Genomic DNA, 144,179 nt, shown 5'->3' on the forward strand with positions numbered 1-144,179 from the left:
AGATTTAATTGAGGTGTGTAAATCTCTGAGGGACCCAGAGAGAGTGGAAGTGGCAGCCCTATCCCCATTCTGGTTTGGTCCAAATATGAGGCCACTTATTAAGGGTGGATGGGGTGGGTGGGAGGGAGTTTGAGAGGAAATTCTTTGACCCAGAGGGTGGCAATTGACTGTCCGAAAGGATGATGGAGGCAGGAACCCACATCATGAACCCACAAGACTACGGATCAAGAGTCAGAAAGTGGGATGAGGCTTCCTTCCGGTCAGCATGGACACGATGGAGCATCCCGGAATGCTATAAGTGTTCTCCGATCGAAGACAATATGCAGGCTCTCGTTGCAGAAATCCCCTGACTGGAAACCTAGGGGAATCCTAGATGAAAGCGTGAGAGACTGCAAAGTGTACTGAAGATACAGAGAGGGTGAGAGACACCACAGGTTCATGGGCAGCTGGTGGCAAGATCAGCTCGCAAGAAAGGAAGGGGCAGAGCGAAGGTCGGTCAGGAGATTCGAGATCAGTGGTCAGATGAAGAAAGGAATCATTTATCAGTTCTTCCGGTAACACCTTTCAAATGAGATGTGGGTCAAGAAAACAAACACTGGCATTTGTAGAGCGCCTGCAATAGAGCAAAATGGCGCAAGGCAATTTTCAGAAGAGTCACCAAACTACATTTAAACTGCGAGACATATGAGAAAATAGTGGGGACAGGTGAATGATCAAAGCGATCAGCTTTAAGGGATGTTTATCGGAGGGGAGACCAGGAATGAAAGCTAGAGAGAGAGACAGAGACAGACAGACAGAGAAAGAGAAATGGAGAGGGTCAGGGAGAGAATAACAAATCTTAAGGTACCAGGCAGCTGAAGGCACAGCAGTCAATGGTGGAGCAATGGGAGTCAAGCAATGCTCAAGGGCCCCGAATTTTAAGAGCGCAGAGATCTCGAAGGATTGGAGAGAGCTGGGGAGATCACACAGACAGTGAGAGTCAGGACTGAGGGAGTGCTGCACTGTCAGAGGGTCAGTACTGAGGGAGAGCTGCAGTGTCAAAGGGTCAGCACTGAGGGAGTGCTGCACCGTCAGAAGGTCAGTACTGAGGGAGTGCTGCACTGTCAGAGGGTCAGTACTGAGGGAGTGCTGCACTGTCAGAGGGTCAGTACTGAGGGAGTGCTGCACTGTCAGATGGTCAGTACTGAGGGAGTGCTGCACTGTCAGAGGGTCAGTACTGAGGGAGTGCTGCACTGTCAGAGGGTCAGTATTGAGGGATTGCTGCACTGTCAGAGGGTCAGTACTGAGGGAGTGCTGCACTATCAGAGGGGCAGTCGAGGGAGAGCTGCACTGTTAGAGGGTCAGTACTGAGGGAGTGCTGCACCGTCAGAAGGTCCGTACTGAGGGAGAGCTGCACTGTCAGAGGGTCAGTACTGAGGGAGTGCTGCACCGTCAGAAGGTCCGTACTGAGGGAGAGCTGCACTGTCAGAGGGTCAGTACTGAGGGAGTGCGGCATAGTCAGAGGTTCAGTACTGACGGAGCGCTGCACTGTTAGGTCAGTGCCGAGTAAGTTCTCATCTGCTTGATCAACTGAATGTCAAGATTTCCTGGCCACTATTTTGGAAGTTCAGCAGTGTGGGGGAGAGCAGGCGTTCTCCCCTGTGTCCTGGTGCTAATACAAACCACATCAGAGACAGCAGGTGATCTGGGTCATTATCGCTTCACTGAGTGGGCGACACGGTGAAACAGTGGTTAGCACTGCTGCCTCAGAGCACCAGAGGCCTGGGTTCGATCCCAGGTGGCTGCCTGTGCGTGAGTTTGCACGTACTTCCTGGTCTGCGTGGGTTTCCTCTGGGTGCTCCGGTTTCCTCCCCCAGTCCAAGGATTTGCAGGTTAGGTGGATTGGCATGCTAAAATTGCCCCTAGGTGGGATTAGGGAGATAGGGTGGAGATGTGGGACAAGGTGCTCTTTCAGAGGGTAATTGCAGACTCAATGGGCCAAAGGCTTCCTTCAGCACTATGGGTGATTCTATGATAGTCAGATCTTGCTTTGTGCAAAATGGCGGGTACGATTCCTACCTGACAACATCTCAGCAGTACATCATTGACATACTTGTGGTAATTTAGAAATGAATTTCTTCCTCCTTGTCCCTCTCTCTTTCTCTTACTTCTCTCGGTCTCTCTTTTTCTTTTCCTCTCCTTGCCTCTCTGCTCCACTCTCACTGTCCCTTCTTCCTTCAAAGCCTGATGCTTCGGACACATTCTTTTCCTTTCTTGCTGGGTTTTCTCTATTCCTGCACACCACACACCTCTCTCGCTCCCACACTTTCTCCCCATCCCGTGAACTCCCCTTTATCTCTCTCCCTCTCTCTTTTTCTGCCTGTCGCTCTGTCCACCAGTCTCCCTGCATCACTGAAGTGCACATTGGCCTTTTGCGCTCAAGCGATCGCCCATTAGTAGACAGCAAATAAAGAAATCCCCCAGAAGGGGCAACCCAAACATTTCGGCTAGTGCTGTTTCCTACCCGGCTAAGGGTGGGGGACGGGTGGTGGTGGAATCAGTTAGCATAAATCGACAGAGGCTCTATTGCACTTGAAGGACCATTGATGGTCAACTCTGGCTTCCTTCCACACCGTGGGTGGCACGGTAGCACAGTGGTTAGCACTGTTGCTTCACAGCGCCACGGTCCCAGGTTCGATTCTCGCTTGGGTCACTGTCTGTGTGGAGTCTGCATGCTGTCCCTGTGACTACGTGACTTTCCTCCGGGTGCTTTGGTTTCCTCCCACAAGTCTTAAAGACGCGCTGTTAGGTGAATTTTTCATTCTGAATTCTCCCTCACTGTAGCCGAACTGGCGCCGGAATGTGGTGACGAGGGGATTTTCACAGTAACATCATTGCAGTGTTCATTTAAGCCTACTTGTGACAATAATAAAGATTATTCTTATTATAGCCCAAATAAAGATGTTAGACCCTGAATTTGCACAAATCATGGAAAATGAGGTGGGAGTGTGGAGGGTGGGCAGTGTCAGTCCTCACAAAACTGTCGTCACGGAGACAGCCATCGTGCCTCTCAGCCCAACTTTGTCCAGGGGCCTCCACTGAGTATCCCTGGTACCCCTCATCAGAAGGACTCTGGGCCACCTGCACACCGGAGGCACAATTCCTTAGCTCCATTGCCAGGTGCTGCCTACTCCAGACACGCAGCCAGCTAGACCCAATGGCCCCAAGCCGATTGAGGCAAGCCCTAGACCAGGGGCCTTCATGTTCCGGGGGTCTGCCCTCAGTGGCTACCTGAACAACACCCTGAATGGGTGCTCAGTAAACTCCCCCCCCGCCCCTTCCCCAGACCCATGTCCTGAGCTGTGGCCACTGAGTGTCGAACCAGATCCGATCGAGGAGCACCAGGATAGAGGATGGTTGGTGGGTGGCAGGCCTGAGGGATTTACACAAGGCCTTTTTCCAACTCCTGCATTTCCACCTTCTCCTCCACCTCTTCCACATTCCCCTCTTCCCACCACTCCACCCTCCACTTTATCCTCTTCCATTAGTTTCATTTTCACTTTCTCCTTTCCCGTCATCCACTTCCACCTTCCTCTCCTCCACTCCCACTATCTTCTCATCCACTTCCGCCTTCCCCCTCCTCCACATTCCCCTTTCCCCCTCCTCTTCGACATTCCCCTCTTTCCCCTTCCTCCAATTCCACCTTCCCCTCATCTAATTCCACCTTCCCCTCTTCCAATTCCACCTTCCCCCTCTTCCAATTCCACCTTCCCCCTCCTCCAAACAAAGGAACAAAGAGACCTTGGCATGTTTGTCCAGAGATCTCTGAAAACAGAAGGGCAGGTTATAGGGTGGTGAAAAAGGCATATGGGACACGTGTTTATATCAATCAAGGTATAGATTACTGAACAGGGAGGTCATGTTGGAGTTGTATAGAATTGTGGTGTGGCCACAGCTGGAGCACTGCGTGCAATTCTAATCACCACATTATAGGAAGGATGTGATTGCACTGGAGAGGGTGCAGCGGATATTCATCAGAATGTTTCCTGGGATGGAATATTTAAGTTATGAAGAGAGATTGGGTTGGGTTGTTTTTGTTAGAGCAGAGAAGACTGAGGGGCGACCTGATCGAGGTATAGAAGGTGATAAGGGGCATGGACAGTGTGGTGATATACCTGTGCACTGTTTTATAGTTAGTTAGTAATGCGACCTTCAACCACTGGTGGCATCAGTCTTCCTTCACATGACTTGGGATACCCGCCAGTTGGTAATAGGACGTTCGAGAGGATAGTCGCACTTCAAGTAGTTCCAGCAGGATTCACTGAATTCATTTAGTAGTTATTGTCTGTTTAATAATCTGTTAGTTATCTTTCCACATGTTTGTTAATAAATCATCCTAGTTAAACAACTAGATGTTCTGTGTATCTCATTACAACGGCTATATCACAGAACACAACAGATAGGGTGGGTAGGGAGCAGCTGTTCATCTTAATTGAAGGATCAGTCATGGGGGACACTAGTTCAAGGTGAGAGGCAGGAGGTTCAGGGAGGATTTGAGGAAAAACAATTTTACCCAGAGGGTGGTGATGGTCTGGAACGCACTTCCTGGGAGGGTGGCAGAGGCGGGTTGCCTCACGTCCTTTAAAAAGTACCTGGATGAGCACTTGGCATGTCATGACATTCAAGGCTACAGGCCAAGTGCGGGTAAATGTTTTTTTAGGTAGGGAGGTCAGGTGTTTTTCACGTGTTGGTGCAGACTCAGTGGGCCGAAGAGCCTCTTCTGCACTTTGTGACTTGGTGATTTGTGATTCTGTGAATTTCACCATCCCCTCTTGCCCCTCCTCCAATTCCACCTTCCCTCTGACCCTGCTCCAATTCCACCTTCTCCTCTCCCCCATCCTCCAATTCCACCTTCTCCTCTCCCCCCCCTCGAATTCCACCTTCTCCTCTTCCCCCTCCACCAATTCTACCTTCCCCTCTCCCCCTCCTCCAATTCCACCTTCTCCTCTTCCCCCTCCACCAATTCTACCTTCCTCTCTTCCCCCTCCTCCAATTCCACCTCCCCCACTTCCAATTCCATCTTCCACCTTCTCCAAATCCGCATTCCCCTTTCCCCTTCTCCAATTCCACCTTCTCCTCTTCCCTTTCTCCAATTCCGCCTTCCCCTCTTTCCCCTTCTCCAATTCCACCTTCCCCTCTTCCCCTTTCTCTAATTCCACCTCGTCCTCTTACCCCTTCTCCAATTCCACCTTCCCAGATTCCCCCTTCTCCAATTCCACCTTCTCCTCTTCCTCCTTTTCCTCCTTGTAGATTCCTTGTCTTGAAGATAGTGGACAGGCTTTGGGGGGGGTCAGGAGATGAGTTACTTGCCGCAGGATTTCCAGCCTCTGAACTGCTCTGGTAGCCTATCATGTGAGAGTACTTTTAAGAAATGGGTGTTTATTGAATAGTGGATGTACCTTTAAGATATGGGTGTTTATCCGTGGTGCCAGAGTGTGGGTGGAACTGGGATGTCTGTCAGCTTTTAGTTTCGCTTTGAGAAAAGCTTGGGTGTGTCTGTGTTTTTTGGTTTTGTTTTAGTGTTGGAGCTGCAGACAGCCAAAGAAGGTGTAATGTTGTTCTCTCTGCCATCTAAAGACTATCTCTTGCTCATTTGGTGAATTTAGAGTGATAACTGTTCTCAGTAGTGAATTTAAACCTGATGTGCTTCTGTTAAACGGATTTTGTTGTCTGATGGATATTAAAAGGAAAGTTTAAGTATTACTTAGAATGTTGTATTCTTTGGGGGTTTTATTTGAATTGTTGGTTGCTAAGATGTTCACTGTATGTTTTAAAAAGGTTAACTGAGTTCATAGAATAAATATAGTTTTGCTTTAGAAAATACTGTTAGCTGTCTGCTGCACCACACCTGTAGAGTGGACCAAGTGCTCCCCATACCACAATCTGGTAAAGGTTGTGGGTCAGGTGAACTCCATGATACACTTGGGGTTCTCTAAACCCTGGCCCATAACAAATTGGGGGCTTGTCCGGGATAAAAGTCTATCTATTGGATTGGCTTTGTGAACTTAAAGACAGTGAGGGGTGAACATATTGTGAGTGCTTTTCAGGTGTGGTATTTCAGTTTAAGTAGGGAGTGTGTTGTGGACAATGGCTCTTTCAGAGGCTCTGAGGTTTTTGGGGGTGGAGACGGTCACTTGCAGTACCTTGCGGACAGAGACTAAAAACAGGCTTTTAAGGTTGGCAAAAACATTGCAGTGAACATTACCTGACAAAATGCGAAAAGATGAGGTAATTATGGCATGGCTAAGCATTTACAATTGCCTGAGATACAGTCTGACTCATTGGAAATGGCAAAAAATTCAGTTACAAATTAAACAAATGGAACATGAAAAAGAATTAAGCAGCTTGAATACGAAAGAGATAGAGGGGAAAAAGAAAAAGAGAGAGAAGAAAGGAAAACAGAAAGAATAGCCCTAGCAGAACAAAAAGAAAGAGAAAGGGAGATACAGTTCAGAGAAAAACAAAGAGAGAGAGAAAGAGGGAGAGAGAAAAAAGAAAGAGAGATAGAAAGAGAGAGAGAGGAAAACGAATGAGAGACAGAGTTTGAACTTCGGAAAATGGCCATGAGACATGACAGTCAGTTAAAATTGGTGGATGTAAAAGGAAACGTATAATTGGATGATAGTGATGAGGATAGTGAGAAAGAGTATCATAGTCGAAGGCTTGGTGGGTATCTATTTAAATATGTCCACGCAGTGCCAAGGTTTGATCAGAAGGAGGTAGAAGCTTTTTTCATTTCATTTGAGAAGGTAGCTAAACAAATAAAATGGCCATAGGAGATGTGGGTATTACTGATTCAAACAAAGCTGGTAGGTAGGGCTAGTGAAGTGTTTGCATCACTACCGTAGGAAGTATCTGAGACGTATGAGGAGGTGAAAAAATACATCTTAGGTGCATATGATCTAGTGTCTGAAGTCAACAGACAAAGGTTTAGAAATTTAAGGAAAGAATTTGGTCAAACATACATGGAGTTTGAAAGGATCAAACAGAGTAATTTTGATAGGTGGATAAGGGCTTTGAAAATAGACCAAATGTATGAAGCTCTCAGAGAAATTAATCTTTTGGAGGAGTTTAAAAATTCAATTTCTGATATAGTGAAAACTCATGTGGAAGAGCAGAGGGTTAAAACTGTGAAGTTAGCAGCAGAAATGACAGATGATTGTGAATTAGTTCATAAATCAAAGCTTGGTTTCCGACATCAGTTTCAGCCTGTGAGGGATAAAAACTGGGGACATAAGAAGTGGTAAAGGTAAAGGTGATCTGATGGGAGATAATAAGGAGAGTGTACCTCAGGTTAAAAAGGAAATCCAGGAGGGTGGAAAAGAAATGAAAAGTTTCAAATGTTTTCACTGCAATAAACTAGGCCATGTAAAGTCAGTGTTGGTGGTTGAAGAAAAGCACTGGGAAGGCTGATGTGATAAAACAGGATAAGACAGTGGGGTTTGTTAAAGTGGAAAAGGAAAGCCCAAGTAAAGCGAAGGAGGTGCAAAAGATTGTATAGCCTAATCAAGAGGTGATTGATAAGACGGTGCCAGATCTCTTTAAATAATTGACTTGTGTGGGTAAAGTTTACTCATGTGTATCAGGAGGAGCAGGTAAAGAAGTCACAATTTTAAGAGATACGGGAGTGAGTCAATCTTTAATGGTAAGAGATGAGGAGTTATGTAATTATGAAGAATGTTGCCAGAAAAGGTGGTAATATGTGGAATTCAGGGCGAGAAGAGTAGTGTTCCATTATATAAGGTAAGGTTGGAAAGTTCAGTAAAGAGTGGTGAAGTGGTAGTAGGAGTAATAGAGAAACTATCTTGTCCAGGAATACAGTTTATCTTGGATAATCATATAGCTGGATCGCAGGTGGGAGTGATGCCTACTGTAGTCGATAAGTCAGTGGAAAATCAGACAACTGAAGTGTTGAAGGACAAATATCCTGGGATTTTTCCAGATTGTGTAGTAACAAGGTTGCAAAGTCACAGGTTAAGACAAGAGGAGAAATCAGAGAGTGAAGATAAAGGTGAAGTGCCATTATCAGAACTGAATTTTGATCAGATGGTTGGAAAAGAACAAGAACAGGTGGAGGATGAGGCGGATATTTTTAGTTCAAAAATTGGCATAGTTACAACAGAAAGATATAGAAATAAAACGGATGTACCAGAAAGCATACACGGAAGAGGAATCTGAGTGTATACCAGAGTGTTATCACCGTAAAAGTGATGTCCTGATGAGAAAATAGACACCTTTACAGATACAGGCGGATGAAAAGTGGGCAGAAGTTCATCAAGTAGTATTGCCGATAGGGTGTAGAAAGGATGTATTGCGAGTTGCACATGAGGTACCAGTGGGAGGTCATTTGGGAGTAAGGAAAACGCAAGCTAAAATACAAAAACATTTTTATTGGCCTGGATTACATAAAGATGTTGCTAAATTTTGTCGATCATGTCACACATGTCATGTGCTAGAGAAACCTCAAGCTGTGATAAAACCAGCGCCCTTGATACCCATTCCAGCATTTGAGGAACCTTTTACAAGGGTCTTAATTGATTTTGTAGGACCGCTTCCTGAAACGAAAAGTGGGAATCAATATCTTTTGACGATAATGGATGTGTCTACTAGGTTTCCAGAGGCTATTCCAGTACGTAATATTACAGCTAAAAAGATTGTGGAGGAGTTACTTAAATTCTTTACTAGATATGGACTACCCACAGAAATACAATCGGATGAAGGATCAAATTTTACCACAAGGTTATTCAAAGACATTATGGATAGTTTAGGAATAAAACAATTTAAATAAACTGCGTATCATCCCGAATCGCAGGAAGGGTTCGAAAGGTGGCATCAGACATTAAAGACAATGTTGAGGGCTTATTGTCAAGATTATCCAGAGGGGGGCAGCACGGTGGCACAGTGGGTTAGCCCTGTTGCCTCACGGTGCCGAGGTCCCAGGTTCGATCCCGGCTCTGGGTCACTGTCCGTGTGGAGTTTGCACATTCTCCCCGTGTTTGCGTGGGTTTCACCCCCGCAACCCAATGATGTGCAGGGTAGGTGGATTGGAGACGCTAAATTGCCCCTTAATTGGAAAAAAAAATTAATTGGATACACTAAATTTATTTTTTAAAAAAAGATTATCCAGAGGATTGGGATAAAGGAATTCCGTTCGTACTGTTTGCAATTAGGGATGCACCTAATGGGTAAACCAAATTCAGTCCTTTTGAACTAATTTTTGGGCATGAGGTAAGAGGACCACTTTAAGTGATTAAGAGAAAATTGGTGAGTGAGCAGTCGGAACTTACATTATTGGAATACGTGTCACATTTTAGCAAACGATTAAATAAAACAGGCAAATTGGTTGACAGCATTTAAAGGGTGCACAACATGTGATGAAACGGGTAGCGGACAAGAAATCCAAAGTTTGTAGTTTTGCCAGTGGAGATAAAGTTTTAGTACTGTTACCAGTGGTAAGTGAACCTTTAAAAGCTAGGTTTTGTTGACCTTATCAGATTGAAAGGAAATTAAGTGAGGTGAATTATGTGGTAAAAACACCAGATAGAAGGAAAACTCACCGAGTGTGTCATGTGAATATGCTTAAAAGGTACTTTGAAAGGGAAGGAGAGCACACGGGGAGGTTTTAATGATGCTAACTCAAAGTGACAAACCAAATCCAGATGACTTGGAATTTGAAATACCTCAAATTAAATTGGAAATCAAGGATGTTCTTAAAAATTGGGATAAATTGTTGAGTTACCTTCCAGAGGAAAAACGGACTGACCTGAAAGAGTTATTGATATCACATGGGCAAGATTGTGGAGATAAATTTGGAAGTACTAAAATGGCTATACATGATGTAGATGTGGGAAATGCTGTTCAATCAAACATCCATATAGACTTAACCCTTTAAAATTGGCACAGGTTAACAAGGAGATTGAAAGTATGCTTAAAAATGGCATAATTGACATGGGTTGAAGCCAATGGAGCTCACCCATCGTGATGGTACCAAAACCGGACGGTACCCAATGGTTGTGTGTGGACTATAGAAAGGTTAATGCAGTTACAAGGACGGACTCTTATCCTATCCTACGTTTGGAGGATTGCATTGAGAAAGTGGGACAATCAGCTTTTATTTTCAAATTGGATTTACTTGAAGGTTACTGGCAGGTACCTTTATCCGAAAGGGCGGAGGGGATTTCAGCTTTTGTGACTCCAGATGGTATATACCAATTCAAAGTTATTCCATTTGGCATGAAAAACACCCCAGCCACATTTCAACGGTTAACTAACAAAGTTGTTTCAGGATTACCCAATTGTGAGGTATACATCGACGATCTGGTAATTTTCAGCCAGACATGGAAAGAACATTTAAAACATCTGATGGAGTTATTCGATCGACTTCATGAGGCGGGTTTGGTGATAAACCTAGCCAAAAGTGAATTTGGAAAAGCCCAAGTCACTTTTCTTGGCCATAAAACCGGACAGGGTTGAATGGTCCCACAGGATGTGAAACCAACAGTTATTGAGGAGTTTCCGATACCCAAAACACGAAGGGAAATAATGCGATTTCTTGGCATGAGTGGATTTGATCGAACATTTATGCAAAATTTTTGCAGTGTGGTTGCTCCACTGACGGACTTGCTAAAGAAACGTTGAAAATCTCAGTGGACAGCCGAGTTTCAACAGGCATTTGACTGCCTGAAAGCTGTGATAACCAATGCTCTTGTGTTGGAAAATTACATGGACTCTGTGATCAGATTGAACTAAAGTATCTGACTTTAAAGAGAAATGCCGAGGCGTAGAGAAATGGACGGATCGTGCAGAGACCTTCTTGTTCAAAGAGACTGTCAATCGAGAAGGATTCCAGTTGGAGGAAGAAGAACAAAAATAGACTATATTATTATAAATGTTGCCGTGTTTTGTTTTGTTGTAAAAATAAATGTATATTCACTGTCGATATTTCTTAAAGGAAAGTGAAAAATGAAACCATCTTGTAGTTGATGGTTTTTTTTTTCTTGGGGGGAGGTGTCATGTGAGAGTACCTTTAAGAAATAGGTGTTTATTGAATAGTTGATGTACATTTAAGAAATGGGTGTTTATCCGTGGTGTCAGAGTGTGGGTGGAGCAGGGCTGTCAGTCAGCTTTTAGTTTTGCTTTGAGAAAAGTTTGGATGTCTGTGTTTTTTGGTTTTGTTTTAGTGTTGGAGCTGCAGCCAGCCAAAGAAGGTGTAATGTTGTTCTCTCTGCCATCTAAAGACTATCTCTTGATCATTTGGTGAATTCAGAGTGATAACTGCTCTCAGTTGGAATTTAAACCTGCTGTGCTTCTGTTAAAAGGTTTTTGTTGTCTTATGGATATTAAAAGGAAAGTTTAAGTATTTAAAATGTTGTATTCTTTGGGGGTTCTTTTGAATTGATGGTTGCTCAAATGTTCACTGTATGTTTTAAAAAGGTTTACTGAGTTCACAATATAAACATTGTTTTGCTTTAAAAAATACTTTTTGATGTCTGCTGCACCACACCTGTAGAGTGGCCGTGTGCTCCCCATACCACAATCTATTAAAAGTTGTGGGTCAGGTGAACTCATGATACTCTTTGGGGTTCTCTAAACCCTGGCCCATAACAAGCCACAGTAATAATATGGCTAGGTCAGGTCAGTTTCTGGTTCAAGGTAATCCCCAGGATGTTCACAGAGGGGGATTCAGTGATGTTAACGCCCTCAGCGAAAATGGTGATTTCTCCAACAAGGTTCCAACGACCAACACAAGCTGAGTGAGCAGGAAGGTGGATTCTGTGTTGTCCCTCTCTAGACGGGAGTGCGGAATGGGCAGGATGTTGCCAGAATCTGTTCTTTTATTTGGCCGAGATGCAGGATCCTCAGTGTTCTGCTTCCCATGCTGTCCTGACAATGGGGCAAACGTTTCCAGCAAAGACTTCAAGCCAGAAAGGAGAGGGCAGACATCCAGCAGTGGCCTGGGAATGAGGAACCAGTGCTGAAGTGGGAAGGCAGTGAATGATTGATCCGATGAGTGAGAGTGAGGAATCACTCACACTTGCGGGCAGCACTGGACTCTATGTGGGTTTAGCGCAGATCTGGGCCACGCTAATGTAAGAAGACATGGGGCGGGATTCTCCATTCCTGGGACTAAGTATTGACGCCAGGGCAGGATTAGTGGACTTCCAGTGGAAACTGCCGCCACACCTAGACAAATTCAGTGACTGTAAAGGGGCTAGCACTAGCGCCACGTGGAACACAATCGATTCTAATAAGAAATGATGCCGGATTCGCAATTGACACTCAGGCAGTTGACAAGCTGCAGCCACATATAAACACTTCGCTCCCCCCACACACACCACCCCAGCTAACAAGATGGCAGCGAGGAGAGTGGCCCCGTGATTTCCAACGCCCAGCCCGAGACCCTCCTGGACAACGTGGAGGAGAACTGGGTGACCTTGCACCCTGGCCCGGGAAGGAGGCTCCCAGCTGCCGCCATTCGCCGTACCTGGACGCAGGTGGCAAAGGCCATCAGCGCCACCAGCAACACCATCCTGACCTGCCTGCAGTACCCATAAGAAACTGTACGACCTCCTCAGGGCGGCCATGGTGAGTAGGCAGCACGTGCCGCTGGCACCAACCCCTGTTCCACATCCCAGGGATGACACTGACTTTCCGTCACAGCTGTCTCCAACACCCTCCACCATCCCAGAGGCATTCACCTCGGTTGGGCACTTTAGTGAAGAGGCTCCTGGGACACTCTCTGTTGCGCACCACATAGCTGATCTGGTAAGGCAGATGGAGGTAGGAACTCCCGACGGGGTGGACAGCCAAAGGGTGGGCCAACCCCAGGGACTAGCTGCTGTCTAGATGGGTATCGGGCTTCTGGAATGGACAGCCCCATCCATTGTGGAGATGCAGTGGCAGAGCCAGGGTCTGCATCAGTGGTTGCTGGCGAGAATCCAGAACCTGCAGGCACAGGTGGAGGGGTCCACCCGCATGCAGGACAGGAGGTGGTGCCGACCATGTGTGCCACCACCACACGGATGGCCTCTGCGGTGGAGGCCTTGTGAGGGGCCGGGGAATGACTTTGGCTATGGATCGTGTCCAAGACCTGGGGTAATCTATGTAGGTGGTGGCTGAGGCCCAGGACTAGGCTGTGCTCTCACAGGCAACCATCTGCCAAAGGATCCTGAGCATGGCCCAGTCACAGTGGGCCATGGCTGGGAGTGTCAGCGGCATTGACCAGGCGCTGGCCAACAGAGAGAGGTGGCCCAGTCCCAGAGGGAGATGGTGCAGTAACTGGTTGATGTGACACAAACCCAGAAGTGGTGGCACAGTCGGAGTGTGATGTGGCGCAATCCCAGACGGAGGTGGTCCATTCCCTGTACTCCATGGCTGCGAAGATCCAGGCCCTGGCTGAGATAAGTGTTGGCCTCCAGGACTGTCAATGCCAGGTGGCGAGGGAGCCTCAGGGAATAGCTCCGCTTGCACCCCGTCCCATGAAGTAGCCTAGGGACCAACCATCAGGGAGGAGGAGGTTGTGATGATATGCATAAGCAATATGTGTACAGTGATAGATACAACCTCCAACCAGCAGGTGGCAATAGAGAACAACCATGTGACATTGTTACCTCTGGGAGTCTGCAGATAATCTTTGTAGTGGATAGTCACAATTTGTAGCAGCTTAGATTATTTATAATAGTTAATAGTTTTCTATAATATTCTTATGGTTATCTAACCCACGTAATTGTTGAACAATAAAACGAGTCACAAGCTAGATGTTACTAGTGTACTTATTCCGACTGGCCAAGCACCAGAATTGATGGGCCTGTGCCGGTGACTCCCACAGGGGAGGTGCCGGAACACCGCAGCACCTCGGACTCTCCCCTCATGTCCCTGGTGCCCCTGGGGGGCAGCGGGCAGAACAGGGTGGCACCATGTCACATGGGACACCCGAGAAGCTACCTGGCCCATTCGCCCCAGAAGACGCCCAACAGGGACCCAGGTCGATGAGCGAGAATCACAACAGGGTGCCTCCGCTCCTGCTATACCGTCTGGGGAACCACCTAGACATAGCATTAGGGCCCGTAAGGCCAGAAAGTTAGACACCAGTTACGTTGGCACAGATGTAGGGCACAGTTTAGACATAGGGGCACGGGCAGGTATCTGTAAATAGTTGTGCACATTAAAAACCTGTTAGCATTGTTACAAACGGCCTCGGTGCTCTGTCAGATGGGTGTGAGGGATGAGCTCATCTGGGCTGGCCAGAGAGGGGGTGCTGGGGAGGGGGGTGGGGAGAGAAACGAGTGGACATTGGGCATGGGCTAGGCTCAGGGACCACAATTGAGCCAGCACTCACCCCTCCGGTATCTCCCCCCCCCCCCCCCCCCCCCACCCACCCCCCCACACTACCCATCACTCCCTCCACTGTCCCCACCTCCACCACCCCAGAGATTCGGTGGCACCATATGATGGAATGGGGAACTCACATGCTGGGATCACCCAGCTGGACGGTGAGAAGTGCTACCATGGTAGGAGTCTGACGTTGTCAACCAATGCGGAACACCAGGTTCATTGCAGAGAGTTGTCATTACCCTCCATCCCATGGACCAGACCCTGCTGTTACTACAAACCGAGGGCCTGCACCCCCGTAGTGCCGCAGGTATGTATCACGGACGGGCTGCGGGGAGGGGGCAGGAGGGTGGCGTGGTGGTGGGATGCGGTGTCCGTGCCCCTGCCCATTCCCTCCCAGTCTGTGAACCTGGAGGTGATCACAGCTTCCCGTGCGCATTGGCGCTGGCGCACACGTTGTGCGGCCTCCCATGCCTGCTTGGGCCCCATACCTTGCCATCCTTGCCCTCCCCACATTCTCGTCGGAGGAGACCTGGTGTTCATCCTCCTCCTCCAGCACATCGCCCCTCTGCTGCGCAATGTGTGGAGGGCGCAGCAGGCCACCACGATGCGGGTGACCCTCCAAGCATCATACTGGAGGGCCCCTCCAGAGTGGTCCAAGCACCTGAACCGCACCTTCAGGATGCCAAAGCACCGCTCGATCACACCCCTGGTCACTGCCTGGGTGCAATTTTAGCGGGTCTCCGCGTCGGTCTGTGGCCTTCGGATAGGTGTCATCAGGCACAGCCGCCGCGGTGGATAACCCGTCACCCAGGAGCCAAACCCCCAGCCGGTGGGGCGCCTCAAAGAGGCCGCAAATTGGTGAGTGTACCAGGATGAAGGTGTCGTGCATACTGCCCGGGTACAGGGCACTGACGTGCACGATGCGCATCTGATGGTCACATTCATCGAGTGGAAACCCTTTCAGTTTGTGCAGAGTGGCCTGTCATCTGCAGGTGCTCGTAGGTCGACATGCATCCTGCCAATCACCCCCTGGACCTGGGGAATCTTGGCAATGGTGACTAACCCCGCTGCCCGGACATCCTGGTGGGCTCGGTCCCCATTGTTCTGTATTGATCGGGCATATCGGGGCTCCGTGATGGCACGAATGCACCTGTGCACTCAGGTCTGGGAGATCATGGACAGGTCCCCACTCGGTGCCTGGAAGGACCCCGTTGCTTAAAAGTTAAGGGTGACCATTATCTTGAAGGCCACCAGGAGCTGGTGTCCTCCCCTATACCCCCGCGGTGCCAGGTGCACCATGATCTGGCAGATATGTTGCACTGTCCCCCTGCTCAGCTGGAGTCTACGACGGCATGCCTGGTCCAGCTCGAATGACCGGTGCTGCCAGTACACGGGGGGCCTCATGCGGCGCCCCCTTTGCACCACTTCTCAGCCTGTTAGGTGGCTGGCTCTCCAGCCTCAGGGACTGCCTCCTGTTCCTCTGCTGCACGCTCCGCTGCTGCAGCTTCCTCCTCCTCATACAGCTCCAACTCATGGGGCATCCCCCAGGGCTTTGGCGACTAGGAGGAAGGCCACCATTGCTGGTTGTAATCCAATATCCATGTCTGCAGGAGGTGAAAGACTGACATATTAGCATGGTGCATACCCCTGTGACCAACCAGGTCTAATGGGTTAAATGGTGCTGTGTTGGGTTATATGGTGTTATGTTGGCACTGTGGGCTCTGCCCCCCGCTTGTCCCCTCAAATCCTCTCCACACCCCGGGCCCCGTCGGTGGCCAGAACTGTGGGGCCTCCGGCCATGGCGCGCTTCCCTGTTGCCAGGGATACCATCGGCTGGCACTGCCCTTGCCAACAGTATGCTATATGACATCCGTCCGGCGCGCACTTAGGGACTAAGTGGCTGTTGCACTGGGGCGTTGTCTGATGCCCCGGCGGCGGATGGTGGCCGGTTTAGTGGGGTGGGGTGCTGTGGCGGAGGGTGGGGTGCAGGATGGTGGGGTGGAGGATGGATGTGGTAGGGTGGGGACCGAGATGCGGGGCGAAGGTGGGGGTGGGGGGTGGGGGGCTGGTGTGCAGGGGGTGGTAGGGTGGAAGGTGAGTGCGGGGGTGTGGGGTGGAGGTACCCATACGGCCGGTGTCACTGTGCAGAACCGGGGTCAATGTGGGTGGTCAGTGGGGTGCGCAGCAAGTTGGCTGCCTTGCAGGCCGCAGAAATGGCGGTCTGTGCCTGGGCGCAGCCCCAGAACGGTGGGGGGTCACCACGGCCACACGGCTCGCTCCTGTGTCACCACACCCCTCCCCCAGCCCTAGCAGCGCCCGCTCCTACCCAAGCAAGCCGGGCCAGCGTCTGGCCGGCAGGCCACTGTGCCTGCCGCCTCTTCATGTCCTACCTCCTCTCACTCCCTCAACAGCCACGGCACCTTTTCACGATTTGTAAAAGCACAAGTGAATCTCGCTGTCGGGAATTCGTCCCATTGGAGGAAGAGAATCATCTAGGCCCCGGAGAATACCTGGTCGGTTCCGGCAATGATATGTCAACAGTGTTCACACGCGTTCTGAAGTGCTTTCACGCTGTGGTCAAGGCGACGGAGAATTGCGATTTGGTGTGAAACCGGAGCCCGCTACGATTTTGGCATGGGAACCGATTCTCCACCCAATGGCATTTCCCGATTCAGGCCTCGGCCGACAGAGAATCCCGCCGTGGAGCCTAATTTGAATAGGCGCCAACTTCCACACTGCCTCATCCATGTGCCGTGTAAAACCCGACGCATGTAGACTGCACAGCCATACTTATCAGCTGCAAAGTCATGTAGAGAATAAGCCTTTGCATGAATAGAACGCCATTATAAAGCAATGTGACGGCAACAAGGAACAATTCTCTTTCCCTGGTGTTGGTTTGGGAACAAATAATATCCGCGATACACAGGGTGTGTAGACCCCACAGTACTGACCCCGGTGACAGTGCAGCACTCCCTCAGTACTGACCCTCCTACAGTGCAGCACTCCCTCAGTACTGACCCTCTGACAGTGCAGCACTCCCTCAGTACTGACCCTCTGACAGTGCAGCACTCCCTCAGTACTGACCCTCTGACAGTGCAGCACTCCCTCAGTACTGACCCTCTGACAGTGCAGCACTCCCTCAGTACTGACCCTCTGACAGTGCAGCACTCCCTCAGTACTGACACTCTGACGGTGCAGCACTCCCTCAGTGCTGACCTTCTGACACTGCAGCACTCCCTCACGACTGACCCTCTGACAGTGCAACACTCCTTCAGTACTGACCCTCTGACAGTGCAGCACACACTCAGTACTGTCCCTCTGACAGTGCAGCTCTCCCTCAGTACTGACCCTCTGACAGTGCAGCACTCTTCAGTACTCACATTCTGACAGTGCAAGACCCTTTCAGTACTGACCCTCTGACAGTGCAGCACTCCCTCAGCACTGACCTAACACTGCAGCACTCCCTCAGTACTGACCCTCTGACATTGCAGCACTAGCTCAGTACTGGCCCTCTGCCAGTGCAGCTCTCCCTCAGCACTGACCCTCTGTCAGTGCAGCACTCCTTCAGTACTCACATTCTGACAGTGCAACACCCTTTCAGTACTGACCCTCTGACAGTGCAGCACTCCCTCAGCACTGACCATCTGACAGTGCAGCACTCCCTCAGAACTGACCTTCTGACATGGCAGCACTCCCTCAGTACTGACCCTCTGACAGTGCAGCACTCCCTCAGTACTGTCACTCTGACAGTGCAGCTCTCCCTCAGTACTGTCACTCTGACAGTGCAGCTCTCCCTCAGTACTGACCCTCTGACAGTGCAGCACTCCTTCAGTACTCACATTCTGACAGTGCAACACCCTTTCAGTACTGACCCTCTGACAGTGCAGCACTCCCTCAGTACTGACCCTCTGACAGTGCAGCACTCCCTCAGAACTGACCATCTGACAGTGCAGCACTCCCTCAGCACTGACCATCTGACAGTGCAGCACTCCCTCAGTACTGACCCTCTGACAGTGCAGAACTCCCTCAGTACTGACCCTCTGACACTGCAGCACTCCCTCAGGACTGACCCTCTGACAGTGCAGCCCTCGCTCAGTACTGACCCTTTGACAGTGCAGCACTCCCTCAGTACTGACCTAACACTGCAGCACTCCCTCAGTACTGACCCTCTGACATTGCAGCACTCCTTCAGTACTGACCCTCTGACAGTACAGTGCTCCCTCAGTACTGACTCTCTGACAGTGCAGCACTCCCTCAGTACTGACCCTCTGACAGTGCAGCACTCCCTCAGTACTATCCCTCTGACAGTGCAGCTCTCCCTCAGTACTGACCCTCTGACAGTGCAGCACTCACTCAGTACTGTCCCTCTGACAGTGCAGCTCTCCCTCAGTACTGACCCTCTGACAGTGCAGCACTCCCTCAGTATTGACCCTCTGACTGTGCAGCACTCCCTCAGCACTGACCATCTGACAGTGCAGCACTCGCTCAGTACTGACCCTCTGACAGTGCAACAGTCCTTCAGTACTGACCCTCTGACAGTGCAGTATTCCCTCAGAACTGACCCTCTGACAGTGCAGCACTCCCTCAGCACTATCCCTCTGACAGTGCAGCTCTCCCTCAGTACTGACCATCTGACAGTGCAGCACTCCTTCAGTACTCACATTCTGACAGTGCAACACCCTTTCAATACTGACCCTCTGACAGTGCAGCACTCCCTCAGCACTGACCATCTGACAGTGCAGCACTCCCTCAGTACTGACCCTCTGACAGTCCAGCACTCCCTCAGTACTGACCCTCTGACAGTGCAGCACTCCCTCAGTACTGACCATCTGACAGTGCAACACTCCCTCAGCACTGACCATCTGACAATGCAGCACTCTCTCAGTACTGACCCTCTGACAGTGCAGCACTCGCTCAGTACTGACCCTCTGACAGTGCAGCACTCCCTCAGTACTGACCCTCTCACAGTGCTGCACTCCCTCAGTACTGACCTAACACTGCAGCACTCCCTCAGTACTGACCCTCTGATATTGCAGCACTCCCTCAGTACTGTCCCTCTGACAGTGCAGCTCTTCCTCAGTACTGACACTCTGACAGTGCAGCACTCCCTCAGTACTGTCCCTCTGACAGTGCAGCACTCTTCAGTACTCACATTCTGACAGCGCAACACCCCTTCAGTACTGACCCTCTGACAGTGCAGCACTAGCTCAGTACTGGCCCTCTGCCAGTGCAGCTCTCCCTCAGCACTGACCCTCTGTCAGTGCAGCACTCCTTCAGTACTCACATTCTGACAGTGCAACACCCTTTCAGTACTGACCCTCTGACAGTGCAGCACTCCCTCAGTACTGACCATCTGACAGTCAGCACTCCCTCAGTACTGACCATCTGACAGTGCAGTACTCCCTCAGTACTGACCCTCTGACAGTGCAGCGCTCCCTCAGTACTGACCCTCTGACAGTGCAGCACTCCTTCAGTGCTCACATTCTGACAGCGCAACACCCCTTCAGTACTGACCCTCTGACAGTGCAGCACTCCCTCAGCACTGACCCTCCGACAGTGCAGCACTCCCTCAGAACTGACCTTCTGACATGGCAGCACTCCCTCATTACTGACCCTCTGACAGTGCAGCATTCCCTCAGTACTGACCCTCTGACAGTGCAGCACTCCCTCAGTACTGTCACTCTGACAGTGCAGCTCTCCCTCAGGACTGTCACTCTGACAGTGCAGCACTCCCTCAGTACTGTCCCTCTGACAGTGCTGCACTCTTCAGTACTCACATTCTGACAGTGCAACAGTCCTTCAGTACTGACCCTCTGACAGTGCAGCACTAGCTCAGTACTGGCCCTCTGCCAGTGCAGCTCTCCCTCAGCACTGACCCTCTGTCAGTGCAGCACTCCTTCAGTACTCACATTCTGACAGTGCAACACCCTTTCACTACTGACCCTCTGACAGTGCAGCACTCCCTCAGTACTGACCCTCTGACACGGCAGCACTCCCTCAGCACTGACCATCTGACAGTGCAGCACTCCCTCAGTACTGACCATCTGACAGTGCAGAACTCCCTCAGTACTGACCCTCTGACAGTCCAGCTCTCCCTCAGAACTGACCCTCTGACAGTGCAGCACTCCCTCAGTACTGACCCTCTGACAGTGCAGCACTCCCTCAGTACTGTCACTCTGACAGTGCAGCTCTCCCTCAGTACTGTCACTCTGACAGTGCAGCTCTCCCTCAGTACTGACCCTCTGACAGTGCAGCACTCCTTCAGTACTCACATTCTGACAGTGCAACACCCTTTCAGTACTGACCCTCTGACAGTGCAGCACTCCCTCAGCACTGACCATCTGACAGTGCAGCACTCCCTCAGTACTGACCCTCTGACACTGCAGTACTCCCTCAGTACTGACCCTCTGACAGTGCAGCACTCGCTCAGTACTGACCCTCTGGCAGTGCAGCACTCCCTCAGTACTGACCCTATGACAGTGCAGCGCTCCCTCAGTACTGACCCTCTGACTGTGCTGCACTCCCTCAGTACTGACCCTATGACAGTGCAGCATTCCTTCAGTACCCACATTCTGACAGTGCAACACTCTTTCAGTACTGATCCTCTGACAGTGCAGCACTCCCTGAGCACTGACCCTGACAGTGCAGCACTCCCTCTGAAAAGGCAGTGTGAGTGTCGGCCTAGATACAGCACGCAGCTCCCAATTTCTTAATCTCTTCATTCTGTCGGTAGCCATGATGTGGAGATGCCGGCGTTGGACTGGGGTGAGCACAGTACGAAGTCTTACAACACCAGGTCAAAGTCCAACAGGTTTGTTTCGATGTCACTAGCTTTCGGAGCGCTGCTCCTGCCTCAGGATTCACCTGAGGAAGGAGCAGCGCTCCGAAAGCTAGTGACATCGAAAAAACCTGTTGGACTTTAACCTGGTGTTGTAAGACTTCGTACTGTCTTCATTCTGTGTTAGTGGGTGGTGTCTGCTATCTGCTGAGTTTCCCTAACACAACATTTAATCTGAGTCTCAAGGGAAAGATAAGCTTCTATTCCTATCGGGGGACTGCACCGCAGGCCATTCAGCCCCTCGTGCACGTGTCATCTCATCGGAAGACCCATCTCCTTTCCTTCTGCATCCCCGCCCACTCCTTTCCTTTTAGTAACCCTATCAGTCCCTCTCCCTGATCCTTTTGAAACCATTCCCGTTAACGTTTTTCTCTGCCCCGCCCTGACTGTCTAGCGGTCACCTTATCTCCCCCACCCTCTCCATCTGTTTGCAATGTCCTCTCTGTCCTTCCTGCTCATGCCCTCGCTCCGCATCACCATCAGAGTGCGTGGTTCTAGGAATGTCATGGGAAGAGTTAACCGAGGAACAGGGGCTGGCAGCCGGCCCGATCACTTACCAGAAAGTCGAGGAAGCGGAACTTTGAGGCCAGAGGGGAGTGTGACGGAAATTGTTGCTCGAGTAGGGGCTTTCTGTGCTGCTCGGGATCTCTGGGGCTTTTCAACAGCTGTTTTGGGGAGGGAGGGAGATCCCCTCTCTGCTCGGTCGCACACTGTTGTACACACACTGAAACAAGAAGCAGTGCCAGGCAGGCCACGGGGCGACTGAGAGTGAGCCCGACTCTGTGTCACTCCCCACTCGCTCAATGGCAGTGAATGTGCGTGAGAGGCGGTCAGAAATAACCCACTGCCGACCTACGCACTCCTCTTGCCTGCTCTAATTAAAGACCTGGGCCTCGGGCTCCCGTCACCTCAGGACAACCTCAGCTGCTGGCGCCTGGGCACTGTGGCCGTGCCCGCCACCTTGAGCCATGGCATGGCAGGCACCGAATGCGATGAGCCGCAGGCCTCTGTAGACGACCGTAGCATGTGCTACGGGTGTCGAGCGAGGCCTGCGGCCCAGCAGCTCCCTGGGCAGCCAGAGCGGCAGCGCGGTTAAACCTGAGGCGGTGCCAGCGGCAGGGTGGGTGTTCGACTCGGGTACCTTCACCCCTCGGCAAGACTCCGGGTCATTCATCATGTCAGCTCCCCCCCCCCCCCTCTGACAGAGCGGATCGTCAGACCACCTCTCCGGCCTGGGAAACGCAGGGCTCCAAAATGGCGTCGCACCCCAATGCGGTAGCACTCTCGCCCTCCCTCACACCTCAGTCACCAGCCTCCGGGTTCGTGGCCCCCTCCGGGGCTGCACTCTCGGTGGGGCATGCCTTATTTGTTGGGTGAGCCCCTGCCTCACCTCTCAAGCGGTTGTAAATGATCCCATGGCCACTATGCCTCCCCACTGCCCTCCGACCAATATGTATCCCTCAGTCGACATCACAGAAACATGACCCAGGTCCTTATCAAATTTGCTGTTCGCGGGACCATGTTGTGTGCAGATTTGTTGCCATATTTCCTACAAAATTTATTTTTAAAAATGTCAAAATCAACCAATCAGCAACTTTTCTCCAGTCGTATAACTCATTGTGATTGTTTGGAATTTGGCATTTCCCTATTTGCCCTGATGAGTGCAAGAGGAAAAACTTTGACAACTTGCCTCCTTTCTCGGTAAGGTCTTGCGGGGACAGAGCATACGGACAAGGTGCCAAGTGAACACATTGCATCTGCCTTCAACGCAGAGGTAAAGGAGGAGGCAGTTTGATGGACAATGGATCCAGTCCTCTTTGTGTGGTTGGGATGTAGGAAACTCGGCGGAACCATGAGGGAAGCGTGGCTGTGCCCAGGTCTGTTGCGTTGGGGGGGGGAAACAGAGTAGGGAGGGAGAAACTGTCGCTGCTGGCGCGAATAGACCGAGGACCGGAGGAACATCAGTTAAAGGAAATCGGCAAACGACGACATCGGGGACCCTCCCCACACAGCGAGCAGTCAGGATCCGGGTGAGCTGCCTTGAGAGTGCGATTGGACGTGAACAATGCATGGGGTTACTGGGATAGGGTGTGGGAGTGGGTCGATGTAAAGTGCTCTTTCAGAGGGTCATGCAGACTCGATGGGCCGAATGACCTCCTTCTGCACTGTAGGGATTCTATGGAAATGGCTCCCTCAGATCTTTGTATCTGCAAAGTTTTCCTTAGACGAGAGGTTCCTTCTCGGTAGACTTCAGTGGAATTGTGAAGACCCGAGGGAGTGGTCACTGAGACCCCAAGCATCCACCTCAGTCACATATTCCACTCTGTCTCAGACAGAGCGCCGCTGAAGGCCTCATCAATGTCCCCTTTAACACAAACCTCATTATTCCTAGGCTCTGCTGCCCAAATACCCACCTTCCACCCCCGTGAGCTTCAGCTCACCCTAGACACATCCCAGCATCACGCACTGTTCACTGTCCAACACTGGCTCAAGGCGCAGCAACACCTCCACTTCAAAATTTCTTATGCTACTTTTCAGATCCCTCATGGAGTTCCCACATTCCCCATCTCCTCCAGCCGTTACATCTCTCCTTATCTCTGTAACCACCTCATGCCCTGAAAGCCCTTCCTATATCTGTAAACCTCCTCAAGCCCCTATAAACCTCCCATATCTGTGAACTCCTCAAACACTGAAAACCCTTCCTATCTCTGTAACCTCCTCAAGCCCCTACACGCTCCCTACCTCTGAACTCCACCAGTCCCTACAACCCTACCTATCTCTGTAAACTCCTCCAGCCCCTACAACTCTCGGTATCACTGTGAGCTCCACCAACACATACAACCCTCATCATCTCTGTGACCCCCTCCAGCCCCTACAACCTTGCCTTCTCTGTGACCTACTACAGCCCCTAAAACCCTCCCTATATCTGTAACCTTCAGTTGTTACGACCTTCCCTATCACCTCCTCCAGCCCCTACAACTGTCCCAGTCTCTGTAAACTGCTCCAGCCCCTACAATAATCCTTCTTTAAAACCTACTCCAGTCTCTACAACCCTTCCTGTCTCTGTGACCTCCTCCAGCCCCTATAATCCTCCCCATCTCTCGAACATCCTCTAATTGCTACACCTCTCCCTATCTCTGTAACCTCCTCCAGCCCCTACAAAACTCCCCATCTCTGTAACTTCAATTCCCCTACAACCCTCACTATCTCTAACCTTCTCCAGCCCCAACAACCTTCCCCATCGCTGTAACTTAAATCCAGCCCCTGAACATTTCCCTATCTCTGCAAAGCCTCGCCAGCCCCTACTTCGCTCTCTATCTCTGTATCGTCCTACAGGCCCTACAACCCTCCCTATATCTGTAACCTCCTTCAGTTGCTACAACCCTCCCTATTCCTGTAGCCTCCTCCAGCCCCGACAACTGTCCCAGCCTCTGTAAATTGCTCCAGCCCCAACAATAATCCTCATCTCTAAAACCTACTTCAGTCTCTCCAACCCTCACTGTCTCTGTGACCTCCTCCAGCCCCTAAAATGCTCCCCATCTCTGGAACGTCCTCCAGTTGCTACAATGCTCCCCATCTCTGTAACCTCCTCCAGCCCCTACAATACTCCATATGTCTGTAACCTCATCAAACCACTTACAACCCTCACTGTCTCTGTAACCCCCTCCAGCCCCAACACCCTTCCCATCTCTGTAACCTAAATTCAGGCCCTAAATCTTTCCCCATCTCTTCAAACCTCTCCAGCCCCTGTAACTCACCCAATCGCTATAACCTCCTCCAGCCACAACACCCTCTCTATCTCTGTAAACTACTCCAGCTCCTACAACGCACTTTATCTCTGTATCCTCCTCCAACAGCACACCCTCTCTATTTCTCCAAACTGCTGCAGCCCCTACAACCCTCCCTATCCCTGTATACGTCTCCAGCCTCTACAACCCTATCTATGTGGCGTCTCCCAGCCAATTTAACACACGTTATCTATGTAACCGACTCCAATCTCTACAACCCTTCCTATCTTTGTAAGATCCTTTAGCCTCTTCAACCCTCCCTATCAGTGTAACCTCCTCCTGCCCCAAAAACCCTCCCTATCTCTGTAACCTCATCCAGCACCTACAATTCTCTCTATCTCTGTAACCTCCTCCAACGTTACTCTGAAACTGTGCTGCCACCCCCCCCCCCCCTCAGTTCTAGATCCCCCCAACCAGGGTAAACATCCTCTCAGCTTCCACCGTGTCAACTCTTCCCCCCATAGAATTTGATATATTTCGATAAGATCACCTCTCATTCTTCTAAACTCCCATGAATAAAGGCCCCAATCTGCCCAACCTTTCCTGAGGACAAACCCAGGAATTCGCCCAGTGAACTTTCTCGAACTGATTCCAATGCAAATATATGTTTCTGTGATTCAGGAGTTCAGAACATTCCCTCGTACACACCCAAAGCCCGTCTCTGCTCTCCCACTGCTGGTGGGCATTCTGTCTCCTGGCCTATCAATCACTTGTTCTGCTCTTCCTTCACTGCCCCCCATCCAAAGTAACGAGGTGTGAATATCTCTCCTACTCCCCAGCCTGCATCCAGTCTTCACCCTGCTGTTCACACACCTCTCAGCAATCACAGCAAGGATTTGTGGTTAGGTCTGTTCTGTTTTATTGCAGTGTGGCTAAATGGTCCCGTGTGGGAGGGACAGCACTCTGCGGTTGTTCCTCTCTCCTGTTGCAAAGGAGGGCGGCATCCACATTACACAGCAATGTGCCCATAACAGGGTTAAAATGCCTGTCCACATGTTCACAGGGTAGCAGGGAGAATCCCTCAGCACCAACCCTTCTTAGTACTGACCCTCTGACAGTGCGGCACTCCTTTAATACTGACCCTCTGATAGTGCGGCACTCCTTTAGTACTGACCATCTGACAGTGCGGCACTCCCTCAGTACTGACCCTCCGACAGTGCGGCACTCCCTCAGTACTGACCATCTGACAGTGCGGCACTCCCTTAGTACTGACACTCTGACAGTGCAGTACTCCCTCAGTACTGACCCTCCGACAATGCAGCACTCCCCCCTGTCTCTCGCCCTGTCAATGCTCAGCTCTCGGACCGGAGCTCAAAATCTTAAACCTCTGGCTCAGATCTGAGGGAATTGAGGAACTGTTGCACACCTGCCAACCCATTGTACTCGTACTCCTGGGTGAGAGCAAGATTCCCCTGGAACAAAAACCCTTTGGTGTTGTAAACAGCTCCGATTATTTCAATCTTCGCTGTTGTCCTGGAATCAGTGCCTTGGGCCACTTCCATGTGCCAATTGTACGTACACAAGAGATCTTTTTTTGGAAATGTTGGAGAAACCCCCAAGTAAAGTGCTTTGTTCGTACACAACCCATCGATTTCCTTTGAAGTTATTTCTACATTTATGGTGGCTGGGTCAGTATGACGTGCAGGGCAGAGCTTCCAAGAAGAACACATTGCACAAGACATCCACCTCCAGGAACAAAAGCTATCCTCTTCAAGTGGATTAGAAAATACAGGTTAAATTGTGAATGATTCACTGAGGATTAACCATTTCACCCACCTCTCTCCACCCCTCACCTTCCCCGCTACAGACACCAGGCAGCCTGTTCCCAGTGTAGTGGATTAACCCTTTCACCCACCTCCCCCTCCCCACGCCAGTTACAGACACCGGGCAGCCTGTTCCCAGTGGAGTGGATTAACCCCTTCAACCACCCCCAACCTAGTTGCAGACACCAGACAGCCTGTTCCCAGTGGAGTGGATTAACCCTTTCACCCACCTCTCTCAAAAGGCCGTACTCTGCCCGGTAACAGGCGGTGATTGGATCCTATCCCAATAGAAGGCTTTTCAGAGTCCCAAGAATTTTCAGTTTGACTTCTGGCCACTTAGAGAGAAGATTCTACTCTATTTCCTCTGTGCTTATCTCCAGAAATCCTCTGGGTGCTGTATTTCCGAACCTACAGAGGACCTGAATGAATCTATCTACAGGAAAACCAGTGCAGGCTGCAAGCAAAGACCAGAAGCTGCTTTCTCTTTCCAGAAAGGCTGTGAGTTCTGTACTTATGAAATTGGAGAGAACCCAGATGAATGAATCTACAGAGAAGACAGTACAGACTACAAACAGATACTTTAACCTGCATGTTTGCTGTGAAAGAAGATGTGCTAAAAACCATCATCAGAAAGAAAGGCTATTTTTCCTTTTCCTTCTTATTTTTACTGCTTTCCACGCCTCTGTGTTTGTCTGTCTTATGTGTGTGTGTATATGTGTGAGGCAAATTAAGGTGGGAAATTAGATCATAGTTGTATTTTTCTGCATATTTTATTATAGTTCTTGTTATGAATAAAAAGTGAATGTGTTTACATTTACAAACCTAGTGACTGATTATTGGGCAGCTTAGTGCCAAAGACTTCAGAACTTTTGATAAGAATTATTGGTTAATTCACTTGTGTTGTGACTCTTCGACAAGTGAGCTGGAGTTGTCTGTGCACTTGCCCAGCGTGTCATAACAATTAAGAGGGTCGATGATATACCCCAGCCCCTGAGATGTCCACTGGGTACAGAAGGCCTCAATGGTGCCACATGCTCCTTTTCCAGGGTCACCCTGCAGCAAACATAGCTACGGAAGAGGGGCAGACAGGCGGGATGGACCCATTAATGGCCAACCCATTCAGACCTAGGAGCAGGCCCTCCTATCTTCCCACACCTTGCCCCCACCCCTCCACCACACCAGGTGCCCAAGGCATAGAATATAAGAGCAGGGAGGTTACGATGGAACTGTATAAAATGCTCCTTTGGGCACACCTAGAGTATTCCGAGTTCTGGTTGCCACACTATTTGAAGGATGTGGTTGCACTTGAGAGGCTGCAAAGGACATCAGGATGTTTCCTGGGCCGGAGCATTTCAGCTATGAGAGGAATGAGAAAGAGTATTTTGAGGGGGGAGTGTGAGGCGTTCAGGGGGGTTAAGAGGCGGTGAGGTGGCGCAAAGGTGAATGAGAGCACTTGGTGCTCACTTGAGAATGTACAGAGCTGCCTGTCGAGAGAGGAATATACATAGGTTTTCAAAGATATGAATTAGGAGCAGGAGTAGGCCACTTAGCCCCACGAGACTGCTCCACCATTTAATAAGAACGTGGCTGATCTAATTGTAACTTCAACCCACATTCCTGCCTGCCCAATAACCTTTCACCCCCTTGTTAGTCAGGAATCTATCCAGCTCAACTTTTAAAATGTTCAAAGATTCTGCTTCCACTGCTTTTTGAGGAAGGGAGTTCCAGAAACTCACAACCCTCTGAAAGAAAAACAATTTCCCCTCATCTAGGAGGCATGGTTAGTAAGTTTGCAGATGACACCAAGATTGGTGGCACAGTGGATAGTGAAGAAGGTTATCTAGGATTGCAACGGGATCTTGATCAATTCGGCCAGTGGGCCGACGAATGGCAGATGGAGTTTAATTTAGATAAATGTGAGGTGATGCATTTTGGCAGATCGAATCAGGCCAGGACCTACTCAGTTAATGGTATGGCGTTGGGGAGAGTTATAGAACAAAGAGATCTAGGAGTACAGGTTCATAGCTCCTTGAAGGTGGAGTCGCAGGTGGACAGGGTGGTGAAGAAGCCATTCAGCACGCTTGGTTTCATTGGTCAGAACATTGAATACAGGAGTTGGGACGTCTTGTTGAAGTTGTACAAGACATTGGTACGGCCACACTTGGAATACTGTGTGCAGTTCTGGTCACCCTATTATAGAAAGGATATTATTAAACTAGAAAGAGTGCAGAAAAGATTTACTAGGATGTTACTGGGACTTGATGGTTTGAGTTATAAGGAGAGGCTGGATAGACTGGGACTTTTTTCCCTGGAGCGTAGGAGGCTTAGGGGTGATCTTATAGAGGTCTATAAAATAATGAGGGGCATAGATAAGGTAGATAGTCAACATCTTTTCCCAAAGGTAGGGGAGTCTAAAGCTAGAGGGCATAGGTTTAAGGTGAGAGGGGAGAGATTCGGAAGGGCCCAGAGGGGCAATTTCTTCACTCAGAGGGTAGTGAGTGTCTGGAATGTGCTGCCAGAGGTAGTAGTAGAGGCGGGTACAATTGTGTCTTTTAAAAAGCATTTAGATAGTTACATCGGTAAGATGGGTATAGAGGGTTATGGGCCAAGTGCGGGCAACTCGGACTAGCTTAATGGTAAAAACTGGGCAGCATGGACTGGTTGGGCCGAAGGGCCTGTTTCCATGCTGTAAACTTCTATGATTCTATGATTCTATCTGTCTTAAATGGGTGAGCCCTTATTTTTAAACAGTGACCCTAGTTCTAGATTCTCTGACAAGAGGAAACATCCTCTCCACATCCACCCTGTCAAGACCTCTCATGATTTTGAAGATTTTGATCAATTCGCCTTACTCTTCTAAACTTTATTGGATACAAACTTAACTTCTCCAAACCTTCCTCGTCAGACACTCTGCCCATTCCTGGAATTAGTCCAGTAAACTTTGAACTGTTTCCAACTCATCTACTTCCCTCCTTAAATAAAGAGACCAATACTATACACAGTACTTGAGATGTGGGTCAGAATTATATGCATGCCCACAGCTCCCCTCCCCCTGTCACAACCCTGTAGGTTCTGAAGTGGAGTGGGGAGGCGAGTGTAAAATAGTACGGACAGAATTCCCTGCAGGATCCCCCGCACCCCAATCCGGAGGTGACTACACGATGGGGTGGACAGGGCCTTCGGCTGGAAGCTCGCCCTTGCCCCAGTTGAGGCCATGAAGTGGACACTTAATGGCAACTTAAGTGGTTGTTTCTGCCCCTGCCTCCATTTTTAATCCGACTAGGCGATTGGGGGAACAGAAATATTTTCAGCCTCCATCTCGGGTGAGAAGAGGGCCCGAGAGGTGGGGAAACGGAAGCCTCAATTAGGGGACCCTTTCAGACTGAGTGAGCCTCCCTCATGGATCAGAGACCTCCACCCACTGCCTCTCCCCCTTCCCCCACTTAGCCTATCCATCACCACAGTGAGGTTGCCTCTTCTCGCCATCCCCTACGTTCCCCCCACGGCATCCCTTCCCCAGGACCCTTGGTACTCACCAGCTCTGCTGTTCCACTGACTTAGGCTAAGGCATGGAGCTGCAGTAACATTTCCAGTCACCACTGCGCTGTGCCTGGACAGGTTGAAGAGCTGTCGGATGATCAGATCGGCTGGCAACTGTCCGAGGTGGGACATGCTTCCTTACGAGAGCGGACACAAGTCCTAGCTGCAGCCAATCGACACTCAATTGACGGGGCCCAGAGCACATGCATCCTAGAAATCGAGGTTGCGGTCTTACCGGTGCCCTGTCCGAATACGTGTTGGTCTGAGGCGTGCCCTCCGGGAGAATGCAGGGACCAGGGCACCTGAACGAGTTTGGATACTAGCCCTTCCTGCTCTCCTGGAGTCCTTGAACTTCTTGGTGAGGCGAGGGGTGGGATGGGAGGGTGGATCTACTGTCAGCCTCAAGGGACAATACCTCCTGGGCCTCCTCTCCATTTCTATGGTTACTGTAGCCTTAAACCTCCACAGTGTTGGCGAATACTTGTCAGTCACACCGTGCTCTCTTTGAATTGGAAATATTTTGCCCCTCTCAATCTATTTTCAAATGCATTTGAGTTTTTCAAACTGGAACCCACCCATTCCGCCCTCATCACAATATTTCGAATGCAATTCAATTTAGGAAAAATTTGCTGCTTGCTTTGAAAGTATTTTTAAATATTTTCAAAGCAAGCTGGGCCAGCATTTATTGCACATCCTTAATTGTCCCTTAAGAAGAGCGGCTCGCTCAGCCATTTCAGAGGGTGGTTAAGAATCAATTCCATTGGGTCCGGAGCCACATGTAGGCCAGGCCGGGTAAGCATGGCAGATTTCCTTCCCCTGAAGGGACATGACGGAACAGAAATTGTTTTTTACGGTAATTATTCCAGTTGTAACTTTTGTTAATTGAATTTAAAATTGACCAGCTGCCTTGTTGGGTTTCAAACACAGGTTAGGGATGAACCTGGGCCTTTGGATTACTGCTCCAGTCACACCTCCCCCACAATTGTAGGCCCCACTTGAGCACAAGGCTTCCTGGCCTGTTATTGTTCCATAAACTAACCTCCATCAACACCCCCTTGATGAGGACAATGGCTAACATTGTGCAGTGAAGCATGATGGTAAAAGATGCCAACAGACTTGGGTGTGTGAAAACTGCAGCTCAGCGGAATGAAATTTGTGGGGTAAGACAGAACAACAACTTGCAACTGGACTTTTCACTGATCACTTTTTTTTGAAACAGCGAAAGAGAGGCCCATCCAGTCAGCTCCACCATTCAACCAAGGATGAACGAGGTCTATGTGCTACAGGATTGCTTATATGAATAAACTAAAATCTTATAAAAAGCCGGGACTTTTGAGATTTCAGCAGCGATAACCCTGGGATCAACATTTGCAAGACAAGACGCGAAGTTTGGAAACTCACAACGCACGCTCTCCAGTGCAAGACTGGCCAGGTTCTCTGGATCAGGTAGTATTTCTAATTCAAATTGTGAGTCTTGAAACTTGTGTAACTGTTTAAAAACGCACATAGCTCAAGTTAAATTAAGCCGTATTAATTAAAACTTGTTGTGAGGACTGATTTGTCGGTTTCATCAGTTATGCCAGTAGAGGGCAGCATTACGCTCCTCCCTGCTCCTTCATCTCCCCAAATCCCTGGATGACTGTGTCAGGGGGATGCTCCCCCCGGCCTGTTCCCAGGAGCAAAGATGGGAGTTCGGCGGAAATACCGAGCTCAAAAATGAGCAAGGAAAAAATGGTAAAGAGAGATCAGACTGAGGTGGTGAAACCAGTTGGAAATCTACCCAGGGCTTTTCCTGAATTGTATAAAGAAACAGATTTGAGCTGGGGGGGGGGGGGGGGGGCGTGGGAGCGTGGTTTTCCTAACTGTACCACCCACCAATACCACCCACCCCCCCACCCCAGCTGGAAGCTGCAGTGACAAGCAACCAGGATTGCGAGCACCAAGACATCAATGGCGGCCATTGAGCAGAAAGTGGGATTTGACAGGGCCAGGAGGTAATGCTTGCCAATGGGTGGGGCGTAAAGCTCCGAGGCCCCTCTCGCTACAACATAGCACTGTGATCAGTGCAGCCTGAAGTAACCCTTCCATCCTACTCAGCACCTAAAACCCAGCAACTCCTCCCATCCCCATGGCTAAAACCCACACTGCCCTAACCCCCTCACCCCGGTCCCGATCAAGTAGATTTACTAGGATGTTGCCGGTACTTGATGGTTTGAGTTATAAGGAGAGGCTGGATAGACTGGGACTTTTTTCCCTGGAGCGTAGGAGGCTTAGGGGTGATCTTATAGAGGTCTATAAAATAATGAGGGGCATAGATAAGGTAGATAGTCAACATCTTTTCCCAAAGGTAGGGGAGTCTAAAACTAGAGGGCATAGGTTTAAGGTGAGAGGGGAGAGATTCAGAAGGGCCCAGAGGGGCAATTTCTTCACTCAGAGGGTAGTGAGTGTCTGGAATGGGCTGCCAGAGGTAGTAGTAGAGGCGGGTACAATTGTGTCTTTCAAAAAGCATTTAGATGGTTACATGGGTAAGATGGGTATAGAGGGTTATGGGCCAAGTGCGGGCAACTGGGACTAGCTTAATGGTAAAAAACTGGGCGGCATGGACTGGTTGGGCCGAAGGGCCTGTTTCCATGCTGTAAACCTCTATGATTCTATAAGTCACTCTGGGTTCATATCATGTCTGAAGCATTAAAATGGAGTCACATCGGGATGTACAAAGAACAAAGAAAAATTACAGCACAGGGACAGGCCCTTCAGCCCTCCAAGCCTGCACCAATCCAGATTATCTACAACCGTCGCCTATTTTCTAAGGATCTGTATCCCTCTGCTCCCTGCCCATTCATGTATCTGTCTAGATACATCTTAAATGACGCTATCATGCCTGCCTCCACCACCTTCGACAGCAATGTGTTCCAGGCACCCACCACCCTCTGCGTAAAGAACTTTCCACGTATATCTCCCTGAAGCTTTTCCCCTCTCACCTTGAACTCGTGACCCCTAGTAATTGAGTCCCCCACTCTGGGGAAAAGCTTCTTGTAACCCACCCTGTCTATACCTCTCATGATTTTGTAGACCTCAATGAGGTCCACCCTCAACCTCTGTCTTTCTAATGAAAATAATCCTAATCCACTCAACCTCTCTTCATAGCTAGTGCCCTCCATACCAGGCAACATCCTGGTGAACCTCCTCTGCACCGTCTCCAAAGCATTCACATCCTTTTGGTAATGTGGCGAGCAGAACTGTACGCAGTGTTCCAAATGTGGCCGAACCAAAGTCTTATACAACTGTAACATGACCTGCCAACTCTTGTACTCAATAACCCTTCCAATGAAGGAAAGCATGCCTTATGCCTTCTTGACCACTCTATCGACCTGCGCAGCCACCTTCAGGGTACAATCGACCTGAACACCCAGGTCTCTCTGTACATCAATTTTCCCCAGGGCGTTTTCATTTACCGTATAGTTCACTCTTGAATTGGATCTTCCAAAATACATCACCTCGCATTTGCCCGGATTGAACTCCGCCCAACTCTCCAATCTATCTATATTCTGCTGTATTCTCTGACAGTCCCCTTCACTATCTGCTACTCCACCAATCTTAGTGTCATCTGCAAACTTGCTAATCAGGCCACCTATACCTTCCTCCAGATCATTTATGTATATCACAAACAACAGTGGTCCCAGCCGGATCCCTGTGGAACACCACTGGTCACAGTTCTCCATTTTGAGAAACTCCCTTCCACTACTACTCTCTGTCTCCTGTTGCCCAGCCAGTTCTTTATCCATCCAGCTAGTAAACCCTGGACCCCATGAGACTTCACTTTCTCCATCAGCCTACCATGGGGAACCTTATCAAACGCCTTACTGAAGTCCATGTATATGACATCTACAGCCCTTCCCTCATCGATCAACTTTATCACTTCCTCAGAAATTCTATTAAGTTGGTAAGACATGACCTTCCCTGCACAAAACCATGTTGCCTATCACTGATAAGCCCATTTTCTTCCAAATGGGAACAGATTCTATCCCTCAGTATCTTCTCCAGCAGCTTCCCTACCACTGACGTCAGGCTCACCCGTCTATAATTACCTGGATTATCCCTGCTACCCTTCTTAAACAAGGGGACAACATTAGCAATTCTCCAGTCCTCCGGTACCTCACCCGAGTTCGAGGATGCTGCAAAGATATCTGTTAAGGCCCCAGCTATTTCCTCTCTCACTTCCCTCAGTAACCTGGGATAGATCCCATCCAGACCTGGGGACTTGTCCACCTTAATGCCTTTTAGAATACCCAACACATCCTCCCTCCTTATGCCGACTTGTCCTAGAGTAATCAAACATCTATCCCGAACCTCAACATCCGTCATGTCCCTCACCTCGGTGAATACCGAAGTACTCATTAAGAATCTCACCCATTTTCTCTGACTCCACGCATAACTTTCCTCCTTTGTCCTTGAGTGGGCCAACCCTTTCTCTAGTTACCCTCTTGCTCTTTATATATGAATAAAATACTTTGGGTTTTCCTTAACCCTGTTTGCTAAAGATATTTCATGACCCCTTTTAGCCCTCTTGATTCCTTGTTTCAGATTGGTCCTACATTCCCGATATTCTTCCAAAGCTTCGTCTGTCTTCAGTCGCCTGGACCTTATGTAAGCTTCCTTTTTCCTCTTAGTCTCACAATTTCACCTGTCATCCATGGTTCCCTAATCTTGCCATTTCTATCCCTCATTTTCACAGGGACATGTCTGTCCTGCACTCTAATCAACCTCTCTTTAAAAGCCTCCCACATATCAAATGTGGATTTACCTTCAAACAGCTTCTCCCAATCCACATTCCCCAGCTCCTGCCGAATTTTGATATAATTGGCCTTCTCCCAATTTAGCACTCTTCCTTTAGGACCACTCTCGTCCTTGTCCATGAGTATTCTAAAACTTATGGAATTGTGATCACTATTCCCAAAGTAATCCCCTACTGAAACTTCAACCACCTGGCTGGGCTCATTCCCCAACACCAGGTCCAGTATGGCCCCTTCCCGAGTTGGACTATTTACATACTGCTCTAGAAAACCCTCCTGGATGCTCCTTACAAATTCTGCTCCATCTAGACCTCTGATACTAAGTGTATCCCAGTCAATGTTGGGAAAATTAAAATCTCCCATCACCACCACCCTGTTGCTCCAACACCTTTCCATGATCTGTTTACATATTTGTACCTCTATCTCATGCTCGCTGTTGGGAGGTCTGTAGTACAGCCCCAACATTGTTACCGCACCCCTCCTATTTTTGAGCTCTGCCCATATCGCCTCACTGCTCAAGTCCTCCATAGTGCCCTCCTTCAGCACAGCTGTGATATCCTCTCTGACCAGTAATGCCACTCCTCCACCCCTTTTACCTCCCTCTCTATCCCACCTGAAGCATCGATATCCTGGGATATTTAGTTGCCAATCATGCCCTTCCCTCAACCAAGTCTCAGTAAAGCAATAACATCATACTCCCAGGTACTAATCCAAACCCTAAGTTCATCTGCCTTACCTACTACACTTCTTGCATTAAAACAAATGCACTTCAGACCACCAGTCCCTTTGTGTTCATCATCTGCTCCCTGCCTACTCTTCACTTAGTCACGCTGACTTCATGATCTAGTTTCTTACAGGCTTTAGTTACTACCTCCTTACTGTCCACTAACCTCCTCATTTGGTTCCCATCCCCCTTCCACATTAGTTTAAACACTCCCAACAGCGTTAGCAAAAGCACCCCCAAGGATATTAGTTCCAGTCCGTCCCAGGTGTAGACCGTCCAATTTGTAGTAGTCCCACCACCCCAGAACCGGTCCCAAAGTCCCAAAAATCTGAACCCCTCTCTCCTGCACCATCTCTCAAGCCACGCATTCATCCTGCCTATTCTTTCATTTCAACTCTGACTACCACGTGGCACTGGTAGCAATCCTGAGATTACTACCTCTAAGGTCCGACTTTTTAAACTTGGCTCCTAACTCCCTAAATTCTGCTTGTAGGACCCTCATCCTGTTTTTTTAACCTATATCATTGGTGCCTATATGCACCACGACAACTGGCTGTTCACGCTCCCCCTTCAGAATGTTCTGCAGCCTATCTGAGACATCCCTGACCCGTGCACTTGGGAGGCAACATACCATTCGGGAGTCTCGTTTTCGACCACAGAACCGCCTATCTACTCCCCTTACAATTGAATCCCCCATGACTATAGCCCTTCCACTCTTTTTCCCGCCCTTCTGTACAGCAGAGCCAGCCACGGTGCCATGAACCTGGCTACTGCTGCCTTCCCCTGGTGAGCCATCTCCCCCAACGGTATACCTGTTTTGGAGGGAGATGACCGCAGGGGACACCTGCACTGCCTTCTTGCTTTTTCTCTGCCTGTTGGTCACCCATTCCCTTTCTCCCTCAGCAATCCTAATCTGCGGTGTGACCAATTCACTAAACGTGCTATCCACGACCTCCTCAGCATCGCGGACGCTCCAAAGTGAGTCCATCCGCAGCTCCAGAGCCGTCATGCAGTCTAACAAGAGCTGCAGCTGGAAACACTTCCCACACATGAAGGAGTCAGGGACATCAGCCACATCCCTGAGCTCCCATATTGAGCAAGAGGAACAAATCACGGGTCTGAGATCTCCTGCCATTTTTAACCTTAAGCTTAACTTAGTCCAACTATAATATCAAATAATAGATAAATGAAAAAGGAAAAAAAAAAAGAAAAATTGTTTCCAATCACACGATAAAAAGAAATAGAAATAGAAAAACCTTACCTTATCAACACACCAGTCTATTTTTTTGGTTAGAGGAGGATGGCGGGCGGGAGACACCACAGGGTGTAGTGTCTCGGGTTTAGCCGCTGCCCAAATATATCAGTTCGCTCACCTTCCCAGAGCGCAATTCGACCGCTCCCACTCAGCTCCTCCATCTCACCGCTCCTGTAAGGTCAGTTTTTAAAAAGGGAAACTTACCTTCCCGACAGCCCCCTGGTTACTGCTCTCGCTGCTGCCGCTGAAAAACTGAGAAAATGTAGTTTGAGAAACATTGGTCAGGTCATTTAACTCACTCCTGCTCATGGGATCTTGCTGTGCACCTGTTGACTCCTGTCTTTCTCACATCACAACAGTGCCTGTTCTTCAAATTCACTCTCTCTCTCACCTCCTTATGATTCTCTCTCTTTCTCTCTCTCCTTTATGCTCCCTCTCATCTCTCTTTTTCTTTTGCTCTCATTCCATTTTATCTTTTTCTCTCATTCGCTCGAGACCATAAGACATAGGAGCAGAAGTAAGCCACTCGGCCCATCCAGTCTGCTCCACCATTCAATGAGTCATGACTGATGTGATAATCCTCAACTCCACTTTTCCACCTTATCCCCACAACCCTTGATTCCCTTTACTGATTAAAAATCTGTCTGTCTCAGCCTTGAATATACTAATGGCCCAGTTTCTACAGCCCACTGCGGTAAAGAATTCCACAGATTCACTCTGAGAGATTAAATTCCTCCTCATCTCGGTCTGAAATGGACAACTCCTTACTCTGAGATTCTGCCCTCTGGTCTCAGACTCTCCCACAACAGGAAACATCCTCTCAGCATCTACCCTGTCAAGCCCCCTGAGAATCCTATGTGTCTCAATAAGGTAGCCTCTCATTCTTCTAAACTGCAATGAGTACAGGCCCAACCTACTTAACCTCTCCTCATAAGAAAATCCCTCCATAACCGGGGCCAACCAAGTGAACCTTCTCTGGACTACCTCCAATGCCGGTATATCTTTCCTTAGATATGGGGACCAAAACTGTTCACAGTATACCAGCTGTGGTCTAACTAATGCCTTGTATAGTTTTAGCAGGACTTCTCTATTTTTATATTCCATTCTCTTTGAAATAAAGGCCAACATTCCATTTGTCATCCCAATTACCCGCAGGACTTGCCAGCTAGCTTTTTTGTGATTTCATTGTCCCTCCCTCAAAATCTGTAATATTTCTACTGTGGGTTCAGTATTCTGCATGAACCTGTCTTTTGCCATTTTCAGCCAGTTCTCCACAAGGAAGATGACTTGGTGAATTCTCTGTGCAGTCTGCAATTCCACAAACCATTCCAAGCACTGCGGAGGGAGAACAAGAGCTTACACAGAACAGTTCCTGCGAATCCACACTCCCCAGACTGGCATACAGACCACAATCCAGTTTGTAACCTACAGCAAAGAAGAAAACCAGCACGGTAGCACAAGTGGGTAGCACTGTGGCTTCACAGCACCAGGGTCCCAGGTTCAATTCCCCGCTGGGTCACTCTCTGTGTGGAGTTTGCACGTTCTCCCCGTGTCTGCTTGCATTTCCTCCGGGTGCTCCGGCTTCCTCCCACTAGTCCCAAAGGTGTACCTCCCTGTGTGTACCCGAACATGCGCCGGAATGTGGCAACGAGGGGCTTTTCACAGTGAATTTATTGCAATGGTAATGTCAGCCACCTTGTGACAATAAAGATTATTATTATAAAACACATCAGGATGTCGTAAATACAGCCAATCGTGTTGGGAATTTAAAAGTCGCCAATTTATGCACAGCCAAGAAATTATATCAAGACAATGCAGCACTCCCTCAGTACTGACCCTCTGACAGTGCAGCACTCCCTCAGTACTGACCCTCTGACAGTGCAGCACTCCCTCAGTACTGACCCTCTGACAGTGCAGCACTCCCTCAGTACTGACCCTCTGACAGTGCAGCACGCCATCAGTACTGACCCTCTTGACAGTGCAGCACTCATTCAGTACAGATCCTCTTGACAGTGCAGCACTCATTCAGTACTGATCCTCTGACAGTGCAGCAATCCCTCAGTACTGACCTTCTGACAGTGCAGCACTCCCTCAGTACTGACCCTTTGACAGCGCAGCACTCCCTCAGTCCTGACCCTCTGACAGTGCAGCACTCCCTCAGTACTGACTCTCTGACAGCGGAGCACTCTCTCAGTACTGACCCTCTGACACAGATGCGCTCCCTCAGTACTTACCCTTTGACAATGCAGCACTCCCTCAGTACTGATCCTCTGACAGTGCAGCACTCCCTCAGTACTGACCCTCAGACAGTGCAGCATTCCCTCAGTACTGGCCCTCTAACAGTGCAGCACTGTCTCAGTACTGATCCTCTGACAGTGCAGCACTACGTCAGTATTGACCCTCTGACAGTGCAGCACTGTCTCAGTACTGACCCTCTGACAGTGCAGCACTCCCTCAGTACTGACCCTCTGACAGTGCAGCACTCTCTCAGTACTGACCCTCTGACAGTGCAGCACTCCCTCAGTACTGACCCGCAGACAGTGCAGCATTCCCTCAGTACTGGCCCTCTAACAGTGCAGCACTGTCTCAGTACTGATCCTCTGACAGTGCAGCACTACGTCAGTATTGACCCTCTGACAGTGCAGCACTGTCTCAGTACTGACCCTCTGACAGTGCAGCACTCCCTCAGTACTGACCCTCTGACAGTGCAGCACTCTCTCAGTACTGACCCTCTGACAGTGCAGCACTCCCTTAGCACTGACCCTATGACAGTGCAGCACTCCCTCAGTACTGACCCTCTGACACTGCAGCACTCCCTCAGTACTGACCCTCTGACAGTGCAGCACTCCCTCAGTACTGACCCTCTGACAGTGCAGCACTACGTCAGTATTGACCCTCTGACAGTGCAGCACTGTCTCAGTACTGACCCTCTGACAGTGCAGCACTCCCTCAGTACTGACCCTCTGACAGTGCAGCACTCTCTCAGTACTGACCCTCTGACAGTGCAGCACTCCCTCAGTACTGACCCTCAGACAGTGCAGCATTCCCTCAGTACTGGCCCTCTAACAGTGCAGCACTGTCTCAGTACTGATCCTCTGACAGTGCAGCACTACGTCAGTATTGACCCTCTGACAGTGCAGCACTGTCTCAGTACTGACCCTCTGACAGTGCAGCACTCCCTCAGTACTGACCCTCTGACAGTGCAGCACTCTCTCAGTACTGACCCTCTGACAGTGCAGCACTCCCTTAGCACTGACCCTATGACAGTGCAGCACTCCCTCAGTACTGACCCTCTGACACTGCAGCACTCCCTCAGTACTGACCCTCTGACAGTGCAGCACTCCCTCAGTACTGACCCTCTGACAGTGCAGCACTCCCTCAGTACTGACCCTCTGACAGTGCAGCACTCCCTCAGTACTGACACTCTTGACAGTGCAGCACTCCCTCAGTACTGACCCTCTGACAGTGCAGCACTCCCTCAATACTGACCCACTGACAGTGCAGCACTCCCTCAGTACTGACCCTCTGACAGTGCAGCACTCCCTCAGTACTGACCCTCTGACAGTGCAGCACTCCCTCAGTACTGACCCTCTGACAGTGCAGCACTCCCTCAGCACTGACCCTCTGACAGTGCAGCACTCCCTCAGTACTGACCCTCTGGGCACCCACATTCCTGCCAACTGGAAACTCTTTCTCCTTATTTACATTCTCCAAACTCTCCCTCAACATTTTGAATGTCTCAATTAAATCTCTCCCTAAACCTTCTTTGCAGTACAATCCCAGTTTCTCCCATTCTCTCCATCATTAACTAAAATCCCTCATTACCCTGGGCAATCTAGTCAATCCTCTGCACGCCCTCCTTGATTGGCTTGTGTCAAATGTCAGACAGTGGGCAACACTGCCCTCAGCTGTGTGAAACCAGGACTGCAGGAGGGAACTGAACAACCACCTTGCTAAGTGAATGAGCGACTAACTGGATTTGCATTATTGGTCCATGTGCTGAATATGGACTGGTGCTGCCCGCAGCGCTGGGCGCTGAGCGAAAGGCTTGTTTCAAACAGGTTTTAGCCCTTCTCTGTGAAGGCCTGCATTTACATAAGTGCATTTTCAACACCTCGAGGACCCGTGGCCCTCCAGATGGCCAAATTAGCTCTTCTTTGCGGCATGCAGGCAAAACATCGGAATATTTAGCACACAAGAGGATCCCACAAACAGCAACCCGCCAAATAAGTTAATCTGCCAGCTTTTTTCCAGCGAAAAGTCATTGTTTATCAAGAGATGTATTTTGGACTCTCAGGACTGGGATAAACCACGCTCCACCCCAGCTTCTTCTAAATCGTGGTCGTGGGATCTTTACCTGACATACTATTCGGACTTTGTTACAACAGAACCCAGAAGCGCATTTCTGACTGCACTGCACTCATTTGCAGGGAGCTGTACGGTCGGATGGGGTGAGGGGGCAGTAGTGGTGCGGGGAGTCGGTGTTGCATCTTGGATTACAGAGATTCAGTCTGAGGGGTGGGTTGTGAGCCCACAGCCTCCCAGCTCAGAGGCGAGTGTGCCGCAAACCGGGTAAGGCCTGAGATTCTGGAAAGCACAGGGTCCTGATACATCGAGACAATCCCCCCAGAGTCCAATCAATGGGAATCGGACGGTTTCCCTCTTTCAGGATGGCTTCGACCCCTCAAACAAAACCCACCTCTCCCCCAGGGAATCGACGGGGTTTGCATTAGATATAGAAGATAGGAGCAGGAGGCCGCCTTTTGGCCCTTCGAGCCTGCTCCGCCACTTATCACGATCATGGCTGATCATCCAACTCAATAGCCTAATCCTGCTTTCTCCCCATAACCTTTGATTCCATTTGCCCCAAGTGCTATATCTAGCCGCTTCTTGAATGTGTTCAATGCTTTAGCATCAACTACTTCCTGTGGTAATGAATTCCACAGGCTCACCACTCTTTGGGTGAAGAAATGTCTCCTTATCTCTGTCCGAAATGGTTTACCCTTAATCCTCAGACTGTGACCCCTGGTCTGGCCACACCTATCATTGGTAACATCTTCCCTGTCTAGTCCTGTTAGAATTTTATAAGTTTCTATGATATTCCCCCTCATTCTGAACTCCAGAAAAAATAATCCTAACCTAGTCAATCTCTCCTCATTTGACAGTCCCGCCATCCCTGGAATTTGTGTGTTAGTCACCACTGATGTATTATACTGTATATATATGGGTTTTTCGGTAAGGCCCCTGTACTACAGGTACGGGGGTAGATCCCTGCCTGCTGGCTCCGCCCAGTAGGTGGAGTATAAATGCGTGTGCTCTCCGTACAGCAGCCATTTTGTCAGCTGCTGTAGGAGGCCACACATCTGTGTAATAAAGCCTCATTACATTCTACTCTCGTCTCGTCGTAATTGATAGTGCATCAGTCTGGTAAACCTTCGCTGCACTCCCTCGAGAGCAAGAACATCCTTACTCAGAAAAGGAGACCAAAACTGCACACAATATTCTAGGTGTGGCCTCACCAAGGCCCTGTATAATTGCAGCAACACATCCCTGCTTCTGTACTTGAAACTTCTCGCAATGAAGGCCAACATACTATGTTAGATGTTAGACTGCGGATGAAGGGGATAGAACTCGGGGTCAGTCTCAATTTTTCATTACGGACACTTCAGGGAAATAAATATTGGTTAAAGAAGGGGCAAAAATTTGGCTTTTTGCGTAGGTTGCACCCAAGTTCACACTGAGTTACTCAGAACAGGATTCCCAGTCTCTGACCTGCTCTGGTAGCCACAGTATTTATATGGCTGATGCAGTCCAGTTTCTCACCTGGAGAGGAATTGGGAAGTGATGAACCAGTGTTGCTACAAATAAGAGCGTTTCACGAAAGCACTTCAACCAGTGGTGAAATAAATTTATCACAAACAACGATCATTTTAATCACAGACATTGTTAGCACCCGCTTTTAAACTGGCTTTAAAATTACACTTAAAAATATATATATTGCTATGTACACTAAAGTGCAGTAATCAAAATTTGCAGTTTACACTGACCATCTTGTCAAAATGTCATCTCCTGTCTCCAGTGCCCGAAAGAACCACCTTATTTCTGGAGCCTTCTGATTTCACCATGGTGATTACAGAGTCATTAGGATGCAGAAGACCATTCAGTCTATCTAGTCCATGCTGGCTCTCTGGAGAACAATCCAGTCCATCTCATTGCCCTATTCCATCCCCGTATTTTAGCCACTTTAGTTCCTTCAACTTCCCATCCAATTTTCTTCTCAAATCGTTAACTGTTTCCACTGCCACCCCCCTCAAAGGCAGTCAGTACCATTCGCTGTGTAACAAAATTCCTTCCCCAAATTTCTTCTTTCATCTCGTGTGAAATTTCCAATCTCTCTCCACTAAGTCCGTCGGACAAGAGCTTTTCCTTCATCCTTATGAACGGCTCTGGTAAATTCCCCCCCACCCCACCGCCCACACCCTCTGGAGGACCCTTAATAAAGCGTGGGTCCGGAACTGTGCGCAAAGCTCTGGTCGCGGCCTAAGTTTATAAATACTCAGCATAACTTCCTTGACTTTGTTACTCAACGCTCATGTCGATGAAACCCAAGATTCCATTTGTTCTGTTGACCATTCCCTCGATAACTTCTGTCACCTTCGCAGATCGGTGCAGCAGATCCCTCTGTTCCAGTGAATCCGCTCTCTGATGAACTCTCTGCGTCATTGAGTCTATATTGCCTCCCCTTTGCCCGTTCGCCTAAATGCATCACCTCAAATCCTTGGTGAGGAATTCTCATCGCGGCTGAGTCGATGTTCCAGAGTGCGGGGGATTTCCTGGGCTGTGAGTTTGATATTGCCAGTTATGCATTAATGGGCCAAAGGTGGGATATCCTTCTGTCATCCCACCCCCACATCTGCTGCCGCCTATCACCACTCACCAAGGTGGTTGCCATACAACGCAAGATCTTGGGTAAATTCAGCAACAAGGGACAGACAGAGAGCAAAGAACACGGATACCGGTGGATCCTCCAACATCAAGGCACCAGCTCATCCTTTTCTTTTTTAAATTTAGAGTACTCAATTCATTTTTTCCAATTAAGGGGCAATTTAGCGTGGCCAATCCACCTACCCTGCACATCTTTAGGTTGTGGAGGCAAAACTCATGCAAACACAGTGAGAATGTGCAAATTCCACACAGACAGTGACCCAGAGCCGGGACCGAACCTGGGACCTCGGCGCCGTGAGGCCGCAGTGCTAACCCACTGCGCCACCATGCTGCCCTGGCACCAGCTCATCCTTGGCATTGGAATGTAGGACGGAATCGAAATTCTAAGAGCGACAAAGCAAAATAAAGGGAGGGGTGGGAGCAGAATTCCTTTTCTGGAACTGCGCAGGCCACGGTAACAGACGGTGAGGGTTGGTAAGAAATTTGGCACATCACCGAGAGAACACGCACCCTCCATTTTCTGTGCCAGCTGCCGCAAATTCCCCCTCCATCTACCGCCACCAGTACCCACCCCCACCCACCCACCCCGACCCTGCCGCGTGTTGGTTGTTCCAGGTCTCATCACACCAAGGTGGACAGTTGACCACTGCGGTCCGTCTGTACTGAGAAGGTGCTGACTCCTCCATCTATTGTCGAGGCAACCATTGATCCATTAGAGGGCTAGAGGGGTTGTGGGGTTGGTGACAGGGGAGAAAGATGGAGAGAAGATTAGCGTGATTGTCCACGAGCTTCCCCAAATCAGTCAACCCCACCTGCCAGCCTGAGGAACCCGAGAATAGTCCGAAGCATTCAGCCTTCATTTCAAAGGGAATGGTATATGAAAATAGGGAAGACCTGCTAAAACTATGCAGGGCACTAGTTAAGACCACACGTGGACTACTGTGAACAGTTTTGGTCCCCTTATCTCAGAAAAGATAGACTGGAATTGGAGGCAGTCCAGAGAAGGTTCACAAGGTTGATCCTGGGTATGGAGGGATTATCTTATGAGGAGAGGTTGAGTAGGTTGTCCCTGTACTCATCAGAGTTTAGAAGAATGAGAGGCAACCTTCTTGAGACAGAGAGGATTCTCAGGGGGATTTACAGGGTAGATGCTGAGAGGATGTTTCCTCTTGTGGTCGAGTCTAAGACCACAGGGCATAACCTCAGAGTAAGGGGTCACCCATTTCAGATAGAGATGAGGAGGAATTTCTTCTCTCAGAGGGTAGTGAATCTGTGAAATTCTTTACCGCTGAGGGCTGTAGAGCTGGGTCATTGAGTCTATTCAAGGCTGAGATAGACCAATTTTTAAAAAATCTGTAAGGGAATCAAAGGTTATGGGGAGAAGACGGGAAAGTGGAGCTGAGGATTATCACATCAGATCAATCATGATCTCATTGAATGGTGGAGCAGACTCGATGGGTTGAATGGCCTCCTTCTGTTCCTTCTATCTTATGGTGTTATCCTCTCAGGTCTTCTCTGGCATTCAGTAGGGTCCTGGCGGTCTTAACCTTCATATCTTGGCATCATAATCCTTAGCCAATAAAGGATATAACAATTTCCTCCCTTGCCTTCCTCAATATTCTGGGATAGATCCCATCAGGACCTGGGGACTTATCCACCTTAATACTAATGAAGGCACCCAAATTTTGATATCTACATGACCCAGAATATCTCCACACCCTTCCCTACACTCATCATCCATCTAGTCCATCTCTTTGATGAACACTGATGCAAAGTTCTCATTTAGTACCTCGCCCATTTCCTCTGGCTCCAGACATAGATTCCCTCCTCTGTCCTTGAGTGGGCCAACCCTTTCCGTGGCTACCCACTTGCTCTTTATAACAGTATAAAATGCCTTGGGATTCTCCTTAATCATGTTTGCCAAGGACCTTTCATGACCCCTTTTAGCCCTCCTGACTCCTTGCTTACGTTCCTTCTGATTTTCTTTATATTCTTCAAGGGCTTTGACTGTTCTCAGCCATCTAGACTTTAGGAATGTTGCCCTTTTCTTTTTGACTAGGCTCACAATGTCCCTTGTTATCCAAGGTTCCCGAAACTTGCCATACTAATGCTTCATCTTCACAGGAACATGCCGGTCCTGAATTCGAATGAACTGATGTTTGAAAGACTCCCACATGTCAGATGTTGATATACCCTTAAACAACCGCCCCCAATCTAAATTCTTCAGTTTCTGTCTCATCTTCTTGTCATTAGCCTTTCCCCCAATTTAGCACCTTCACCCAAGGACTACTCTTATCCTTATCCACGAGTATCTTAATACTTACAGAATTATGGTCACTATTCCCGAAATGCTCCCCTCCTGAAACTTCGATCACCTGACTGGGCTCACTTCCCAATACCAGGTCCAGTATGCCCCTTCCCTAGTTGGACTAATGACATATTGAAGGGAGTGAACATTAATGGAAAGGGTACCAATCGAGCGGGGCTGCTTTGTCCTGGATGGTGTCGTGTTCTTGAGCGTTGTTGGACTGTACTCATCAAGACAAGTGGAGAGATTTCCATTACAGTCCTGACTTGTGCCTTGTAGATGGTGGACAGGCTTTGGGGAGGTCAGGAGGTCAGTTACTCGCTGCAGAATTCCTGGCCTTTGAACTACTCTGATAAACATTGTATCTATGCGGCTGGTCCAATTCAGTTTCTAATCAATGGTAACCCCCAGGATGTTGATAGGAACATGCACTGGTTAATCTAATATTTTATTATTTTGTCATGATTGAAATAAATAAAATAACTAACCATCTGGCGAATCTACAGTTCATCCATTTCACATCCTTCTGAAGTTGAGGACCCCAGGACTCTGCACCGCATATGTATCCCAACCATACAGCTGTACCTGAACATCCCCATTCCTGTTATATTCCAGTATTAATAAATAAAGGCTGATAGTCCATCTGATATTCTTTGGATTATTTGAGCTCTGGGGGATAATTACCGGGTAGTGGCTGTATATAGACAATCGATCAGCACTGTAAATCGGAGTAGGGGCGATGCCACGCTCGACTTTAGGGTACTCGCTCATCCACGGCAGCACCTGCAAAGACAGAAGGGTTCGCCATCAAAGGTGGGTGCGGGTTCCGCGGCAGGATGAGCTCCTCAACCCTCAGCGCAAACCGATATTAAAGAGCGAATCGTGGTTTTAAAGGCTAGCCGAGTGGCAATACAAGAGCTTTGCTGCATCCGATATCCTCACTCATTGGCTCGGCATTGAAAAGGTGCATTGTGGTGTGAGGGCGAGTTACCTCTCTCGCCTGAAAAAGCTGAGGGCTGGCCCAGGAATGTGGAGCTCAGTGATCAGGCTTAATTACTACACCACCAACCTCCGTGGACCTGAAAGTCAATGATTCCAAGTTTGGAGTCTCATTCACACAGAATTGGATTGCTGGTGAAGCAGCGAGCCAGGGGTACACAGTCTCTGAAACAGCTGGACAGGAAGTGAACTTCTCCCCAGTGTCCCATTTATCTTTCAACCAACATCACTTTACAAAAAAAAAACAGGGCTTCAGGATCATTTTCACACTTCTTCTGAGGGATCTTGCAATCCACAAATACTGCTTTGTTTCCTGAAGGGAAACAATGAATAAAATGGTATGTCATTGTCTCCAGACAATTTGGGGTAGCCTGGGGATGTGGGGTGGAGGTGGAGGCTGCTGACAGGCACTGTAGAAATGGAAATATTTTCCCTCTTGTCTGTTATCCCTGAATATTGAAGAAAATAGCTCGGAGCTCTGTGGAAGGTGCCGACTTGGAGTTGGGGATAACACAGAGATTCAAGGGGTGAGATCACTTACCTTTGTCTCGCTATTACTGAGGGGCTTTTTCAGGGGAAGCTTGCGAGCTGGCTTGTTCTTCTGTGTACCTGTTGGATAGGACAATGAGGATCAGTGTGACAGGCATTCAAACCCGGAAAAGTTTGTGAGAATCGCCTGGGTCGCCAAAATTTCCCACGACACCGGTCCGACGCCCTCCCACGATTCTCCCAAGCGGCGAGAACGGCCCCGTTTTTCCACGCTGCGCAGGCCGGAGAATCGCCCGAGACACCCAAAATGGCGATTCTCCGCCACCCCCCGCTATTCTCAGGCCGGGATGGGCTGAGCGGCCAGGCCAAAACGGCGGGTTCCCCCCCGGCGGCGTCCACACCTGGTCGCTACCGGCGGGAACAGCGCGGGAACGCTGGGGGGGGGGGGGGGGGGGGATCCTGCACCGGGGGGGGGGGGGGTCCTCAAATGGGGTCTGGCCCGCGATCGATGCCCACCGATCGTCGGGCCGTCCACTCTGAAGGAGGACCTCCTTTCTTCCGCAGCCCCGCAAAATTCGGCTGACATCTTCTTGCAGGGCGGACTCGGAGAAGGCGGCAACCACGCATGCCCGGGTTGGCCGCGCGGGTGATGGCAGTTATGCGGCGCCGGCCGCGTCATGTATGCGGCACTGCCTTTACGTGGCAACAAGGCCTGGTGCATGTAAATGACGCGGTCCCGCTCCTGGCCCATTATCGGGCCCTGAATCGGTCAGGATAGGGGCCGTTTTGCGCCGTCGTGAACCTCGACGGCGTTCACGACGGCATGGGCACTTCGGCGCGGGAGTGGAGAATCCCACCCAGTGTGTGTGAAATAGAGTGCGTGACTGTGATAATGTGTGTGAGTGAGTGTGTGATATTGTGTGCATGGGTGAGAGTGTGTGCGTGAGAGAGAATGTGTGTGTGTGCGTGTATGGGTGTGAGAGAAATGAGTGCATTAAAGAGAGTGTGTGTGTGAGATTGACTGTGTGAGAGAGTGTGCATGAGAGAGAATCAGTTTGAGTGTGTGTGTGTGAGGGAGAGTGTGCATGAGATAATGAGTGTGTGGGTGTGAGTGTGTGCATGCAAATAACTGAGAGAGTGTGTGTGATAGTGTGAGAAAATCAGGGTGTGCGTAATAGTGTGTGAGAGTGAGTGTTTGAGTCTATGACAGAAAGTGCGTGTGAGAGTGTGAATGTTTGAGTGTGAGTCTGTGTGCAAGAGCGAGTGAGTGGGCTAATCATCATTAGACTTTTAATTCCAGATTTTTATTCAATTTAAATTTCACCATTTGCCATGGTGGGATTCGAACCCAGGAGCCCAGAACATTACCCTGGATCTCTGGATAACTAGTTCAGTGACAATACCACTATGCGCGCGCGCGCTGGAGACTCTGCGCGTGTTTGTTTGAGACGCTGTGTGTGTTTGAGACTGTGTGTGTGAGTCTGTGTGTGTGTGTTTGAGGCCATGTGTGAGGCACTGTGTATGTGTTTGAGTCTGTGTGTGTGTGTGTGTGAGAGTCTGTATGTGTGTGAGTCAGTATGCGTGAGTCTGTGTGTGTGTCTTATAGAGTCATAGAAGTTTACAGCATGGAAACAGGCCCTTCAGCCCAATATGTCCATGCTGCCCAGTTTTTACCACTAAGCTAATCCCAATTGCCCCCATTTGGCCCATATCCCTATATACCCAGCTTTCCCATATAACTGTCTAAATGCTTTGTAAAAGACAAAATTGTACCCGCCTCCACAACTGCTTCTGGCAGCTCGTTCCAGACACTCACCACCCTGTGTGTGAAAAAATTACCCCTCTGGCACTTTTGTATCTCTCCCCTCTCAACTTAAACCTGTGCCCTCTAGTTTTAGACTCCCCTACCTTTGGGAAAAAATGTTGACTATTTTTTTATATGTTCATGGGATGTGGGTGTCACTGGCTGGGCCAGCATTTGTTGCCCATCCGTAAGGGCATTTAATAGTCAATCACAGTGCTGTGGGTCTGGAGTCACATATAGGACAGACCCAGGTAAGAAAATCGACAATGGTTTCATGGCTGTTATTAGACTTTTCATTCCAGTATTTAAAAAATTTAATTCAAATTCCAGTACCTGCCGCGGTGGGATTCGAGCCCATGTCTGGGTCTCTGGATTACTAGTTCAGTGACAATAGCACTGTGCCACTGCCTCCCCTACATCTACCTTATCTATGCCCCTCATTATTTTATAGACCTCGATAAGATCATCCCTAAGCATCCTACGCTCCAGGGAAAAAAGTCCCAGTCTGTCCAGCCTCTCTTTATAACTCAAACCATCAAATGTTTTCTGTACTATTTCTAGTTTAATAATATCCTTTCTATAATAGGGTGACCAGAACTGTACACAGTATTCCAGGTTTGGCCTTACTAATGTCTTGTACAACTTCAACAAGACCTCCCAACTCCTGAATTCAATGTTCTGACCAATGAAACCAAGCATGCCGAATGCCTTCTTCACAACCCTGTCCACCTGTGACTCCACTTTCAAGGAGCTTTGAACCTGTACTCCTAGATCTCTTTGTTCTATGGCTCTCCCCAACACCTTACCATTAACTGAGTAGGTCCTGCCCCGATTGGATCTACCGTAATGCATCACCTCACATTTATCCAAATTAAACTCCATCTGCCATTCAAGGGCCCACTGGCCCAATTGATCAAGGTCCCATTGCAATCCTAGATAACCTTCTTCACTGTCCACTATGCCACCAATCTTGGTGTCATCTGCAAACTTACTAACCATGCTTCCTAAATTCCCATCCATATCATTGATATAACAAATAACAGCGGACCCCACACCAATCCCTGAGGCACACCGCTGGTCACAGGCCTCCAGCTTGACAAACAACCCTCCACAACCACCCTTTGTCTTCTGTCGTCAAGCCAATTTTCTATCTAATTGGCCACCTCACCCTGGATCTCGTGAGATTTAACCTGATGCAACAACCTACTATACGGTCCCTTGTCAAAGGCCTTGCTAAAGTTCATGTAGACAACGTTGACTACACTGCCCACATGTACCTTCTTGATTACCCCTTTAAAAAAACTCAATCAAATTTGTGAGACATGATTTTCCACTCACAAGGTCATGCTGACTGTCCCTAATCAGTACATTCCCTCTCTAAATGCCTGTAGATCCTGTCCCTCAGAATACCTTCTAACAATGTACCCACCACAGACGTTAGGCTCACCTGTAGTCCCCATGCTTTTCCCTGCAGCCCTTCTTGAACAAAATCACAACATTTGCTACCCTCCAATCTTCAGGCACCTCTCCTGTGGCTGTCGACAATTCAAATATCTCTGCTAGGGGACCCGCAATTTCCTCCCTAGCTTCCCACAACATTCTGGGATACATTTCATCAGGTCCCAGGAATTTATCTACCTTGATGTGCTTTAAGACTTCCAGGACCTGTAATGTGTACACTCCTCAAGACATCACTCTTTATTTTCCCAAGGTCTCAAACATCCATGCCTTTCTCAACAGAGAATACCGATGAGATATATTCATTTAGGATCTCACCCATCTCTTGTGGATTCGCACGTAGATGACCTTGTAGATCCTTAAGAGGCCCTACTCTCTCCCTCATTACTCTTTTGCCATCTATGTAGTTGAAGAAGCTCTTTGGATTCTCTTTTGTCTTATCTGTCAAAGCAAACTCATGTCCCCTTTTTGCCCCCCTGATTTCTCTCTTCACTCTACTCCGACAACCTTTGTACACCTCAAGGGATCCACTGTGTGGTGTAAAGTCTGTGAGTGTGGTTGAAGCTGTGTGTGGAGCCGGTGTGGGGGGCTGGTGTGGGGGGCCGGTGTGGGGGGCCGGTGTGGGGGGCCGGTGTGGGGGGCCGGTGTGGGGGGCCGGTGTGGGGGGCCGGTGTGGGGAGCCGGTGTGGGGAGCCGGTGTGGGGAGCCGGTGTGGATGTGAGTCTCGGTATGTGTGAGTTTGTCAGTGCGAGTCCGAGTGTGTGCGCGCGCGCGCGAGTCCGTGTTTGCGTGCGCGCGAGTCCGTGTTTGCGTGCGCGCGAGTCCGTGTGCGCGCGCGTGCGAGTCCGTGTGCGCGCGAGTCCGTGTGCGCGCGAGTCCGTGTGCGCGCGAGTCCGTGTGCGCGCGCGCGAGTCCATGTGCGCGCGCGCGAGTCCGTGTGCGCGCGCGCGAGTCCATGTGCGTGCGCGCGAGTGTCCGTGCGTGCGCGCGCGAGTCCCTGTGTGCGCGAGAGTCCCTGTGTGCGCGAGAGTCCGTGTGTGCGCGAGAGTCCGTGTGTGCGCGAGAGTCCGTGTATGTGAGGCAGTGTGCATGTGTTTGCGGATGAGACAGTGTGGATGAGATTGTGTGTGAATCTCTGTGTTTGAGTCTGTGTGTGCATTTGGGGCTGTGCGAGTATTTGAGAGAGTCTGTGGCCGGGATTCTCCGACCCAGCGCCGGATCGGAGAATCCCCGGGGGGAGGCGCGAATCCCGCCCCGACGCCGACTGCCCTATTCTCCGGCACCGTTTTTTGGGCGCCGGCGGGATTCCCGCCATGCCGGTCAGGGGCCATTGACAGCACCCACCCCCCACCGCCCCCTGCCGATTCTCCGGGCCCCGATGGGCCGAGTGGCCGTATAGTTTTGGCCAGTCCCGCCGGCGTGAATTACCTCACGCACGGCGGGACCTGGCATGCAAGTGTGCGGGGGTGGCCCTGGGGGAGGGGACGCTGGGGATTCCGACCCCAGGAGGGGGCCCCGACGGTGGCTTGGTCGCGATTGGGGCCTACCGATTCTGCGGGCGGGCTGTTTCCGTGGGGGCCTTCTTTCCTCTGCGCCGGGCCCCTGTAGGGCTCCGCCATGTTACCTGGGGGCCGGCACGGAGAAGAGAGCCCCCGCGCAAGCGTGGAAATACGCCAGCCAGTCTGCGTATGCGTGGAAATACGCCGGCTGATCCGCAAACTCACGCCAGCCCTTCGGCACCGGCTGGTGCAGCAGGGGACGAGTCCGGCAGCAACCTAGCCCCCGAGAAAGGTGAGAATTCCTCACCTTGTAGGTCCGTTGACGCCAGAGTCGTTGGCGCTGGTTTTCCTGCCAACGTGGGGACATAGCACCAATTTTCAGAGAATCCCGCCCTGTGTGTGTGTGAGTCTGTGAGTGTGGTTGAAGCTGTGTGTGTGTGGGTCTCTGTGTGTGTATGAGGCTGTGTATCTGTGAGTCTATGTATTCGAATCTGTGTATGAGTCTGTGTGTGAGCGTGAGTGTGTGTGTCTGTGTATGTGCGTCTCGGTATATGTGAGTCTCTGTGTGTGTGGGTCTGTGTGGGGGTTTGGGGCTGTGTATGTGAGTCTGCGTGTGAGTCTGTGCATGTGAGTCTGTGTGCGTGAGTGTGTGTGTGAATCTCTGTGTGTTTGAGTCTGTGTGTATTTGTGTGTGAGAGTGTGTGTGAGTGAATTTAGAAGGAGTGAGTTTTTAAAAATTGGCACAGTGGTTAGCACTGTTGCTTCACAGCTCCAGACCCCAGGATCAATTCCCGGCTTGGGTCACTGTCTGTGCGGAGTCTGCATGTTCTCCCCGTGTCTACGTGGGTTTCCTCCGGGTGCTCCGGTTTCCTCCCACAAGCCCTGAAAGACTTGTTACCGTGAATTGGTTAGGTGAATTGGACATGCCGAATTCTCCCTGTGTGTACCCGAACAGGAGCTGGAATGTGGCAACTAGGGGCTTTTCACAGTAACTTCATTGCAGAGCAGTGTTAATGTAAGCCTACTTGTGACAATAAAGATTATAATAATCTATTTTACTTCCAAATTTCACACTGTATGTTAATAAGATTTCTACTTGACCGTCTGGTTCTATATAGTTGTTGTTTATTGAACGGAGGCTGGTTAAAGTCTCCTTTATCCGGTGTAATAGCAGCAATGGAAAACATTTGGCCATTCTGGTAAGTGAATTAAACTTTTAAATGAATGGTGTGTCGTGGTGAGCAGTGCGGTCAATTCAACTGCACACTCCTCCCATCCAGATCGGAACAAGATCCCACCCACCTTTCCTGAGCTCAGGTTGACGGATGTAAAATGCAGCAGGATGCTGAGGGAGTTCAGGGCAGCTAGTTCCCGAGGGTCCGAGGTCTTCCGCTGGGAGAAGCAGGGAGCATTATAGAGAGATCCCCATCAACAACACTCGCAGTGATTGACCAGGGACTGGAGCTATACTCACGCTTACGCCTAACCAGGAAGACAATCAGCAAGATCAGGAGGAGCAAGGCAGCGGCAGCTCCGATGGCTATTCCCACGACTGCACCCACACTCAGACAGTAATCTGTGGGAGAGAGAGAAAAACATTATAAACAGCCGTCATATTGGATTGGAGAAGCAGAGAGTGATGAGACCAGTTCACGGGATGAGACTGATTACGGAGATCATTCTGGGCTTTTCACACGTCCTGTGGGATCATGTCCCTACTGTTCCCTGCAATCATCTCCTATCTCCATCTCTGAACCCTCACCCAATTATCTCTACTTCTTTATATCTCCTCTTGTTCTGCCTTTTCCTCCTCCAAACCCCCACTCTGCGACCGTCCTTCTCCACCTCCCTCACTCTTCCATCACTCATGTTTTCCCTGTCTTGGCCTCTCTCCTGCTCCTCCATATGCTTGTCTCACATGAAGAGGGGGAGGCCATTCAGTCCCTTGTGCCTGTGACACACAGGATCACATAATCATGATGGTGCAGAAGGAGGGCATTCGGCCCATCGGGTTTGCACTGGCCCTTGGAAAGAGCACCTGACATAAACCCATGCCTCCACCCTATCCCTGTAACCCAGTAATCCCACCTAACCTTTTGGACACTAAGCAGCAATTTAGCATGGCCAATCCACCTAACCTGCACATCGTTGGACTGTGGGAGGAAACCGGAGCACCCGGGGGAAACCCACGCAGACACGGGGAGAAAGTGCAAACTCCACACAGACAGTCACCCGAGGCCGGAATTGAACCTGGGACCCTGGCGCTGTGAGGCAGCAGCGGTAACCATCATGCAATCAAGCCACCCTAATGCCATGCCCTGCTATACCGCATGCCCCAGAACATTTGTTTTTAATCTAATGTCCTCTTGAATGCCTCGATTGCACCCGCCTCCCCCACACTTCCAGCCAGTGCATTCCGGACCTGAACCACTCACTGTGTGGCAAAGGTTTTTTCCTCACATCACATTTGCTTCCTTTGTAAATCACTTTAAATCTGTGCCCTCTCATTCTCGATCCTTTTACGAGTTGGAACAGCTTCTCCCTGTCGACTCTGTCCAGCCCCCTCATGATTTTGAACATTTCTGTCAAATCTCCTCTGAGCCTTCTTCTCTCCAAAGAGAACAGTCCCAACCTCTCCAATCTAGCCCCATAACTGAGGTTTCTCATCCTTGGAGCCATTCTTGTAAACCTCTTCTGCGGTCTCTGCAATGTGTTCACATCCTTCCTGTAGTGTAGCACCCAGAACTGTACACAATATTCCAGCTGAGGTCTAACTAGTTCCTTATACAAGTTCAGCATAACCTTCTTGCTCTTATGCCCTTATTGATAAAGCCCAGAACAATACATGCTTTTTTAACTGCTCTCTCCACCTATCCTGCCACCTTCAATGATCTATATACATATACACCCAGGTCCCTCTGCTCCTGCACCCCCTTCAGAATTGTACAATTTATTTTATATTGCTTCTCCATGTCCTTCCTGCCAAAATGCATCACCTCACACTTCTCCACATTGCACTTCATATGCCACCTGTCTACCCACTCCCCCAACTTGTCTATCTCCTTTAAAAATTCTATAATGTCCACTTCACAGGAACAGGTGGAGCTCATACAACCACTTGAGCCTGTGACACAGTAACAGGGGGAGGACATTTAGATCCTCAAAGCAGTTACACGGAAGGATGAGGCCATTCTGCCCATCCAGGAGAGATCCATGGTTTGGAATCTAATTGTGCTTTATATGTCAAATAAGGGATGCCCAACAGTGAGTTACAGAATGGAAACTAATTGAGAGGATCAGGAGGTTTATATATAGAATAATAGATACCCAGCAGTGACTTACAGACTGGAATTTAATCAAGGGGTTTGGGGTGGTTTATGTATAGCATAACAGATAGCTGGGAGTGTGCTACAGACTGGAATCCAATCAAGGGGTTCATAAGACCATAAGACATAGGAGCAGAATTGGGCCACTCGGCCTATTGAGTCTGCTCCGCCATTCAATCATGGCTGATATTTTTCTCATCCTCATTCTCCTGCCTTCTGCCCATAACCTCTGATCCCCTTATTAATCAAGAACCTATCTATCTCGGTCTTAAAGGCACTCAGTAATTTGGCCTCCATAGCCTTCTGCGGCAAAGAGCGTGGGAGAAAAACGGAGCACCCGGAGGAAACCCATGCAGGCACGGGGAAAACGTGCAGACTCCGCACAGACAGTGACCCAGCGGGGAATCGAACCTGGGACCCTGGCGCTGTGAAGCCACAGTGCTAGCCACGTGTGCTGCCCACTAGGCCTCCTGCACGGGGGCATCTCTCCGAGCGCTGGCACCGCACCACTCCTGGCCCCATACGCACACACTACAGGAGCCCAGTGGTAATGGCCGCACTAAGGACATGGAACCAGTTCGGGTGCCATTTAAAGCTTGGTGAGATGTCCATAGAGGCCCCATTCTGCAACAACCATAGGTTCACACCAGCGAGGATAGACACCACACTTGGAACAGGGAGGAAGGACAGAGGGACACTGACAGTAGAGGACATGTACGTAGACAATAGACTGGCGACCCTGGAGGATCTCTCAAGAGGCTCCAACTCCCGGAAGGGAGCGAGCTCAGGAACCTGCAGCTGCGCGACCTCCTCTGCAAGGAGACTAAAACGTTGCTCCAGAGACACGGACACACATTTCTGGACACAATAGTGTGGCTGGACTGGTTAGGAAATGACAAATGTGCTGACACCTGTGGACGATTCTTGCGCCAGACTAAGCCTGATGCAGCTCAAGGTGGTGCACAGAGCACACCTTAGGAAGACACACATGAGCGGGTTCTCCCCGGAGGCGGAGGAGTGGTGCCAGGGGGGCCTGGCCAACATACCCGTATGTTCTTGTCCTGCCCCAAACAAAGGGAGTTTTGGACAGCCTTCTTCGAGGCCATGTCCAGGGTTGTGGTGGTCGAGATGGAGCCGTGACCATCTGTGGCAGTCTTCGGCGTATCAGAGCACCCAGAGCTTTGGACAGGGAAGGGGGTGGATGCCCTGGTCTTCACCTCACTGATCGCCAGGCAGAGACTTCCGCCAGGCTGGAAGTTGGCAGCGCCACCCAGAGTCACGGAGTGGCTCTCAGACCTGGCCGAGTTCCTGAAACCATATTTAAAAAATTCTTAATAAGAGGGTCCGAGGAGACCCTCTTCCGAGGAAGAAGTTCACAAACCTCTTTGCAAACTTTTCGCAACCAGCAAATAACTAGAGTCGGGTGGGGTAGCAGATAGGAAGGGAAGGCGAGGTGGGGTGCGTAGGAAGTGGGAAGGGGGCAGCGAGCACCGCCTGGATGAAAGGGAGCTCGCGTATAGAAGAGACGAAACGGGGAGGAAGATCATTCTCAGGAGTGGACACAGATCACACCACACGTGTCAAACCGGGAAGGCGGACCATCCGAATGCAAGGGGACTCGCTCACTCCAACCCCACCCAACAAAACAAAAGTAATCATAAACAACGTAAAGTCCTGGCAGTAATTATAAATACATATGCAAAGTTATGTATAATTCTCATTATTAAATATTGAAAGTCCCAATAATAATTTGTTTTAAAAAAACTGTATGTAACAAAAAAACTTCTGTAATAAGGTAGGGAATGATAGTACTGGGACTACTGCCACAGACGCGGTGTCAGCTTGCGATACTTGTGTTGGTGTTGTTATCATTTTGATTATTAGTACTGTTTTTATATAGTTCTGCAAAGTTTTGATATTAAATTAAAAATTAACAGATACCCGGGAATGAGTTAGAGACTGGAATCTAATCGAGGGGTTCAGGGTGGTTTGTATATAGAATAACAGATACCCGAGAGTGCATTAGAGACTGGAATCTAATCGAGGGGTTCAGGGTGGTTTATATATAGAATAACAATTACCTGGGAGTGAGTTACAGACTGGAATCTAATCGAGTGTTTTGGAGTGGTTTATATATAGAACTTTTTAAAAGTAAATTTAGAGTACCCAATTCTTTTTTTCCAATGAAGGGGCAATTTAGGGTGGCCTATTGACCTACTCTGCACATCTTTTTGGGTTGTGGGGTGAAACCCATGCACACACGGGAGAATGTACAAACTCCACAAAAACAGTGACCCGGGGCCGGGATCGAGCCCGAGTCCTCAGTGCTAACCACAGTGTCACCATGCCGCGCTGGTTTATATATAGAATAACAGGCATGCGGGAATGTTTATGGATTGACAGATAATCTGCAGACGGTCAAAGTGTTTTGTGCCACACTGACCAACAATGATGATTTGAGAGGACGTTGATATCTGATTGGTTGTTCTGAGATTTCTGGCGATGCAGGTATAATTGCCTGTGTCCTTAGCCCCCGTGCTGTTGAATGGAACGGTGCTCCCTTGTTGAAGACGCTGCCCATTGTGAAGCCAGGTGAAAACAGCGACTGGCACAGATGCGGCTTCACAGGATAAGCTGCCACTCCTTCCCAATAGGACTTGATCAGGGACTACACAGTCTGACTGAAAATCTCTCCGGATTACTGCTGCCTCCGGACCGTCTGTGGAAGAAAAGAAATACACTTCAACTCGCGGCTGGGATATGAATGAAAGATTCACACATCCTGCCACACTGACCAGGATTAAGGCATCCCATCCAAAAAAGTCCCTTGTGATTCAGGAGTGTCAGTATGCGCGTGTGTATGTGTCAGTGTGTGTTTGTATGTCTGGGTTTGTTAGTGTGTGCATGAGTATATATCTGGAGTATGTGAGTGCACGTGTGTGTGTCTGGGTGCTTGTGGGAGTGTGTTTCTGAGTGTGTGAGTGTAAGTGAGCGTGTGTGTGCGAGTGTGTGCGAGTCTGTGAGTGCGTGCGTCAGTGTGTGGATCTGAGTATGTGTGTCTGGGTGTGCGAGTGAGTGAGCTTGTGTTTGAGTGTGAGTGTGTTTGTCTGAGTGTGACTGTGTGAGTATGTATGTGAGTGTGTGTGAGTTTGCATGCGAGTGTGTGCGAGTGCAGGTGCGAGTATTTGTATGCCTGAGTGTGTGTACTTTTGAGGGTGTGTGTGACTGTGTGTGAGAGAGACTGGGTGTTTGTGTGCGCATGAGTGAGTATGTGTGACTGTGTATTTGTGTGCATATGTGTCTGCGTCTACAAAAGTATGCTTGTGTCTATGCTTGCATGTATTTGTGTGGGTGTGTCTGTGTTTGAGTGTATGCGTGAGCCTGTGTCTGTGTGAGCCTGTGTTTTTGTGTGAGTGTGTATCTGTGTTTGTGTGGTGTGTGAGTATGTGTGTCTGGTGTGTGAGTGTGTGTGAGCTCTGTTTGTGTGTATGTGTGAGCCCTGTTTGTGTGTCTGTGTGAGCGTGTGTTTGTGTGAGTGTATCTGTGTTTGTGTGGTGTGTGAGTATGTGTGTCTGGTGTGTGAGTATGTGTGTGAGCTGTAAGTGTGTGTGTGAGCTCTGTGTGTGTGTGTGAGCCTGTGTCTGTGTGAGCCTGTGTGTTTGTATCTGTGTTTGTGTGGTGTGTGTGTGAGCGAGTGTGTGTCTGTGTTTGTGTGAGCCTGTGTGTTTGTATCTGTGTTTGTGTGTGTGTGAGCTGTGAGTGTGTGTGTGTCTGTGTTTGTGTGTGTGAGCTGTGTGTTTGTGTGTCAGTACTTACAAAAGACAGTGAGGAGTTGACTGTTGGAGTTGGTACTGATGGGGTTGCGTGCAGTACAGGTGTAGGAACCAGAATCATCTCGACTCAGTGTCTGGATCCGGACTATATTGTTGGTCACGGTTATCCGGCTGCTGTTGAACAGATTGCTGTTCCCCTTGCTCCATGAGAAGGTCACACTCGACCCAGAAATGACAGTACATCTCAGCACGACTTCTGCAACCCCCTCAAACACTTCATTGGGAGACAACGTAATCGACACATTGGTGATTGGAACTGCACAAAGAAGAATGGATAGAATCCACAGCATCAACATTGTCCCAGTATGTAGTCCCCAGCTTAGAGCAGGGAGTCGGGGTTAAACCCACATTCCTAAAATTTCAGCAAAAATATCAGCATGAAGTGCTCCACCAGTACTGACCCTCTAACATAAGAACATAAGAACTAGGAACAGGAGTAGGCAATCTGGCCCCTCGAGCCTGCTCTGCCATTTAATGAGATCATGGCCTCTGACAGTGCAGCACTCCCTCAGTAGTGACGCCCTGACAATGCAGCACTCCCTCAGTACTGAGCCTCTGCCAGTGCAGCACTCCCTCAGTACTGACCCTCTGACAGTGCAGCACTCCCTCAGTACTGACCCTCCGACAGTGTAGCACTCCCTCTGTACTGCCCCTCTGACAGTGTTGCACTCCCTCAGTACTGACCCTCTGACAGTGCAGCACTCCCTCAGTAGTGATGCCCTGACAGTGCAGCACTCCCTCAGTACTGAGCCTCTGACAGTGCAGCACTCCCTCAGTACTGAGTCTCTGACAGTGCAGCTCTTCATCAGCACTGACCCTCTGACAGTGCAGCACTCCCTCAGTACTGAGTCTCTGACAGTGCAGCACTCCCTCAGTACTGAGTCTCTGACAGTGCAGCACTCCCTCAGTACTGAGTCTCTGACAGTGCAGCACTCCCTCAGTAGTGACGCCCTGACAGTGCAGCACTCCCTCAGTAGTGACGCCCTGACAGTGCAGCACTCCCTCAGTACTGAGCCTCTGACAGTGCAGCACTCCCTCAGTACTGAGCCTCTGACAGTGCAGCACTCCTGCAGTAGTGATGCCCTGACAGTGCAGCACTCCCTCAGTACTGAGCCTCTGACAGTGCAGCACTCCCTCAGTACTGAGTCTCTGACAGTGCAGCTCTTCATCAGCACTGACCCTCTGACAGTGCAGCACTCCCTCAGTACTGAGTCTCTGACAGTGCAGCACTCCCTCAGTACTGAGTCTCTGACAGTGCAGCACTCCCTCAGTACTGAGTCTCTGACAGTGCAGCACTCCCTCAGTACTGAGTCTCTGACAGTGCAGCACTCCCTCAGTACTGAGTCTCTGACAGTGCAGCACTCCCTCAGCACTGACCCTCTGACAGTGCAGCACTCCCTCAGCACTGACCCTCTGACAGTGCAGCACTCCCTCAGTACGGAGTCTCTGACAGTGCAGCATTTCTTCTGTGCTAAAGGTGGGTGTTAACAGGCGGTTTTGAATATGGGCAAGGGGATTCCAACACTTTTACCTTTGGACTCAGAGCTGGAGGTGGCACCCACTGACTTTGAGCAGGAAGCAGGATTTCCGGGATGGGGGTATGTGGGTCAGATTAACATACTCGGAAGAGACCGATCTCTCAGTTTACCGTAAACCTCCAGCGCCAGGACAGCCGTGTTGACCATCAGGTCCACCCCGCCTGGGGGCTCCATGGTCACCGTGTAGGTCCCCTCATCAGCTTGACGTGTCGATCTGATCATGAGCGAGTTGTTGGGTTGTAGACTGACTCTGTCCGTATACACCGTGCCTGGCTTAATGGTGAGTACTCCATTCAGCAACGTCAGGATGTTGCCTCCCACTTGGTCCTGCCACACCACCGAATACAGCTCGGAGCCATTGGCCACGGACAGGGTGGTGTTCCAGCCCACTCCAGTCTGGACCAGGTTCCTGTCCACTGTGATGGTCACTTTTTCCGCTCCGTAACATGGACAAAAATAGGGAACTGTGGAGCGAGAGAAATAGAGAGAGAAGGGGAGAGACTTGAAGAGAATGGAGACAGTGGAATAGAGGGAGTGGGGTGTGTAGAGAGAGTGAGAGAGAGGCAGGGGGACAGAGAAAGAGGGAGAGAGAGATAAGAGGGTGAGTGAGAGAGGGGGACAGAAAGAGAAGGGCAGAGAGGGGAACAGAGAGAGGGGGAGATAGAAAGGTGAGAGAGGGAGGGGGACAGAGGGGGAGAGGAGAGAGAGGTGAAGGCAGGCGGGACAGAGAGGTGGAAAGAGAGAGATGTGAGAAAGAGGAGGACAGAGGGAGGGATAGAGGGGTGAAGTGAGGGGGGGAGATAGGGAGAGAGGGGTGAGAGAGAGAGGGGGGCAAAGAAAGAGGGGGGAGAGGGGAGTGAGGGAGCGGTGGAGAGCAAGAGGGGGAGAGAGAGGGGAAGAAAAGGTGGAACAGAGAGAGTGGGGGGGGAAAACAGAGAGAGGGCGAGAGTGAAGGGAGTTAAAGGAGGTCGAGAGATGGTGGGAAGGAGCAGGATAGGGAAAAAGGAGAGAGAGCAAAAGGGCCAGAGGTACAGAGAGAGAGGGAGTTAGCGAGAGAGAGGGAGTGAGAGAGGCAGTTAGAGGAGAAAAGAAAGAGAAATGGGGAGAGAGAGAAAAGCTGGGAGAGAGAGGGGGACAGACAGAGAGGTGGGATAGAGAGAGAAAGAGGGAGGAAGAGAGGGGGTGAAGAGGAAGAAAGAGAGAGAAAGAGCCGGAGAGAGAGAGACAAAGGGAGGTGGAGAGAGAGAGAGGGAGATAGAAATTACATTGACCAAATTAAATTAAATAGGAATTCACAAACATTAAATTAATTTGCTGCAAATGCACAGGAGGCCATTCGAGACATAATAATAATCGCTTATTGTCACAAGTAGGCTTCAATGAAGTTACTGTGATAAGCCCCTAGTCGCCATATTCCGGCGCCTGTTCGGGGAGGCCGGTACGGGAATTGAACCCGCGCTGCTGGCATTGTTCTGCTTTACAAGCCAGCTGTTTAGCCAACTGTGCTCAACCAGCCCATCATGACCTGTGCTAGCTCTTGGCACTAAGTATTCAAATAATTCCACTCTCCCCCCCACTCTGCTCTTTCCCCCCATAGATTCGGCAAACTTTCCCCCTTCAAATATTTGTCCAATTCCTCTTTTTTGAAAGTTCCTATTTAATCTGCTTCCATTGCACATTCAGGCAGCACCTTCCAGATCACAACAAACGTGGCGTGTAAAAAAATAATGGGCCCGATTCTCCATCCTGCCGCACCCATTTTCTGGTGCGCCACGCCCCCACCAGCAGTGCGATCCTCCATCCCGGCAGTCGGCCATGGGGTTTCCCATTGTGGTCATCCCCACGCCGTCGGTAAATCCGTGGGCGTGAGTCCGCTGCCGGCGAAACGGAGGATCCCACCGACTGGAGCTTTGACAAAGGCTCATCGGGACTCAAAACATTATCACTTTTCTCTCCCAACAGATGCTGCCAGATTCCTGAGATTTACCAGCATTTTCTCTTTACTCAGCAATACCTGCTCACGGATGCTCAGTTTGGGTTCCGCCAGGGTTATTCAGTTCCTGACCTCATTACACCCGTGGTTCAAACATGGATGAGGCACCATCAATTTGGCTGGAGACGAAGTTGAATTCAAACTGAGGCTTTATTAGTACCTGATGTGTGGCGTCCTACAGCATCTGACGAAATGACTGCGAGCTGAAGGCCACGCATATTTATAACCCGGCTCCTGGGCGGAGCTCGCATGCAGGGGCCCAGGTGAACCTGTAGTGCAGGTTCTACCGTACAATCCTTCATATAAGAACACAGTGGTTTACCACATTCAGCTCCTGTTAAAATGGAGTCCGGCGGGGGTGGTGGATAGCTATATACAATTCGCAATCTTTAATATTTACAGAACAGTAAAAAAAAATGTCTCTGGTCACCCGGTGGGCCGATCAGAGGTTCAGCCGGTCTGGCGCCTTGATCGTCCTCTGGGATCGACGAAGTGGAGCCGCCGATGTTGGTGCTGTCGTGGTCGAAGTTGACTCCGGGAGCGTGCCAAAATCCTTTTCATCAGTGGGGGTGGGCAGGGGGAGGACGGACAGTCCTAGCGGGGGTGATGGGGGTGGCGGGGGAGGGGAGGGTGGCACCGGGGGCGTTGCGGGGGTGGAATCTGCTGGTGCCAGGTACCTGAGGGAGACGGTATCCTGGTGGCCGTTGGGGAATGCCACGTAGGCGTACTGTGGGTTTGCGTGGAGCAGGTGCACCCTTTCCACCAACGGATCCGCCTTGTAGAGCCGCAAATATTTATGGAGAAGCACGGTTCCTGGAGCGGTGAGCCAAGTTGGGAGTGATAGCCCGGATGTGGGCTTCCTGGGGAAGGCAAAAAGACGTTTATGCGGTGTACTGTTAGTGGCAGTGCAGAGTAACGAGCGAATGGAATGTAGTGCATCAGGGAGGACCTCTTGCCAGCGGGAGACCGGGAGATTTCTGGACCGTAGGGCCAGCTGGACGGCCCTCCATACCATCCCATTTTCCCTTTCAACCTGTCCGTTTCCCCGGGGGTTGTTGCTCGTCGTTCTGCTGGAGGCGATACCCCTGCTGAGCAGCAACTGACGTAGCTCATCACTCATGAATGAGGATCCCCTGTCACTCTGGATGTAGGCGGGGGAGCTGAACAGAGTGAAGATAGAATTAAGGGCTTTAATGACGGTGGCAAACGTCATGTCGGGGCATGGGATGGCGAAGGGAAAACGGGAGTATTCATCAATCACACTGAGGAAATACGTGTGTCGGTCAGAGGAGGGGAGGGTGCCTTTGAAATCCACGCTGAGGCGTTCAAAGGGGCGGGAGGCCTTCAACAGGTGCGCGCAGTCTGGCCGGTAGAAGTGCGGCTTGCACTCCGCACAGACCTGGCAGTCGTGGTGGTCGTCCTTACTTCCTCGACGGAGTAGGGTAAATTTCGTGCCTTAATGAAGTGGTACAACCAAGTGACCCCTGGGTGACAAAGGCTATCGTGCAGGGTCCGGAGTCGGTCTACATGTGCGCTGGCACATGTACCTCGGGATAGGGCGTCTGGGGGCTCGATGAGTTTGCCAGGGCGATAGTTAATCTCGTAGTTATAGGTTGAGAGCTCGATTCTCCACCGCAAGATTTTGTCATTTTTGTCAGGCTACCGACCGTTGGTCAGTGAGGAGAGTGAATCTCCTGCCGGCCAGGTAATGCTCCAATGTCGCACAGCTTCCACTACGGCTTGGGCTTCCTTTTCCACTGAGGAGTGGCGGATTTCTGAGGCGTGGAGGGTTCGGGAGAAGAAGGCCATGGGTCTGCCCGCTTGGTTAAGGGTGGCCGCTAGAGCTACGTCGGAGGCGTCGCTCTCGACCTGGAAGGGGAGGGACTCGTCGATGGCGCGCATCGTGGCCTTTGCGATATCCGCTTTGATGCAGCTGAAGGCCTGGCGAGCCTCTGTCGACAGGGGGAAGGTAGTGGTCTGTATTAGCGGGCCAAGGATAAGTGCAGCACAGAGGTTAGGGAGGACATAGAGGCGAAAACCGTGGAACTCTACGCCTTGGACTGTGAGCGTGACCGTGCAGTACCCCCTCTTAACGCCATGGCCACCTGCTCTATGGCCAGAGCAAACAGTAACAGGGAGAGGGGGCATCCTTGCCTCGTTCCTTGGTGTAGTTTAAAATACCCCGCCCTCAGCCGGTTCGTACGCACACTCGCTACTGGTGCCTGATAGAGCAACCGCACCCAGTCGATAAAGCCCTCATCAAACCCAAACCTTCCCAGCACCTCCCGCAGGTAATTCCACTCCACCCGATCAAAAGCCTTCTCCGCATCCATCGCTGCCACCACCTCCACCTCCTCTCCTTCTGCGGGCATCATAATAACATTCAAAAGCCTTCGAACATTGGCCTCGAGTTGCCTGCCCTTTACAAATCCCGTCTGGTCTTCCCCTATCACCCCCGGGACACAGTCCTCTATCCTTATGTCCAGGATCTTAGCCAGCAGTTTGGCGTCCACATTCAGTCAAAAAATTGGCCTGTATGACCCACATTGCTCCGGATCCTTCTCCCGTTTCAGGATCAATGATATTGAGGCCTGCGACATTGTTGGGGGGAGGATTCCCTTCTCTCTTGCTTAATTAAATGTCCTCACCAGCAGTGGGCGCAATATCTCTGAAAACTTCTTATAGAATTCTACCGGATAGTCGTCAGGCCCCGGGGCCTTGCCCGATTGCATGCCCTCCAGCCCTTCGATTATTTCCTCCATCTCAATTGTGGCTCCCAGCCCTTCCACCAGATCATCTACCTTCAGAAACCTCAACTGATCCAAAAACTGCCTCATCCCCTCCAACCCAGCCGGGGATTCCAACTCATATAATTTACTATAAAAGTCCTTAAACACCTCATTCACCCCCACTGGGTCCAGGACAGTATTCCCGCCTCTACTCTTTACTTTCCCCATCTCCCTGGCCGTCTCCCTTTTCCTGAGCTGGCGCTCTAACATTCCGTTTGCCTTTTCCCCATACTTCTAAACCGCCCCCCTTGCCTTCCTCAACTGTTCCACCGCTTTCCCTGTAGTCAACAGCCCAAACTCCACCTGCAACCTCCGCCACTCCCTCAGGAGCCCCGCATCCGGGGCCTCCGAGTATCTCCTGTTCACCTGGAGTATCTTCTCCGCTAACCTATCCCTTTCAGCCCGTTCCGCCTTTTCTCTGTGGGCCCGTATCGAGATTAATTTCCCTCTGACCACTGCCTTCAAAGCTTCCCAAACTGTCGCTGCAGGGACCTCCCCCGTATCATTTGTTTCCAGGTAGTTCTGGATGGACTTGTTCACTCGCCCACAGATTGCTTCGTCCGCTAGCAACCCCACATCCAGTCTCCACAGCAGGCATTGCCCTCTCTCCACACTAATCCGTAGATCCACCCAATGCGGGGCATGATCCAACACTGCGATTGCCGAGTACTCAATATCCACCACCCCTGGTATTAGAGCCCTGCTCAGAACAAAAAGGTAGATGCGAGCGTATAGCTCCATAAAGCCTAGCTGTCTTTCAAACCAGGATTTTTTTTTATAACACTACTGCAGCAGTCAAACACACACTAACCCGGGCTGTTAACCCTTATACATACACCAAATACATACAATACAATATATCAGAAATTTCGACATTCATCTGCGTAGGTCGCAGATCCCAGTGACTGGAGGATCACATCAAACAGCATGCCTTTTCCGCTGTTAACACTGCACAAGTGCAGACAGTAGCCAACCAGCCCATGTTTACAGAACTAAAAAAGGGTCCAACTTAGAGGAGATTCCGTGAACGACAAACATTCCTTAATAAGCTTCAGTGTGCGAAAGATTACGCTGACAATCGTTTTAAGATCATCAGTGTGGTGCTTTTGCATGTACTGGAATCTACATATATTAATACACAGAACCTTGTGCTTTAGACGGAAACGGCACGTGGCACCCGTTTCCGCTGAACAAAGTAAGTGATAGCCATTCATTGGTTCATTCCATAGGGGCAATGCCTCGACCATTCAGAATCAAGCCGCCCAGTTGAAATTTCAGTCGGTTAACTGTCAGTCGCTGCCAACTGGTGCATCCGCCATTGATGCCGCTAGCAATCAGCGATCATTAGCCAACCAATCAGCATTCGCTTCTCATGGAGCCAAAAGTTGTTGATTTCGCCTGACAACGGTATTGTTTTAAAAAAAAATTTAGTGTACCCAATTATTTATTTTTTCTCGGCAATTTAGTGTGTCCAAACCACCTATCCTGCACATCTTTGGGTTGTGGGGGTAAAACCCACGCAGACATGGGGAGAATGTACAAACTCCAACGGACAGTGACCCAGGGCCGGGATTCGAACCCGGGTCCGGGATTCGAACCCGGGTCCTCAACTCCGCAGTCCCAGTGTTATCCACTGCGACACATGCCGGCCAAGACAACAGTATTCTTGCAAAATGTCCTGATGAGTGCAAGATGAAAAGCTTTGACGAAAAAGGTGTAATGTTGAATAAGGTCAGTCAAACATGACCATCCCTTTTTCTTTATAATTCGCGATGGCTAATCTTTAATATTTTTTCAGGGTGAGAGCATAAAGACAGGCTTGGGGCAGATGGCTCTAATGGCCTGTTTCTGTGTTTTAGACGCAATGTAATAAGAGATACACATTACCTATTAAGAAGAAGAGGCAAGGCAGGTAGTCCCTGGTCACTTTCCCCATGAATGAAGTGAGTTGTCGTCTGTTTGTTGTAGTGTTCTGTCCAGCTGCCTTTGATCTCTGGAATAAAATCAGGCAAGCCACTTAACATGCAGAAAGGGACAGTGAATTGATTGCATGCACAAACACACCCATTCGCAGCAGCAATGCAGGAGCAGGAGGGGAGCATTCAGCCCTCTCGAACCAGTTCTGCCCCTTTAATAATATCTTAGCCACCTTGGCTCCCTCACCCTTAACCCCCTTGCTCAACTAAAGCCTGTCAATCTCATTTTAACCTTTTCCATAAAGAATTGCACACAACGGGACCCAGTTCTGTCCAAAGTGAAACCACGATCTTAACCAGGTGGCACAATGGGAAATCTGACCAATTAAGACCGTACCTTACTCGTAAGGATGAACTCAGTTGTAAGGATGGAGTCACACTTTGGCGTTCCCAAAGTTCAATAAGTTAAGAGCCCATGGTGTTAAGGGTAAGATCCTGGCATGAATAGAGGATTGGCTGACTGGCAGAAGGCAGAGAGTGGGGATAGCTGTCTCTTTCAGGTGACAAGTGGTGTGCCTCAGGGGTCGGTGCTGGGACCACAACTTTTCACAATATACATTAATGATCTAGAAGAAGGAACTGAAGGCACTGTTGCTAAGTTTGCAGATGATGCAAAGATCTGTAGAGGGGCAGGTACTATTGAGGAAACAAGGGGGCTGCAGAAGGATTTGAACAGGCTAGGAGAGTGGGCAATGAAGTGGCAAATGAAATACAATGTGGAAAAGTGTGAGGTTATGCACTTTGGAAGAAGGAATTTAGGCATAGACTATTTTCTAAATGGGATGTGCTTAGGGAATTAGAAGCACAAAGGGATTTGGGAGTTCTTGTTCATGATTCTCTTAAGGTTAACGTGCAGGTTCCGTCGGAAGTTAAGAAGGCAAATGCAATGTTAGCATTCGTGTCAACAGGGCTAGAATACAAGACCAGGGATGTACTTCTGAGGCTGTATAAGGCTTTGGTCAGACCCCATTTGGCGTACTGTGAGCAGTTTTTGGCCCCGTATCTAAGGAAGGATGTGCTGGCCTTGGAAACGGTCCAGAGGACAGTCACAAGAATGGTTAGGGTTAGTTAGGTTAAGGTTGGAATGAAGAGCTTGTCGTATGAGGAACAGTGGAGGATTCTGGGTCTGTACTAGTTGGAGTTTAGAAGGATGAGGGAGGATGTTATTGAAACTTACAGGATGCTGCGAGGCCTGGATAGAGTGGACGTGGAGAGGATGTTTCCAGTTCTAGGAAAAACTAGGACCAGAGGACACCATCTCAGACTAAAGGGACGATCCTTTAAAAAACAGAGATGAGGAGGAATTTCTTCAGCCAGAGGGTGGTGAATCTGTGGAACTCTTGTGGAGGCCAAATCACTGTGTGTCTTTAAGACAGAGATAGATAGGCTCTTAATTAATAAGGGGATCAGGGGTTATGGGGAGAAGGCAGTAGAATGGGGATGAGAAAAATATCAGCCATGATTGAATGGCGGAGCAGACTCGATGGGCAGAGTAGCCTAATTCTGCTTCTCGCTTCTATGTCTTATGGTCTTACGGTAAAGCTAACAAGAGCCCTTGTTTGACAAATTACACATTGTCCATCCAGACCAGACAAAAAATTTTTATATTTAGAGTGCCCAATTCATTTTTTCCAATTAAGGGCCAATTTAGCGTCGCCAATCCGCCTACCCTATTCATCTTGGGTTGTGGGGGCGAAACCCACGCAGACACGGGGAAAATGTGCAAACTCCACACAGACAGTGACCCAGAGCCGGGATCGAACCTGGAACCCCAGCGTCGTGACTTAGCAGTGCTCACCACTGCGCCACCATGCTGCCCACAGGCCAGACAAAAATGAGAATGCTCGCTCGTAGCCACATCTGGTGGCATGGCTTAGACAAGGACATCAGAAACATGGTGCGCCAGAGTGACCCCTATCAAGCATAGTAGACATTGCCCCTGCACTCTTGGGAGTGGCTTGGATGCCCTTGGAAGAGGTTACAAGTGGGCTTTGATAGTCTTTCATGGGCAAAATTTTCCTCATCTTGGTCAGCGCCCACTCAAAATGGTTGGAGGTTCAAGGGATGGAAACAAAGGCCTCGGCGGCCACAGTAGAAGCCCTGTGCCGGGTGTTTTGTACCCATGGCCTCTCTGAAGTAATAGTGTCTGACAACGACACAACCTTCACTGGTGAGGAATTTCAGCATTTTGTTGGAATGAATTGTGTTCACCATACCAGAACAGCCCCCTATCACCTTGCCTCAAACAGATTAGTGGAGAGACCTGTACAAACATTCAAGGCAGCTATGCAGACACAGTGTCTTAGATTGGCTAACGTTCTTTGGTCCTTTAATATCTACCTACCATGCTGCTACGGGCTTCACTCCAGCAGAACTACTGATGGGCCACAGTTTTAGGATCCTTTTGGACTTGGTCTTCCCAAATTTGGCTGGGAGGATGGAGGCACAGTAGGCCTCCCAGAGGAAACAACACACTTCACGAACAGGGGACAGAACTTTCCAAGTAAGTGACCTGGTCCTCGTCAGAAGCTTTGCCTCAGGAATTCCGATGATGAGGATGTGCTGAGTAGTCGCAGATCAGGTGGCTCTCCTCCTTCAGCCAAATGTTGTTGCTTTTTTGAATTAGCCCATAAAAACCAGACTAAAACATCGCCTCACCCTCAATAATACTACAAGGAAAAAAAGTGCAGGAAGCAGCAATTCAAGAGGCCGCAGAGGAGACAACAGAAACTGCGGGAAGGGACAGGAGCAGCCAGCGAGCGGATCAACTGACCCACGAGGCGACAACTGATCGACTCCATACTGGAGGTAGACAGATGGTGCTCCAAGGCCCTGACCGTAGAGCTTCTGGCGGAGAGGTTAAAGCTACGAATGGACTTTAACCTGCTATCCACCAAGAAATCAGTGCACCAACTCTGCCAGACATGGGTGAGGTGTTGGGTGCTCTGAGGTACAGACGAACCAACACGGTTGCGATTGGTACAACGCAGTTTTATTCCAACTAACTATTTACACATCTGACTTGGTACTCAGCACGTGGTGACTGTGTGAGTGTCTTGCTAATGAGGTCCTGGCCCTGTGCTGTCTCCAGATGGACTGGCCAGGAGGTGTTGTGTTTCTTGTCTTATACTGTGTCTGCTCGTCTGTGATTGACTGTTGTGTTATGTGTGCTAATTGGTCTGTTGGTCTGTCTATCATTATGTATGTGTTATGATGTATGTTTGAATATCATGACATCCCCCTTTTTTACAAGATTATGTGCCTATGTGGTTATAAATATAAATGTGTCCCGAGTGCAGCGAAAGGTGTGTGTGCGTAATATTTACATCATGTACATGGGGCTTAAGTATATACAAGGGGCGATGTCAGGTGTGACATGCTAACAAGGTTGTACCATAACAAAAGAAGAACAACGTTGAAATTTGGACCGATCAAACGAGGCCGGGAACGATAAAACAGTGACATGTTACAAAACAGTAGTTGCTAAAGTTTGACGTGTGAACAGTCTCATAAGTCCAATCTAGTAGGTGGGCGGCGAATTCGGGTTGACCGCCTCAAGGGTGGGTCGAGAACCACCGGCTGAGGTGCGGGCCTGGCCACGGGCGGCGACAGAAGGGGCATGGTATATGGCAGCTCCACGAAGTCGCTATCAGGAACCAGTGGAGGACACGGCGCCCGTGTATGGTTCCGTTGCGAGTGTGGAAGTAGGCGAAGGGCTCGGTGATTGCGCCTACGCACGGATCCATCCGGCATGCGTACCAGGAACGAGCGGGGAGCCACGCGTCGGAGAACTTCGGCAGGTGCTGACCAGCCACCGTCTGGTAGGTGGATGCGGACGTTGTCTCCAGGGGCCAGGGAGGGAAGATCAGTTGCTCGTATGTCGTACGATCTCTTCTGGCGAACGCGCTGCAGTTTCATCCTATGCAGTACCGGAGCATGGTCTATTGTTGGTGCCAGGATGGAAGGCACAGTGGTTCTGAGGGCGCGACCCATCAGCAGCTGTGCTGGTGAGAGACCAGTGGCTAGTGGGGCCGAGCGATAAGCCAGCAGGGCGAGGTAGAAGTCCGACCCGGCAGCAGCAGCCTTGCAGAGGAGCCGCTTGGCAATGTGAACGCCCTTCTCCGCCTTTCCATTGGACTGGGAATGCAGAGGGCTGGACGTCACGTGTGTGAAGCCATACGAAGCAGCAAAGGACGACCATGCATGGCTGGCAAAACAGGGCCCATTGTCCGACATGACAGTCATCGGAATGTTGTGGCGAGCAAAGGTGGCTTTGCAGGCCCTGATGACAGCAGACGACGTCAAATCGTGCAGGCGTATGACTTCTGGGTAGTTTGAGAAGTAGTCAACTATGATGACATAGTCCATGCCGAGCGCGTAAAATAGGTCGACACCCACCTTCGCCCAGGGGGACGTCACCAGCTCATGGGACAGAAGTGTCTCAGGAGGTTGCGCCGGCTGAAACCTTTGGCAGGTTGTACAGTTGAGCACCATGTTGGCAATATCGTCACTGATGCCCGGCCAGTATACCGCCTCTCGGGCCCTCCGTCTGCACTTCTCGACCCCCAAGTGGCCTTTGTGTAGTTGATCGAGAACCAGCTGGCGCATGCTGTGCGGAATCACAATCCGGTCCAGCTTCAGAAGGACACCATCAATGATGGCTAGGTCGTCTCGTACATTGTAGAACTGCGGGCACTGCCCTTTGAGCCATCCTACCGTCATGTGGCGCATCACTCGCTGCAGAAGGGGGTCGGCCACAGTCTCTCGGCGGATACGGGCCAGACTGGAGTCGTCAGCCGGCAGATTTGTCGCTGTCAAAACCACCTGTGCCTCGGCCTGACATACGAACCCCTCCGCATCTGGCGGCGTGCTCACTGCTCTGGATAGGGCATCCGCCACGATGAGGTCCTTCCCTGGAGTGTAGATCAGTTGGCAGTCGTACCTCCTGAGTTTAAGTAGGATGCGCTGGAGGCGAGGGGTCATCTCGTTCAGGTGCTTGTTTATTATGCTGACCAGGGGGCGGTGGTCTGTTTCGACCGTGAACCGTGGAAGACCATAGACGTAATCGTGGAACTTGTCTAAACTGGTTAGAAAGCCCAGGCATTCTTTTTCGATTTGCCCGTAGCGCTGCTCTGTGGGGGTCATGGCCCGCGATGCATAGGCCACTGGGGCCCATGATGCTGTGTCATCCCTCTGCAGGAGCACTGCTCCAATGCCGGATTGGCTGGCATCAGTTGAGGTTTTGGTGGCACGAGACATGTCGAACAGTGGTGAGTTTGAGTTTGTGCTCCTCCCATTCCAGCTGGTGTGTGTTGCCACTGGAACTCTGTAGATTTTTTGACAAGGTGGCGCAGAGTCGTCGTGTGGGGGGGCAAGGTTGGGAATGAATTTCCCTAGGAAGTTGACCATGCCAAGGAAGCGTAGGACAGCCATCTTGTCGGCCGGCTGCGGCATGGCTGTGATGGCGCTCACCTTGTCTGCATCCAGACGGACCCCTGACCGGGAGATGTGGTCCCCCAGGAACATCAACTCAGTCTGGCCAAAGGAACACTTGGCTCAGTTGAGGCGCTGGCCGTTTTCCCGTATGCGGGAAAAAACGCGTTGGAGACGATGTATGTGCTCCTGCGGTGTGGTGGACCAGATGATGACATCGTCCACATATACGCGCACCCTTTCGATGCCTTCCATCATCTGCTCCATGATTCTCTGGAAGACCTCGGATGCCAAGATGATGCCAAATGGCATCCGGTTGTAGCAGAATCTGCCGAAAGGGGTGTTGAAGGTACATAGCTTTCGGCTGGACGGGTCCAGTTGTATCTGCCAAAATCCTTTCGAAGCATCCGGTTACGTGAATATCTTCGCCTGGGCCATTTCACTGGTGATCTCCTCCCGTTTGGGGATGGGATAATGTTCCCTCATAATATTATTGATGTCTTTGGGGTCTATACAGATGCGGAGCTCGCCAGAGGGCTTCTTGACACACACCATGGAGCTGACCCATGGCATGGGCTCCGTGACCCTGGATAGGACCTCTTGGTCCTGGAGATCCTGAAGCTGCTGCTTGAGGCGGTCTTTAAGTGGCGCAGGAACCCTGCAATGTGCGTGAACGACCGGGATGGCGTCCGGTTTGAGGCGAATTCGGTAGGTGTATGGCAGTGTTCCCATGCCTTCGAATGCCTCCTGGTTGTGGGCGACAGCGATGGAGCTGTGCGGAGAACTCTGCATCCGGGAAGTCAGACGTGCCGTCTGGAGAGAGAGAGAGAGAGAGAGAGAGAGAGAGAATTTGTTGCACAAGGTGGAGAGCCTTACATGCCTGTGCATCCAGCAGGGAGTCCTTCGATGAGCCAACTATCTCGAACGAGAGTGTGGCCGTGTGTGTTTTGTGTGTCACCTGGAGCTGGCAGGATCCCATGGCCGGGATAACGTTCCCGTTGTAGTCGACCATCTTGCACCGGGATGGCTGGATTGGTGGTCTGACCTTCATGGCATAGAAGACTGACCATGCTATGAGGTTGGCGGAGGCGCCAGTGTCCAGGCGGAAAGTGATTGGCGATCGGTTGACCATTAGGGTGGCACTCCATTCATCGGCCGGATTGATGGTGTTGACCCGGTTCGCATCAATGACTGCAACCGGGAAGGCGTCTTGGTCATCTGTGTCGTCGGTTTGGATGTCGTGATGTGGAGGCTGAATGGTCCGCACGTTCCTGCGAGGTTGTCGGAGATGTGGAAGATCAACAGGTTGAGCCGCTCGACAGTAAGCAGCGTAGTGGCCCATCTTGCCACAGCGTAGGCATTGTCGGGTTTTTGCAGGACATTGCCCTTTTAAATGTGCAGCTCCACAGTTGCCGCATGTCATGACGTCATGGCGTTCGTTACGCCACTGCGCATGCGCAGTTCGGTCTTGCGTCTGGCGCGCCTGCGCAACACGTCCCTCAGTGTTGCCGTAGGTTTTGGCACGCACAAACGCGGGAGGCCTCAAAAAGCGCGCGAAACGGCTGCCCTCGTCCGGGCCGCAGGCCGGGAGAAACTCGATTGCCTGGATGCGTTCGGCCTCGTGGGCGGCCTGGCTTGCCGATTCGATCGCATGGGACCCCCTCCGTGCCGATTCAGTCGCCTGAAATTGGGCATAGCGGCTGGTCGCATTCTCATGCAGGACACAGGCTTCAACTGCAGATGCTAAGGTCAGGCCTTTAATTTTTAGAAGCTGCTGGCGTAGGCCACTGGAGGCAACGCCAAAAACGATTTGGTCCCGGATCATGGACTCTGAGGTGGTGTCGTAACCGCAGCACTGCGCGAGTATGCGGAGGTGCATCAGGAAGGACTGAAAGAGCTCATCCTTACCTTGCAGGCGCTGCTGAAAGACATACCTCTCAAAGCTTTCATTGACCTCAACGTTGAAGTGCTTGTCGAGCTGGAGGAGGACCGTGTCATACTTAGATTTGTTCTCGCCTTCCGCGAACACCAAGGAGTTGTATACATCGATGGCGTGCTGACCTGCGGTAGTGAGGAGCATGGCAATCTTTGTTTCGTCCGAGGCGCCCTGTTTTTCATTGGCTTGCATGAACAGTTTGAATCGCTGCTTGAAGAGCTTCCAATTTGTGCCCAGGTTCCCAGCGACTTGTAACGGCTGCAGTTTGTTGCGGGTGTCCATGGCTCAGGATGGCAGATTTGCCGGTAGGTATCGATTCACTCCTGGTACCATGAGGTGTTGGGTGCTCTGAGGTACAGACGAACCAACACGGTTGCGATTGGTACAACGCAGTTTTATTCCAACTAACTATTTACACATCTGACTTGGTACTCAGCACGTGGTGACTGTGTGAGTGTCTTGCTAATGAGGTCCTGGCCCTGTGCTGTCTCCAGATGGACTGGCCAGGAGGTGTTGTGTTTCTTGTCTTATACTGTGTCTGCTCGTCTGTGATTGACTGTTGTGTTATGTGTGCTAATTGGTCTGTTGGTTTGTCTATCATTATGTATGTGTTATGATGTATGTTTGAATATCATGACAATGGGGACCTTCTATGAACATGGAAACAAGGCTGGCCACCTGCTGGCTCACCAGCTGAGTAAGCAGGCAGCCACGAGATAGCGCAGGTGGAGGATAGCAGAGGCAGACGGGTAACCGACCCAAAAAAGGTCAATGAAGCGTTCAAGGTCTTTTTCTGGGGGCGTACACCTTTTAACCCCCAACGGGGACTTGGGGATTAAACGTTTCCTCGATGGATTGGACATGCCAGTCGTGGGGGATAATAGGTGAGGGGAGCTGGAAGCACGATTAGGACTGGGAGAGGTCATGGAGAGTATTAGCTCCATGCAGGCGGGGAAGGTGCTGGAACCCAATGGGTTCCCAGCAGTTTTCTACAAATATTTTGCAACAGCACTGGCCCCACATCTGCGGGAGATGTTCGCAGACTCGCTAGCAAGGGTCACCTTGCCTCCAATCGTAACACAAGCCACCATATTGCTGATACCGAAGAAAGACAGAGTCAAATGGAAGTACCTCATTGAGGTACTGGAGTGGTTTGGACTGAGGGCAGGGTTCACCTCATGGGTGAAACTCCTCTACAACGTACCCAAGGCAAGCATGCGGACCATCATCAGCTCTGAATACTTCCAACTGCACAGAGCAATGCTGTCTCCACTCCTATTCGCCCTGGCAATTGAGCCATTGGAAATCGCCCTTAGAGCGACGAGATGCTGGAAGGGAATCCAAAGAGGAGGCAGAAAGCACAGAGTCTCACTCTGTACGGATGACCTACTCCCCGACATCTCGGATTCGTAAAGTGGCATGGAAGGGATCATGAAACTCCTGAGCGAGCTTGGAGCCTTTTCGGGCTACAAGATCAAGCTGAGCCAGTGAAGACAAAATTGGGTTGGGCGGGGGGGGGGGGGGTGCAGATCTGGCAGGACTACTATTCAAACAAGCCCAAATCAAATTCCATAACCTGGAGATCCAGATCGCCCATGACTGGACACAAATCCATAAGTGGAACCTGGTCAGTCCGGCGGAGGAAGTCAAAAAGGACCCACAGAGATGGGGTACATTCCCGCTCTCCCTGGCAGGGAGGGTGCAGACGATCATGATGAACATGCTGCCGAGGTTCCTCTTCCTTTTCAGGTCTACAACCCTAGGCCTTTAATTTGGTCGACAAAATGATTATGTTGTTCATGTGGGGGGGGGGGGGGGGAACCAAAGGATCCCCAAAAAGGCCCTATCAAGAAAAAGCACATGGGGGGGCAGGGTGTAAACCTACACTACTACCACTGGGCAGTCTCTGCAGAAAGAGTGAGGGGATGAGTAACAGAACCAGAAATGGTATTGGTAAAGATGGAGGAGAGCTCCTGTACCAGGACAACACTCCGGACCCTCGCCATGTTGGCACTCCCATCCCCGCTAGCCAAACAGTCAACAATCCCAGAGGTGGTAGCCACACTCCAAACCTGGAACCAAATGAGACAGCACTTTGGTTTAACCAAAATGCCCATTATGGTCCCCATCTGTGGCAACCACAGGCTCGCGCCAGCCATGCTAGATGCCATCTTTAGGAGGTGGAGACAGGACGGGGGAACACTGACCGTTAGGTACTTCTACACAGAGGACAGGTTAACAACCTTAGAGGAACTGACATAGAGATTACAACTACCCAACGGGAATGTACAGCGACACCTACAAGTAAAGAACTTTGTCTGCAAGCAGACAACAACATACCCTCACACTTCGAAACACACAATGCTAGAGGAACTAATGGACATGGGCAACCTAGGAGGGGGGAACTATGGGGACCTGTACAGACGACTATTAAAAAGGGACGCTCCCCACTGGACGAAATACGGGAAATGTGGGAGGAAGAACTAGGAATAGAAATAGGGTGGGGACTCCGGAGCAAAGCACTGAATAGGGCAAACTCCACCTTCGCTTGCGCAATGCTAAGCCTCATGCAATTGAAAGTGGTGCACAGATCACACCTGACCAGAACCCGAATGAGCAGGTTCTTCCCGGAGGTGGAGGACAAGTGTGAACAGTGCCAGGGAGGCCCGACGAACCACACCCACATGTTCTGGACATGACCCAGACTCGTTGAAGCAATGTCCAAGGTTGTGGGGGTGAGGGTGGAGCCAAGCCCGAAAGTGGCATTCTTTGGGGTTTCGGACCAGAGTTATTTATGAGGAGGGGGGCTGCTGCCCTTGCCTTTGCTTCCCTAATCGCACGCCGAGAATCCTGCTCAGCTGGTGACCAGCAGCACCACCCAAAGCCGCAGACTGGCTGGCAGACCTGTCTGAATTTCTCCACCTGGAGAAAATCAAATTCACTATCCGAAGGTCAGAGGAAGGCTTCCACAAAACATGGAAGTTCACCAACTTGTTCCAGGACCTGCTTGAAACTAACAGCCAATAGAGCAAGGTGAGGGAGGGGGGGGGGGGCACCACACAGGAGCCAGCAAGGCACCAGGGAACAGGTGGAGAGGGGAGTTGGGGGGGAGGGGAAACAGAGAGAGAGGAGAGAGGGGTTGGGAATGGCAGGAATGGACAACAGGGGGCCAAGAGCAAGGCCACAAAGTACAAGGCCTCAAAGAAACACCTAAAGTATGGGGGCGGGGTGGGGGGAGGGGAGAGGGAATCAAATGACAGGGGGGGGAAGGGAAGCTCCCCAAAGAGCTACACATATGTAAATAAGATGACAATCAGCTTTTGTAAAATATGTATTCCAATAAAAGATGTTTTAAAAATAACAAAAAGGGGGACAGGTTGGGCAAAGGGGCAGGGTTACATGGGGCAATTCCAATGTTGAGCTCTTGTAAACTATTTTTAAAAAATAAATTTAGAGTACCCAATTCATGGGACCTTGGTGCTGTGAGGCAGCAGTGTTAACCACGGTGCCACCATGCTGCCCTTAGCTCTTGTAACTTATATCTGATACACATACCTTTGTTTATTGTGCAGTGTATAAAATGAAAAACTTCAATAAAAACATTTTCAAAAACAAAAACAAACTTTGCCTCTGGCCCACTTTGGCTAACAGGCCAGATCGTGTCCAAGTCAGGCCAGTTTCACATGTGGTGGAATTGAACGACAGGACAGGACAGAAGCATGTTGACCAGGTGAGAAGCCAGGGGGAGGGGGACCACAACCCCAACCTTGGAACAGTTGGAGCGGTCAGCCCCAGGGCTCCTGTTGTGGAGCCAGAACAAAGGGGAACCAGGAGTCTCGAGGAGGCCAGTAACAAACTGATCCAGGAACAAACAGATTACACTAGTTCAGGAACTAACTACAGAAGGGAATAACCCCGCGGGGTTTGGTGGACTCTCAGGAGCATTCTACTAAGAGCATTGCCATCGTCACCTCCGAGGCGGAGGAGCCAGTTGGAGGATTAAGACGATCCTCGAGACCCATGAAATCTCCTGGTGGACTAACACTCTGGTGGACTGTTTGGATCCTCTTCCCTTTTTGTTCCTCAGACTTATACTGCACACAATCATTGTATACAGTCTGGTGTACACACGGTAATTGAGAAATTTAAAGAGGGAGGGATCCATAGATAAGAATCCCTACAATGCAGAAGGAGAACATTTGGCCTATCGAGTTTGCACCGAGCCTCCAAAAGGAGTTGGCCTACTCCCCTTCCCTATCCCGGTAACCCCACCAAACCTTTACATCTTTGGACCCTAAGGAGCAATTTATCATGGCCAATCCGTCCAACCTTGGGACTGTGGGAGGAAACAGGAGTACCCGGAGGAAACCCACGCAGACACGGGGAGAATATGCAAGCTCCACATCAACAGGATGTGGTACCGGGGCCTTTGAGGGGGCGCATCCTCTCGATCCATATGACTGGCTCAGCGCCTATCATGCGGGAGTGCTTGAACCCCAACCAAGAGGGATCAGCGGGTCCTGGGGGGGTGGGAGGGATTCTGGTCAGAGTGAACCCAGGAGCTTGAGGGATAACACCTATATTTAGAGACTCTGTGCCTGCACACAAGTTACCCTGGTTAGTTGACAATAAATCTTCTTTCTTCATTACTGACGTATCCCTGGTATCGCCTCAAGCTACCACATTAGTTCAGATACCAATCACCACTGCTGCAACGACAATCTGCCAAATCACCATTTCACCATCCGAACACCTACATGTCTGTTGTTACAAGGAAGCACAACATCACACAGTAAGGGGGTGGGGGAATTCTCTCTCCCCACCACCCAGCCCACCCAAAATAAAACCTCTCAATTCTGAGAGAGTTGGTGGGGGCCAATGGAAAATTTCCCATCCTGGGACTGGTAGGTATTTGTCGGGTAAGGTGATTATGTGTTATGGGACTGATGCCGGAATTTTCCAACCCCTCCCGCTGATCTTCCAGTCCCCTTGAATTGCAGGCCTTTTGAAGGGCTCACCTCATCTTCCGGCCCCCTCCGCCACCTTTGCCCCACCCTGCCCTGGCCCCCAGACCCACTCCCCCAGCCCCTCTTGACCAAAAGGCATTAAGATAAGAGTTCAACCTAAATCTTCACTGTATTGGCGCCACAGGCCGAGGGGCTGAATGGCCAACTCCTGTTAACAGATTGCCAGTGATCCATACCTCATAGATTCATAGACTTGGGGGTTCAGGTGCATAGATCCTTAAAATGCCACAAACAAGTGCAGAAAATAATCAAAAAGGCTAATGGAATGCTAGCCTTTACATCTAGTGGATTGGAGTATAAAGACACAGGGGTTATGCTGCAGCTGTACAAAACCCTGGTCAGATCCCACTTGGAGTCACTGTGAGCAGTTCTGGGCACCACAACCTAGGAAGAATATTTTGGCCTTGGAGGGAAGGCAATGTAGGTTTACAAAAATTATACCTGGATTACAGGGGCTAAAATACGAGGAGAGATTACACAAATTAGGCAGGTTTTCATTAGAATTTAGAAGGTTAAGGGGTGATTTGATCAAATATTCAAGATATTAACAGGGAAGGACAGGATAGGTAAAGATAAACTATTTCCACTGGTTGGAGATTTTAAAATTAGGGGGTATTGTCTAAATATTAGAGCCAGATCATACAGGAGAGGTGTCAGGAAGAATCTCTTCATTCAAAGTGTGGTTGAGGTTTGGGACTCTCCCACAAACAGCAGTAGAAGCTGGAACATTTGTTAATTTTCAATCTGAGGGATAGGTAAGATTTTTGTCAAGCAAAGATATATTAAGGGATAGACCAAAGGAATGTTCAAGAAGTTTGTCCACAAATCAGCCATCATCTCATTAAATGGCAGGACAGGCTCGAGGGGCTGAATGGCCTACTCTTGTTCCTGTGTTACACCACAGGAGGCCATTTGGCCCAGCGTGTCCACACCGATCTGACTACACTCAACTCATTTTCCAGCGCTTGGCCCCGTAGTCCTCGAGGTCACGGCAGCGCAAGTGAATATCTAAACACTTTTTAATTGTTGGGAGAGTTTGTGATTCAGCCACCCTTGCAGGCAATGAGTTCCGTACTCCTGCCACCTTCTGGGTGAAAACATTTCTCCTCAACTCCCCTCTTAGCCTTCCCTTATGCTCTGGATTTTGACCCCTCTACTAATGGTAAAAGTGCCTTCCTATCCACCCTATGCATGCCCCTCACAATCGTATGCACCTCTATCAGGTCCCCTTCTCAACCTTTGCTGTTCCAAGGAATAGCCCCAGGCTATCCAAACTTTCCTCATAGCTCGCAAGAATTAATTTGAAAATGGAATTCTTTTCCCCTAGGGGAATTCCTCATAAATCTCTCCGCAGCATTTAAAACCATTCAGAGACTTTAATACCATTTCAAACCATTTGGAGTGGCTCGGCGGCACAGCAATTAGCACTGCTGCCTCACAGCGCCAGGGAACCCCGGGTTTGATTCTGGCCTCAGCTAACTGTCTACGTGGACATGATGTGGCGATGCCGGCGTTGGACTGGTGTGGGCACAGTGTCTATGTGGAGTCTGCACGTTCTCCCTATGTCTGCGTGGGTTTCCTCCAGGTGATCTGGTTTCCTCCCACAATCCAAAGATATTAGGTGGATTGGCCACGTTAAAATTGCCCCTTAGTGTCCAAAAGGTTTGATGGGGTTATGGGGATAGGGAGGGGGGAGTGGGCCTGGATAGATTGCCCTTCTGGAGGTTCGGTACAGACCCCATGGGCCAAATAGCCTCCTTCTGCACTGTAGGGATACTACGATGATTTACCAGCCCTCAGGGTTGGACCCTACCTCCCCCTCATCGATATCTGCCTGTCTCGATGCACTTTGCTGAGGTGACCCAGATGTCTCCCTATTCCCAGCAGACACATCCCTCATTAAATCTGCATCTCGACTCATTGCCCAATTAATTAGTCCATCGATTAAGATCATTGGACCAGGTGTGACCTGGAAGATTATTTTTTTTGTTTTAAACACAACGGGCTTTTCTGCCTGAAAGAAGCAAGTTCAATAGGAACAGGATAAATACTCAAAGGGGGTAAATGTTCAGCGCTGTGCAGAGGGAAGAGAGCGGGGTGGAGTGGGACTGATTGGATCCATCTTTGGAAGAGCCAGCACGGGGGCGCGAGGGGCCGAATCCCCGCTTCTTATGCCGTGCGAGTGGCTGAAACGCACAGGACCAGTCGTGCTGCCGCTGTGATAGTTACCTGGTTAACACTCGAGGTGTATCTGGGTGAAGCTCCCTCTCGGCCTTTCCTGTCTGTGGGTGGCGTGGCTGACAGGATCTCGTGTTCTGCGTGGAGTTGTCTCGCTGGAGGCTGAGTGAGATCCAGACGGTTCCTCCGAGTCTCCTCGCTTGTGTGAGGAGCTGCAAACCCGAGGGAGCTGCAACGTGGTATTGACAGGGACGCTGATGAGCACCTGTCTGTGCATGTGTGTGCGTATATTGTGTGGGAAACCAGGATAGTTTCATCCTGACAGGAATGCAGAACACCTGCAGAACAGGTTTAGCAAGATACTGCGTCATGTCCCACACATATTCAAACTCAACATACCAACCCTCTGCATGAGACGGGGACGTCAGCAATGAATGGGAGCGGGAAAAGGCCATTCGGCCCTTCCAGCCGGCCCCTCCAGCTGGCCAGCCGTTCAATATAATCATGACAGGCCTTCAACCTCTCTTCTGCCCTTCCACCCGCGATGCTGTTATTGCCCAACAATCTCTCAGTCTCCGCCTTGGACAGACTCAGGGAGGGAGCATCCACAGCCCACTGGAATGTAGAATCCCCAATTTTCGCCACCCTCGGAGTGAAGGCGTAGCTCCTCACCTCAGTACAAAATGGCCAGCCCCATATCCTGAGGCAGTGAGATGACATGTTAGGGCCGTTCTCCTCGGAACAGTTGAGGAATGTTAAGAGACCCAATTGTTAGTATGGTTTCGGTAGAGCAGAGACAGGGTGGGCGATATGGGTGTGACCGGCTGGCTGGGCAGCCGGCGGGAGGACTACACTGCCTGCTTTCAGTAAGGCCTGCTAACTTAAATGCCAATCAGACATTGAGCTGGACAGCGGAAGGACTTTCCTCGCCATCAGAGGACCCTGAATTGTTAGTGATGCACGATCAATTACAATCAAAGACGAGGTTGTATCATAACTGAAGGCTTTAATCGACTAGAACTGTTCCCCAGCAGCTTCGGTACAGAAAATGAGGGCTGCTGGGATGGCACCGGTTCTTATACCCTGCCTGTCAGGGCGGGGCTAGGTACCAAACAGCCAATGGTAAACTCCTAGGTTTAACCAATGGTCTTCAGCCTCTCCGACTGTAATACCTGATAATACCACATTCACCCCCCGTTAAAAAAGAGTCCGGCGGGGGTGGTGGCCAGAGGTAACAATCTCATCTAACATGGTATGATCAGATATGGAGGTACCGTGATACCTCCTTACAGAGTTGTCGAGAATATTTACATGCAGTGTTCGTTTACAGTTAACGTTACAGTGAAGTAATCAGTCAGTCGGGTGGCCTGGTCGTCCTCCTGGATCGTCTGAGCTTTGGTGGTGATTCTGGTGGGGGTACAGGCGTCTGCGACTCCGGGAGCGTGGCTTCGGCCTCCATGGCAGCTTCGTCACCCCTAGATGGCACTGGTGGGGCAAACGGTTGACACGAGACGGGGGCGCCTGTAGGGGGCGTCGGTGGGTGGGCGGGAGGGCCTACGCAAGAGCAGCGGGAGGACTGTCCCTCCTGTGAGGTGCTGTGGAGGGGAGGGGGTGGGGGTAATGGTTCAGGTGCGCGTGGGGAGACTGTATCTTGCCGGCCGTCAGGGAATGCCACGTAGGCATACTGGGGGTTAGCGTGCAGCAGGTGGACCCTCTCGACCAACGGGTCCGACTTGTGCGCCCGCATCTGCTTCCGAAGCAGGATGGGTGTCGCTAGCCAGGTTGGGAGCGAGGTCCCGGAGGAGGGCTTCCTGGGGAAGACAAGGAGACGTTCATGAGATGTCTGATTGGTAGTTGAACAGAGCAGAGACCGGATGGCGTGGAGGGCCTCCGGGAGGACTTCTTGCCAGTGGGAGTCTGGGAGGTTCCTGGATCGTAGGGGAGTTAGAACGGTCTGGAAGACCGTTCAGTTCTCCCTCTCTACCTGACCATTTCCCCGGGGGTTGTAACTGGTCGTCCTGCTTGAGGCAATGCTCCTGTTCAGCAGGAATTGACGCAGTTCGTCGCTCATAAAGGAGGACCCCTTATCGCTGTGCATGTAAGCGGGGAAACCGAACAGTGTAAAGATACCCTGGAGGGCCTTGATGATGGTGGTTGTGGTCATGTCTGGGCAGGGGATGGTGAATGGGATCCTGGAGTACTCATCAATCACGTTCAGGAAGTTCGTGTTGAGGTCGGTGGAGGGGAGGGGGCCTTTGAAGTCCATGCTGACTGTCCTGACCTCCTCGATGGAGTAGGGCAGGTATGTGGGTCTTAATGAAGTGGAAAAAACGAGTGACCCCTGGGTGGCTGAGCTCGTCCTGGAGGGCTCGGAGGCGGTCCACTTGTGTGGTGGCACATGTGCTGCGGGACACGGCATCAGGAGGCTCGTTTAGCGTCCCAGGTTGGTGCAAGATTCATAGTTGTAGGTGGAGAGTTCTATCCTCCACCGCAAGATCTTGTCGTTTTTTATCTTGCCCCGCTGTGCATTATCGAACATGAACGCCACCGACCGTTGGTCAGTGAGGAGAGTGAATCTCCTGCCGGCCAGGTAATGCCTCCAATGTCGCACAGCTTCTACTATGGCTTGTGCATCTTTTTCGACCGAGGAATGAATAATTTCTGAAGCATGGAGTACGGGAGAAGAAGGCCACGGGTCCCGCAAGGATCAGTGTTGGGCCCGCAGTTGTTCTCAATTTACATAGACGATTTAGAGTTGGGGACCAAGTGCAATGTGTCAAAGTTTTCAGACGACACTAAGATGAGTGGTAAAGCAAAATGGGCAGAGGATACCGGAAGTCTGCAGAAGGATTTGGATACGTTAGGTGAATGGGCTAGGGTCTGGCAGATGGAATTCAATGTTGCCAAGTGTGAGGCTATCCATTTTGGGAGGAATAACAGCAGAATGGATTATTATTTAAACGGTAAGATGTTAAAACATGTTGCTGTGCAGAGGGACCTGGGTGTGCTGGTGCACGAGCAACAGGTGATTAAGAAGGCTAATCGAGTTTTGTCTTTCATTGCTAGAGGGATGGAGTTCAAGACTAGTGAGGCTATCCTGCAATTGTATAGGGTGTTGGTGAGGCCGCATCTGGAGTATTGTGTTCAGTTTTGGTCTCCTTACCTGAGAAAGGACATATTGGCACTGGAGGGAGTGCAGAGGAGATTCACTAGGTTGATCCCAGAGTTGAGGGGATTAGATTATGACGAGAGGTTGAGTAGGCTGGGACTGTACTCATTGGAGTTTAGAAGGATGCGGGGGGATCTTATTGAGACATATAAAATTCTGAAGGGAATAGATAGGATAGATGCGGGCAGGTTGTTTCCACTGGTCGGGGAAAGCAGAACTAGGGGGCATAGCCTCAAAATAAGGGGAGGTAGATTAAGGACGGAGTGTAGGAGGAACTTCTTCACCCAAAGGGTTGTGAATCTCTGGAATTCCTTGCCCAGTGAAGCAGTTGAGGCTCCTTTAAACGTTTTTAAGAAAAAGATAGATGCCTTTCTAAAGGAAAAGGGATTCGGGGATATGGTGTACGGGAAGGAGAGTGGAGCTGAGACCACAAAGATCAGCCATGATCTCATTAAATGGCGGAGCAGGCTCGAGGGGCCAGATGGCCTACTCCTGTTCCTAGTTCTTATGTTCTTATGTCTGCCCGTTTGGTTGAGGGTGGCCGCCAGAGCTATGTCGGACGCATCGCTCTCGACCTGGAAGGTCGATGGCGTGCATCATGGCCTTTGCAATGTCTGCTTTGATGCGGCTGAAGGCATGGCAGGCCTCCATCGACAGGGGGAAGGTTGTGGACTGGATTAGGGGTTGGGCTTTGTCTGCGCAGTTAGGGACCCACTGGGCGTAATAACTGAAAAACCCGAGGCAGCGCTTCAGGGCCTTGGGGCAGTGAGGAAGGGGGAACTCCATAAGGGAGCGCATGCATTCAGGGTAGGGGCCTATAACTCCATTTCTCACTACGTAGCCGAGGATGGCTAGGCGGTCGGTGCTAAACACGCATTTATCCTTATTGTATGTTAGGTTAAGGATTTTAGCGGTCTGGAGAAATTTTCGGAGGTTGGTGTCGTGGTCCTGCTGGTCATGGCTGCAGATGGTGACATTATCGAGATACGGGAACATTGCGCGTAAGCCGTACCGGTCAACCATTCAGTCCATCTCGCGCTGGAAGACCGAGACCCCATTGGTGACACCGAAGGGAACCCTTAAAAATTGACAGAGCCATCCATCTGCTTCGAAGGGAGTGTATTTGCGGTCACTAGTACGGAGGGGTAGCTGATGGTAGGCGGACTTGAGATCCACCGTGGAGAAGACCTTGTATTGCGCGATCCTGTTTACCAGGTCGGGTATGCGGGGGAGAGGATACGCGTCCAGCTGCGTAAACCTGTTGATGGTCTGACTGTAGTCAATGACCATCCTATGTTTCTCCCCGGTCTTTATCACCACTGCTTGAGCTCTCCAGGGACTGTTGCTAGCTTCAATGACCCCTTCCCTCAGTAGCCTTTGGACCTCTGACCTGATGAAGATCCGACCCTGGGCACTGTACCGTCTGCTCCTGGTGGTGACGGGTTTGCAATCCGGGGTGAGGTTCACAAACAGGGAAGGCGGGTCGACCTTAAGGGTTGCGAAGCCGCAGACAGTAAGGGGGGGTATAGGGCCGCCAAATTTAAAGGTCAGACTTTGCAAGTTACATTGGAAGTCCAACCCCAGGAGTGTAGCCGCGCAGAGATGTGGCAGGACATAAAGGCGGAAATTGTTGAATTTCCTGCCTTGGACAGTGAGGTTTGCTCGGCAGAACACCTTTATCTCCACCGAGTGTGACCCGGAGGCCAGGGAGATTCTCTGGTTTACAGGGTGGGTAACAAGTGAACAGCGCCTTACCATGTCGGGGTGTATAAAACTTTCCGTGCTCCCAGAGTCGATCAGGCAAGACGTCTCGTGGCCATTGATGAAGACCGTCGTTGTTGCTGTTGCGAGTGTCCGAGGTCGATTTTGGTCCAGAGTCGCCGAGGCCAGATGAAGCAGTTGCGGGTTTTGACCGGGCAGCGTGTAGTCGGCCAAGCTGGGGGCTTGGGGCCCCATTCAAGATGGCGTCTCCCATGGGTCGACCATGGTGGTCGGAGATGGACAAAATGGCTGCGCGGATGGACAAAATGGCCAGCGTGGTGTCCGGGGGGCAAGATGGCCACGCCCGTGGGTTGCACGTGGCCCTAGGATAGGGGGGGTGGCGGTGAGTGCTGGCCTGAAGGGAGGATTGCCGCGGCGGTCCGGAGTCGCTGGAGACCACGGCCACTGCTCGTGCCCGGCAGACCCCCACAAAGTGGCCCTTCTTGCCGCACCCTTTGCAGGTGGCGGTGCGGGCCGGGCAGTGCTGGCGGGGATGCTTCGCCTGCCCGCAGAAGAAACAGTGGGGCCCGACGGAGTTAGCGGGCCGTCTTACGACGCAGGCCTGCAGGGACAGGGGGAAGGTCTGTGGGGCTGCCGCTGCGGGATGCCACGTAGCCCAGGGGGCCACCACGCGGTCGGGCGCATAGGACTGCGTGTTTCTGGAGGCAACATCCATGGACCCTGCCAGGGCCCGTGCCTCTCTAAGTCCTAGGATGTCCTTTTCCAAGAGTCTTTGGCGGATCTCTGAGGAGCTCATACCTGCTACAAAGGCATCCCGGATTAAAAATTCCATGTGCTCGCTCCCCGAAACTTGCGGGCAGCCACAGTTTCTGCCCAGCACCAGTAGCGCACGGTAGAATTCCTCCAACGATTCCCCGGGGCTTTGTCGTCTAGTAGCAAGCAGGTGACATGCGTAGACCTGATTTACAGGGCGGATATAATGTCCTTTCAGCAGTTCAATCGCAGCATCGTACTCCTCCTCCTCCTCGACGAGGGTGAAGATCCCCAGGCTTACCCTTGAGTGCAGGAGATGCAATTTCTGTTCTCCTGAGGGGGTGCCTCCGGCCGTCTCGAGGTAGCCTTTAAAGCACGCCAGCCAGTGCTTAAATATCGCCGCCGAGTTCTCCGCATGGGGGCTGAGTTGTAGACACTCCGGTTTGATTCGGAGATCCATCCTTTCAGCTTAAGTGTAGTCGATTAAATTGATGCACGATCAATTACAATCAAAGACGAGGTTGTATCATAACTGGAGGCTTTAATCGACTAGAACTGTTCCCCAGCAGCTTCGGTACAGAAAATGAGGGCTGCTGGGTCGGCACCAGTTCTTATACCCCGCCAGTCAGGGCGGGGCTACGTACCAAACAGCCAATGGTAAACTCCTAGGTTTAATCAATGGTCTTCAGCCTCTCGGACTGTAATACCTGATAATACCACAGTTAGGGGTGGAGGAGATGCCCCACCTATTAAGAGCTGCCAGTCACTCAGAGGCCAGCAGCTCCACATTGCTCGGCAGCAGCATCCGGAAGGCAGTGGCTGCTGCTGGTAATGCACCAACTTTGAGGCCCAGGTCCCTAAGCGATAAAGAGGATCTTGGAGTGGTAGCGCGGCCCTTTCATAGTTGTGCCCTCACTCTTCATGTAATTAGTTCTGGGCCTACCGTGTGGTGGCACGCGAACCCCAAGCAATAAAGGAAAAAAGAGGAGCTGCTGGAGTGGGTTTCTAGTCAGAGTGAACCTGGGAGTCAGAGTATTAACACCTATATTAGATGCTCTGTGCCTGTACATAAGATCCCCTTGTTAGTTCTGAATAAACACTTTGTTCTTCAATACTACCATCTACCTAATTTTTCTTCCAGCCACTGCATTGGCAGCGGGTATAAATCAGGTAAATCACATTCCGGTTGTGGCTATGTGGAGCTAAGTCCGCACGTTTGGCAGCTCCCGCTAGAAACTGACTTTTGGGCTCTTTTTAGGGCCCTCAACGGTACCTTTTCGACGATTCCCAGTGTGGGAAGGGGACAGCAATATTCCCCTGGCACTGTATGGATTGGACCAGGAGTGGAGCGGTGAAAAAAGTGGAATTGGAGCAGAGAAAGGTGCGAGGGAGGAAGACCAAGATGGCGGCGGGTGGAGAGCAGGCAGCGTGGGCGCAGTGGTCACAGGAGCAGCAGGAGTTACGCCAGCGCTGCTTCACAGAGCTGAAGGCAGAGCTGCTGGAGCCGATGAAGGCGTCAATTGACAAGCTGCTTGAGACTCAGGCGGCCCAAGGGGCGGCGATCCGTGAGGTCCGGCAAAAGGTCTCGGAGAATGAGGACGAGATCTTGGGCCTGGCGGTGAAGGTGGAGGCGCACGAAGCGCTCCATAAGAAATGGCAGGCGAAGTTCGAGGACATGGAGAACCGGTCGAGAAGAAAGAATCTGTGGATTCTGGGTCTCCCGGAGGGGCTGGAAGGATCGGATGTCGGAACCTATGTGGTCACCATGTTGAACACGCTGATGGGTGCGGGGGCTGGAGCTGGAGGGGGCCCATCGAGTGTTGGCGAGGAGGCCCAAGCCCAGCGAGCCGCCGCGGGCGGTGCTGGTGCGGTTCCACCGTTTCGTGGACAGGGAATGTGTCTTCAGGTGGGCCTAGAAAGAGCAGAGCAGCAGGTGGGAGAACGCAAAGGTCCGGACTTATCAGGACTGGAGCGCGGAGGTCGCTAAGAAGAGGGCCAGGTACAATCGGGCTAAGGCGGTGCTGCATCGGAGAGGGGTGAAGTTCGGCATGTTGCAGCCGGTGTGACTGTGAGTCGCCTACAGGGACCGTCACCATTACTTCGAGACGCCGGAGTAGGCGTGGACCTTTATTCAGGCCGAAAAGCTGGACTCGGATTGAGGGCTGGGGACGAGGGGATGTTGAGGGGGGATGGTTGGGACTGTTGTGTCGTGTTTTGGGGGGATTGTGCGGTTGGTTGGGCAATGTTTCTTCTCTGTCTGTCGGGTGGGTTCGTAGTGGGGGGCAGGTACGTCAGTGGCTGAAAATGGAGATGAGGCCCCGTGGGGGGGGGGGGGGGGGAGGCCCGAGCAGGGGAATTGGGACTGGGCCTGGAAAGGGAGCTGCGCCAGAGGACGCGGGGTCGGGGGGGAAGGGGGTGGGGTCGGGGGGGGGAAGGGAGGGGGGGGAAGGGAGGGGGGGAGTGGATGGGGGGGAAGGGAGGGGGGGAGTGGATGGGGGGGAGGGGGGGAAGGGAGGGGAAAGGGGGGAAGAGGGGGAGGGGGGAGGGAGGGAGAAGGGGGGGGGGGAAGGGAGGGGGGGGAAGGGAGGGGGGAAGGGAGGGGGGGGAAGGGAGGGGGGGGAAGGGAGGGGGGAAGGGAGGGGGAAAGGGGGGGAAGAGGGGGAGGGGGGAGGGAGGGAGGGAGGGGGGGAAGGGGAGGGGGGGAAGGGGAGGAGGGAGGGAGGGGGGGGAGGGGGGGAAGGGGAGGGGGGGAAGGGGAGGAGGGAGGGGGGAGGGGGGGAGGGGGGGAGGGGGGGGGAGGGAGGGGAGGGAGGGGGAGGGAGGGGGGGGGAGGGGGGGGAGGGAGGGGGAGGGGGGGGAGGGAGGGGGAGGGGGGGGGAGGGAGGGGGGAGGGGGAGGGGGGGGGAGGGAGGGGGGGAGGGAGGGGGGGGAGGGGGGGAGGGAGGGGGGGAGGGGGGGGAGGGGGGGGAGGGGGGGGAGGGAGGGGGGGAGGGAGGGGGGGAGGGGGGAGGGGGGGGGAGGGAGGGGGGGGAGGGGGGGGGAGGGGGAGGGGGAGGGGGGGGGAGGGGGGGGGAGGGGGGGAGGGGGGGGGGGAGGGGGAGGGGGGGGGGGGAGGGGAAGGGGGGGAGGGGGGGGGAGGGGGGGGGAGGGGAGGGGGGGGGAGGGGAGGGGGGGAGGGGGAGGGGGGGGGGGGAGGGGGGGGAGGGGGAGGGGGGGGGGGGAGGGAGGGGGAGGGGGGGGGGAGGGAGGGGGAGGGGGGGGGGGGGAGGGAGGGGGAGGGGGGGGGGAGGGAGGGGGGGGGGGGAGGGAGGGGGGGGGGAGGGAGGGGGGGGGAGGGGGAGGGGGGGGGAGGGGGGGGGAGGGGGGGGGGGAGGGGGGGGGGGGAGGGGGGGGGGGGAGGGGGAGGGGGGGGGGGGAGGGGGGAGGGGGGGGGGGGGGGGGAGGGAGGGGGGGAGGGAGGGGGGGGAGGGAGGGGAAAGGGGGGGGAAGGGGAGGGAGGGGGGGGGAAGGGGAGGGAGGGGGGGGAAGGGGAGGGGGGGGAAGGGGAGGAGGGGGGGAGGGAGGGGGGGAGGAGGGAGGGAGGGGGGAAGGGGAGGAGGGAGGGGGGGAATGGGGGGGAAGGGGGGGGGCAGGGAGGGAGGGGTGGGGGGGAAGGGGAGGGGGGAAGGGGAGGGGGGGAAGGGGAGGGGGGGAGGGAGGGGGGGAGGGAGGGAGGGAGGGAAGGGGAGGGGGGAGGGAGGGAAGGGGAGGGGGGGAAGGGAGGGAGGGAAGGGGAGGGGGGAGGGAAGGGAGGGAGGGAAGGGGAGGGAAGGGGGGGGAGGGAAGGGGAGGGAAGGGGGGAAGGGAAGGGGGGGAGGGGGGGGAAGGGGGGGGAGGGGGGGGAAGGGGGGTGAGGGGGGGGAAGGGGGGGTGAGGGGGGGGAAGGGGGGTGGGGGGGGGAAGGGGGGTGGGGGGGGGAAGGGGGGTGGAGGGGGGGAAGGGGGGTGAAGGGGGGGAGGGGGGGAAGGGGGGGGAGGGGGGGAGGGGGGGGAGGGAGGGAAGGGGGGAAGGGTGGGAGGGGGGAAGAGGGGGGGAAGAGGGGGGAAGGGAGGGAGGGGGGGAAGAGGGGGGAAGAGGGAGGGAGGGGGGAAGAGGGGGGAAGGGAGGGAGGGGGGAAGAGGGGGGAAGAGGGGGGAGGGAGGGAGGGAGGGGGGAAGAGGGGGGAAGGGAGGGAGGGGGGAGGGGGGAAGGGAGGGAGGGGGGGGGGGGGAAGGGGGGGGTGGGGGGAAGGGAGGGAGGGAGGGGGGGGGGAAGGGAGGGAGGGGGGGAGGGGAAGGGGGGAGGGGGGGGGGGGGGAGGGGGGGAAGGGGGGGGGGAGGGGGAGGGAAGGGGGGGAGGGGAGGGGGGAGGGAGGGGGGGATGGGGGGGGAGGGGGGGGGGAAGGGGGGGGAAGGGGGGGGGAAGGGGGGGGAAGGGGGGGAAGGGGGGAAGGGGGGGTGTGGGGGGAAGAGGGGGGGTAGGGGGGGGGAAGAGGGAGGTTGGGGGGGGGGAAGGGGGGGTTGGGGGGGGGGGAAGGGGGAGGTGGGGGGGGGGAAGGGGGGGGTGGGGGGGGAAGGGGGAGGTGGGGGGGGAAGGGGGAGGTGGGGGGGGAGGGGGAGGTGGGGGGGGAAGGGGGAGGTGGGGGGGGGAAGGGGAAGGTGGGGGGGGGAAGGGGAAGGTGGGGGGGGGGTGGGGGGGGGAAGGTGGGGGGGAAGGTGGGGGGGGAAGGGGGGTCGGGGAAGGGGGGGTGGGGTCGGGGAAGGGGGGGTGGGGTCGAGGGGAGGGGAGAGCCCGTTGACGGACAGGAGCGGGGGTCTGCCGCTGGGGGGAACGGGAAGTGCAGGGGGTTCGGGCACGTGGCTGGCCTAGAAAGGGTTATGGCTAATCCGCGGCGGGGGTGGGGGGCGGGAGCCCCCTGATCCGGCTGACCACCTGTTGACCACCAGGAAGGCGGAGGTGCAGTGGCGGAAGGAGGAAGGCGCAAGGGATGGTGTACGAGTACGGAGAGAAGGCTAGCCGGATGCAGGCACACCAGCTTCGGAAGCGGGAGGCAGCGAGGGAGATCGGGGGAGTTTGGAATGGAGGGGGGAGCACGGTGCGAAGTGCGGTGGGTGTTAATGGGGTCTTCAGGGACTTTTACGAGGGACTGTATCGGTCTGAGCCCCCATCGGAGGAGAGGGGGATGGGCTCGCTTTCTGGGACCGCTGAGGTTCCCGAGGGTAGAGGAGGGGCAGGTGGCGGGGCTGGGGGCGCCGGTTGGGTTGGAGGAACTGGTCACGGGACTGGGGAGCATGCAGGCGGGGAAGGCACCGGGGCCAGATGGGTTCCCGGTGGAATTCTATAGGAAGTACGTGGACCTGCCGGAGGTGATGCGGATCCTTGGGGAGTTTGGGGATTTCTCCGGGTATAAGCTCAACATGGGGAAGAGCGAGCTGTTCGTGGTGCACCCGGGAGACCAGGAAAGGGGGATTGGTGAGCTTCCGCTAAAAAGGGCAGAAAGAAGCTTTAGATACCTGGGGTTCAGGTGGCTAGGAGCTGGGGGGACTTTGCATAAGCTCAACTTAACGAGGCTGGTGGAGCAAATGGAGGAGGAGTTCAAAAGGTGGGATATGCTGCCGCTCTCCCTGGCGGGTAGGGTGCAGTCGGTTAAAATGACGGTACTGCCGATGTATTTATTTTTGTTTCAGTGCCTCCCCATCCTGATCCCTAAGGCCTTCTTTAAGCGGGTTAACAGGAGTATTATGGGGTTCGTCTGGGCGAAGAAGACCCCGAGGGTGAGAAGGGTGTTCTTGGAGCGGAGCAGGGACGGGGGGGGGTTAGCGTTGCCAAACTTATGTGGATACTATTGGGCTGCCAATGTGGCAATGATACGGAAGTGGGTAATGGAGGGGGAGGGGGCGGTGTGGAAGAGGCAGAAGATGGCGTCCTGTGTGGGCACGAGCCTGGGGGCGCTGGTGACAGCACCGCTGCCGTTTCCTCCAACGCGCTACACCACGTGCCCGGTGGTAGCGGCGACCCTCAAAATCTGGGGGCAATGGAGACGCCACAGGGGGGAGGTGGGGGCTTCGGTATGGTCCCCGATTTGGGTGCACCATCGGTTTGCCCCGGGAAAAATGGATGGGGTTTCCTGAGTTGGCGCAGGGCAGGTATTAGGAGGATGGGGGACCTGTTCATAGACTGGAATTGTGTGAGCCTTGGGGAGCTGGAGGAGAAATTCAGGCTCGCCCCTGGAAATGCTTTCAGATATATGCAGGTAAGGGCGTTCGTTAGGCGATGGGTGGTGGAGTTTCCGCTGCTGCCGGCGCACAGGGTCCATACTGGGTGCGTTCGGGGTGTGGGTTGGAGAGGGTAGGATCTCGGCAACGTATCGGGTGATGCAGGAGGAGGAGGAGGCCTCGGCGGAGGAGTTAAAAGGTAAGTGGGAGGAGGAGCTGGGGGAGGAGATCGACGAGGGTATGTGGGTGGATGCCCTGGGAAGGGCAAACTCTTCCTCCTCTTGCGCGAGGCTCAGCCTGATACAATTTAAGGTGCTGCACAGGGTGCACATGACCTGGGCAAGGCTAAGCCGTTTTTTTGGGAGTGAGGACAGATGTCCGAGGTGTTCGGGGAGCCCAGCAAACCACACCCACATGTTCTGGGCATGTCCAGCGTTGGAGGAATTCTGGAGGGGCGTAGCAAGGACGGTGTCAAGGGGAGTGAATTCCAGGGTTAGGCCTAGCTGGGAGCTCACAATATTTGGGGTGTCGGGTGAGCCGGGAGTGCAGGAGGTGAAAGAGGCCGGTATTCTGGCCTTTGCGTCCCTGGTAGCCCGGCGAAGGATTCTGCTTCAGTGGAAGGATGCGAGGCCCCCAACCGTAGAATCCTGGGGAACACATGGCCGAGGCGGCACATAGCCTGTTTTATACAGTGTGGAGCTCTGCTCGCCGGACCACCCCAGTGTAGCGAGAGATCAGGACACAATTTTTAAATGGCGTCCTGATCTTCCAAACCCCCCAAAATGATCCCCAACCTCCCCCCCCCCTCCACCCCCCCTCTCCCCCCCCCCCCCCCCCCCCCCCCCCCCCCCCCCCCCCCCCCCAGCCCGAATGCACTATGGGACGGTCCCTGTTGAGAGGGGCATATCAGAGCTTCAAGGCCTGCGCGTGGGCGAGATGAATCAGTTGTGGAGCGGTATGGCTGCAAGGCGCACAACCAGGTGAGCAGACACAGAGGTAGTTTAGCCATGAACCCAGGGACAGGATCATAGTCAGTCGTCAGGAAAGAAATTGGGCTGCAGCCCAGGTGTCAAGACGACTGTTATCAGAAAGGGGGAGATCACCTCCCTGGAATGGTACTGCTGCAAAGTTTATTTGTTTTCGATGCAATAGGAAAGGCCATAGCCAAGCACGTTGCCACGCCAACCAGAACACGCCAATTCAAAGAAAAAGCATCAAACCACTGCATTAGTGAACAAAGGGGTGAAGAATCCAGATGAGGAGTCTGAAACATACAGATAAAACATGATGGGAGTGAGCCCCAATTGCGAGAGTCCTCACAGTGAATGGAAGATGACTAAAAATGGAGGTTGACACAGGGGCGTCGGCCACAGTTGTGGATGAACAAACATTTAAATATCTTTTATGGGGGGGGGGTGCGGGAAAGAGCCTGAAAATTTTGGGAACATAAGAAAACCATCAGCTCCTGTGTCCGATCAGTAACAAGATGCCTGGTTACCGATGATTTTTTTTAAAATAACTTCAGATTACCCAATTCATTTTTTCCAATTAAGGGGCAATTTTACATGGCCAATCCACCTAACCTGCACATCTTTGGATTGTGGGGGTGTAGCACACAAAGGCCGCCAGCCAGGTCGGCAGCGACGTTCCAGAGGAGGACTTCCTGGGGAAGACAAGGAGGCGCTCATGAGGCGTTTGGTTAGTGCTAGTACACAGTAGTGACCGGATGGAGTGGAGGGTGTCCGGGAGGACCTCCTGCCACCGTGAAACTGGGAGGTCCCTGTCATGATATTCAAACACACACATCATGATGGACACACTAACAGGCAAATCAGAGTACACAACACCACAACCAATCACAGACAAGAACACCAACCACATAAAAAGCACGAGCACGACACCTGGAGGTCAGTAGGTCTGGGGAGAAGGAAGCATGAAAGAGCTGTTGAAACACCACAAGCAGGGAGCCCCCCACGTGCAGAGTGCAAAGACCAAGTTGTAAATAGTGAGTTTAAATAAACAAGTGTTGTACCATATGCAACTGTGTTGGCTCTTCTGTGTGTTAGAACACCCAACACCACATGGTACAGGAGTGGATCGATACCTGCCTACCAACCTGCCATTCTGGACATGGACCACACCGGCAAACCGCAGCCGATGCAAGTCACGGGGAACCTAGGCACCAACTGGAAGCTCTACAGGCAGCGATTTGACCTGTACATCCGTGCCACCGAAAAACAGAATGTCTCGGATGATTCGAAGATTGCAATGCTCCTCTTCTACGCAGGCCCCCACCCAAATGATGTCTTTAATTCACTGGTGTTCGAGGAAGGCGAAAACCAGGCCAAATATGACACGGTCATCCTCAAAATGGACCAGCACTTTCAAACTGAAGTAAACGAAACTTTCGAAAGATACATCTTTCAGCAACGCCTGCAAGGTAAGGAGGAGCTTTTTCAACCCTTTTTGACGCACCTCCGGATTCTGGCGCAGTCCTGCGGTTACGGCACCACCACAGAGTCCATGATCAGGGACCAGATTGTTTTTGGCGTTGCCTCCAGTGGCCTACGCCAGCAGCTTCTTAAAATAAAGAGCCTCACCTTAGCGTCTGCTGTGGAAGCCTGTGTCCTCCATGAAAATGCGACCTGCCGTTTTGCCCGATTTCAGGCGTCCGAGTTGGCACGGAGGGGGTCCCCAGCCGTCGAATCGGCAAGCCAGGCCGCCCACGACGTCGAACGCATCCAGGCCGTCGATTTCTTCCCGCCCCACGGCCCGGACGACAGCGGCCGCTTCCCGCGCTTTTCGCGGTCTCCCGCGCAGGTGCGCGCCAAGAATAACGGCCACAACGAGGGACGCACTGCGCAGGCGCGCCCACCGCAAGATCGCACTGCGCATGCGCAGTGGCGCAACGAACGCCGTGACGTCATGACGTGCAGCAAGTGTGGAGGTCTACACTTAAAAGGGCAATGTCCTGCAAAATACCAACAGTGCAACAGATGTGCCATGATAGGCCACTACGCAGCCCGCTGTCGTGCGGCTCAACCCATGGATCCGGCGCATCCTCGACAACCTCGCACACGAGTCAGGACCGTCCAGCCCACGCATCAAGACTTCCAGTTAAGTGATGCAGATGACCAGGATGACTTCAGAGTTGCCGTCATTGATGTCAACAAGGTCAATGCCATCAATCCAGACGATGAGTGGTGTGCCACCCTGACGGTCAACCGATCGCGCGTCGCCTTCCGTCTGGACACCGGCGCATCCGCCAACCTGATTGCTTACTCTGCAGTCCAGGCCATGAAGGTCAAACCACTCATCACACCATCCCGGCTTAAGATGGTTGACTATAACGGGAACGTTATCCCGTCCGTAGGATCTTGCCAGCTACAGGTGACTCACAAGAGGTACACGGCCACACTCCCCTTCGAAGTTGTGGGCTCATCAAAGGACTCGTTACTGGGCGCACAAGCGTGTAAGGTCCTTCACCTGGTACAGCGCATCATGTCTCTCTCTCCAGATGAGATATCCGACTTCCCGGATGCTGAGTTCCACGCGAATCTCCATTCCCTCCTCGCTCACAACCAGGAGGTTTTTGAAGGCATGGGGACATTGCCACACACGTACAAGATTCGACTCAGACCGGACGCCATCCCTGTCGTTCACGCACCTCGCAGGGTTCCTGCGCCTCTCAAAGACCGCCTCAAGGCACAACTGCAGATTCTTCAGGACCAAGGGGTCCTATCCAAGGTCACGGAGCCCACGCCATGGGTCAGCTCCATGGTCTGTGTAAAGAAGCCCTCTGGCGAGCTCCGTATATGTATAGATCCAAAAGATCTGAACAACAACATCATGCGGGAACACTATCCCATCCCAAAACGAGAAGACCTCACCAGCGAGATGGCGCGAGCCAACATATTCACTAAATTGGATGCGTCCAAAGGATTCTGGCAGATCCAACTGGACCCGGCCAGCCGAAGACTATGCACATTCAACACCCCTTTTGGCAGATTCTGCTACAACCGGATGCCATTCGGCATCATTTCGGCATCTGAAGTATTCCACCGCATTATGGAGCAGATGATGGAAGGCATCGAAGGGGTACGTGTATATGTGGACGATATCATCATTTGGTCCACCACTCCGCAGGAACACATGCATCGTCTTCGACGTGTCTTCACCCGCATACGGCAAAATGGCCTGCGTCTCAACCGTGCGAAGTGTGCTTTCGGCCAGACGGAGCTGAAATTCCTCGGGGACCACATCTCAAGGTCCGGGGTCCGTCCCGATGCAGACAAGGTTAGCGCCATCACAGCCATGCCACGACCGGCTGACAAGAAGGCTGTCTTAAGATTCCTGGGCATGGTCAACTTCCTTGGGAAGTTCATTCCCAACCTGGCTTCTCATACAACAAACATGCGCCATCTCGTAAAAAAATCGACGGAATTCAACTGGCACCAGTCGCATCAGCAGGAATGGGAGGAGCTCAAGCACAAACTGGTCACGGCACCAGTGCTGGCCTTCTTTGACGCGACTCGCCCTACAAAGATCTCAACAGACGCCAGCCAATCTGGTATTGGAGCGGTACTCCTGCAAAAAGACAGCACGTCATCATGGGCCCCGGTTGCGTATGCCTCACGAGCCATGACCCCTACCGAACAGCGCTACGCGCAAATCGAAAAAGAATGCCTGGGCTTGTTAACTGGACTGGACAAGTTCCACGACTATGTGTATGGCCTGCCACGATTCACGGTCGAAACTGACCACCGCCCCCTGGTCAACATCATTAACAAAGACCTGAACGACATGACTCCTCGCCTCCAGCGCATCTTACTCAAACTCAGGAGGTACGATTTTGAACTGATCTACACTCCGGGGAAGGAACTCATAGTGGCGGACACTCTTTCCCGAGCAGTGAGCACACCACCAGATGCGGAGGGGTTCGTGCGTCAAATTGAGGCACACGTGACTCTGACAGCAGCAAATATGCCAGCTGATGATCCTTGTCTGGCCCACATACGCGCAGAGACGGCGACTGACCCTCTGCTGCAGCGAGTGATGCGCCACATGACGGAAGGGTGGCTAAAAGGGCAGTGCCCCCAGTTTTACAATGTGCGAGATGATCTCACCAATATAGACGGGGTCCTTATGAAATCGCATAGGATCGTCATTCCACACAGTGTGCGCCAGATGATTCTTCGTCAACTACACGAAGGCCACTTGGGTGTCGAAAAATGCAGACGAAGGGCCCGGGCGGCGGTATATTGGCCGGGTATTAATGAAGACATAGCCAACATGGTGCTCAACTGCACAACCTGTCAGAGGTTTCAGCCGGCGCAACCTCCGGAAACACTTCTACCACACGAGATGGTGACGTCCCCCTGGGCGAAGGTGGGTGTTGACCTATTTCACGCGCTCGGCAGAGATTACATTGTTATTATAGACTACTTCTCAAACTACCCGGAAGTCATGCCTCTCCATGATCTGACGTCGTCCGCAGTCATTGGGGCCTGCAAGGAAACGTTTGCTCGCCATGGCATTCCAAGGACTGTCATGTCAGACAATGGACCTTGTTTTGCCAGCCGTGAATGGTCGTCCTTTGCCGCAGCATATGGTTTCACTCATGTGACATCCAGCCCTCTGCATCCACAATCGAACGGGAAGGCTGAAAAGGGTGTCCACATCGCAAAGCGGCTCCTGTGCAAGGCGGCTGATGCCGGATCGGACTTTAACCTTGCCTTGCTGGCCTATCGATCGGCCCCGTTATCCACGGGCCTCTCGCCAGCGCAGCTACTAATGGGTCGCTCCCTCAGGACGACGGTACCTTCCGTCCTGGCACCGACAACAGACCATGAGGCGGTTCTTCGGGACATGCAACTGCAGCGTGATCGCCAGAAAGGTCGGTACGACACACGAGCGACGGACCTGCCCCCCCTGTCCTCCGGAGACAAAGTACGCGTCCATCAACCGTATGGTGGCTGGTCAGCACCGGCCGAAGTCCTCCGACAAGTGGCTCCCCGCTCGTTCCTGGTTCGCATGCCGGATGGTTCCGTGCGTCGCCGCAATCGGCGCGCCCTTCGCCGACTTCCACGTTCACAGCCACACAACACGCCAGATCCTCAACAGGCTTCCGAGGATGACTTTGTGGAGCTGCCGCACATCACGCCCTTTCCATCGCCACCCATGGCCATGCCTGCACAGCAGCCGGTGGTTCTTGATCCACCCTTAAGGCGGTCAACCCGAATTCGTCGCAAACCCATTAGAATGGACTTATAATACAGTTCATATGTTTAATAAGTTGGACAATTTTACATGATAACCTGTTGTTGTTTATCGTTCCAGATGTCGTCTGACTGGACAACTGTTCAAAATTTTTTTTCTTCTTCTCTCGTTCGCATTTCTGTTATGTTATGGTACAACTGGATTCATGTGACGCACTCGACATCGCCCCATGTACATAGTTCCGTCATAGACACATGCTGCACACGACACACACACACTCTTAGATGCACTCACGTCACGATCATATTTATTACCACGTAGGCACATATCTTTGTAAAAAGGGGGGATGTCATGATATTCAAACACACACATCATGATGGACACACTAACAGGCAAATCAGAGTACACAACACCACAACCAATCACAGACAAGAACACCAACCACATAAAAAGCACGAGCACGACACCTGGAGGTCAGTAGGTCTGGGGAGAAGGAAGCATGAAAGAGCTGTTGAAACACCACAAGCAGGGAGCCCCCCACGTGCAGAGTGCAAAGACCAAGTTGTAAATAGTGAGTTTAAATAAACAAGTGTTGTACCATATGCAACTGTGTTGGCTCTTCTGTGTGTTAGAACACCCAACACCACAGTCCCTGGACCGTAGGGCCAGTAGGACGGTCTTCCAGACCGTGCTGTTCTCCCTCTCTACTTGCCCGTTCCCCCGGGGGTTGTAGCTGGTCGTCCTGCTCGAGGCTGTACCGTTGCTGAGCAGGAACTGGCGCAGCTCGTCACTCATGAAGGAGGACCCCCTGTCGCTGTGGACGTATGCGGGGCAACCGAACAGTGTGAATATGGCACTCTGCGCAGATGTGGCAGTTCCTTGTGACTGTACGTACCTCCTCTAAAGAGTATGGGAGGTTGCGGGACTTGATAAAGTGGTAAAACTGAGTGACCCCCGGGTGGCAGAGGTCCTCGTGGAGGGTTTGGAGGCGGTTAATTTTGTGCGTTGGCACATGTGCCGCGGGATAGGGCATCGGACGGCTCGTTCAGCTTTCCGGGACGATACAAGATCTCGTAGTTGAAGGTGGAGAGCTCGATCCTCCACCTTAAGATCTTGTCGTTTTTGATTTTGCCCCGCTGTGCATTATCGAACATGAAGGCTACCGACCGTTGGTCCGTGAGGAGAGTGAATTTCCTGCCGGCCAGGTAATGCCTCCAATGTCGCACAGCTTCCACTATGGCTTGGGCTTCCTTTTCCACTGAGGAGTGGCGGATTTCTGAAGCGTGGAGGGTTCGGGAGAAAAAGGCCACGGGTCTGCCCGCTTGGTTAAGGGTGGCCGCTAGAGCTACGTCGGAGGCGTCGCTCTCGACCTGGAAGGGGAGGGACTCGTCGATGGCGCGCATCGTGGCCTTTGCGATATCCGCTTTGATGCGGCTGAAGGCCTGGCAAGCCTCTGTCGACAGGGGGAAGGTCGTGGTCTGTATTAGGGGGCGGGCCTTGTCTGCGTACTGGGGGACCCACTGGGCGTAATATGAAAAGAACCCCAGGCAGCGTTTTAGGGCTTTTGAGCAGTGCGGGAGGGGAAATTCCATGAGGGCGTGCATACGTTCGGGGTCGGGGCCTATTATCCCATTGCGCACTACGTAGCCCAGGATGGCTAGCCGGTTGGTGCTAAAAACGCACTTGTCCTCGTTGTACGTGAGGTTCAAGGCTTTAGCGGTCTGGTGGAATTTTTGGAGGTTGGCGTCGTGATCCTGCTGATCGTGGCCGCAGATGGATACATTGTCGAGATACGGGAACGTGGCCCGCAACCCGTGTTGATCAACCATTCGGTCCATCTCTCGTTGGAAGACCGAGACCCCGTTTGTGACGCCAAATGGGACCCTTAGGAAATGGTATAATCGCCCGTCTGCCTCGAAGGCTGTGTACTTGCGGTCACTTGGGCGGATGGGGAGCTGATGGTAGGCGGACTTGAGGTCCACGGTGGAGAAGACCTTATATTGGGCAATCCGATTGACCATGTCGGATATGCGGGGGAGAGGGTACGCGTCTAGTTGTGTGTACCTGTTGATGGTCTGGCTATAGTCTATGACCATCCTTTGCTTCTCCCCTGTCTTTACTACTACCACCTGTGCTCTCCAGGGACTATTGCTGGCCTGGATTATGCCTTCCTTTAGTAGCCGCTGGACTTCGGACCGAATGAAGGTCCGGTCCTGGGCGCTGTACCGTCTGCTCCTAGTAGCGACGGGTTTGCAATCCGGGGTGATGTTTGCAAACAAGGATGGGGGTTGCACCTTGAGGGTTGCGAGGCCGCAGATAGTGAGTGGGGGTATTGGGCCGCCAAATTTGAAGGTTAGGCTCTGTAGATTGCACTGGAAGTCTAATCCCAGTAATGTGGGGGCGCAGAGTTGGGGAAGGACGTAGAGCCTGTAGTTTTTGAACTCCCTCCCTTGCACCGTTAGGGTAACTATGCAGAAGCCTTTAATCTGTACGGAGTGGGATCCTGCAGCTAGGGAAATCTTTTGTGCGCTGGGATGGATGGTCAAAGAACAGCGTCTTACCGTGTCGGGGTGGATAAAGCTCTCCGTGCTCCCGGAGTCGACTAGGCATGGTGTCTCGTGCCCGTTTATCAGCACCGTTGTCGTCGTCGTCTGGAGTGTCCGGGGCCGAGCTTGGTCCAGCGTCATTGAAGCGAGACGTGGTTGTAGCGGTTGAGCGTCTTCTTCGAACCGCGTGGAGCCGTCGACACTGGGGTCCGTTGTTGCCGTCCAAAATGGCGTCGGGGGTGAACAAGATGGCTGCCCCCATGCATCGCACATGGCTGGGGGGTCACAAGATGGCGGCGGGGGTGGACAAAATGGCATCCCCATGCGTCGCACTGGTCTGGGGTGGTCCAAGATGGCGGCGCCCTTCCTCCCCTCGTGGTGGCCGGGACCCAAAATGGCGGCGTCTGCGGGTCGCACATGGGGCGCTGGGGGGGTTGGGGAGCGTTGGGAACACGCAGGACTCCCTCTTGTCTGGGGACAGCGGTGGCCGGGACCCAAAGTGGTAGTGCCGGCGGGTCATACATGGGGCGCGGGGGGGGGGGGGGGGGGGTTGGGGAGCGTAAACGGCGCGCAGGGCTCCCTGTTCTCCCGGGACAGCGGTGGTCGGGACCCAGAGTGGCTGCGCCTGCGGGTCGTACATGGGGCGCTGGGGGGGGTTGGGGAGCGTAAACGGCGTGCAGGGCTCCCTGTTCTCCCGGGACAGCGGCGACCTCACGGGACCGGCACACAGCCGCGAAATGGCCCTTTTTCCCGCAGCTCTTACAGATCGCTGTGCGGGCCGGGCAGCGCTGCCGGGGGTGTTTCGCCTGGCCGCAGAAATAGTAGCGGGTACCCCCGGTGCGACTTGGCGTTTGGACCGCGCAAGCCTGTGGGGTGTCTGGGGGGGGGTGGGTTTGTCGCGGCGGGTACGTACGGAGCCCAATGGGCTGCCGCGCGGTCGGGGCCGTAGGCGCGGGTATTTCGGGCGGCCACGTCTAGGGAGGCTGCTAGGGCCCGTGCCTCTGAGAGTCCTAGCGACTCTTTTTCTAGAAGTCTTTGGCGGATTTGGGAGGAGTTCATACCTGCCACAAAAGCACCGTGCATTAACATGTCCGTGTGTTCATTTGCGTTCACCGGCGGGCAGCTGCAGGCTCGTCCCAAAATTAGTAGCGCGGCGTAGAATTCATCTATCGATTCTCCGGGACTTTGCCGTCTCGTTGCGAGTTGATAGATCTGGTTTACTGGGCGAACATAGAGACTTTTTAGTGCTGCGAACGCCGTCTGGAAATCCTCTGCGTCTTCGATGAGAGAGAAAATCTCCGTGCTTAACCTCGAGTGCAGGACCTGTAGTTTTTGGTCTTCTGTGACCCGGCCGGTGGCCGTTCTGAGGTAGGCCTCGAAACAAGTCTGCCTGTGCTTGAAGGCTGCTGCCGCGTTCACTGCGTGGGGGCTGATCCTCAGGCATTCCGGGATGATCCTGAGCTCCATAGTCCTTTAGTCACGCTTAATAAATTGTAGCGCACAAAGACTCCGAGAGACGAATAGAGTGAAGTCGATGAGGCTTTATTAAGCGTGACTGTTCCCCCGCAGTTCAGTAGTAGACTGCCTGCGGGGGAGGACTCCAGGTACTTATACTCCGCCTTCAGGGCGGAGCTAGAGGTCAACGTCCAACCAGGACCCGGGATCTGTCAGCCAATGACATCACGGCTTCACAGTCCCACATGACCCCTAATGCATACTACCACAGGGGACAAAACCCACGCAGACACTGGGAGAATGTGCAAACTCCACACGGACAGTGACCCAGGGCCGGGATCGAACCCGGGACCTCAGCACCATGAGGCAGCAATGCTAACCACTGCGCCACCGTGCTGCCCTACCGATGATCATTGTTGAGGAACATCGAGCAAACATGATGGGGGACAGATTGTTTGTGTCAAATCCAAGTTCAACTGGTTGGAAATGTTTTAAATCTCAGACAGCATCTTTCTGGAAGTCTTGAGCAGATGCAAGGACGTGTTCCAGAGCGAGTTGGGCCAAAGCAAGGGAGCAAAAGCCAAGATTTATATCAACACAATCTCAACGTTCATTGTCACCTCTGAGGTGGAGTAGCCAGCTGGGGGAATAAGACAGTCCTCGAGACCCAGGAACTAAGACTAACCCTCTGATGGACTGTTTGAACTCTCTTCCCTAGCACTAGGGAAAGTGCTTTGAGGAAGAGAGACTTACAGGGACATAATTACAAAGTGTGCGAATGACACGGAACCCAGGAATGCAGATGATGAGGAGGGTGGTCACAGGTTCCAGGAGGAGAGGAGGAGGAGGATGATGACAGGCTCCAGGAGGCGATGACGAGGAGGGTGGTAACAGACTCCAGGAGGAGATGATGCGGAGGGTGGTCACAAGCTCCAGGAGGAGATGATGAGGAGCGTGGTCACAGGCTCCAGGAGGAGATGATGATGAACATGATAACAGGCTCCAGGAGGAGATGACGAGGAGGGTGATAACAGACTCCAGGAGGAGATTTTGAGGAGTGTGGTAACATTCCAGGAGGAGATGATGAGGAGGGTGGTATCAGATTCCAGGAGGAGGTGATGAGGAGGGTGGTAACGGACGCCAGGAGATAATGAGGAGGATGGTAACAGATCCCAGGGAGGAGATGATGAGGAGGGTGATAACAGACACCAGGAGGAGATGATGAGGAGGGCGGTAACAGACTCCAGGAGGAGATGATGAGGAGGGTGGTAACTGACTCCAGAAAGAGATGATGAGGAGGGTGGTAACTGACTCCAGGAGGAGATAATGAGGAGGTTGGTAACAGGTTCCAGGAAGAGATGATGAGGAGGGTGGTAACAGGTTCCAGGAAGAGATGATGAGGAGGGTGGTAACAGACTCCAGGAGGAGATAATGAGGAGGGTGGTAACAGACTCCAGGAGAAAATGATGAGGAGGGTGGTAAATAGACACAGACAGGTTAAAAATGCAGACCGACGGCAAGTGCAATTTGCTGAGAGGTGAGGGGAGTTTTTGGAGCAGGGTGTTGGATTTGGACTGTCCTGAAGGCTCCTCAGATGCAATATGCCGGGGAGAAGGGAATTTTAAATTTCAAAAGGGAATGCAGGAACAGAGAGCGTACGCGCACAATCTTTGAAGATGGAATGACAAATCGGAAAGCATGTTTGAAAAACAAAGGGGGACTCTCTAGTCTTGTTAACAAAGGAGCAGAAAACAAGGAAGTCACTACTGAACCACTTATCAATCTCTAATTGGCCCTCAGTTACAGGACTGTGTGTCAAATTCTGGGCTGCGTGCTTTCGGAAGGACCTTATTGAGGATTTGAAGAGGAGAAGATTTTGCAGGTTCGGGCAGCACGGTGGCACAAGTGGTTAGCACGGTTGCCTCACGGCGCTGAAGTCCCAGATTCGATCCTGGCTCTGGGTCACTGTCCGTGTGGAGTTGGCACATTCTCCCCGTGTTTGCGTGGGTTTCGCCCCACAACCCAAAAAAAATATGCAGGATAGGTGGATTGGCCATGCTAAATTGGCCCTTAATTGTAAAAAATGAATTGGATATTCTAAATTTAAAAAAAAATAGATTCCCCAGGTTCACAGAGAATCATGGAATCACAGGGAACCACAGAAAATACAGTGTAGAAGAGGCCTTTCGACCCATTGAGTCTGCTCTGACATGCGAAAAACACCCGACCTACTTACCTAATTCTATTTGCCAGCACTTGGCCCTTAGTCTTGAATGTTATGACATGCCCCCTATTCGCAGACATCTTCAACACCTCACTTCTCCGCTCCGAGGGCCCCATCTCCTTCAAGAAGACCACCATAGTACCAGTACCAAAGAAGAACAAGGTAGCCTGCCTTAACGGCTAGTCATGAGGCGGATCAACGGCAGCCTCCCAAAGGGTCTCGATCCACTGCAGTTTGCCTATCACTGCATTCGGTCCACAGCAGATGCTAACTCCCTGGCTCTACAATCAACATTCGAACACCTTGACAACAAGGTCACCGACGTGAGACTGCTGTTTTTAGACTGCAGCTCCTCTTTCAACACCATTATCTCGACAAGACTTATAACCAAACTCTGCAATCTTGGACTTGACCCCTCCCTGTTGAGCTGGATCCTTGACTTCACCAACAGACCGCAATCTGTCAGGATAAGCAACAGCACCTACTCCACTATAGTCCTCAACACCTGGGACCTTCAAAGATGTGTGTTCAGTCCTCTACTGTGTGGCAAGATTTAACTCCAACTCAATTTATAAGTTTGGAATGATACAACTGTGGTGGGTCGTATCTCAAACAATGACAAACCAGACTACAGAGGGGAGATAGATCATTTGGTTGCATGGTGTACCGAAAACAACCTCTCTCTAAATGTTGGAAAGACCAAGGGACTGATCATCGACTTCAGGATGCATAGCACGTCTACATCAATGGCTCCGAAGTGGAGATGGTCGATAGCTTTAAGTTTCTGCAGGTCACCATCACCAACATTTTGTCCTGGTCCACTCATGTTGATGCAACAGTCAAGAAAGGCCAACAACGTCTCTACTTCCTACGGAAGCTAAAGAAATTTGGCATGTCTGCATCGACTCTCACAAACCTCTGCAGATGTGCCATAGCGAGCATCCTATCCGGCTGCATCACAGCTTGGTATGGCAACTGCTCGGCCCAAGATCGCAAGAAACTGCAGAGTGTGGTGAACTCAACCCAACGCATCATACAGGTTTGTCACCCTCACATTGATTCTGTATACACCTCCCGCTGCCTCAGGAAAGCAGACAGCATTATTAGAGACCCCTCCCACCCAGGCTTTGCCCTCTTTCAGATCCTCCCATCCGGCAGAAGATACAGAAGTCTGAAGACCCGCACATCCAGATATAGGAACAGCTTCTACCCCACAGCTACTAGATCCCTCAATGACTCTCCCTCAGATCTGTTCCCTGTAGGAATACGGTTCACAAAGTCCTATGCTGCTCTTGCTCATGTATTTGCTTTGTTTGGCCCCTTGTTCCGCACTGTAACCAATCACTATTTGATGATGTACCATTTGTCAATGTACTCTGTCGATTATTCTTTTTTTGTCTACTATGTAAGTACTGTGCATGTTCTCTTGGCCACAGAAAAATACTTTTCACTGTACTTCGGTACATGTGACAATAAACCACTGCCACTGTGAAGTTACAGTGAAAAGCCCCTAGTTGCCACATTCCGGCACCTGTTGGGGTACTCAGAGGGAGAATTCAGAATGTCTAGATTACCAAACAGCACATCTTTTGGGACTTGTGGGAGGAAACCGAAGCACCCGGAGGAAACCCACGCAGATCGAATCAAATCAAGTGCTCATCCAGGAACAGTTTTAAAGGATGTGAGGCAACCCGCCTCTACCACCCTACCAGGCAGTGCATTCCAGGCCATCACCAGCCACTAGATAAAAAAAGATCTTTCTTCAAATCCCTCCTTGACCTCCTGCCCCTCACCATGAACTTGTGTCCCCTCATAACTGACTCTTCAACTAAGGGGAACAGATGACCCCTCTCCACCCTGTCCATGAGAATCCGTTCCTGAGGGTGTGGTTAAAAGAGAGAGGCCGGGAGAAGCTGGAATTGTTCTCCAGAGAAGTTTAAGGGACTATGGGGGGACGAGCTGGAAGTCGAGAGAGTGGTACTAATTTAAGAAATCTTGCACAGAGCGGGTACAGGGCACGATGGGTCGAACGGGCACCTCCTGTGCTGTGCGAGTCTATTTATAGTCAGTGGTTTCTGTTTAAAATAGAAATGGAATGTGACCGATACTGAAGCACAAACAAATGCAGGATCCCGTCAGACCGGTTACCAGATGCAGGCTCACCTGGCTAACCCCTCTTTTCGCAAACGTGGACCTCAGTGCTATATCTTCGGCAGAAGGTGGACAGCTCGGACAGCCCTGGAGGAAGTGGTGGATTGTTAAACCGCACAAGGATCCAAAAGTCAAGTCGCTCCCCGTGGCCAAATTCAACCTTTATTTTTCAAAATTAGGAACTTCCTGGTGGAGGCAGACGCCACCCGACAGTCCTTAAAGGGGCCACGCACCCTTTCAAAGCAGTCTCCATCCTGGTGTTCATTTACAAAGGTCAGGTATTAGGTGCACAGCCACAGGTTCCCTTAGAAACTTTCAATAATCTTCTCACTCATGCTTACTTTGATTTTGGAATCTTAATTCAGACGTGTGGACCCCACTCATTAGCGCAGCACTGAATACTGTTCCCCTTCATCCCTCCACAGTTCCTACAAAACTTTCCTCGTCCAATATTTATCCTTTTGAATCTGCTTCCACCGCCCGTTCAGGGAGCACCTTCCAGACCACAATTCAGTGTAAAAAAAAATTATCCTAATCGCCAGCCCCTAACCCCCACCCCCCCTCTCCCCGGCACCTGTTCTATTACTGATTTTCTTCAATCTGTGTCCCCTCTGGTTACCCACCCTCTTGTCAACTGGAAAAGCTTTCTCCTTTTTACTTTATCTGAACCCCCCTCATGATTTTGAACGGCCTTGATTAAATCTCCCACTGAACCTTCTCCCAGATCTCTCTCTCACACACACACAACCACTCACTCTTTCTCACACACTCACACACACATGCTTGCACACACACACATTCACACAGACATACATACACACACAGCCACTTACACAACTCATGCACACTTTCTTACACACACAGACATTGTCACACACATACACAGACATACACTCACTCATACTCACACACAGACACTGACACTCATAGACACACATTCTCACACACAAACTCTCGCAAACACACACACATTCACACACTGACACACATTCAACCACAGCCACTCACACACACACATTCACACTCACACAACCACTCACACAACTCATGCACACACTTTCTCACATACACAAATACACTCATACACTTTCACACAAACACATACTCACTCACACACATTGACACATACACATTCACACACACACCCACACAGCCACTTACACAACAACTCATGCACACTTTCTCACACACTCACTGTTGTTCTTTTTAGCCTTAGTTTTATTACCTCTGATTATGTCACCTTTGCTCACGAGTCGCCAGGTATCTTTCTGATACCGCCACGTGGTTCAAGCTCGAGTTATGATTAATAAGTCAGCACACCGCTTAGTAAGATTGAAATCAATGGTCATTAATTATATACAACAATTAATGCTTACACAATAAACCTACTATCTATATCGAAACCTACCACTACTGGCCAATACTTAACTTTAGGAAGGGCCCACCAGGTCAGGGAAATGAATGGCTTATCAAATCGGATCTTGCCCGCGGGATTCAAAAGGCTGATACCAGTCGATGGCTAGGAGTCTTTATTGGATAGCGATCGCTGGAGTCAAACTTACGGTTATTTGTTGAAGGTTCTTGCGAAGGTCGCGAGCAGGCGAAGAAGGGAGAGAGAGAGAGATCTGAACTTGGCCCCTCACTTTATATGGCCCAGGGGCTTCCCGCCTCTCGGGGCAGCCCTTGACCCTGAGTCCCAAGTGATTGACTGGTTCCCAATCACTGGGTTCGATATGCTCCAATAATGGGGCAATTCCTCGATCGGGGGGTGGTCGATCACCTGTCTTTGTTTCGGCCACTGCAGGCGCCGACAGGTCTGGCCCGGCATTCAATTGCTAATAATGTTGCAATTGTTCCCGGGGATAGCCGATTAAACTGCAGATGTCTGGGTTGATGTGCTGCTAATAGTCCTGAGTATCGATCTGGGCCGACTTCCCCAGAGCCGAATACGCTATTCTGTCTGCAGCTGTCCGTTTGTGTCCTGTTGGCTGCTTTTCCCATCAGCCTTTTCGGTTAGCCATTTTAAATCGGGTTTTGGCCAAATTAATAGGGAATCAGCCATTTTAGGTGGCTACACACGCACTCACACTCACAACCACACACAATCCATACAAACACTTTTTCATACACACACACACACACACTGTCACACACACACACTCACACATACTCACTGACACACGCATTCACACACACACACACACAAACACATACGCACTTTCTCACACACACACATACACACACATTCACACATACACACAACCACTCACACAAAAACCCATACACACACTTCGTCACTCGCACACTTTCCCACCACATTCTCACACACACACTTTCACAAACCCACAACTCACATACATACTGGGAGTGACAGACACAGAGAAACATGCAGAACGTAGGTCAGAGAGACGATGCACATAGAGACGTGCTTATACTGAACGCAACGCACATGCACACACACACACAAAACCACTCCAATTCCGGCCTCTTGAGCATCCCCGATTGCCATCAGTCCACCATTGGCGGCCATGTCATCAATTGCCTGGCAGACCCTAAGCTGTGGAATTCCTTCATGTAACCTCTCCACCTCTCCTTTAAAACATTCCTATCTCCTTATCTCAGCTTTTTGTCACTTGTCCCTCACATCTCTTTTTGTGGCTCGATCCAAACTGTATGAGCTAATCACTCCTGTGATGCATCATGGGATGTTCTATTTTATGAAAGATGCTTTATAAATGTAAGGTGTTGCCATTAGGGACAAAGGAACACGGAGTGGCCTATTCAGCCCATCGAGTCTGTTACACAGGAACAGGAGGAGCCCATTCAACCCTTTGAGTCTGTTACACAGGAACAGGAGGAGGCATTCAGCCCTTCGAGCCTATCGATTGATTGATTAATTCCTTCATTGATTATCACATGTACCGATGTACAGTGAAAAGTTTTTTTCTGCGGCCAAGGGAACATATACAATACGGACATAGTAGACAAAAAGCATAACCAACAGAGTACATTGACAAATTATACGTCGACAAATAGTGATTGGTTACAGTGCAGAACAAGGGGCCAAACAAAGCAAATTAATGAGCAAGAGTAGCATAGGACATGAATGGTGTTCTTACAGGCAGTGCCGTTGAGGAGTCTAGTAGCTTTGGGGAAGAAGCTGTTCCTATGTCTGGATGTGCAGATCTTCAGACTTCTATATCTTCTGCCTGATGGAAGGGTCTGGAAGAGGGCAAAGCCTGGGTGGGAGGGATCTCTGATAATGTTGTCTGCCTTTCTGAGCAGCCGGAGGTGTAGACAGAATCAATGGGAGTTTGGCAAGCTTGTGTGATGCATTGGGCTGAGTTCACCACACTCTGCAGTTTCTTGTGATCTTGGACTGAGCAGTTGCCTTACCAAGCTGTGATGCAGCCAGATAGGATGCTCCCTATGGCACATCTGCAGAAGTTTGTGAGAGTCGATGCAGACATGCTGAATTTCTTTAGCTTCCGTAAGAAGGAGACATTTGTTTGGGCTTTCTTGACTGTTGCATCAACATGAGTGGATCACGACAGATTGGTAATGATGGTGACTCCCAGGAACTTAAAGCTATCGACCATCTCCACTTCGGAGCCATTGATGTAGACGGTGGGGAGGGGGGTGGGGGGGGGGGGGGGTCATACTACGTTTCCTGAAGTCAATGATCAGTTCCTTGGTCTTTCCAACATTTAGAGAGAGGTAGTTTTCGGTACACCATACAACCAAGTGATTTATCTCCCTTCTGTAGTCTGATTCGTCCTATTACACAGGAACAGGAGAAGACCATTCAGTACATTGAGGCTGTTATACAGGAACAGGAGGAGCCCATTCAGCCCCCTCGAGCCAGTTATACAGGAACAGGAGGAGGCATTCAGCCCTTCGAGCCTATTATACAGGAACAGGAGAAGATCATTATGTATATGGAGGCTGTTATACAGGAACAGGAGGAGCCCATTCAGCCCCCACGAGCCACTTATGCAGGAACAGGAGGAGCCCATTCAACCCTCTCGAACATGTTATACAGGAACAGGAGGACGCATTCGGCCCTTCGAGCCTGTTATACGGTGTAGCGCACAAAGACTCCGAGAGACGAATAGAGTGAAGTCGATGAGGCTTTATTAAGCGTGACTGTTCCCCCGCAGTTCAGTAGTAGACTGCCTGCGGGGGAGGACTCCAGGGACTTATACTCCGCCTTCAGGGCGGAGCTAGAGGTCAACGTCCAACCAGGACCCGGGATCTGTCAGCCAATGACATCACGGCTTCACAGTCCCACATGACCCCTAATGCATACTACCACATTCACCCCTTGTTAAAAATGAACCCGGCGGGGTGATGCTTCGCATGGTGGTAAGGGTTTACAAGGCTGGTCCTGGGAGGAAAACCTTCGCATGTTATTACAGTATGTACAAGGTGTTTTTTTTTTTTTCGAACTATTTACAGTAATCGTCAAGAAAAAAAAGACAAAATGTTCTCGTTAAAAGTCCACATATTGTAGTGTTAGATCGACGCCACGAGTCGGTCGGGCGGTCTGGTCGTCCATGTCGATCGCCTCGGCCCCGGTGGTGGTGGTGGTGCTTGTTCCGGTGTTGTCGTCTCCGGGAGCCTTACGGTTTCAGCTTGGGCTTCACTCCTGGTCGGGCCTGGGAGGAGGACCGATCCTCCTGGGAAGGGGGCGGTCGCGGGGTGCGGCGGTGGCAGGAAGGGAGTGATTGGTGTCGGGGGGTGTGTGTGTTGCCGGCGGGCGCCAGATCTCGCAGGGAGACCGTGTCCTGTCGGCCATCGGGGTACTCCACGTAAGCGTACTGCGGGTTCGCGTGAAGGAGGTGAACCCTTTCGACCAACGGGTCCGACTTGTGCGCCCGCACATGTTTTCAGAGCAAGATGGGTCCTGGGGCCGCGAGCCAGGTCGGCAGCGACGTTCCAGAGGAGGACTTCCTGGGGAAGACAAGGAGGCGCTCATGAGGCGTTTGGTTAGTGCTAGTACACAGTAGTGACCGGATGGAGTGGAGGGCGTCCGAGAGGACCTCCTGCCACCGTGAAACTGGGAGGTCCCTGGACCGTAGGGCCAGTAGGACGGTCTTCCAGACTGTGCCGTTCTCCCTCTCTACTTGCCCGTTCCCCCGGGGGTTGTAGCTGGTCGTCCTGCTCGAGGCTATACCGTTGCTGAGCAGGAACTGGCGCAGCTCGTCACTCATGAAGGACATACGTCGCTGTGGACGTATGCGGGGCAACCGAACAGTGTGAATATGGTGTTCAGGGCTTTAATGACTGTGGCCGCGGTCATGTCAGGGCAGGGGATGGCGAATGGGAAGCGGGAGTACTCGTCCACCACATTAAGGAAGTATATGTTGCGGTCGGTGGAGGGGAGGGGTCCTTTGAAATCCAGACTAAGGCGTTCAAAGGGGCGGGAAGCCTTAATCAGGTGCGCACCATCCGGCCTGAAAAAGTGCGGTTTGCACTCTGCGCAGATGTGGCAGTTCCTTGTGACTGTACGGACCTCCTCTAAAGAGTATGGGAGGTTGCGGGACTTAATAAAGTGGTAGAACCGAGTGACCCCCGGGTGGCAGAGGTCCTCGTGGAGGGTTTGGAGGCGGTTAATTTGTGCGTTGGCACATGTGCCGCGGGATAGGGCATCGGACGGCTCGTTCAGCTTTCCGGGACGGTACAAGAACTCGTAGTTGAAGGTGGAGAGCTCGATCCTCCACCTTAAGATCTTGTCGTTTTTGATTTTGCCCCGCTGTGCATTATCGAACATGAAGGCTACCGACCGTTGGTCCGTGAGGAGAGTGAATCTCCTGCCGGCCAGGTAATGCCTCCAATGTCGCACCGCTTCCACTATGGCTTGGGCTTCCTTTTCCACTGAGGAGTGGCGGATTACTGAAGCGTGAAGGGTTCGGGAGAAAAAGGCCACGGGTCTGCCCGCTTGGTTAAGGGTGGCCGCCAGAGCTACGTCGGAGGCGTCGCTCTCGACCTGGAAGGGGAGGGACTCGTCGATGGCGCGCATCGTGGCCTTTGCGATATCCGCTTTGATGCGGCTGAAGGCCTGGCAAGCCTCTGTCGACAGGGGGAAGGTCGTGGTCTGTATTAGGGGGCGGGCCTTGTCTGCGTACTGGGGGACCCACTGGTCGTAGTATGAAAAGAACCCCAGGCAGCGTTTCAGGGCTTTTGAGCAGTGCGGGAGGGGAAATTCCATGAGGGCGCGCATACGTTCGGGGTCGGGGCCTATTATCCCATTGCGCACTACGTAGCCCAGGATGGCTAGCCGGTTTGTGCTAAAAACGCACTTGTCCTCGTTGTACGTGAGGTTCAAGGTTTTAGCGGTCTGGAGGAATTTTTGGAGGTTGGCGTCGTGGTCCTGCTGATCGTGGCCGCAGATGGTTACATTGTCGAGATACGGGAACGTGGCCCGTAACCCGTGTTGATCACCCATTCGGTCCATCTCTCGTTGGAAGACCGAGACCCCGTTTGTGACGCCAAATGGGACCCTTAGGAAATGGTATAATCGCCCGTCTGCCTCGAAGGCTGTGTACTTGCGGTCACTTGGGCGGATGGGGAGCTGATGGTAGGCGGACTTGAGGTCCACGGTGGAGAAGACCTTATATTGGGCAATCCGATTGACCATGTCGGATATGCGGGGGAGAGGGTACGCGTCTAGTTGTGTTTACCTGTTGATGGTCTGGCTATAGTCAATGACCATCCTTTGCTTCTCCCCTGTCTTTACTACTACCACCTATGCTCTCCAGGGACTATTGCTGGCCTGGATTATGCCTTCCTTTAGTAGCCGCTGGACTTCGGACCGAATGAAGGTCCGGTCCTGGGCGCTGTACCGTCAGCTCCTAGTGGCGACGGGTTTGCAATCCGGGGTAAGGTTTGCAAACAAGGATGGGGGTTGCACCTTGAGGGTTGCGAGGCCGCTGATAGTGAGTGGGGGTATTGGGCCGCCGAATTTGAAGGTTAGGCTCTGTAGATTGCACTGGAAGTCTAATCCCAGTAATGTGGGGGCGCAAAGTTGGGGAAGGACGTAGAGCCTGTAGTTTTTGAACTCCCTCCCTTGCACCGTTAGGGTAACTATGCAGAAGCCTTTGATCTGTACGGAGTGGGATCCTGCAGCTAGGGAAATCTTTTGTGCGCTGGGACGGATGGTCAAAGAACAGCGTCTTACCGTGTCGGGGTGGATAAACCTCTCCGTGCTCCCGGAGTCGACTAGGCATGGTGTCTCGTGCCCGTTTACCAGCACCGTTGTCGTCGTTGTCTGGAGCGTCCGGGGCCGTGATTGGTCCAGCGTCATTGAAGCCAGACGTGGTTGTAATGGTTGAGCGTCTTCTTCGAACCCCGTGGAGCCGTCGACACTGGGGTCCGTTGTTGCCGTCCAAGATGGCGTCGGGGGTGAACAGGATTGCTGCCCCCATGCATCGCACATGGCTGGGGGGTCACAAGATGGCGGCGGGGGTGGACAAAATGGCCGCCCCCATGCATCGCACAGGTCGGGGGTGGTCCAAGATGGCGGCGCCCTTCCTCCCCTCGTGGTGGCCGGGACCCAAAATGGCGGCGCCTGCGGGTCGCACATGGGGCGCTGGGGGGGTTGGGGAGCGTTAGGAACACGCAGGACTCCCTCTTCTCTGGGGACAGCGGTGACCGGGACCCAAAGTGGTAGCGCCGGCGGTTCATACATGGGGCGCGGGGGGGGGGGGGTTGGGGAGCGTAAACGGCGTGCAGGGCTCCCTGTTCTCCGGGGAGAGCGGTGGTCGGGACCCAGAGTGGTTGCGCCTGCGGGTTGTACATGGGACGCTGGGGGGGTTGGGGAGCGTAAATGGTGTGCAGGGCTCCCTGTTCTCCCGGGACAGCGGCGACCTCGCAGGACCGGCACACAGCCGCGAAATGGCTCTTTTTCCCACAGCTCTTACAGATCGCTGCGCGGGTCAGGCAGCGCTGCCGGGGGTGTTTCGCCTGGCCGCAGAAATAGCAGCGGGCTCCCCCGGTGCGACTTGGCGTTTGAACCGCGCAAGCCTGTGGGGTGTCCGGGGGGGGGGGGGTGGGTTTGTCGCGACGGTGCGTACGGAGCCCAATGGGCTGCCACGCGGTCGGGGCCGTAGGCGCGGGTATTTCACGCGGCCACGTCTAGGGAGGCTGCTAGGGCCCGTGCCTCTGAGAGTCCTAGCAACTCTTTCTAGAAGTCTTTGGCGGATTTGGGAGGAGTTCATACCTGCCACAAAAGCATCGCGCATTAACATGTCCGTGTGTTCATTTGCGTTCACCGGCGGGCAGCTGCAGGCCCGTCCCAAAATTAGTAGCGCGGCGTAGAATTCATCTATCGATTCCCCGGGACTTTGCCGTATCATTGCGAGTTGATAGCGAGCGTAGATCTGGTTTACTGGGCGGACATAGAGACTTTTTAGTGCTGCAAACGCCGTCTGGAAATCCTCTGCGTCCTCGATGAGAGAGAAAATCTCCGTGCTTAACCTCGAGTGCAGGACCTGTAGTTTTTGGTCTTCTGTGACCCGGCCGGGGGCCATTCTGAGGTAGGCCTCGAAACAAGTCTGCCAGTGCTTGAAAGCGGCTGCTGCATTCACTGCGTGGGGGCTGATCCTCAGGCATTCCAGGATGATCCTGAGCTCCATAGTCCTTTAGGCACGCTTAATAAATTGTAGCGCACAAAGACTCCGAGAGACGAATAGAGTGAAGTCGATGAGGCTTTATTAAGCGTGTCTGTTCCCCCGCAGTTCAGTAGTAGACTGCCTGCGGGGGAGGACTCCAGGTACTTATACTCCGCCTTCAGGGCGGAGCTAGAGGTCAACGTCCAACCAGGACCCGGGATCTGTCAGCCAATGACATCACGGCTTCACAGTCCCACATGACCCCTAATGCATACTACCACATACGGGAACAGGAGAAGATCATTAAGTATATCGAGGCTGTTACACTAGAACAGGAGGAGGTGTTTCTGCCCATCGAGCCTGTTACACAGCAATATGTGGAGGACCATTCAACCCCTCTCAAGCTAGCTCTGCCATTTAATTAGATCATGGCTGATCTGTTCGTTAACTCCATCTACCCACCTTGGGTCTGCAATCCTTAATCACCTTATCCACCTGAAATCTATCAGTCTCAGTTTTAACATTATCAACTGACTCACCCCAGCCTCGATGGTTTTGTGTGTGGCAGAGGGGGAGGGGGGCGTGTCTCGAGAGATCCATGTTTCCACTCCTGCTTTGTGTGAGGAAGAACGCTTCCCGATATCACCACTGAACACGACCAGCCTCGGATTTTACTGTCCTGGTCTGAACCCCCACCACCACACAAAATAATCTCTCTATTGACCCTTTTGAATCCTTTAATCAACTTCACCTTTCCAGTAAGTTCACCCATTTAGCCGTACAGGCTTGATCGCTTATGAGGCTGTAACCTGCCGCTGTAATTTAACCCTTTCAGCCCTGGAATCATCCTGGTGGATCTGTGCTGCACAATACATCCCGCTTCCAAGCCGTTCCCCACCACACCCCCACCTACGCTGGGCAAGGCCAATACCTTCTTCCTGAGGGGCAGGGCCTCTGACTGAACCCAGTTATAATCTGGATGGCTAAGTTAACACCTACCTCCATATATTCCAATTAATAATAATAATCGCTTGTCACAAGTAGGATTCAATTGGATTGGAATTGATTTGTTTATTGTCACGTGTACCGAGGTACAGTGAAAAGTATTTTTCTGCGAGCAGCTCAACAGATCATTAAGTACATGAGAAGAAAAGGGAATAAAAGAAAATACATAATAGGGCAACACAAGGTATACAATGTAACTACATAAGCACTGGCATCGGATGAAGCATACAGGGGTGTAGTGTTAATGAGGTCAGTCCATAAGAAGGTCATTTAGGAGTCTGGTGACAGTGGGGAAGAAGCTGTTTTTGAGTCTGTTCGTGCGTGTTCTCGGACTTCTGTGTCTCCTGCCCGATGGAAGAAGTTGGAAGAGTGAGTAAGCCGGGTGGGAGGGGTCTTTGATTATGCTGCCCGCTTTCCCCAAGCAGCGGGAGGTGTAGATGGAGTCAATGGATGGGAGGCAGGTTCATGTGATGGACTGGCCAGTGTTCATGACTCTCTGAAGTTTCTTGCGGTCCTGGGCCGAGCAGTTGCCATACCAAGCAGTGATGCAGCCCGATAGGATACTTTCTATGGTTTATCTGTAAAAGTTGGTAAGGGTTAATGTGGACATGCCGAGTTTCCTTAGTTTCCTGAGGAAGTATAGGCGCTGTTGTGCTTTCTTGGTGGTAGCGTCGACATGGGTGGACCAGGACAGGTTTTTGGAGATGTGCACCCCTAGGAATTTGAAACTGCTAACCATCTCCACCTCGGCCCCGTTGATGCTGACAGGGGTGTGTACAGTACTTTGCTTCCTGAAATCAATTACCAGCTCTTTAGTTTTGCTGGCATTGAGGGAGAGATTGTTGTCACTACACCAGTCCACTAGGTTCTCTATCTCCCTCCTGTATTCGGACTTATCGTTATTCGAGATCCGGCCCACTATGGTCGTATCGTCAGCAAACTTGTAGATGGAGTTGGAACCAAGTTTTGCCACGCAGTCGTGTGTGTACAGGGAGTAGAGTAGGGGGCTAAGTACGCAGCCTTGCGGGGCGCCGGTGTTGAGGACTATTGTGGAGGAGGTGTTGTTCAAAACAAAAATCGCTTATTGTCACAAGTAGGCTTCAAATGAAGTTACTGTGAAAAGCCCCTAGTCGCCACATTCCGGCGCCTGTTCGGGGAGGCCGGTACAGGAATTGAACTTGCGCTGCTGGCATTGTTCTGCATTGAAGCCAGCTATTTAGCCCACTGTGCTAAACCAGCCCCTGATGGGGGGGTTCCTTTAGTTAGTGGGTCCCTGTGGGGAGAGGGGTGTTTCGATTAGTTACAGAGTCCTGGGGGGGGGGGGGGGGGGGTGGTCCTTTGGTTAGGGGGGCTCTTCAGTTAGGGGTCCCAGAGGGGGATCTCCCTATTCATGGGGTCCCAGAGGGGTCTCCCGATTAAGGGGTCAATGGGGGGGAATTCTCACTATTAAGGGGGTCCTTGGGGGGGGTTCCCTATTAAGGGGGTCCCTGAGAGGGTCTCCCAATTTTGGGAGTCCCTGGGGGATCTTCCTATTAAGGAGGGTTCTTGGGGGGTTCTCCAGTTTTGGGGGTCTCTGAGAGGGAAATGGGGGGTGGTCTAGTAGAGGATGAGTGGGCAAGTAGTGCATTGTGGGGGAAGGGTGGTCCTCGGATGGACATTGGGGCAATTCATTTCAGACTTACCTCCTTGGCCCACTGCGAGGCCCACCACATCAGGCTCACATTTAATGGGCAATGTCTTATTCCCCACGTACGTGACTCCTGGCCCAGGTGAACGGGGAATCAGGGAGGGTCGGAGATGAGAGTGCCAGATCAGGGAAATGGATGTGAGGTACCCTCAATAATGATGCTTAGAGAGTAAACTGTAAAGAAGGCTTTATTAGGCTAATAACTATGCTACAGATTTGGACGAGAGCTGACTGCTATACAGACCATGAGGCAGGCCTTTATGTATGGCTTCCAGATGGGCGGAGCCAGAGGCGGAGTCCCCAGGGTTCCAAGCCTGTTCTTAAAGGGGACATCACCTTACATGATGATAAGGCAGTAACCGTTCATCACATTCACCCCCTGTTTAAAAAGGAGTCCGGCGGGGGTGAAGTGCCATCATAGGCCCATCCGTCTCGGCGGCCGGATCGTCCTCCTCGATCTCCTCAGTTCGGGCGGTGGTGCGGCGGGCACGGACGTCCCGGTTGAGGGCACATCCGGGAGCACAGCGGTCGGAGCTTCGGTCCGGGTTGGGGCAGAGGAACTAGGCAGGGCCGGGGGTAGTGGAGCCGGAGCAGAGGAACTAGGCAGGGCCGGGGGTAGCGGAGCCGGCGCCGGCGGGGTGTGTAAAGGGGGGGCGCAAGGGGGGGCACACGGTAGGAGCTCACCAACGGGTGGTAGGGCCGGAAGGGGGTGTGTTGTTGGGGGCGACGGGTCCTGCAGGGGGGCGGCGCGGGAAGGGGCGTCTGTGGTGGAGGATCCAGCGGGCGCCAGATCCCGGAGGGAAACCGTATCTTGCCTGCCGTCGGAGTACTCCACGTAGGCGTAACTGGGGTTGGCGTGGAGCAGTCGGACCTTTTCAACTAGGGGGTCCGTTTTATGGCTCCTCGCGTGCCTCCGGAGAAAAACAGGTCCCGGAGCCGTCAGCCAAGGTGGAAGCGAGACCCCGGAGGTAGACTTCCTGGGGAAGCGAAACAATCGCTCATGAGGGGTCTCATTTGTGGCCGTGCAGAGGAGTGACCTAATGGAGTGTAGGGCATCGGGTAGGACCTCCTGCCAGCGGGTGGTTGGGAGATTTCTCGACCGCAGGGCCAGAAGGACAGCCTTCCACACGGTCGCGTTCTCCCTCTCCACCTGCCCGTTTCCCCGTGGGTTATAGCTGGTTGTTCTGCTCGAGGCGATGCCTTTGCTGAGCAGATACTGACGCAGTTCATCGCTCATGAACGATGTACCCCGGTCGCTGTGGATATAAGCAGGGAAACCGAACAGGGTGAAGATGCTGTGCAGTGCCTTAATCACCGTGGCTGAGGTCATGTCGGTGCAGGGAATGGCGAATGGGAAACGGGAGAACTCATCGATCACGGTGAGGAAATAGGCATAACGGTTGGTGGACGGGAGGGGCCCCTTGAAGTCCACGCTCAGTCGCTCAAAGGGGCCCGAGGCCTTCACGAGCCGAACCTTGTCTGGCCGATAGAAGTGCGGTTTGCACTCCGCACAGACCTGGCAGGCCCTGACCATGGCCTTGACCTCCTTGGTTGAGTAAGGTAGGTTGCGGGACTTGATGAAATGGACGAGCCGGGTAACCCCCGGGTGGCAGAGGTCATTGTGGATGGCTTGCAGGCGGTCCTCCTGCGCGTTGGCGCATGTGCCGCGGGACAGGGCATCTGGGGGCTCGTTGAGCTCCCCTGGACGATACTTGATATCGTACGAGTAGGTGGAGAGTTCGATCCTCCACCTCAAAATTTTATCGTTCTTTATTTTGCCCCGTTGCGTGTTATCGAACATATAGGCGACCGACCGTTGGTCGGTGACGAGGGTAAACCTCCTACCGGCGAGGTAGTGTCTCCAGCGCCGCACAGCCTCCACAATGGCTTGTGCCTCCTTTTCGACTGCAGAGTGTCGTATCTCGGAGGCGGTAAGGGTTCGGGAGAAGAACGCTACTGGTCTGCCTCCTTGATTGAGGGTAGCAGCCAGTGCGATGTCTGATGCATCGCTCTCTACCTGGAAAGGGATGGTTTCGTCCACCGCGTGCATGGCGGCCTTGATGATGTCGGCCTTGATGCGGTTGAAGGCCAATTGGGCCTCAGCCGAGAGGGGAAAAGTGGTGGTCTTTAGGAGTGGGCGGGCTTTGTCCGCATACTTGGGGACCCACTGGGCGTAATAGGAGAAAAGCCCCAAGCACCGTTTGAGGGCCTTGAGGCTGCGGGGGAGAGGGAGTTCCTTAAGGGGGCGCATGTGGTCGGGGTCGGGAGCTAGGACCCCGTCTTCCACGACATAGCCGAGGATGGCCAACCGGGTGGTGTGGAAAACGCATTTGCCCTCGTTATAGGTCAGGTTAAGGGCTCGGGCGGCCTGGAGGAACTTTTTGAGGTTAGCGTCATGGTCCTGCTGATCATGGCCGCAGATGGTGACATTGTCCAAGTACGGGTATGTAGCCCGCAAACCGTACTGGTCCATCATTTGGTCCATCGCCCTTTGAAAGACGGAGACCCCATTTGTGACACCAAAGGGGACCCTGAGGAAGTGGAAGAGCCAGCCGGCTGCTTCGAAGGCAGTATAGGGGCGGTCTTTTGGTCGGATGGGGAGCTGGTGGTAGGCAGATTTGAGGTCGACCGTGGAAAAGACTCGGTATTGGGCGATCCGATTTACCATTTCCGCGATGCGAGGAAGGGGGTACGCATCAAGCTGCGTGAATCGGTTTATGGTCTGGCTATAATCCACGACCATCCATTTCTTCTCCCCGGACCGGACTACCACCACTTGCGCTCTCCAAGGGCTGTTGCTAGCCTCAATGACCCCCTCTCCCAGTAAACGCTGGACCTCTGACTTGATAAAAGCCATATCTTGGGCACTGTAGCGCCGGACCCCTGGTGGCGACGGGCTTACAGTCGGGAGTGAGGTTAGCGAATAGCGAGGGGGGTGTGACTTTCAGTGTCGCAAGACAGCACACCGTAAGGGGGGGGCAAGGGTCCGCCGAACTTCAGTGTCAGGCTTCGGTGGCTGCACTGGAAATCCAGTCCGAGCAGCAGGGGGGCACAGAGGTGAGGGAGGATATAAAATTTGAAACGGGTGTATTTGGCACCCTGGATCGAGAGATCCGCAATACAGTACCCCGTGATTTGTACCGAGTGGGACCCAGATGCGAGGGCTATGGTTTGGGATGTGGGATGGGTGTGTAGGGAGCAGCGCCTTACCGTTTCAGGGTGGATAAAGCTCTCCGTGCTCCCGGAGTCGAAGAGGCATGCAGTGTCGTGCCCGTTGACCTGGACCTGCATCATGGAGTCCTGCAGGTGTTTTGGCCGAGTTTGATCGAGGGTGATCGCACCCAGTCGCGGGTAGTCGGAGTCGTAAAATGGCCGCTGCCGTTGGTCGCACGTGTCGGGTCGAGAAGATGGCCGCTCCCATGATTCGCACGAGGCTGATGACGCGTCAGAAGAGGACGTGTCGGGTCGGTGCGCAGCAGCATTGCGAGGCCTGCGGGCCTGGGAGCCCGATTTTCGGGCCGGCTGTTCTCTGTTTTTCTGGCCCCTGGGTCTGGCCAGACAGACCCTCGCAAAGTGCCCTTTCTTCCCGCAGTCGCTGTATATCGCGGAGCGGGCTGGGCAGCGTGGGCGTGGGTGCTGGCCCTGCCCGCAGAAGTAGCAAGGTGTGCCCCCATGGTGAGCGGGTCCCCGCTTGGCGCAGGCCTGTAATACGGGCGAGTCTGAGGAAGTCCGGGGGGGGCTGGCAGAGTCCGCGGGGTACGTACCCAAGTTGTGTCGGGCCACCTCCAGTGAGGAGGTGAGCGTTAGCGTCTCCTGGAGGTCTTTTGCCCCGTTTTCGAGCAGTCGCTGCCGGATGTAGGTCGAGCGGATGCCGGACACGAAAGAATCTCTGATGTGCAGGTTCATATGGACTTTCCCTGTCACATCCTGATGGTCACAGTCCCTGGCCAGCGCGGTGAGTTTCTCAACAAACTCGTCGAGCGATTCCCCCGAGCGCTGCCGACAGGTAGAGAGCAGATGCCGGGCGTGCACCTCATTGACGGGTTTGACAAACCGCTTGCGGAGCAACTCAATCGCTTCCTCATAACTCGTCGCCTTTTCGAGCGTGGCGGAGATTCTGTGACTCACCCGGGCGTGGAGTAGACGCAGCTTGCGTGGCCCCAGGATGGGAGTCTCTGCGGAGTCCAGGTAGGCCTCGAAGCACCGCAGCCAGTATTTAAAAATTTCCCTTGCCTCCGGCGTTCGTGCTTCCAGATTGAGCTTCTCTGGTTTTAGGCCTGCGTCCATCCTGAATCTAGTTTAGCCTAATAAATTGAGGTACCCTCAATAATGATGCTTAGAGATTAAACTGTAAAGAAGGCTTTATTAGGCTAATAACTATGCTACAGATTTGGACGAGAGCTGACTGCTATACAGACCATGAGGCAGGCCTTTATGTATGGCTCCCAGATGGGCGGAGCCAGAGGCGGAGTCCCCAGGGTTCCAAACCTGGTCTTAAAGGGGACATCACCTTACATGATGATAAGGCAGTAACCGTTCATCACAGGATGCAAATGGGTCAGAGCATCATGTTCGGATTGGTGCCCGCCGACGCCCGGCACCGATCCCCATGTCCCCATTCTCCACTGCATCGGGGACCACGCTATCAGCGGCGGGCGGCAGAGAATTCCCATCATGAGACTTCCGGGGACGGGGATGTGCTGAGAAGTCGCACATCTGGTGGCTCTCCACCCACAAACCTGAAAAATAGGCTCTTTTTGCCCAAGAAATGCCCACAAACACCAAAAAAACATCTCCACATCGTGATCACAACACGACAAGAAGGGAAATATGCCAAATAGCAGCCACCATAGAGGACACGTGGAAATCAGGAGCAGAAAGTGCCTGGACAAGCAAGTGACCAAGCCGGCCGATGCAGGAGACGGCGAAACTCGTGCTTCGCCAGAGCGAAAGGGATCGACCCACCTCACGAGAAGCCCTCCTCACTCCAGGGGATGGGTGGAGGGTGTTTCTCGCAAGAGAATTGAGAGAACATGGGGAAGAGACAAAGTCGGACATTCAAGCTGTGTTGAAGGGTGCGGTTGCCGAAGCTCTGGCGACCATGTTGTGTCATAGTATACACCAGCATATCATGGTGCAGACACACACTGATGGATACACAGTGGGACCAATCAACATACACAGCACCGCAGCCAATCACCAGTGAGAGCACATGCACTATAAAGATAGGGGGCATCAGAGTTCCTGCTCATTCGAGTAGCAGTAGGAGCACAGAGCTCACAGCCTGCAACACATACATTCACCATGTGCTGAGTGCATCAACTGGTTAGGACAAGGCAAAGGTCTTTAGTTAAAGCTAGTATCATATTTACCCGCAGTTCAAGTATGTTTAAATAGTTAACCTTTAATAAAGTAGTGTTGCACTACTTCAAGTGTTGGTGACCTGTATGTGATCCAGAACACCCAACACATCAGTATGTGGTCCTGGATAAGGCAGAAAGGTGATTGGAAGCCCAGGAGGAATCAGTCAAGGAGCTGGAAAAGGCTGCATCAGATCAGGATGGCCGGTTCATAGCCCTAGAAAAGGAAGTGGCAAGGCTCGTCGTGACTCAGGGGAATTTAAAAGGAAAAATCGAGGACCAGGAGAACCGGTCGAGGCGTCAAAACGTACGAATCGTGGGACTTCCAGAGGGGATGGAAGGTAGGAATCCTGTTGACTATGTAGCCCAAGGCCCAAATTTGGGGTAACCTGGTGTGAAGGGATATCTTCCCCAATCCGCCAGACCGGTCACGTCGCCCAAAGCCGGGGAACAGCCGAGGGCGACAATCACCAAAATGCACCGGTACCAAGACCGGAAGCGAATCCTGCGCTGGGCGAGACAAACCAAAAACTGTAACTGGGAAGGACACCGGACTGGATTTATCAGGGCATTGGGGCTGACCTGGCCAAGCGCCAGGCAGAATTTAATAGGGCGAAGGCCACGCTGTACAAAAACGGCGTAAAGTTTGGAATGCTGTACCCAGCCAAGCTCCAGGTCACGCTTCAAGGCAGGGAGCACTTCTTCATGGCCCCTGCGGATGCGGACAAGTTGGTTGCGAAGATCACACTAGAGAAGCAGCAGCAGGGGCAGCGATGAAGCGCCCACAGGAACAGACTCTTAATGCTTCATGTTTATTTTTTACATTCTGTACAGCCAACTGTGAACCATCACCGTATCGACCACTTTGCACGGGATTGTACTGCATCTTTCTGGGGACATGAGAGGAAGGATAGGAAGATAGGAACAGTGCAGCAAAGCGTGGAAGAAGGTGAGGGGAATGGAGAACAAGAAGGGATTGGGCAACGGGAGGATGCACAACTAGCCCTGGGAGGAGGGCCACCACACTAGCGGGGTAGCTAGCACTGGGACACATGCAGGAGAGAGAGGCCATGGCGCATCTCCGCAAGGGGAAAGTATGTGGCGAAGGGGGAAGACACCGGGAATAGGGGGACAACTAGGGGAAGAAACAGGGGGGAGGGAGAAGGGTGGAGCAGCTACAGGATAGGGGGGGGGGGCAAAAAGACATTGGGGGAGAAGAAAACATCACAAGAGAGAGACAGATAAAGAAATGCTGAGGGCATTAGGCTGGCTACAACAGGCCACATGTGGCAACTTAGAATAAAATGGCACTGCAAGCAACCACTTTGGAGGGTCTCTGAACCAAGCGAAACTCTGGAGTGCAGAGACTCACCCACATGGCAAACTCACAGTTGGCAGCCATGTTGGGTGCCCTCTGGAGAAAAGGAAATCCTGGAGCACAGAGGCTTGTCCTCATGGAGAGAATGGTGACCATGTCCACCTTGGATGACCCCCTAACAAAGGGAAACCCCGGAGTGCAGGGGCACGTCCATCCGGTAGGTATGGTTGATCCCGCAGTAGCTGGCGGACAAAACGCCCTATAAAGATAGTCACCTGGAATGTCAGTGGACTTAACAGCCCAGTGAAGAGATCCAGAGTCTTCGCCCACCTGAAAAGTTTGAAAGCTGACATAGTCTTCTTCCAAGGAATGCACCTGAGAGAGAAGGACCCACTATGGGTAAGGAAGGATAGACCTAACATTCCTGCTACGGGACGAGGGCCAGGAGGGTAGCCATACTGTTAAATAAGATGACAATGTTTACCACGATGTGGACGGTTACGGACCCAGGGGGACCATACGTCATGGGCAACGGTGTCCTGGACAGGACGCTGGTAGTATTGTTGAACGTGTACGCTCCCAACTGGGATGACACGGAATTTGTAAAGAAGACCATGGCAGAAATCCCTGACATAGACACACATCGACTGTTTATGGGGGGAGACTTTAAACTGGTGTACAGTGTAATGTTCTTGTCAGATGGCCTGATTTATTACAAGAACACTTGTAGCTAAAACTATAAATGATTTATTAACATTAGCTGTGGGTAAAATATATACAAGACATCAGACGAATAACAGTAAAATCATGCACAACTTCTCTCTTCGGTTTCCTCCAGCCAGTCTGAGGTCAGCTGACTTTAACATTCACTTATACACTAGTGAGACTCCTAGTGGTCATTCGGTGAATTACAATACAACCATGATGTCACTATATCCCCTTTCCTTTGAAAGAATACATTATCTTTTTTTAAATTTTTTTTAAAATTCTCCTCCTTTTTCACATTTTCTCCCACATTTACATCCATCAACAATAAACAATAATCAGCAAGATATGTCAGTCCCCATAATAACAACGATCCCATCTACCCACCAACCCCCAAACCTCAACCCGCATGTTTACATAAACAAATGGCAAAAAGGAATCAGGGATTACCCGTAGTCACCCTTAATCTTACACAGCTCTCCCCCACCCCCCACCCCCCAACCTCCCCACCGCAGGTCTCCAGCTCCTCCTGTCCACTGCCTCTTGTAAAACTCCTCCTCCCAACCTCGGTTCCTACCCCCCAACTTTCCACCCCGGCTAGACCACTCGGACCCTATTCTGCCAGGCTACGATGGCCGCAGCCCCTCCCCCCACCTCACTCCCGTTCACTGGCCGGCTTAAACCGGCCAGCGTGGAGGCCCCCGCCCGGGTCCCTTTCCCACTTGCCCGGCCCTAGGAAAGCCCAAAGATCCCCTTTTAGCACACAAACCCCGCATATCCACCTACACCCCAAAGAACTCATTTTGAGTGAAAGTCCCGTCCCTTCCCTTGTCCAAATATATACCACATTGGCTCCTTTAATCTCTACACCCACCGCAGTGATACAAAAAAGAAGAAAATACAGTCATGAGGTTACATCGGCACATGGCCATTCCTCAATTTGTCAGTTCTGCCAGTCCTTCTGCTTTCGCAAACTCCTCCGCTGCTTCCGCCGTTCCAAAATAAAAGTCCCTGAGCTTGTAAGTCACCCGCAGCTTTGCTGAATATACAATGCCGCACCGCACCTTGCTAATGTACAATGCCCTCTTCACCCGGTTGAAGGCAGCCCGCCTCCTTGCCAGCTCCACCGTAAAGTCCTGGTATACACGTATACCAGCTCCAGCCCACTGCACCACCCGCTTCTGCTTGGCCCAGCTCAGGACCTTCTCCTTCACCCTGTACCTACGGAGGCACAGAGTTACTGCCCTTGGCGGCTCACTCGCCTTTGGTATAGGCCTCCACGACCGATGAGCCCCATCCAGTTCATATCGGGAGGGATCCTCCTCCTCCCCAATAATTATGCCAGCATCGCGGCAAAGTACTCAGTTGGCTTCAGTCCTTCAACTCCTTCGGGCAGCCCCATAATCCTCAAATTCTGTCGCCTGGATCTGTTTTCCAGGTCTTCCATTTTTCCTCGCAGATCCTTGTTAGTATCCATCACCTTCCGCATCTCTTTCCCCATCGAGGCAATTTGATCACCGTGCTGCAATAACGTCTCCTTCACTTCCTTCAGCGCCTCCCCTTGCTCTCGCACCTCTGCCACTGCGCTCGCCACCTCCGTCCTCACCAGGGAAACCGCCTCCTCCACCTGCACACTCAAAATCTCCCTCATCTCCTTCCTCACCGTCTCCATGCATTTCGCAATCTGCGCCAACTGCTTTTCAAATTCCGCAGCCATCACCTTAGTTATTTCTTCAGCCGTAAGCAGTGCGGCCTTCCCTGGTGCTCCAGCCTCCATTTTTCCTGGTGACCCCGCGGTGACCTTTCCACTCCCCGACGGACCTCCAGCTGTTTTTTTTCCGGCTGTTTTCTTGCTCACCCTCGACATTTTTCTTTGTTCCTTTTTTCCTCCTGTGTTTTCACTGTGCCTCCTCCATGCCTTCTCCCTTCTTCTGCCACCTCTGCGGACCCTGGGACCGGGCTTAAAGCCCCGAAAATGCCGTTGCCGACCGGGAGCCCTCCATTGTGCGGCCGCCTCCCACCCGCCGTTACCGGAAGTCAAAAGAATACATTATCATGAGCCTATGAGTCTAACAGTATTAACTTAAAAACAAAAATTCAAATCTGATTTGACAAATATACATACACACAAGAACAGCAAGCATAGGATGTATAAATAGTCCAAATCTACAAATTGAGTCGATCAGGTATTCTTCTGACCCTGGTTGATCTTCTCAAAGATGTGGAGATGCCGGCGTTGGACAGGGGTGAGCACAGTAAGAAATCTTACAACACCAGGTTAAAGTCCAACAGGTTTGAATCACCTGAGGAAGGAGCTGCGCTCTGAAAGCTAGTGATTCGAAACAAACCTGTTGGACTTTAACCTGGTTTTGTAAGACTTCCTACTACAATCTTCTCAAAGTTTGACCTTGCTGCTCAGAACTTGTAGATTCAATGTTCTCCATGACATGCTCATGCTCAGGAACTACTGAACTACCTGACACTGCAGCTTGTGTTGATTCTGATGTAGATTCGTCATCCATCACATTGTTGTGAACTTTTCTCTGGTTTTCAAGAGTGCGCGATGATTTCTTCTTAAAACCAACCCATTCTCTTGCAGCTACCTGGGTTGGCCACTTCCCGACTTAAAATGGAGATCCGCTAAGAATGCAGGGAAATTCAGTAAAGCCAGGAAAAACTAGCAGGTGCAAAGTTTCCTGTGTATTAGAACTTGCAGGAACCCAGACAGCACTGAAACCAGCAGCCATCTACATATTAATGAGCGATCCCCGGGAACAATTGGAAACAGTTAAGGTAAACAAGGCCAAGCCAGACTCATTGGCGCCAGCAGGAGCCAAGACAAAGGAAGGCCAATGGACACTTAGGAACCGCCCAGCGATCAGGGAACAGCTCCAGTATTGGAGAAATCGATCCAAGTGATCAGAACTTAGTCCAATCACTTGGAACCAGGTACGGGGTCCGCCCCGAACGGCGCAAGGTTCCTGGGGACTATAAAATAGAGTCCACAAGTTCAATTCGTCCTTCTTGGCAGGGTCTCTCAGCAGCTCGAAACAACCCTTGACCGTGACCTGCCTAGTAGCTGCACCAACCAAGTAAGTCTCCAGTCAATGCACGCTACGAGTTAGGCGCTCCTAGCTACGAGTCTATACCAGCTTTGAATTCTGCAGACTCAGAATCGAATGAAAGGCCATTTGTTCCCCTGACCTGGTGGGCCAGTTCCAAAGCCATGTATAGGCCTTTTAGTGATAGAGATAGTCTAGTAAGTAGAGTTTTATGCATGAGTAGTGATTGACTGTGTGTAATAAATGTGTTTTGATTTGAAACTTACTAACTGGTGTATTGAGTTATTGATCAGCACTTGAACTTGAACCTCGTGGTGGTATCATAAAGATACCTTGCGACTCTAGAGCAAAGGTTATAGAAACAGAGCAAATTAAGTAAAGACACAACGAGCAACTAATTAAGAGCCAACCAAAAGTTAGCAACATTTACTGGCGACATTCTGACGGGACCCGATTTAGAAGTGGCCTAACCACTCCGGGAGAACCCAGAATTTGAATTAAGAATCCAATTGGGAACAGAAACGCCACAAGTGTTCAAGCAGTTCTGATCAATTCATAATTCGGAAGCGTGTTAATGCATGCGTAACTAACAGGGCTATAAGGTAAATCTGATAGATTTTTGTGGCGAAAAACTGTCAGGAGTTTGTATTCCGGAAAATAGCGAACGCCGTACCCGTGTTTACAGCACCACCTTAATACTCCTCGGTCCAAATTTTAAAAGAGCATTCCGATAGGAAAAATGGCAATGAAGGCAATGGAACGCCTCATGAACCCTCAAGAATTTGTGGTCGCAGCGACCAGCAGCAGATTAGGACAGTGTCCCGTTTGGGAAGAAGAGATCAGAAAATATCTCAAAGGGAAAAGATGGCCCCTTTGGAGTGAATTCTGTGATAATGAGGAAACAGGACCCGGGAGTATAGGATATACTTGGTGGGAGAACCTGTCAGAGATCCATAAGAAAAGCATTGGGAAAGCTCGCAAGCCGATGGCAATCGTGTCCCGTCTGGCACAATTGCGAGGCACAGAGGAGGTCGTTTGGACGCTCCGCAAAGGGATAGAAGAGAGACATCGAATGAGCAAGGTCGATGTTAATGAGATCGAGAGAGAGAATATAGAATTAAGAAGGAAGTTGGCAGCAAAGGACGGAGAGGTGGATGATGCCAAGTGGGCACACCAGTCTTGTCTAGCGCATCTGAGCAGCTTCCAAACTCAATACGATAAGGCCTATCAGGACATGCAACATGCAGTCCTGGTAAGAGAAGAGACAGAGAAACAGGTAGAGGCATTGCAAAGGCAGTGCAGCGATCTAAAAGCAGCGTTAATAGCACTCCATGCTGCCACCACGGAGCACAGACAAAGCTCAGTGGATCATGCGAAATGCAGGAAGCAGATTGCGGAACTGCAGTCTTTGTTTTCAGTGCAAAATGGGTTTCAAAGCACTTTTGGATCCCAATTAGATGAAGAAGACGGCCCTGATTGGCAAGACCTAAACGAAACCGCGCATAGGTATGTACATGGAACATGTGCGCAAAGAAAGCCCCAAAGGAGAAAAGCACCCCAACCCCCCACAGAGCAGATAGTTCAGGCACCCATGAATCCAGTAACCACCCACCGCACAGTCACATCGGAAGGAGACGCGGAATTCCTTTACACCAACCCCTTATCCGTGACCCAATTACGGGACGCGTGCGATAAGATCACACCGTTCCTCCCCACCTCAGACCCCCACCACTTCTTTGCTAGAGTGAAGCAGCAGGCGACCATGTACGGCCTGGATGAGCGTGAGCAAGTGAAACTCAGTTTTAAGCTTAGACCCTTCGGTTGTAGCAGCCCTTCCCGACCCACAGAATGTAGGAGGAGGCACCCTTTCAGTGATGCACGCGGCGATCCTAGTCGCGATCGGTTATAACAGAGGTGACCCAGTAGAAGGCCTGAATAAGTGCAGGCAGAAGAAAACAGAACACCCCACAGCGTTTGCTGGACGCCTGTGGATCCATTTTACAGCAGTTTTCGGAGAGTTAGCCCGTGCCCATTTGACCCCAGACGACATGGCCAAATGGACCCGTACCCTTATCTCCCATGCCACAGAGGCAGGACAAAAAGCTTGTACCAATTATGACCCCTCGGAAGAAACGCACAACGAAAAGTGGGTTTTAAAAAGCTTGTCCCGCACCTGGGAGCAATCTGTCCAAAACAAACCCGCGATTAGGAAACCCGAAGAACAGCAGGCAGAGGCAGATATCCAAGCAGTTAAAGCGCACCAGAACGCCGCATGGGTGAACGAAGGCATGAACAGCCCCCCACAGAAACCACAGGAGTGTTACAACTGTGGACAATTAGATCACTTTGCACGAGAATGCAATGCCCCACGAAAGCCACAGAGAGCCCAGCAGGCAGGCACTCTGAATGGAAACAGGACAAAGCCCATATATAGTGTAAGCACCTGTTCAGACCAGACAGACATGAACGGAACGGAAAAAGACACGTGGCCCACTACAGCCACCATCACCCTCAGCGGCTTCACAGGCCACTCACAACAGGGAGACATCACAGCCCCTGTACCCATTCAAATTGGCAACATTACAACAAAACACCCCATAGTTTTGGTCGATCTGGACCACACAGCAGAACACATTTTGGGCATTGATTTCATGAACTCCCACAACCTTTCATTTGACCCAGTAAATCAATGTGTCTGGAAAATGACAAAGTCAGCAAGAGCCCCCGCAACGCTCACAGTAGGTGAGTATGCTGATAAGATTAGCGCAGTCGGCGATTTTTCGTTTGACCCGACCATGATTAGTGCAGACAAACAGGTTAGGGCTGTTCTACAGAAAAACAGGACTGCATTTGTGAGTCATAAACATGACTGTGGCAGGATAGTTGGTTCAGTTCAAATAACAGGACCTGACCCTAGACCCCAGAAGCAATATGGATTTCCCTAAGAGGCAGAGGGAGAAATCTCAAAAGTTATCGATAGCTTATTAGAACAAGACGTACTTAGATCAGTAGCCTCTACTAATAATGCCCCGATTTGGCCAGTGAGAAAGCCCGATGGATCATGGTGACTGACCATCGATTACCGGGAACTCAACAAAGTCACCCCCGCAGCAGCACCAACGGTAGCCACAAGTCCTGGGACCATGCTCAAACAGGGACTCAACTCACGATATTTAACAGTTTTGGACATCAGTAACGGACTCTGGTCCATTTCATTGGCAAAAGCGTGCCAGTACAAATTTGCCTTCACTTTTAAAGGTCAGCAGTACATGTGGACATGCCTTCCACAAGGATTCCACAACTCCCACTCCATTTTCCACCGACAGCTGGCTAATGGTTTATCAAAATGTTCTCGCCCCGAATGTCTGGTCCAGTATGTAGATGACCTATTACTGCAGACAGACACCAAGGCAGAGCACATCGAGCTTCTGTCCGAACTCCTGGAACTCCTACAGCAAATTGGATGCAAAGTGAACCCCAAGAAAGCCCAAATTTTGGAAAACAATGTGGTATATTTGGGAACGATTATCACACATGGTAAACGTGAGATCGAGCATAAAAATTGGTGTTAATGGCCCCTGGACTAATCTCCAGATTGATTTTATAGGACCATTGCCCCCTAGCAGGAATGGTCACAAGTACGTGTTAGTTGTCATAGACACGTTTACGAAATGGGTAGACGCATTCCCATCTAGAACAAACACGGCAAAGACTACAGCTAAGATTTTAACCCACCACATCTTTACGAGATGGAGACTCCCCCGCAGCATTGAATCCGACCAAGGTTCCCATTTTACGGGACGTGTCATATGAAGAACGTCCTCACGATATTTGGCATTACCCAAAAATTCCACATCGCATACCACCCCCAGTCAAGTGGCATCGTGGAGCGCATGAATCGGACCCTAAAAGCAACCCTCAGGAAAATGGTCCAACAAAACAGCACCACTTGGGATTCAGTCCTCCCTTTTGCACCAATATTTTTGCGTAACACTGTTTCGATATCCACAGGATACACCCCACACACTCTCATGACAGGATGCCCCATGAAAGGCACAGAATTTTTATGAGGACTTGACTTGACCAGCCCCGAAGTGACGGCCCTCACACACGAGAACGCAGTGAAACAACTAGTTGAGAATATAAAAATGGCTCAGCTAGCAGCCGCAGTAAAATTAGGCACCAGGAAGAAACAGAGCAAGGCCTGTTTCGACAAGACAGTGCATGCGACTGAGTTTGATGTAGGACAGCAGGTCATGCTCTCCATTTACAACCCCAGCATGTTCCTGTCACCCAAGTATTCGGGTCCGTACTCCGTTGCGGACAAAGTAAACCCCTCCATGTATAATATTAAGTACCCCAACGGGAAGACTGTGTGGTTCCATATTAACCAGTTCAAGGCATATGGCTCGCAGTCTAACCACGCACACCACGTCATGCTCGACGCAGCAGACCACGCCCCGCCCACAGCCAACGTATCTCTCCCCTCCCCCAACACGTCCATCCCATCCACGGACTCAACCTCGACTCCACCCCCCGAACTCTAGACTCCGCCCCGGCACACCCACAGACAGCAGCAGCGACTGTGACACAGGCAACAGCCACAGCACGCCTCCCGACTATCCCCATGCAACAGGACCCACACCCAGCGAATCTGAATACGATTCGAGTGATCCCTTCCTGATCACATTCCTTGACAAACCTCACCAAAGACCACCGCCCTGTGATGACGACCCCGACTCCGTCCCCACAGAATTAGACACAACTATTTGGCACCGTGACAATTCGTACAGGCTCGTCCGAAATGACGAGATGGACCCTAAGTCACACCATGCAGCTTTAGCAACCCTCATCCATTCAAGAGTATGGCATCCGGGAGAAGATGATGACTTTGAGTCTGACTCCCAAAACGAGAACCTCTTTGCGACCCTGTTCGCAACTGATAACTAAGGTGTCCAGATTATGTTTTAAAAGGAACTGCTTGGGAGAAACGGTGTCCTTTCTGATGGAACCTGCAGCATGTTTGTTCAATGTTTGTTCGTTAATGTTATCGTTAAGTGTTGTTTGTAAACTCGGAAGTTTCACAGCCCCACGCCACCACTCCGTTGACGCCCGCTGTTAATGGATCTAGTATGTCCCAGACAACAGTTCAGAGGAACTAGTCTGTTGCAGAAAATAGTTAGAGTATCTAGTTTGTCCCAGACAAAAGTTCAGAGGAACTAGTCTGTCGGCAGACAACAATCATAACTACTCTCCTGATTCGAAGGTAATCACGAGAGGCAGCCCCCACGACGACCACATTCTTACCCGTTCTTGCCGGTCGCTCAGGCAGTGGCGAAACGGCATTGGTCTCCGCCCTGCCTGAGGACCCCCCTCTGGTCAGCTATACTCGGGTAGAGCACATACGGCATTGATCACCGTCCTACCCGGGGATTCCATCCAAATCCTATCCGCCGCGGCCCATACGCACCCCATTTTGGCTCGTTACGTTCAAAATTTTTTTGTTTGGTTTAGCAAACCTTAAGATTGCTTCCCTATGCTATTTACACCCTCAAACACTGGGATGGTAAATCACACAGGCTGCGAGACTGCTCGCAGTACGGCAGTATTTTTTTAGATGTCTAGTCCAAATTTTCGGTTTAAAAAAAAATGAGGGGGTCACACATGGTGACCAATTATAAAGGGAAATTGGCACTTAAAGACAGACATGCTAACATACAAAGATATTAAACAAGACAGTAACAGAAACTATGCTTGATCCACAGAATTCCAGAAGCTCCAAGAAGAGAGAAGATATGGAAAGGAAGAGAAGAGAAGAAAGAAGAGAACAATGAAGACATCATACGTGTTTTTCGTTACCATTATAATTTGTATTCGGTTACGCGCGAACGCGAACCCCCTGACCCCAACCCTCCCGGCCGTCAATGATTCACTTCCCCACAGCACCCAGAGCCCAGTGACAAGTAACAACACACCATCATGGTGTGATAGGTTTATAACATGGTACTCCCTTTCATACGTAATTGAATCCCTTTTAGCATTGGTGATATTCTGCAGCATCGTGCAGACTATCCGCATGAGAAAATGGTGAAGGAGAGCCCACCGCTCTCGCACCCCGGTATACAGGATGAGATCCTCTATTTTCGGTTTTCACCAGGCCCCCGAACCTCTTGATCTACAATAAAGGACATTCATTCGGCGTCATTTTGTGAATAAAGACAACTGAAAGATTGTACAACTCTGACTTCGACCGCCAAGCCAGAGGAAAATGTGAATGCTGCTATTATTTTTGTATTGTTAGGAAGTTAGTATGATTGGATGTTTAAGTGAGTGTAGTTTATGGAGGATAGTTAGAGGTACCGTTTTTTAAATGTTGTAATGCATGTCCCTGTTGTAATATAGCGCCACTGAGAATTGTCAGTTAAAAATTTCTTACATAGTTATGGTCAGTGTAGAGGGCATGGAAGAGTGCTCACTGGGTCAGGAAGTGAAGACGACGCAGTTATGTGATCCTTCACGCTTCGCGTTAGGGATCACAAGGAGGGAGCGTAGCCACCTGGGTTGGCCACTTCCCGACTTTAAAATGGAGATCCGCTAAGAATGCAGGGAAATTCAGTCAAGCGCAGGAAAAACAGCAGGTGCAAAGTTTCCTGGAGATCAGAACTTGCAGGAACCCAGACAGCACTGAAACTAACAATCATCTACATATTAATGAGCGATCCCCGGGAACAATTGGAAACAGTTAAGGTAAACAAGGCCAAGCCAGACTCCTCGGCGCCAGCAGGAGCCAAGACAAAGGAAGGCCAAAGGACACTCAGGAACCACCCAACGATCAGGGAACAGCTCCAGTATTGCAGAAATCGATCCAAGTGGTCGGAACCTAGTCCAATCACTTGGAACCAGATACGGGGTCTGCCCCGAATGGCGCGAAGCCCCTGGGGACTATAAAGTAGAGTCCCCAATTTTAATTCGTCCTTCTTGACAGGGTCACTCAGCAGCTCGAAACAACCCTTGACAGTGACCTGCCTAGCTGCCGCATCAACCAAGTAAGTTTCCAGTCAACGCACGCTACGAGATAGGCGCCCCTAGCTACCAGTCTATACCAGCTTTGAATCCTGCAGACTCAGAATCGAACAAAAGGCCATTTGTTCCCCTGACCTGGTGGGCCAGTTCCGAAGCTAAGTATAGACCTTTTAGCGATAGAGTTAGTCTAGTAAGTAGAGTTTTATGCATGAGTAGTGATAGACTGTGTGTAATAAATGTGTTTTGATTTGAAACTTACTAACTGGCATATTGAGTTATTGATCAGCACTTAAACTTGAACCTCGTGGCGGTATCATAAAGATACCTGGTGACTCTAGAGCAAAGGTTATAGAAACAGAGTAAATTAAGTAAAGACACAACAAGCAACATTGAAGAGCCAACCAAAAGTTAGCAACACTCTGTCTGTGCATTGTAGGAATGAGGTGCTACTTCTTCAAGTACAATGGCTTTTCTCGACCAATTGCCTGAATCTTCTGTTCTCACAATGTCATCACTACTCAGAGGTGGCAAAGTTCTTGACACTTTATCATATAACTGCTTTTGTTTTGCTTTAATGTTTTGCATTTCCTGCAGTACCACGACATTCCCCTCCTTTTCCAAGTATTGAAGTGTGGTACACAACCTTCTATTCATGAGTGACTCTGCTGGTGATCTACCATGTGACAATGGTGACGTTCTGTAACTCAATAGTGAGAGATATGGATCAGATTGGTTATCCATTGCCTTCTTCAACAATTGCTTAACAATATGTACACTTTTTTGGCTTTTCCATTGGCTTGAGTGTACAATGGACTCGACGTGACGTGATTGAATTTATACATGACTGCAAAGCGTTGCCACTCTTTACAGCAAAAACAAGGAATGTTGTCACTCACGACGACTTGAGGAATTCCGTGTCTCGTAATAATTGACTTGGTTTGCAGTATTACACTGCTTGCCGTTATGCTTGACAGTAGAGCCATTTTGAGATAGTTTAAAAATAATTGATTATTAAATAATCTTTCCCTCATAGATGCAAGATATCCATAGCTAGTTTCTGCCATGGTGCCGTAGGTAAATCAGATATTTGCATTGGTTCTCTTGTTTGCTTGCAACAATGCGTCTGGCATGTGTCACAACAACTGACCATCCTGTCAATATCCCGGTGTATACCTGGCCAGTTAACAGAGCCACAAGCTCTCCGTTTACATTTTTCAACCCCAAAATGTCCTTTGTGTATCTTCTTTACTACATCCTTGCAAAGAGAATGAGATGTGACTATCGTGTTCAAACAAAGTACCACTCCATTAATGATACTAAGTTCAGATCTTATATTGTGGAACTCCAAACATTGACCTCTGGGCCAGTGTGAGTTGATATTCCTCATCACCTCTTGAAGAGTTTGATCCTTCCTGGTCTCTTCTTGGATCTCACGTACTTTTGTATCTGATACTGGTAGTAGTCTGGAAATAAGACATGCAGATCTACATCTGCTGCAATTTCACTACTAATATTTTGTATGGCGCTCTCAATAATGCATGGGCGAAGAACAAATATTTGCCTGGCGTGTAATTGAGATTGAAGTCATGGCGTTGGAACTTCATCATCAACCTCTGAATGCGTGGAGACGTCTGGTTGAGATTTATTTTGATGATGTTAACCAAAGGACAATAATCTGTCTCAACTGTGAATATTGGGAGCCCCTAGATGTTTTGAATTTTTCCAAGCCTACAACTAAACCCAGGCATTCTTTTTTGATTTTAGCATACCTCTGTTCTGCTGTCGTCATGGATAGTGGACCATCTTTGGACACGTCTGTTGACACTTTAGTCTGCTTAGTTCGGTCAAAAAATGTTAGAACTGGCGTGATGGTTTGTGAAGTCTTGAGCTTCTCCCGCTCTTGCTCATGTTGCTCAGTCCAAGTGAAATCCATTGTCTTGTGCAGGAGATCACTTCGATGTGTTTTTTGCTGACAGGTTTGGAATGAATTTCCCTTCACTCTATACACTAATGAGACACCTAGTGGTCAGTCGGTGAATTACAACACAACCATGATGTCACTACAGGATCCAGGGACAGACAGGTTGAACTCCAAAACGGAAAGACCTCCAACATGGCAGAAGAACTCAGCTTATTCATGGAGCAGATGGGCAGTGGATCCATGGTGTTTCACCCAACCACGGAGAAGGACTTTTTCTGCCATGTACATAAATGTTTATTCATGGTTCGACTTCTTTGTAGTGGGAAAATTGGTGCTTCCAGGGCTAGTAAGAGTGGAATATTCCGCAATCATATGGCTGGGATTCTCCAAGCCTCCATGCCGAAATCGCACTCGGCGCGGGGACGGAGATGGGGCATCTGACCGGAGAATCGCTGCCAGTCGCGCGCGAACGGTCGACGCGACGCCAGTCGGGGGCCGTTGAAAGAGGCCCCCGCGGCAATTCCCCGCGGACGATCAGCCGAGTTCCCGCTGGTCTGGTTCTAACATGGTTCCACCCAGTGGGAGCTCGGAGTCGCGGCTGCGGTGGCCGTCGTGCTGGGGGGCGGGGGAGGATCCGTCACTGGGGGGGGCCTCCACGACGCCCAGGCCCGCGATCGGGGGCCACCGATCGTCGGGTGTGCATGTTCTGGTGGGGGGCCCTACTTCTTCGGCGCCGGCCCGCTGAGTGGGTCCGCCACGTCGCGTGGGGCCGGCGCCGCAGACGGCCGCTGCATACATGCGCGGACCTGCGGCCGGAAGTGCAGGGCCCCTTTTCGGCAGCAGGAGCTGCGTGAAGCACTCCGGGACTCTGCAAGCCCCTTAAAAATGGAGAATCACCCCGGACAAAAAGTCCGGAGTGATTCGCGCCCGTTTTCTTGCGGGGGTGGGGACATAGCCTCATTATTGGAGAATCCCGCCCATAATCTCTGACCATGCTCCACACAATATGGATGTGAGGTTGGAGGTGGGACGTGCCCAACGACCCCCCCTTGGAGGTTGGACATGGCCCTCCTGGCCAACAAGGCTTTCTGCGAGAAAATATCACAGGCCATAGATGAGTATGTTACTAACAACCAGAATGGGGTGGTCTCACCCTTTGAATTCTGGGAGGTGCTGAAGGCTGTGATCATGGGTGAATTTATAACTTACAAAGCACAAAGAGAAAGGGAAGAGAGGGCAGCTAGGCAAAAGCTAATCAACTCCATATCGGAGGTAGAACGGCGATACTCCAAGGCCCCGACCGTAGAGCTCCTGGCGGAGAGGCAAAAGCTACAGATGGACTTTGAGCTGCTCTCCACGAGGAAAGCAGTGCACCAACTCTGCAAGGCATGTGGGGCCCTGTACAAACATGGAGACATGGCCAGCTGCCTGCTGGCTCACCAGCTGAGAAAGCAGGCAGCCACGAGGGAAATAGCCCAGATTAGGGACAGCAAAGACATCTTAGTAGCGGAGCTGGATTAAAGTCAACAAGGCATTTGAGAAGTTCTACCGGGGCTGTACACCTCCAAGCCCCCAGCAGGGTGCTTGAGGATGAAGCAGTTCCTCAATGGACTGGACATGCCAGTCAAGGTGGAGGATACGAGATGGGGCCTGGAAGCACCGCTAGAAGTGGGAGAAATCATGGGAGTATCAGCTCCATGCAGCCGGGGAAGGCGCCGGGTCCAGACGGATTCCTGGTGGACCTCTACAAAAGATTCACGACAGCACCTCCAGGAGATGTTCACGGATTCACTGGCAAGGGGCACCCTGCCACCTACACTAGCACAAGCCTCAATCTCGCTGATACCAAGAAAGAAAAAGACCCAACATAATAGGGGTCTTACAGACTCATCCCGCTGCTAAACACTGATGTGAAAATACTGGCCAAGATGGTAGACAGCTAACATCGAACGTAGTCATGACTCCATCCGGGGAGGGAACACCTGAGGTGATCGTCGCCCTGGACGCAGAAAAGGCCTTTGACAGAGTCGAAGAGAAGTACCTCATAGAGGTACTGGATCAGATCGGGCTTGGAACAGGGTTTACCTCCTGGAAGAAGCTCCTGTACAATGCTCCCACCGCAAGCATACAAACAAATATCACCAGCTCTAAGTACTTCCAGCTGCACAGAGACACGGCAGGGATGTCCGTTATCCCCCCTGCTGATCCCCGTGGCGATCGAACCATTAGTGATCGCACTTAGAATGCCAATGAACTGGAAAGGGATCTGGAGAGAAGACAGAGAGCACAGAGTCTTGCTCGATGCGGATGATCTTCTCTACATCTCATTCCCGCGAAGCAGCATGGAAGGAATCATGGCACTCTTGAAAGAGTTTGGAGCCTTCTGGGGCTACAAACTGAACCTGAGCAAAAGCAAGGTGTTCCCAGTGAACCTGCAAGGGAGAGAGGCAGAGCTGGAGGGCTACCGTTTAAACAGGCCCGGCAACAGATCCGCAACCTGGGGATCCAAATCGCTCACAACTGGACAGGAATCCATAAGTGGAACCTGACCAGCCTGACGGAGGAAGTTAAAAAGGACCTGCAGAGGTGGGACACACTCCCACTCTCCCTGCAGGGAGAGTGCAAACAAGGTGAACGTACTGCCCAGGTACTGTCATAATATACACCAGTGTATCATGGTGCAGACACACACTGATGGACACACAGTGGGACCAATCAACATACACAACACAGCAGCCAATCACCAGTGAGAGCACATGCACTATAAAGACAGGGGGCATCAGAGTTCCCGCTCATTCGAGTAGCAGCCAGCTCGGAGCACAGAGCTCACAGCCTGCAACACAGACATTCACCATGTGCTGAGTGCATCGACTGGTTAGGACAAGGCAAAGGTCTTTAGTTAAAGCTAGTATTGCAATTACCCACAGTTTGAGTATGTTTAAATAGTTAACCATTCAATAAAATAGTGTTGCACTATTTCTTTTCAAAAAAATATATATTTTATTCAAATTTTTTGGCCAAACAGTACAAAGTTTTTCCTTTTTAACAACAATATAGCAATATAAATAACAGTGGCCAGTTTTTAACAAATAAATAAATAATATATAAACAAAAAACTAAATGGCAACTGCCTTATCAAAAATAATTACTCTCCAAAAATACAATCCAACAATCCAATATACATTACCTAGTACAAATATCTATACATATACAGAGACATCCCTGAGAACCCGCCCGAGTCCTCCCCCCCCCCCCCCCCCCCCCTGGGTTGCTGCTGTTGCCTTCCCATTCCCTCTATCGTTCTGTGAGGTAGTCAATGAACGGTTGCCACTGCCTGGTGAACCCTTGAGCTGAACCCCTTATTGCGAACTTTATCCGTTCCAGTTTTATAAACCCTACCATGTCATTTATCCAGGTCTCCACGCCCGGGGCTTTGGCTTTCTTCCACATAAGCAATATCCTTCGCCGGGCTACTAGGGACGCAAAGGCCAAAACATCAGCCTCTTTCGCCTCCTGCACTCCCGGCTCTTCTGCAACCCCGAATATAGCCAACCCCCAGCTTGGCTCGACCCGGACCCCCACCACCTTCGAAAGCACCTTCGCCACCCCCACCCAGAACCCCTGTAGTGCCGGACATGACTAGAACATGTGGGTGTGGTTCGCTGGGCTCCTCGAGCATCTCCCACACCTATCCTCTACCCCGAAAAATTTACTGAGCCGTGCTCCAGTCATATGCGCCCTGTGTAGAACCTTGAATTGTATCAGGCTTAGCCTGGCACACGAGGACGACGAGTTTACCCTACGTAGGGCATCAGCCCACAGCCCCTCCTCAATCTCTTCCCCCAGCTCTTCTTCCCATTTCCCTTTCAGCTCATCTACCATGATCTCCCCCTCGTCCCTCATTTCCCTGTATATATCCGACACCCTACCAGCCCCCACCCATGTCTCTGAGATCACTCTATCCTGCACCTCCTGCGTCGGGAGCTGCGGGAATTCCTTCACCTGTTGCCTCGCAAAAGCCCTTAGTTGCATATGCCGAAATGCATTCCCTTGGGGCAACCCATATTTTTCCGTCAGCGCTCCCAGACTCGCAAACGTCCCATCTACAAACAGATCCCTCAGTTGCACAACCCCAGCTCTCTGCCATACTCCAAATCCCCCATCCATTCTCCCCGGGACAAACCTATGGCTATTTCTTATCGGGGACCGCACCGAGGCTCCCGTCCTTCCCCTATGCCGTCTCCACTGCCCCCAAATTTTTAATGTTGCCACCACCACTGGGCTTGTGGTGTATTTCTTCGGGGAGAACGGCAACGGCGCCGTCACCATTGCTTGTAGGCTGGTCCCCTTGCAGGACGCCATCTCCAATCTCTTCCACGCCGCTCCCTCCCCTTCTCCCATCCACTTAC

General features: G+C 51.6%; 1 protein-coding gene across 2 annotated transcripts; it reads right to left on the reverse strand.

Moving 5' to 3' along the window:
* Positions 1-44,611: 44,611 nt before the first annotated feature.
* LOC140386577 (cell adhesion molecule CEACAM6-like) lies at positions 44,612-109,246 on the reverse strand. 2 transcript variants are annotated; one of them, XM_072469017.1, is made up of 10 exons: positions 109,090-109,246; positions 82,657-82,834; positions 67,943-68,046; positions 61,384-61,737; positions 59,719-59,991; positions 58,346-58,621; positions 54,051-54,152; positions 47,868-47,935; positions 47,012-47,110; positions 44,612-44,739 (listed from the first exon to the last, which is right to left on the reverse strand). In XM_072469017.1, exons 3-10 carry the CDS (start codon positions 67,989-67,991, stop codon positions 44,641-44,643), a joined length of 1,320 nt encoding a protein of 439 aa, XP_072325118.1. In that variant the 5' UTR covers positions 67,992-68,046; positions 82,657-82,834; positions 109,090-109,246; the 3' UTR covers positions 44,612-44,640. The 2 variants fall into 2 exon arrangements, with proteins under 2 accessions (XP_072325118.1, XP_072325119.1); XM_072469018.1 differs by lacking the exon at positions 82,657-82,834 and having other exon boundaries at positions 67,943-68,048.
* Positions 109,247-144,179: the final 34,933 nt, after the last annotated feature.

This window comes from Scyliorhinus torazame, chromosome 12 (genome assembly GCF_047496885.1).
Source record: "Scyliorhinus torazame isolate Kashiwa2021f chromosome 12, sScyTor2.1, whole genome shotgun sequence".
Taxonomy (NCBI): Eukaryota; Metazoa; Chordata; class Chondrichthyes; order Carcharhiniformes; family Scyliorhinidae; genus Scyliorhinus; species Scyliorhinus torazame.

Excerpts from the sequence above, each read along its gene's own strand:
- LOC140386577 (XM_072469018.1), bottom strand. The coding sequence starts at position 67,991 with ATGGGGAAAGTGACCAGGGACTACCTGCCTTGCCTCTTCTTCTTAATA. Across the intron at positions 59,992-61,383 it reads CCTGGCGCTGGAGGTTTACG|TTCCAATCACCAATGTGTCG; the intron begins GTAAACTGAGAG and ends TTCTTTGTGCAG. Across the intron at positions 47,111-47,867 it reads TCAGTAATAGCGAGACAAAG|GTGCTGCCGTGGATGAGCGA; the intron begins GTAAGTGATCTC and ends CTGTCTTTGCAG.